The 144,179-nt window shown below is 32.2% G+C and overlaps 8 protein-coding genes and 2 long non-coding RNA genes across 10 annotated transcripts in view; 9 read left to right on the plus strand and 1 right to left on the minus strand.

Annotated features, from left to right (window-relative positions):
- Window positions 1-3,769: 3,769 nt before the first annotated feature.
- LOC134681397 (serine/threonine-protein kinase Chk2-like) lies at window positions 3,770-48,654 on the plus strand. The gene is made up of 16 exons (XM_063541006.1): window positions 3,770-3,958; window positions 4,898-5,022; window positions 8,056-8,134; window positions 9,016-9,081; window positions 9,761-9,851; window positions 11,961-12,069; window positions 13,384-13,437; window positions 36,853-36,917; window positions 38,881-38,980; window positions 42,052-42,090; window positions 43,134-43,181; window positions 43,715-43,878; window positions 45,691-45,806; window positions 46,188-46,273; window positions 47,052-47,126; window positions 48,330-48,654. The coding sequence occupies exons 1-16, from the start codon at window positions 3,838-3,840 to the stop codon at window positions 48,429-48,431; spliced, it is 1,440 nt and encodes a 479-aa protein (XP_063397076.1). The 5' UTR covers window positions 3,770-3,837; the 3' UTR covers window positions 48,432-48,654.
- LOC134682116 (uncharacterized) lies at window positions 14,313-30,699 on the plus strand. The gene is made up of 3 exons (XM_063541701.1): window positions 14,313-14,510; window positions 29,596-30,083; window positions 30,422-30,699. The coding sequence occupies exons 1-3, from the start codon at window positions 14,458-14,460 to the stop codon at window positions 30,559-30,561; spliced, it is 681 nt and encodes a 226-aa protein (XP_063397771.1). The 5' UTR covers window positions 14,313-14,457; the 3' UTR covers window positions 30,562-30,699.
- On the plus strand, window positions 31,114-34,351 carry LOC134682117 (uncharacterized). The gene is made up of 8 exons (XM_063541703.1): window positions 31,114-31,227; window positions 31,434-31,530; window positions 31,932-32,002; window positions 32,317-32,365; window positions 32,671-32,718; window positions 33,048-33,139; window positions 33,448-33,490; window positions 33,980-34,351. Exons 1-8 carry the CDS (start codon window positions 31,129-31,131, stop codon window positions 34,294-34,296), a joined length of 816 nt encoding a protein of 271 aa, XP_063397773.1. The 5' UTR covers window positions 31,114-31,128; the 3' UTR covers window positions 34,297-34,351.
- Window positions 48,655-54,148: 5,494 nt separating the features above from the next.
- Window positions 54,149-79,925, minus strand: LOC134681398 (atrial natriuretic peptide receptor 2-like). Its single transcript, XM_063541007.1, has 21 exons — window positions 79,610-79,925; window positions 78,193-78,372; window positions 75,174-75,335; window positions 74,115-74,371; window positions 72,740-72,824; window positions 71,615-71,824; window positions 70,190-70,277; window positions 69,390-69,537; window positions 68,365-68,445; window positions 67,613-67,690; window positions 66,870-66,974; window positions 65,912-65,983; window positions 64,838-65,003; window positions 64,042-64,194; window positions 63,638-63,815; window positions 62,952-63,092; window positions 62,012-62,135; window positions 60,835-60,903; window positions 59,535-59,903; window positions 58,879-58,955; window positions 54,149-54,764 (listed from the first exon to the last, which is right to left on the minus strand). The coding sequence occupies exons 1-21, from the start codon at window positions 79,881-79,883 to the stop codon at window positions 54,344-54,346; spliced, it is 3,438 nt and encodes a 1,145-aa protein (XP_063397077.1). The 5' UTR covers window positions 79,884-79,925; the 3' UTR covers window positions 54,149-54,343.
- Window positions 79,926-87,188: 7,263 nt separating this feature from the next.
- LOC134681399 (neuferricin-like) lies at window positions 87,189-92,040 on the plus strand. The gene is made up of 4 exons (XM_063541008.1): window positions 87,189-87,702; window positions 89,633-89,773; window positions 91,034-91,220; window positions 91,813-92,040. Exons 1-4 carry the CDS (start codon window positions 87,387-87,389, stop codon window positions 92,024-92,026), a joined length of 858 nt encoding a protein of 285 aa, XP_063397078.1. The 5' UTR covers window positions 87,189-87,386; the 3' UTR covers window positions 92,027-92,040.
- Window positions 92,041-105,233: 13,193 nt separating this feature from the next.
- LOC134682118 (uncharacterized) lies at window positions 105,234-106,589 on the plus strand. Its single transcript, XR_010100791.1, has 3 exons — window positions 105,234-105,294; window positions 105,840-105,879; window positions 106,459-106,589. It is a non-coding gene; the product is annotated as an uncharacterized LOC134682118 (long non-coding RNA).
- A 2,221-nt stretch (window positions 106,590-108,810) lies between these two features.
- LOC134682119 (uncharacterized) lies at window positions 108,811-111,243 on the plus strand. The gene is made up of 3 exons (XR_010100792.1): window positions 108,811-108,867; window positions 110,329-110,476; window positions 111,088-111,243. It is a non-coding gene; the product is annotated as an uncharacterized LOC134682119 (long non-coding RNA).
- Window positions 111,244-114,324: 3,081 nt separating this feature from the next.
- On the plus strand, window positions 114,325-127,985 carry LOC134727974 (scavenger receptor cysteine-rich domain superfamily protein-like). The gene is made up of 11 exons (XM_063592372.1): window positions 114,325-114,433; window positions 115,691-115,844; window positions 116,160-116,344; window positions 117,474-117,633; window positions 118,526-118,686; window positions 119,606-119,753; window positions 120,194-120,348; window positions 120,834-120,981; window positions 121,660-121,823; window positions 123,248-123,395; window positions 127,817-127,985. Exons 1-11 carry the CDS (start codon window positions 114,325-114,327, stop codon window positions 127,983-127,985), a joined length of 1,701 nt encoding a protein of 566 aa, XP_063448442.1.
- A 3,203-nt stretch (window positions 127,986-131,188) lies between these two features.
- Window positions 131,189-137,308, plus strand: LOC134727975 (neurotrypsin-like). The gene is made up of 8 exons (XM_063592373.1): window positions 131,189-131,192; window positions 131,530-131,677; window positions 132,412-132,575; window positions 133,134-133,284; window positions 133,753-133,916; window positions 134,938-135,085; window positions 135,972-136,135; window positions 137,202-137,308. Exons 1-8 carry the CDS (start codon window positions 131,189-131,191, stop codon window positions 137,306-137,308), a joined length of 1,050 nt encoding a protein of 349 aa, XP_063448443.1.
- A 2,802-nt stretch (window positions 137,309-140,110) lies between these two features.
- The window catches only part of LOC134727977 (deleted in malignant brain tumors 1 protein-like), an 18,683-nt gene continuing 14,614 nt past the window's right edge, over window positions 140,111-144,179 (plus strand). Inside the window, exons 1-5 of the mRNA XM_063592374.1 lie at window positions 140,111-140,127; window positions 140,475-140,626; window positions 141,273-141,423; window positions 141,730-141,899; window positions 142,261-142,417. Of these exons, the coding sequence (XP_063448444.1) occupies window positions 140,111-140,127; window positions 140,475-140,626; window positions 141,273-141,423; window positions 141,730-141,899; window positions 142,261-142,417 (647 nt within the window). The remainder of the gene's footprint in view (window positions 140,128-140,474; window positions 140,627-141,272; window positions 141,424-141,729; window positions 141,900-142,260; window positions 142,418-144,179) is intronic.

Genomic DNA, 144,179 nt, shown 5'->3' on the forward strand with positions numbered 1-144,179 from the left:
TCGTTAACGGTAATGGTTGCAATAAGTTGACACCGCTGGTGGTCATTTAAACGGACGATCGAGCGTCAATTTGTAGAGTTTTCCTGTTTTGCCTTTTAGATATAACTCGTTTATTTCTTTCTTTAATATTTGTCTGATCAATAACGAAATATATGTTACATGAAAATATATGTTTAGTACCAAAAAACTGTTGTCACGTGACAATATTGTCGTCTGTTAGCGCTGCGTCATTGTAAATTTAAAAGTACAAAGTTGATATGTTTTGGCATCCTGATAGAAAAAAATATTGAAGTTTTATTTCAATGAATTGAAGGAATCCACTACAAAAAAAAAAAAATATTTAGAAAAACGACCTTAATAAAAAAAAACATGATTAAATCGTGTGCTCCTACAGGGAACGCAGACAATTATCCATATCTGACATATGTCGCGTTGCTTATGCTTATGAAAATTGTATGTCTAATTCGGGAATGACAAATTCGACAAAAAGAGGACGGGATTGTGTTAACGACTATGTGAAACAGATAATAGTCAACCAATTTGCGATGGCGCCCTTAGGAGTTTCGCAGTGGTGATTTCTTCAACTTTCTTCAACTTTCTATCTGGGCAGCTGACATAATCTCCTTGGTAGTAAAGTTTTGCATCAACCGGCCCCATTGTTATGTTCGAGATACGAGTCAAGACATGGAGCAGGCTTAAGTTTTCTTTATGTTTTCATAAGTAGCTCTTGTATAAAGTCTGTCTCTTTTGAAAGAAGAAACAAGTAAGAACACAGTTCATACCGATATGTTAACCGATTGCTTTGTTAAAGTATATAGGGTGTCGTCCTCCATCTTGGATTTTGAAATACCAGAAATATCGGTCTAGATCTTTAATAGAATGTGCAAAAGTAGGTAATTTATGGTTCATTTGAATATAGAAAATTACATTTTTTATCATAGTTATGTTTGTATTTCACAAAAAAAAACAAAAAAAACTTTAGTTTGATTCATTTTTTTCCAAAATTACCACAAAAGGGGAAGCAACTCATGTGTAAGGGCAGATAATTCAGATAAAGGTATTTTTACAATAGAATGTGTTAGCAGTTTACCTGTTTTATTATGAATCAAGAAAACGGATGCAGTGACCCCATGTTTTCTTTTTTCTTATCTGAAAGCATATACTATTAAAGATGTCTTCTCATGTTTTATCTCAAAACTATATGGTGTTGTTTTCGTTTTATGGCAAAAAATTGGGTTTCCCATGCATACTCTTTACAAAATCTGTCAATTTTGAGCAACATGTAGCGTGAAAATAAGCCCCGTGACCGATTCTTTTTTTTCTTTTTTTTAAAGCATGAAATAAACTACATTTTGGCAAATTATTAAAAAAATCTATAGACTTTTAGACACTCCATCTACCTTAAAAGTACGCCATAAAAACGTAAAAACATGTTATCAATCAAATTCAAGCGACTAGCAACTTGACAATGTCAGTGTCAGAGAACTAATTTATTAAAGGGTTTTCTCTTCCCGTTGGTAATTCTATCGTGTTTTTCGTTTAATTGATTCAACAATGGTCTTCATCTTTCTGTTGACATCACGTATGCCTTATTGTTTGGACAAGTGTGTTAGGAAACCTGATTTTTGACGTGTGAACAACCAAACGGCTATCATAATATCATTAGCCTAGATCAACGTCATCGTTACTAATTCAAAAATTTTAATTCTGATATACAGTCGTGTTATTCAGCTGCGCATGCATATTCACATTATACTGGTTTTATTAGAAGTGTTGAGTTCCTTGTATTATACATGTTATATTAAACATGTTTAAGGCGATTTTGCAGGGTTATGAAGAAGAATGACTAATATCGACACCTCCTTACATTTTTCGGTCACCATGGCGAATTGCTAGACCGATCTGTGTAAAGTGAAATCACTAATAAACTGAACTCCGAGGAAAATGGAAAACGGTAGGTCCCTAATCAAATGGCAAAATCAAAAGGTTTAACACATCAAACGTTCAATATCGTTCAATGTGATAGCTGTTACATAGTGCTACGTAGATTTTTGTCTATTGAACGTGAAGATAGCCTATAGTTTCTACGCATATATTGATAACAGCTACAAAGCGATATTGAACACGATCCTGCATAGGGAAACTCTCAAAGATTAAACCAAACACACGCAGATCGGCAATAAAGGTTAGATACAATTTTCTAATAATAATAAACTCATTATAGATATGAATAAGTCTTAGTTAATGGAAATATTAGATGATTTTTCAGTATTTGTAATTCATCAAATGGAATGGTATATGTTAAGCTTGCATTTGTAATATAAGACACTGAACCTGTCGACGCAGCTGATCTCGTACATACAATATCCTCAGTTGTGTGTGTTCCTTGTGAAGGTAAATCAAAAATAGGGAAGATCATGAAATTTTTAACGTGTTATTTTAATTTGTGTGGTTTCTTACATCACGGTAACTTACTATTGCTGATAACGGATGCACAAGAACATACCCTACAAAAGCGTCATATTAAAATCATGAGACAACTATCCACCAAAGATTAAACGGAGTGGATGTAGGCAAGTATAGGTAATTGTATGGCATCAGTCAGTAACAAACTAAATAACCCATACCGTACCACTTACAGGAAACCTGTAGGTACCATCACTAGAATGGAACCACCAAGGACATCGGAGACCGGGGAGACCATTTCATAGCTGGAGAAGACCAAGGCTCAAGGAGCTGGAGGAAATTGGATATACCTGGAGCGAAGCAAAAAGGATAGCCCAAAATAGAGTAAGATAGAAACCTACTGTAACAGCCCTATGTTCCACAAGGAACGAAGAGGTTTAAGTCAAGTTTGTCAAGTATGGTCGGTTTAAAAGGGGCCGACATTAAAATACCACCAGAAACGGCTTAAGCTAAAATGTGATATGATCGTCTTCTTTTTTTACTACTATTGACAAACATTACAAACATAAGCTCTAATGAGCTTTTCACCGAATTTAATAACATAAAAAAACATGTACAAGGTAGCATGCAATGAATAATAAAAAGAAGAACAAAAAATAAAGCTAAGCAAATAGCATATACATGTATTTTGCAAAATACCAAAACATATATATGAAGCACTATTTTTTTATTTTAATTTGCAGTTTAAAAAGGATTTTTTTAAATAATTTATGATTTTCAAATCTTTTAAATTTTAAAATGTAAAAAACAAAATTTCAGTTGCAATGCAAGCTGTTAATGCATCACAAAAAGCATAAATATTGTAACACAAATCATCTACAGGCAGAGCAAAAACATTCTGTTCCACTCCTGGACTGAACAAGACTCTTAAAATGTGAGAAGCTATTAACAGTCCTGAAATGGCCTGGTAAGCTATTCCATAAAGAAGCAGCAGCAATACTAAAAGATTTTTGTTTCCGTATAAGGTAGTTCTTACCTGTGGTATGTCCAAAATATTACTGTATCTAAAATAATTTTAAGTGTGTTTAATTTGGAGTAAATTTTGTAGACATACAGGAGCCAAATTATTTAAAATTTTATAAGTCTCAAGTTCCATTGTCCTGATGCGACTTATTTGGGTTGGAACCTTTACGTTCTGAAGAAGAGTTTCAGAGTAGTCGTCAAATCTTACTGAAGCCAAAGGGTGCCGCAAAAATTAAAATTACTCAAAATAAAAGTATTTAAAAAAATATTAACAATCCGGAAATTCAATTGACTCGATATACAACTCTTATATTATATATTTCATTTTAAATCACTCTAATGATTTAGATGATGCGCATGTGTGTTGCCGGCCCGCTTGTGCAACTGTAAACAGAAAATTTTAAGACGATGGATAATATGCAAACAGTCCCTTCGGATTTCATTGATGGAGTTGACAGCGAAGAAAATGAAGACAATGAAGAAGTGTGGGGGAGAATGTTTCCACTTGGATCAAGTTTTATTGCAGTCGGTAAAAAACATGCATAAAAAATCGTACATGTTTTTTGGGATTTGTTTCTAACTCTGCCTCTGGTTTGTGGTTCATCATAACAAATGAGTAACAATAATTGTATTTTCATCTCTCAAACTGATTCTAATTAAGCTGAAATGGTTGGTTGTTTAATAAATAGTAACTGCCAACATACTTTTGTAATGGTTGATTTTAAAAACAAATCCATAGAATTTATCAGCAGTGGCGGCTCCAAAACATTTCATAAGGGGTCCGCTGACTGACCGAAGAAAGGGGGGGGGGGGGGGGGGGGGGGGCTGCTCCAGTCATGATTTAGTGATATCAAATACATGTATAATCAACCAATTTTTTTCCACGGAAAGGGAGGGGGCCTGCTTCAATAATTCCTTATATAATCAACCAATTTTTTCCATGAAAGAGGGGGGCTGATTTGGGTACATCTGTCAAAAGAATGCATATATATGTCACTTGCACCAATATTTGTAAAATTTTTGATTTTGAACTTTAACTGGACTTGCTGCCAGAAATAGTTGTTTCCTTGGCGTATTTTGATAACAAACATGATCAGTACATTTATGCCTTCAGGTTTATCCTGTTTGTCAAGGTTTTATTCCTCATAACTCTGTGTTTCAGACCTCAAAGGTAAGCCCACCCCTCCAAAAACCGCCATGTTAGATTGCTACTGACTACATGCACAAATACCTTTAAATTATGTATCTATATTTGTACCAAATTAAACAAATCAAACATTTACTTGTTATACTGACCACTGGACTAGAAAAAAGTGTTTTGTTTAGCCTGTTTTAATTCATTATATTGGTTTAGTAAGTAATAATCTCTTGGTCATGCTTGTCAGACTTGTTTGTTCCACATTTTCCAATTTTATTAGTTCAAATAGAAAGAAAATGTATAACATGTATAAAGTTCTTTTTTCTTTAGATTTAACAAAAGAGGAATACTGCTTTGGACGTGGAGAAAACTGTGATATTCCTTTTAACACGGCAAATGCTAAGAAACACCAGTGTTTCCAGGCCTACAGTAAAGTACATTTCAAACTGATTCGGGTAAGATATACCTTCAGCCGAACATTTCAAACTGATTCGGGTAAGATAAAACCTTCAGCCGAACATTTCAAACTGATTCGGGTAAGATATACCTTCAGCCAAACATTTCAAACTGATTCCGGTAAGATATACCTTACCTTCAGCCGAACACTTCAAACTGATTTGGGTAAGATATACCTTCAGCCGAACATTTCAAACTGATTCGGGTAAGATAAAACCTTCAGCCGAACATTTCAAACTGATTCGGGTAAGATATACCTTCAGCCAAACATTTCAAACTGATTCCGGTAAGATATACCTTACCTTCAGCCGAACACTTCAAACTGATTTGGGTAAGATATACCTTCAGCCAAACATTTCAAACTGATTCGGGTAAGATATACCTTACCTTCAGCCGAACATTTCAAACTGATTCCGGTAAGATATACCTTCAGCCGAACATTTCAAACTGATTCGGCTAAGATATACCTTACCTTCAGCCGAACATTTTAAAATGATTCGGGTAAGATATACCTTACCTTCAGCCGATCATTTCAAACTGATTCGGGTAAGATATACCTTAAGCCGAACATTTCAAACTGATTCGGGCAAGATATACCTTCAGCCGAACATTTCAAACTGATTCGGGTACGATATACCTTCAGCCAAAAATTTCAAACTGATTCGGGTGAGATATACCTTACCTTCAGCCGAACACTTCAAACTGATTTGGGTAAGATATACCTTCAGCCAAACATTTCAAACTGATTCGGGTAAGATATACCTTACCTTCAGCCGAACATTTCAAACTGATTCCGGTAAGATATACCTTCAGCCGAACATTTCAAACTGATTCGGGTAAGATATACCTTACCTTCAGCCGAACATTTTAAAATGATTCGGGTAAGATATACCTTACCTTCAGCCGATCATTTCAAACTGATTCGGGTAAGATATACCTTAAGCCGAACATTTCAAACTGATTCGGGCAAGATATACCTTCAGCAGAACATTTCAAACTGATTCCGGTACGATATACCTTCAGCCAAACATTTCAAACTGATTCGGGTGAGATATACGTTCAGCCGAACATTTTAAAATGAGTTGTGTAGAAATCACTAATATTGCAAGTCTAATTAAAGTAAATATGAAAAAGAAAATGGGGTATGATTGTCAATGAGACAATTCGTTACAAGATACCAAATGACGCTAAGATTGTAGACTGACAGGTCAATGTATGGCTTTCAACAATGACCAAAGTCTGTACTGCATTTTAAAATTGATTCAGGTAAAAAGCACCATTATAATACTCCAGTATTTTCTGGACTATAGTACAGTACATTTTAAACTGTTCAGCCAGATGAATACATGTGAAAATTCGTTAATGAGTTTCAGGATGTCTGTGATATATTCACCATGTTACTAGGGTGGAATGTGATGTTTTCCTAAAAATTTAAATAACAAAAATACATTTATACCTCACTCAGAGGAAAATTCTAATAGGAAAGTCCATTAGTAAATGGCAAAATCAAAAGCTCAAACACTTCCAACAAATTGATAACAACTGTCATATTCCTGACTTAGTTCAGGCATTTTCTTATGTAGAAAATGGTGGATTGAACCTGCTTTATTACTAGATAAACCTTTCACTTATATGCCAGTCTCATACATGTATAATGCCATTAATACTGGCATTATACATATTATATTGATGATGTGTGGGCAAAACCAACAGACATAAAAATGTCAAAAACAGGGGTTCAGCAGTCAACATTGTGGTATATCTTAACAACTACAAAAAAAACAAAAAAGAATATTGACAAATGTATGTATACCATTGAATGAGTGAAAAAGGCAAGGATTTAGTAAATGAATATAGAAAATGAAGAATCATATTTTCTTAAGGAATGACTTTAATATTTTTTCTGTCTATAAAGAAATAACTTTAAAAATTTGTTGCACACTGAATAACGTGTGTAGCGGGTTATTTAACAGTGTGCACCACAAAGTTTTTTAGCTCACCTGGCCCAAAGGGCCAAGTGAGCTTTTCCCATCACTTTGCGTCCGCTGTCGTCGTTAACTTTTACAAAAATCTTCACCTCTGAAACTACTGGGCCAAATTTAACCAAACTTGGCCACAATCATCATTGGGTATCTAGTTTAAAAAATGTGTGGCATGACCAGTTCAACCAACCAAGATGGCCGTCACGGCTAAAAATAGAACATAGGGGGTAAAATTCAGTTTTTTGCTTATAACTCAGAAACCAAAGCATTTAAAGCAAATCTGACATGAAGTAAAATTGTTTATCAGGTCAAAATCTATCGGCCCTAAAATTTTCAGATGAATCAGACATCCCGTTGTTGGGTTGCTGCCCCTGAATTGGTAATTTTAAGGAAAGTTTGCTGTTTTTGGTTATTGTCTTGAATATTATTATAGATAGAGATAAACTGTAAAAAAAACAATAAATGTCGGCAAAATAAGATCTACAAAAAATTCAACATGACTGAAATTGTCAGTTGACCCCTTTAGGAGTTATTGCCCTTTAAAGTCAATTTTTAACCATTTTTTTGTAAATCCTAGTTATCTTTTACAAAAATCTTCTCCTCTGAAACTACTGGGACAAGTTAATTATAGATAGAGATAATTGTAAGCAGCAAGAATGTTCAGTAAAGTAAGATGTACAAACACATCACCATCACCAAAACACAATTTTGTCATGAATCCATCTACGTCCTTTTTTTGATATTCACATAGACCAAGGTGAGCAACACAAGCTCTTTAGAGCCTCTAGTTTATGTTATTTCGAATAGACAGCAAAATTATTACAGCCATTTTAAACCGTAGAAAACCATGAAAAACCGTTGATGACGTCACTGTCGCATGACTAAATTATGTCTATGGGCTCATAACAAAATAATGTCAGCCAATCAGAAGATGTGTTACATCCAAAATTAAATTATTATGGTTTGTGATACAAATCACCCTTATTTTTTACATTATGTTATACATTGTTATAGGTGTTGATTTATATATATATCATGTTTATATTGTAGAAAAAAACCAGTACTGGTGTTCATGTATTCTTGGAAGATTCCAGCAGTAATGGTACTTTTGTGAATGGGGAAAAAGTTGGTAAGTCATTTAACACACTCAATGACCTCAGAAATTGTTAGACCAAGACAAATATATTCTGTGTTTCTGGGTGTTAACCTACAAGTGGAAAGATTTGTTTTGTTATATTTCATTTATAATAAAAAAAATCATGGCCAAGTTCAACAATATTATTGCTAAAAAAATAAATTTTAAAGCAAATATTTGAAATAACTTGCCATTTCCCTTCAAAATTTAAATTTATTTTGATAATTTATGATGAATTTCATTTAGTTCTTAAGGTCAAAGGTTGATCTCTAACTAAAAAAAATTATCAGCAAACCAGAAAAAAGTATATGCATCTTATCAATTGAACCCCAAATTTGAAAATTTAAGGGACTGTTAAAACTGATCAATTTTACAAGTAAATTTTGGGAGAAAAATAAACAGGAAATTATTCAAGTGTAACCAGAGAGCAAGTATCTACTTTACAAATTCATATCGTTACCACCGGGATTTGTACCCCGGTTGTCTGGGTGACAGTCAGTGCGTTAACTCACAGAGCCAAAGAATCAATTCACTAGCTCAGTTGATTAAGACTAGCTATATATGTTCTACCTGTACTAAGGGAAAGCAACCCCGCTACACAAGGATTAAGAAAAATTTAGAATCTTACAAATTTAAAAAAAAAATATGACTTTAAAAAACAGGTAAATATAACATTTTCAAGTAAACATCAGCATGTTTGTTATACCCCAGAATGTATGTATTATGCCATTGTTTATACTTTAAGATGTGTAACATGTAACGTATCATATTTCAGAGTGGTGCATAACTTGACCTTGTTTACAGCAGCATACATATATATATTGATAAGAATTGAGAAATTTCACAAACATTTAATGTTATTTATTTAATTTCAGGTAAAGGGAACAAGCAGGTTTTATCCAATAATGATGAAATAGCTCTGGCATTGAAAAATAATAAAGGTATATACATGTATCAAGGGTTTTCCCTGGGTTAATTTCTTTTTCATCACCTCTTAAATTACAGATATTGAATATAATAAACAAGTAATATGTTGAAAAATGAAAATCTAAGAAAATGTGATTCAACACACAAGTTTCAAATACTATTTTTTGTCACATCCACTTTGTATTGAACATGTTGAATACATATAGAATAATAGGTAGTTTCGTTTTTGATACTGACTATATCATGTGGAATATCTAGACTAGCTACCTATTATTCTGTTTATCGGTAATTATGACATCACACAATATTTTGCCTATTAATTTTAGTTATACAGCCAGTACGTTGATACTCGAAAATAAAAGGCAGTAAGATCAAAAGGAAAACAGTATTCCTGTTAATTTTGATAGAAATATTATATTATTTACAAAGTTCTGTTCTATGGGCTTTAGAATGCAACATGTATACAGGCTATTTAGTTTTTGTTATATTTCAAAATGTATTCCATTTGTACATCTTTTGATTATAACAGTGATTTTAACAGTAACATTAGTAAATGGTATGAATTATTATGTATTCTGCTGTTGTACATTTAACAGTTTTAAAAGTTTTCTATTTGTTCTGTTTTAGCATTCATGTATCTTGATCTGAGTCTAAAAATTGTTTTTTTAAAGTTTTCTATTTGTTCTGTTTTAGCATTCATGTATCTTGATCTGAGTATCGATGAAGAAGCTGGACTTCCTGATCAAATTAAAGAAAAATATACATTAACAAAAACATTAGGCAGGTATGTATTAAAAGGTTAATGGATCAATTCAGGTAGATCAGTCTAATATAGAAAGAAAATTATAAACCAAGACGACCCATTCACAAGATTAAGCACAAAGACCATACAAATGTTATGACCGCCTTAAATCAATATCACAGATTGAGCAAATTATAAACCAAAAAGACCCAGTCACAAGACTAAGCACAAAGCTTACGGCGTAAATATTCTCAAAGACCATATAAGTTTTATGACTGCCTTCAGTCAATATCACAGATTGAGCAAATTGCTAGGTAGATCAAGATGTGGCACTGGAAGGGGAGCATTTTATAGATATAAGAAGATATGGCATGATTGCCAATTAGACAACTCTTCAATCAAGTCATAATTTGTAAAAGTAAACCATTATAGGTCAAAGTACTGTCTTTAACACAGAGCCTTGGCTCACACTGATTACTGAATAGCAAGCTATAAAGGGCCCCCAAATGACTAGAATAAAACCATGTAAACAGGATAACCAGCAGTCTGTATTAATCTATAAAAAAAAAAACAAGAAACAATAAACTCTTATCATGCATATCAACAATGATGTTTATACAGTGAAACCTGTCCAAATCGAACACCCACGGGACTTTGCGTTTTGTTCGGTTTTCACAGGTGTTCGGATTGTAGAGGTAAACGGAAGTCGACACCAAAATAATGTTGGCATTTACAATTACTGACAAGGGAAAAAAAGGTGTACTTACAGACGACAGTTTATTTATGTGTTGATTTAGATGTAAATGTAAAAACAAAAGAAGATAAAGATAGACGTATTGCTACATTTTTGTTTACAAATCAAACGCCACTCCGTCAATCACGCTCGTCGTTGGAAGATGTCCAACGTGGGGCGATTTTGCTTTTTATAATTATTTTCTCATCCGTTAATTCACTGACCAATTCAGATTCAGAGTCACTTTCAAATGACGATTCCGTAGTTAAATCGGGAACGTCTTTGTACACATGAGTTCTCGGACTAAACTGGTCACCCGCTGATTCATACTTTGGCACACTATAACAGTGTAACAAAAGCAGGGATCCAGTTTATTCTCGGTATTTATCATTTCTAAATAGCCAACGGAAGTTTTCGGGAGCATTCCAATCAAATATATACGGCCTCTAAAGGGAATTCAGCAATCGAAATCCATTGACGTTGTTGTGTTGCACGACTTCTTAATCCAGTGAAAGGCTTTTAAACTATTATTTAATTAAACAGTTTAGCTACAGAATGGCAGTTACAAGTTTTTGGCCTTAATTATTTGAGTAAAGTGCATTTAATTAATCTGAGGGACAGTTCGTGTCATTATCGGCGATGGGGGTACCTGACCAGTTCAAAGTTTCTTTACCATAAAATCACTTAATACATGAAAACAGACATGCTAATTAGTTTGTAATAACAACTCACAAGTTCATTAAACCTCAAATACCCTCGGGAATACTCTGACATCCTGTGTTTGTTTAATTAAATCATGCAAATAATTAATAATATTGTTTTGTGTTGATTGGTATTGATCGATTTTGACAGGTAATTTTTAGATACAAATTCAATAACGAGCCTTCAAAAAGCGTTCGGAGTTCGGTGTTGACAGGATTCAGTTTATTCAGGTTACATTTACGTTAATTGATAGGGATATTTTGTGGGACTTTGAAAATTGTTCGGTTTAAACTGAAATTCGGTTTTATCAGGGTTCGGTTTACCCAGGTTTCACTGTATATAGAATCTTCAAGATTCTCCAGTTGTCTATATTTGTACTATCAGATAATATAAAAAGACATCTGGAGGTCAACATACAATAGTTGACAAACAGTAACGTTGAACAGGTGTTTATACAGCTATAAATTGTTTGAAATTATTAAAAATAAATAAACAGAAAGTATCAAACATCTGCTCAATCTCGAATTCTGTTAATAATAAAAATAGAAATAGAATTAAATAATGAACTGTATAGTGTAAATTCAGTACAATTAAATAGTTTTTAAAATTACAATTCGTTGTAGAAGTATACAGAATATTGAATTCATGCATCTGTTAATAAAGAAATCAATTTAAAGCAGTTTCTGTGATTTATTCTTGAATTATTTTTTTTACAGGGGTGCATGTGGAGAGGTCAAGTTAGCATTTAAAAAAGGAACATGTGAAAAGTTTGCAGTAAAAATTATATCAAAGAAAAAGTTTTCCATTGGTGGCAAACATCAAGTTGTAAGTTTCATTTCAGACTGTACAAGAGTAAACAAAGTCTTTAAAAAACTCCTCATCATTTAGTGAATCAGAACTAAATAATCCTGGTTCACTTGAATTAATAATAACTTTACTGTGGCATGGGGACACCTAAAATGGTTTACCATCCTACTTAGGCGCTCAGTAATTCTTGTATCACAGGTTTCGAAACAAGACTAGGCATTATCAGAGATGTCACAATGTCAGAGGAGAAGTTAGGCCAAAAAAAAATATATGTTTGTTTCCTGTTTCCCAACCGACCCTGACTTAAACCCCCCGACCCTAGATCTTTTTATTCAATTCCTGGAAAAATCATTTCCAATCCAGATCCTTGTCTTACTATGTCCAAACAATCAAAATGGCTGCTCCCAGCACAAATGTGCTACAACTAAGGTTTAAAAAATGTCAGCACTGAGAGGATTATTCAATTCAAGCTTCTTCAAAGGGATTAAATCATTTTGGGGTACAAGACCCTAACCAAACATGACAATTAACCGACTGCAAATCTGACAGGGTGTGCAAAAATAAAAAAATAAAAAATCCCGACCTACTGACCCTGATTTATTTGCCTTGGCAGCAGGAAACAGACATATATTTTTTTTGGTCTTATCAAGCTTGCTTTCTTCAAGTGTAAAACTGTATGACGGAGGAGACAAAGACCAGATATAGAAAGAAAAGCATATAATAAAAGTTCACTTTGTGGCTCATATTTAGGATATCGAAATGTGGAAAACCTGATAATCTGTACATCTTGTAACAGCCTTCAATATTATCATGATTACAATTAGTATACCAACACTTTAAGGTGGTACCTAACACTACAGGGAGATCACTCTAAATATCAGCTGAACGTTTTAATTATGTTGTATTGTTAAGGAAATATTAAGCTTCTCAATGATCAACATAAGGGTTAGTCAAAATGCTATATAACCAGTGTAATTTTTCTGATAAAGTGGTTGGTTCAATTTTTTTGAAATTTTTATATTTTTGTCAAATGGTCAAAGTTAATGTTTTGTCAAAATTTTATGAAAATTAAACGAGCCAAATTAATTTTGACAAGGTGTTGGTACCACCTTAAATAAATCATTTGGCTTATTGGCAATTTAACTCAAATAAATTATTTCATAGCAAAATGTGGATTCTTGCTGAAAAAAAAGGAATTCTATGGACATGTAATTTTTCTGTATTAATCAGTCCAAATTTTAATATTTTAAAATCCCATGAAATAAGAAACTTTTGGTACAGCTATGTGAGAATTATGAAACAATGTTAATAGGAATATATATTATATTGTAGAATCTAAGTAATCAAGTTATGACAGAGGTAAAAATACTGAAAGCATTACGACATGTAAGTACTAACAATAATAAAAACATTTAAAACTGGTCAGCAATCAACAATCAATGTATGCTAGAAAATAAAAAATTGTAGAATTTTATATAGAAGATGTTGGGCAAACATCAATGCTACATGGATCCAAAGACACAATCTATCTATACTATTAAACGAGAAGACCTCATTTTGTGTGTCGCTTCTCTTCCTTCCACAATAAATCAATCATCATGCCTTTGTGTCCTATAGGTACCATGTATTGTCGCATTTGTCATCCATTCTTATGATTATTCAGTTTGTGTTATTTTGGAAGAAAAACGAAAAAAACTGCGTCCGGATATTTTTCCGTCATTGGACGAAATTTTAAGTCAGGCTGGACATCTGGTTTGCTATCTACTATCATTTTCAAGTTTACTATCCACGGTGGTCACTGAGTTTATTAAATAGAGAGGGTCTATATAATATGTCAATGACCGCCGTGGATCGATTAGTAAATTGAGAGTTGATAGTAAAAAGCAAAACACTTTATTTATACTAATATATGTTTATAACATACCTAATAATACAGATAAACGCTAACAGAAAAACAATCGTCATGTCCCAAAGTACCTATAACTTTCGATACCTTTTCTGAAATTTTTCAGTCATAAAATCTTTTACAAAAATTCATCGGGTCAATAAGTATATTAAATAGAGAGGGTCTATATAGTCCAGGCAATTACTGAAAACAGTAATATTACTATTTTATATAATATTACAAGTAAAAGTAATATTACAAAAAATAGTAATATATTTCTTATATTACTAAAAACTGTAATTTTGTTATATTACTGAAATGTGTAATATAGTCTCTATATTACTTAAAACAGTAATATTACTAGAAAATGCCTATATTACATAGAACTGTAACATAAGGCTTAAAGTCACTAATGCTGCCTTTAACTCGAGGCTGGAGACAGCATGACGTAGTTTTAGTATCATATTACATGGTAAATAAAAGATGGATCAAAATCAGTTTCATCACTTCTGCAAAATCAGATGGAGACGCCAGAGCAACCAAATATGGAGTTGGAAAACACTTCCAGTACTGAGTAAGTTGAAACATTTTATTATATTGTGAAGGATATAGAATTTTTAAGTAAATAAAAGTATTTTATTCTGATAGTGTAATGACTTGTGATAATTTTAGACATGGTGCAATAGCACCGTGATGTTTATCTTGTTAGCGGTAAGCAGTTTAAAGAGGGCACATAATGTATATCCACGTGTTTAACATGGGGAACAACTCATGTATGTCTTGTAATATTTCGCGGTAAAATGGTTTTTACTGCACAAGTAGTTGGTACATATTGAAAAACGTTGTTTGATTGTTATGAAAATAAAATAATTAAAAAGAAATTGTTTTTCTCGGAAGGCGGCTGAGAATTTCAGAACATCAAAGGAATCACCGTTTTAACTTGTACTAATTTGCGGTAAAAATGATTGTTACTGCAATTGAAGTTTGTACACAATGACGAACATATATAATTGTCATGAAAATGAAAGACTAAAATGTAATTGTTTTTAAAAAGATAATTGTTTTCACGCGAAAGCTGAAAATGCAGAAACATCAAAGTGATCACGACCGTATTTAAATTATACCAATTTTGTGTATAAACTACACATGTATTGAAAATATTTATTATAATGTAAATAAAAGATTACAACATGAATAGTGTTCATCGAGATCGGAGAAATTAAGAAACATCAAAGGAGTTTCCGTATTTTAACATAAGCTTGTCAAATCAACGAGTTTTATGAGGTGATTATTGTTTATTATAAACTACCAGTATTTCACGTTTGTAAAAATAGGAAAATCGGAAAGATTGATTACGCAATCATAGTAATGATGTTATAAAAATTCAAAAACAGAATTGTTAAAGGGCTTCATGGGTGAAAAACATTTTTCTTTTTTTTAATCTGTATCCGATTTTCGGAGTTTGGATAAGCATAGCTGTATGGGTTTATACATCCATGGAGGGGGATAGGACCTTTATCGTTACTCCGGGATGGGTTGTTTTTAAGCTCGGTATTCCGGGAGATGGGAATTTTTTTTTTCGAATTTCGGGATTCGGGAGATTTTTTTTTTGAAATTCGGGACCTCAGGATTTCGTGTGTTTAAGTCCGGGATTTCTGGATCAGGACCCCTCCTACCTCCCCTCATCTATGGGGTTATTAGCCGACCTTTTTCTTTTCTTTGCCCACTGGTTGATATTATTTTTAACCGAAGAAAATTTTAAAACAAATTGTAGAGGGAGCGAAAATCATGTTTTTAATTGACAATATCTAAACGGAAGTTTGAAGTTTCCGGAATCGGAAAATCATAGCAACTTATATGTTTTGGACAAAGATGTTTTGGAATTATTGAAACGTATATACATGCATCACTAAAATATACGTCCTTGCTGGGATGAAGAGAAAATCAAACACATAGTGGTTGAATATTTAAAAGTTTTTTTTTTCATTTTAACTTTATTCACGTAAGAGGACGTCCATGTGGTATTCTTGGGAGGAGGATTTTGAAAATTCACATGTCATTGCAGTGACTAAAACAAATAACGAGTCTTTGGAAGATAATTAAAATGAAAGTGCGTGTGGTAAAGCTGCGGAAATAAACAATTCAATATTAAATAAATATAGGACTTCGATAATTATTGAAAATAGTCCCCTATATCCAAATTTATGTAACATGTGTATAATTTAAAATAATTTATAGAATCAAATTCAAAATTTAGAAAACACAAGTCACGAATTTTATTGAAATTAAAAACCTCGTGTGCTCCAAAATTTATATAACATTATTAACAATGGCTTGCCCCGCGTACGCGATCACCTTCGATACCCTTAAAAAAACTGATACAACTGATAAATTATTTTTACGAAGTCAAGAAGAATTATTACAGAAAAAGTTATGTTCAAGTTTGTTATAATAATCAGAATATGTTGATGCAAGGTCAATTGATATCGATTTTTTTTCATTGGTTAAGACTGAGAGCTGAATTCGATATTAATTTTTTCATTGGTCTAGACAGACATCTATTTATAAAAACAACCAATGAAAACACGCTGATCACGCTAACTAAAAATAGCCTATATTGTTTATTTACAACTCGAGATTTACAATTTTTGAACATTTATATTAACGAACTGGAACTTTTATACTATTATAATAGTTACGATATATTAATTTAACCTTCCACGTTTTTAAGGGGAACACCTTAGGAACCGGTAATTCGTCTATTTTCTTTTTTATTTTCACATTAATTTTTTACTAGACCTACTTGAAGCTGGGTTTAATCAGAGACATATAATATTATATGTCTCCGTCAGTTAAGTAGTAAAACAATAATATTGTTTACTGCATTTACAATTTTAACAAATCCAGGAACTCTTACATGATTCGGCCCCCATGATTCTACATTCTAACTTTTACCTTTTCATGTACCGACGGCTAATCAATCACGTATATCTTAATTAGCTGTCAATCACAACAAGGAATCAATAATTCGATACGGGAAAACGAAATCTCAACAGATCGATCATTTTCTTGAATGAATGTAACAAGATTGATACTAGTAAAATAAGCTCGAATATTTCTGCGCTGCACAGATCTAATTGTTCTTGTAGTGTATTTTTTTCTTCCAATCATTTTTTTGTACATGAAATGATGCCTTCGTTTCTATTGAAGTGATTGATGATGGATATAAAAGGGGCACAATAAATGAATGACATAGTTATACTGCTAAAGAATCTGATTGTCTAGAGAGGAAATTAATCACAGTTTGATTTTAATTTACTTCTTAACTGACCGTTGATTAAACCAAGCTTCAAGCTGCGTGATTACATAATAACTTATCGATGGACGTGTAAATACTGACATGTTTATTGGAATAGTAAATATATTTTGATTGGTTTTTGATACAAGTCAATATCACAGATTAAGATCGATTATTAGGTCACTGGTGAACTCTTCTGATCATAAACACACTCTAAGACATAAGCCCGGATTTACATATATATTTCTACAAATTTATATCAGCATGTTATCAGTGATCAGTTAGATATAAATTATGTGGACACACTTTCTTAGTGGTTCACTAATTATAACCAGATGTTGACCACAAAATGTTAAGCTGTAAATTCATATTTCTCTATGTCTTTCCTCCAGGCTCCATTGTATTTCTGAACAATAACTATGATTTTTTTTTTAATTTATCTGAAGAAATTTTCTTTTACAGATGGTTTTCCAATTTGAATGGTTTTTACACTAGTAAATTTGGGGCCCTTTATAGCTTGTTTCACATGTCAATGTGACTGAGTGTTTTGGAAATAAAGCATATTGTATTGTATTGTATTGTATTGTATTGTTCGGTGTGAGCCAAGGCTCCATGTTGAAGGCCGTACATTGACCTATAATGGTTTACTTTTTTAAATTGTTATTTGGATGGAGAGTTGTCTCATTGGCACTTGTACCACATCTTCCTATATCTATATTTAGTTTTTTGTGATATTATGGACAACTTCCCCTGCAATTATATGAAATCAAATTGTGTTCCTTGTATTTCTTAAACTAATAAAAAAAAATGTACCATTAAAAACGAATAACATTAACGGTACATTTATTTTTTTATAAACTTTTTATTACTGTTTCTATTTACTTAATAACTTTAATAAAATATTACAATTTATTGAATTATTTCAAAGTGATGTGAATTCAGGGAAAACAAAAAAAAAACATAAAAGATTAGCCTAACCATTACAAATGGTGTGGTTTATGCCATAGATATTGGCTAAAAAGACAATTTGTTTAACCCTCCCCCTTTTATTTAAATCTGGTATTTTTCTTAGTTTTCTATCAATTTCAATAAACTACAAGAAACTACAACATCAGAATTATGTCATCCTTTTTTTTTTAAGTGTGTGATATTTGCTACTACCCAAAACAATTAACATATTATATACTATGAATTACAATAAAAACTGAATCCATTTTAAATATGAACATAAACTATGATATAATTACTGTAATAGTTTTCTTTTTTTTATTTAAACTTCTGATTTTCATCTTACACATGATCAAACTTTATTGCTATATTTCTATATCAATATTCACTAGAATTCATTTATACACATTTATAACTGTACTTCAAAATAAATGCTGAAAATAATATATTAAGTAATGTGATATGTATGTGACCAGTTATTTAGGGGATTAAGATAAACAAACCCAGCATGGTACTGGTCTGGGGGTAATTGGCATCAGCATTATAAGAGTAGCTGGAAATTCCGGCTTATGTCTTAGAGTGAATATAAAATCTGTGTTTTAAACCAGAGACATATGTGCATACATGTGTCTCTATTTTATAAACGAATATGAATAAATGTTAAGTGCAAAGAATGTTAGTATCATTATATATATGTATATACAATTTAGATATGGGATATGTCTTTATAATACAATTCTCCCTTTGCCATTTTTTTGTGATTTTCATTTCGAAATTTTATCAACCAAACGTGTTAACAATATTTGTATTAAACTGAACATTGTTGTTTTTCTGAACCCCTTATTTTCAAAGATTTTCGTTGCATACAGTAAGTTATAAGGTTTATTTTCTCTGTTTAAATTACTATGTACATGTATGAGGCTATGATTGGGTCACCTTTCATAAGGATATTTATGGGATTTTCAAAAAAGAGAATAATGGGACCAAATACTGTAATTACCATACTAAAGAAATGAAGAAATATAAAGAATAGATTGATTTATTAATTGTTGGTTGCTTAACGTCCAGTGGCAAATACTTCATGCATGTAGGACAAATATGAAAGACACAAATTGACAAACGAAAAAAAGAAATAGAGTGATATGGTAAAAAAATAAAAGATATATAACTATAGGAATGATAACCTGACACACTATTAATTACCGCCCAGAATCGCATATGTATATATCTATTATATATAAACGAGTATACATGTCTAATTAAATGTTTATTTTTGTCTCACTGTGCCAGCTTCCCACCCTAAACCTAAATCTCCTCATTTGTTTCTCAGGTCGGAGACGTATATATATGTTCTGTTTGGACAGTCAAGTTTTTTATTAAACTGTGTTATAAAATCTTTTCTGATTTAGTTTTAATTGTTACATGGTTTTGATCTCATAATCTTGAGGTCTGGCATGAAGTGTTTTCCTTGGCAATTCTTTAGATATCACATCGAATGACAAATTTCATAAATAGGTTGTGTCCATTAGCAATCCTGTTTCACTTAAATGAAAAAAAAAAAATTGAAATTCTAAGATTTAAACCTTCTGAAGGAAACACCAGAATTATTTATTTACAGAAAGAGTTACTTTCGATATTTTTATAATAAATTTTAATAAATAACCAGAACTCAAACCTGTGTAATAGATGTACTGCTTGTTGTTAAGACCATTAAATCTTTATTATGTTATATAAATACAAAGATAACTTGTATGAGTGTTATTGAGTACATTGTTGTCTATAACAAATGTATATTACAGATATGTGTAATATAAAGTCCCCTTCTCTCAGTAATATTACAGATATGTGTAATATAAAGTCCCCTTCTCTCAGTAATATTACAGATATAGGTAATATAAAGTCCCCTTCTCTCAGTAATATTACAGATATGTGTAATATAAAGACTGTCCCCTTCTCTCAATAATATTACAGATATGTGTAATATAAAGTCCCCTTCTCTCAGTAATATTACAGATATGTGTAATATAATTAAGTCCCCGCATCTCAATAGTATTACAGAAATCTGTAATATTAAATCATTGTAGATCAGTCATATTAATACAGCAATGGGTAATACAGTAGCAGTTCCAAAAAAATGTTACAAGGGGACAAGTCCAGTCATGCTTCAACTATTTCTTATATATATTCAACCAAATTTTTGACCAAAAATGAGGGGTCTGAGGCTCCCTGAATCTGCATATGATGCTTATGAAAACAAAACTTGAGTTTATATTTACACTTTGTATAAAAGAAATTGTTGATTACAGACATTTCAAATAGACAGCAAAGAGTATTTTCATTTGTATCAAAAGGACGTACACATTGAAACAATATACTATAATGGCAAGATGAAGGGTTATAACCCTTTTTACTAGGTTTGACTATTTGGGATATTCACTGACTCAATTGTTTTATTATACCAACAAGCAAATTACAATAAAAAGTAATATATTGTATCATATAAAAAAAGAAGATGTAGCATGATTGCCAATGAGACAACTATCCACAACAGACCAAAATGACACTATAGGTCGCCATACGTACAGCCTTCAACAATGAGCAAAGCCCATACTGCATAGACAGCTATAAAAAGCTCCGATAAGACAATGTAAAACAATTCAAACGAGAAAACTAACGGCCTTATTTATGTAAAAAAAATGAACAAAAAAACAATATGCAACACATAAACAAATGACAATCACTGAATTACAGGCTCCAGGAGTGACTTGGGACAGGTTGTCAAAACAATTACGTTAGAAAACTGTTTTGTGTCTATGAACATTTGGCATATATATACACAACAAAGCAACTATTTCTGTAATAAATGAATGGCCCTGAAAAGGTCCATTTTAAAGAGATATCATCACACTAAATGAGTTTTCGAGTCTTGTTTGATCTTTTACTTTGGCATTTGATGTACTTTTAACCTAGCCGTTTTCATATTAGCCAATCAAATAATCATTTTATAATGAAAGGTATTATAATACTAAATAAATCTTAGAATCATAAGCAATGAGTTGCCTAATGCACATACTCACTGTCCGGTTGTACTAGTTATAATTACATTAAAAAAAATATTCTTATATATATATATATATATATAAAAAAAAACATGAGCAAATCCAGCTTGTCAGGTATATATATATATATAATATATATATAAGTACGTCTGAGTCAGTGACAACCCTACAACAGATGTATCCATCGGATCACCATCAATGATGGTGATACATGGCTCACAGTGTACATAATGTATATACAACTCGTCTAAACATGACACTATAATAAATTATTTGTATTCTGATATATGGACTTTCAATTTAAACAGAAATAAAGAAAAAAAACACTATCTGGCCTGCATTGAAAATATTTCTGAATAGTTTAATATTTATTGAAATCTTTAATAACAGTAACTGAAAATCATCTAAAGTCGAGGGACAAGGACACTTATATCATATAATCTTTGTATTCAGTGGTTAGGATGGGCCACTGAAATAGTTCTCTATATCTGCTTTATTAGAAATGTTATGTTGAGAAATTTATACTTTACAGTACATATATACAGATGGAAGAATGCCATCACATTTGAGGGAATCCCAATTTTCACAACTCATTAGCTTCACAGTTTGAAGTCATTGTATATACTACTCTTCCCAATAAACTGACCACAGATGTTACACATAGATTATCTGATAAGAAAGTCAAATTCTGGCATTTTCTGTCTTTACTTGAAACATAAATACATCTTCTACCTGCATGACTTGTAACAATATCTATATATTGTATATACAGAGTCTGATGGTTTGATGGTTTCCAGATAATAACTTTAGTATAGAAAATAGAAATCAATAAAATTTTAATGCAAGGTTTATAACCTCTTTAAGCAAGGAGGTTATAATATAACCTCCTTGCTCTTAAGGAAAGTTGGGATTAATTTTGGGGTTTTTGGTCCTAACAGTTTAGGAACAATGGGCCCAAAAGGGGTCAAAATAAGCATTTTTCTAGTTTCGAGACAATAACTTGTGCCTAAGTGTATGGATCTTTCTGAAATTGTACCACAAGGTTCTATTCATAAAAGAAAGGTTGGGATTGATTTTGGGGTTATGACCAAAACTGTTTGGGAATTAGGGACCAAACAGAGGCCGCAAGACCAATACTTTTCCAATACTTTGTATAAATTGCTTATTTCTTGACCAATTTCAATGAGGTTTTATTCTTGAATTCTTGGGGTTCTTAAATATGCTGAATCTAACCATGTATTAAGTTTTTGGAATTTGGTTCCTTTTTTTAAATTTGTCCACATGAGGTCAAAAGGGTCCAAAATTAAACTTTGATAATTTCATCAAAAATTGAAATATTGAAGTTCATTGATATGCCAGACCCAACCGTGTATTTAGATTTTTGATTTTGGGTCCCATTTTCAAATTGGTCAACATAATGGTCCAAAGGGTCGGTCCAAAATAAATTTACTTTGATTTTAACAAAATTTCAATTCTTGGGATTCATTGGTATGCTGAATCTAATCATGTATTTGGATTTTTGATTATGGGCCTAGTTTTCCAGTTGGTCCGAGTTGGATTCCAAAATATAGACCAGATCTGGATTTTAACAGTCTTAAAATACACACACTTTGGCTGATCAATGCATTTGAATGGGTACATATAGTTGGACGCCCTCCCCTTTGTCCTGGGTTGGGAACCCCCTTTTTAAAATGGCTGGATGCCCCTGAATTACATTGACATGTTTTATTAAAACATAAAATTTAAATTATAAATTATCATAGCATTTCTAAATTATATGCAGAAATCAGCTTATTTTTATCAATATTCAAAGAAGAAAAGAAATTTATATTTTCTAATTAAGTTATGGATTAAAACATTGCAAAAATGTTATGAAAATAGAAACCGCCTTGTCTATAAAAGAGATTATAGATTACATAATGTATTTAGTGGATGTGAGAACCACTATACCTACTGATTTATTACTTGTATAAACAATCAATTATGGATAGCAGGAAAAATCCTGGCTGTAAATTTAGATTAAATATGTCTAAAGGTCAGGGTTTTTTTTAATTTGCATCATTTTATCATCAGAGGATGTCAGGATGTGGTTAAAACCAAAGTTGTAAATTAATCCTCACATTAGATATTTGACTGAGCTATCAACAGTTGATGCCATGAATCTCATAGTTTGACAATAAATGCACTGATTAACTTTAACAACTTTTTGAAAAAGGAATTTCCAATGTGTCAGCAACTTTTAAGTGGGAATGACAAATTAATTTCTATCTTTTTGACTGCAAAAAAGAAGAACACATTTGTACATGATGCATTTCTATGTCAAGTCAAAATTGTCCACACTTGTTTCAGAAACAGTTAAGGAGGTTCACTACTGACAATTTCAAAATAACAAGCTTTTCATAACATAAATATACATTTATTGGAGATTAATAACTAATGGAACCAAAAGAACCTAAAAAAAATATATTTAGGTCAATGTGTTTGTTTTCCAGATATGAGCTAGGGAAATTTTGGTGGGAAAATGTTTTCTCTTGATTTTTTTATAGCTCTATCATAGACAAAGTAAAGTTCTCAAAAACTAATACAATACAATACAATACAGTATTTTTATTTTCCAAATTAAAGGGCATATTACAGAGTGATTAAAGAAACATAAAATAATAGAAAATAACAACTTTTCTAGATGGCTTTATGATTACACATGTTAAAGATTTTTAAAGAGAAAAATGGGGGTCGATGGGCAAAATTTTGTACGGCAGTCATATGAATAAAACCAGAGGATTTTGAAAATCTGACAAGAATTCCAGAACATTCTTAAGATCGGAATCCAATTTCCTAACCAAAATGCCTGAACTTAGAACCAATATAACATAAAATATTAATTCTAAGCACACTGTGAGTGTATTGAATGTTTTAAGAAAACAATTATCACAAGTACAGGACAGAGAAAGATAATATTATACTTCATTCTTTCTTTTCAAACAAAACAACATTTATGTTTCCAGTGAAGCAGTGCTTGCCAGACACCTGAAGATTCTTGAAACATCCTGCAGAATATGTGGTAGTAAAAAATTGCACAAATCATCAAGAAAAAAAGACGAGTTTGTTACTGAGTTTAAAGAAATGTTTAATATTGATATCATCTTAGATGTACCAGAAATTCACCCAAATGCCTTGTGCAGAACTCACGAACAGTTATTATTGAAATACAGAGAACAAAAAAAACACCAAAATATGCACACTTTTAAGACCAGCATCCAAGTAGTAGATTTCAACCCACATACTGACTGTTGTAAAATATGCAATGTTACCCGAGGAAGAAAAAGGAAAAGGACAGGAGTAAACAACCCTCGTATTATACCTGTAGTATCCTTGAATCAGCCTCAATGCGAAATAGAAACCACAGATTTAGATGAACAATATAATGCTTCACCAAGTGATGTCAATGACTATTCTGATTATCTAGTTGAAGAAACATCCGAACCTTCACCTGCTGAAAGGAATTTTGAATTTGAAACCAATTTGTATGAAAAAAAGGAGCAAGAGAGTAATGTCAAAGATAAATGTATTGTTGATGATTTATTGACCAATATTGAAAATTTAACAGAAACAAGTAGAAAGTACTTCCTTAGTGAGCTCATTTGTAAACTGTCAAATGAGGAAGTATCTGAACTTGCATTTATTATTGGGAGACAGCAGCAGCAAATTTTTACAGATGATATAGAAAACATTTCACAGCAATATACAAGCCATTCATTCTTGACAGAGTTAAAAGCTGAAAAATGGCTGTCAGAACGAAACAGTGCTTTGATTCAGTTCATTTCTGGAATCACAAAATTTTCAATATCAGATGCAGCTGAAAATATGAAAATAGCTGTTTGTCGAATAGTTGAGCAAATTTATGCACTACGTTACCAGAAACTTGTTGCACCAATATCATTTCTTCTCTCACTTAATATATATTCTAAAACAAGTAGCAGAGCTGTTGTTGACTTAGTCAGTAAAACAAGCCCAAGCGGAACTTACAATACACTGCAGAAGTGGATTTCAAAATCTGGAACATCTGCTCCACCATGTCCACCAGGTACAGTTATGGCTGCCTTTGATAATGAGCAAGTTGTTGCATATAAACGGGGTATAGCTCCTAATCAAAAGTCTAAGTGCTCAATTATTACCACTGTGCTGTATGCATCTATGTCATCAAAGAATACTATTCCCATGTTCATTCAAGAAATAGATATATTAAAGCCTAATAACTGGTTCACTCTGAATTTTTTTGAAGAACGTCTTAAAAGCATCAGGGCAAAACAGCATGAAGATGGAAATCAATTGGAGGAACATATTATGAGGGACAAAGAGACATTTGTACAAGGTATCACTGAAATAAGGGAACAGACATGCGATGAATATGAACAGCTAGAAAAGCTGCATTTTGAACAACTGCACCATTTCATTCAGAATGCCATTGATGCTGTTAGATATGAGCATAAAATGAATGAGGAAGAGGATTCTTACCTTGATGAAATTGACAAAAGAACACATGAAGCAGAGAGAAGGAAAGATATTTTAGTTTGTACGTTATGCAATGCAGAGAATGGCAAGAACAAGATAGTATGTGATAATTGTAAGAGGAGAGAAGGACTTAAAGAAGCAAGAATCAAGAAGAAAGATACCGACACATCTGGAACCAACAAAAAATCAATGTCAAAAACTGAAGAAATAAAGATCAGCAAAACAGATGATAACCAAGATTCTAAATATATACGATACCAACATGTTCCATCCAATCATAAGGGGCCAACATCTACAACTTTAGGCATGCCAGCATTTGTCAACCCTAACAGCAATGAAACTGTGTCTTTAGTTCTAAGGCATATTGGAATCAATATGGGAATTAAGAGATATGGGGGTAAAGAACGTAGTTGGGCCTTTGTCTGTTGTGATGGTAGACCACACAGTCTTTACCAAAAAATTCTAGAAGAATCTGTCATGTGTAACCATTGTAACCAGACTTTTTCAACAAGGAACACCTATAAAGAGCACCACAGATTAAAACATCAACCTTTACGTCCTTTTTGTTCTAGGGAATTCGACTGTCTATACATGCGTATTGGAGGTGGTCACTTTGAAATGAATGCTATGAAAGCATTCTTTGAACTAAACTGGACACCCTTTTTAGAAAAATTATGTGAGCTTATGGGGTTTAAAACAGAAAATGCAAAACATTTTGCAAAAACTTGCAAAGATCATCATGTAGCTTGGCAACTTCTTCTCACTTTCCACACTTCCTCTCTGAAGGAGATGGTGATACCATTCATCAGAAGCTTGAAAGAAACTAACTTAGAAGCCACTGTTGAAAATTATTTCCGCTTTTATAAAGAATTTTTGGCACACAACTCTAACCATGCATTCCTCCATTTGCAAATATGCAGATTTTCCCAAGCTATTATTAATTTCAGAATGGGTATGAGACGTAACAATGCTGAACTTGTAAAAAGCGCAAAATATCATCTGAAAGAATTATTCTATGGACGCTTTCATCCCCACTATCAAAACATTGAACTTTTTGACTGTATTCAGTACAAATTCATGCCTGATGAAGTAAAGAAAGTTTGGGATGATACCATTTCTTTCACAGTGAGTGGAGATCCATCAAAAGGGCAGGACCTTGATTTTGTTTTGGAGGAAAAGAACAAAACAATAAAACAATATCTACCCAGTGGAACTGTGCCATCAGACGAAACCTGGAAATCAATTTGCTGTAACATCACTTTCTTTGAGTCTTTGCAAGATAAATTAACAGACCTCCTCGGTTTATCAAAACAGTCAGAATATGGAACAAAAATAATTGATATTAACAATGCCATCACCTCCTACCGCCCAGTTTTAAGGCAACATCTATCTACAATGAATGACGAACACACTTCTGTTTGTGGAAAGAAACTCCATTCAGAACTAAACACCTTTCTGGAACAGTCAACACAGAGAAGGCAAGAAAAGATAAATTCTTGTATTCTTGGTATCCCAACAGATAAACCAACAGGTGGACCGGTCTTCATCACACCAGACGAGGAAAAAAAATATGAGAAAAAAATGACAAAGGCTGAATTAAGAGACTCAATTAAAACAATGATCGGAAAGCTTTTTCGTAATGTTGAACTTCAGACTCATTATTCTGCAGTTTTAGACAGCCTGAATGATACTACACAGACAAATAAGGATACCTATCTCAATCTTTACTTTGAATTACAGGATGTAACTGACAATATTCAAACTGAACTTGATAGCTTTGAAAATGAATGATATAAATTTTGAATCAGATAATACACATTACTATTAATTTGCATATTTATTAAGATTAAGGTCTTTTGCTGGGCATATTGTTTTTTTTTCTTCAGATTTTCTGAATCTTCTGGTTTTTAATCATTCGAGATTAAAACATAAATTATGTTTCCACTATTAGCATCCAGTTTTCTATTGCGTGCAGAATAATTAGTCATTTGTTTTAATCTTTAAAAGAAATGTTGTTATTTCTTTTAATAAAATTTCTTTATTGATAAAATTTAAAAATTCCAAGAGGGAACGCTTTTCCGACCATATTGTAATGGGTTATAGTCCTTAGAAATAAGCTCATAGTTCTGTAGTTTTGTTTCATTCTATATAATCCTTTAATACCGGTAATCTACTTTCAATAATAATTTATTAGCTATATAAGTATAATTTAGGCTTGTTTTTTTTGTATTTCAGAGTGGCTTCATATATCCTTAATTAAAAATTCATATTTTGACATATTTGAGAGCATCTAAACTTTATCATTGAAATTTTCTAGTTAATCTACTTATTTTTTAGTAAATAATATTTGTTAAAGAACATATGCCTCTAAAACAGTTTATACCTAATTATAAATAAAAGTATTGATTTATGAATTTTATATTTTTGTCTTCTTTGTTTTATGTTTTTATTTTTACTTAATATTACCAAACAGAAAAAAAATTCATTCTCTCAGATGTAATTCTATTAATTTTTTTACAAACATTTGAAATTTAGTAAGAATAATCAGGCATCCAAAACTAGCAAATCTAATTGGGACAAACACATAGATGAATCAACAAAAGAGCCAAGCACATGTTTAAAGAATTGTAATGATACTTAATGTAAACAAACTTCTAAAAGCTAATTAGTAGCAAATGTCAAAATAATAGGATCAAAAGCATCCATACCCTTAAATAAGCTACTTTCAAGATTAACTTCTTATCTTAAACTACTACTACACACTCATTGACATAAAATTACTGATAAATTTGTCAGCCTCTAATTAAGTCGTCACATATTACATGAATAATATTTCAGAATTTCAATTAGATTGTTGCAAATATATATGATTAATTCAAATTCCATCTGAATAAAACACATTAATTTCAGATACAGTTTTGTCATCTTTTAACACCCCCTTTTTTATTCTTTTATATGAACTGATCATGTTTCATTGTATGATGTGGTATCTAGCAGCATGGGGTTAATTTAAATGACATGTTAATTTGTAGTTATGCAGTTTACTGATAAAAAATCCTGATAAGGTGCCAGGATTGACTAGATTATTTGTTAGAAGTGCTTTGTTGATAAATAAAGATCATCTGTTTCAACCCTGGTTTAACCATAAAACATGGAAAAAATTTGAAATGCGTGATATATTAATGCTATCTAAATGCAATTTGGGACCTTGGTATTTATAAGAATTGAAATTTCTTGCCCTCATCATATATTATGAAGCTTTAACTTTTTTTTAAATCTTGGGTTGGAGACAAACTGGAAGTTATCAGTTTTTAAATAATTTACAAACAGATAATTTATTTCCATTTTAGTTATTTTTATGTTAACCATCATCTAGCAAGTGACACAGTCTACATTGTTTGTTGTTTTGTCCATTCATTTTATTAGCTTGTTTATTTTTATATTGACCTCAAAATATTATGTCATGTCAGATATGAACAACTTTAATGAACTTAGTTACCTTAAAAAAAATCATGCATATTTTTTCCAAAACTTGAGACATTCTATTTCAAGGCCTCATGATAAAGTTAATTAGCTATTTACAATGTTAATAGTTTAGTCCATTAGGAATGATGTATTAACATCTGCTAGGTTTACAACACTGAAAAGCTGTTTGAGGACCAAAATCCCCAAATTGTTTTCTCCATACACATGATACAGCTAAGGTAATCAGTGCCCTAGGTAAACAAATTCTTACTATTTTGTAACTGATTAATTTGTTGTTTTTTTGTTTTTTTGTTGTTTTTTTTTTGGGGGGGGGGTATTATTTGTTAAAATCTTACATCTTTTTTATTTTTCAATAGGGAAACCAATGAAACCTGCAACACCACATCAACACCTAAGCTGTTGCCAGGAAAAAATAAACAGTACAGGACTCCAGATGAAGCATTTAATGCTGTTAGGTCTAATGAGAGGAGGATTAAATCCATGGCTATCAAGCAGATAGTTAAAAACATAAAAAAATTAGCTGATCTGCAAACAATAGATCTCTCCCTTATATTTTGTGTAAGGGATGAGGTGCAGAAGAGGCAACTCATAAAATATTGTGGCCATGGAGAATTTCTCCAAAGACTTAAAAATGTTGAGCCTGTGCTGAAACAGGAGGAATTCGTCAAATCAACAAGTTATGAGGAATTCCTTCCAAAAGTACAGGCTCAAGCTGTAAAGTATGCGACACCATCCAAATTGTCATGTGGGCCTGGTGTGTCAAAAAACTTGGCACACCAACAGAAACAACAACTGGAAGAAACTGAAGTCATTCCAGTTGAACACGAAAAGTCAATTACATTAGGTAAATCCATTTATATGATTTAAAAAAAAATCAAAACTTTAATTTCATTTTGATTTAGTTAATGATTTTGGAAATTTCAGAAATGATTGCATCAAAACTATAAGATAATAAAAAGGACAACAAGCTAAGGAACTGAGGTCAAAATGTGATTTTTATCTCATAGACAGTGTGTGATTGTACCACATGATTTATTGATCAACATAATGCCCCTTATCAGATTTAATTGAAATCATGTGAACTACCTATTCTAGCAAAATATTTCACTTTAATTGAAAAATTTGTTAATAGATGTTTTCATCCTAACTGACTGTATACTATGAAATCATTTTATTTCACAGAAATAAATTCTCCTAAACAAAAGCAAAAGAAAAAGAAAAGCCAACCTGCAAAAAGAAAACTGATAAATGGTAACTGTAATTACTACTTTTCACCTAAAAGTTGTCGTATATTTTTGAATATAATAATAAAAAAAAGTTAAGGTGTATACATATTTATATAAAAACAGAAAAGAGAATGAAGTATAAATTCCAACAAGACAACTTTCCACCTAATGACTAGGACAGTAATTTAAAAAGCTATCAGATAATGTATAGAAACAAGAATTAAAACATGTACTTTAAAAAAAACTGCTAAAGAACACCACTGAGACTCCACTGCATAGGTCAGATAGAGATGACCAAGAATAAAATTGAGAAAGGAAATAGGGAATGTGTTAAAGCTAAAACAACCCGACCATAGTGAAGACAAAAGCCGAAGTCCACCAGTCGAAACATGCATGTATAATAGTTCAGAAAAATGATCATTACCTTAGCATTGCTTAGATATAAATTGAAATTTTAAAAAATCTACAAGACAAACAAAGGCCATATTCTAAAGTTCCTGAGTTAGGGCAGGCACAAACATTTGAATGAATAATGAACAATGAGTTAAACAAAAACTATAAAAGAAGAGACAAAACTTAAACTAAAAAAAAGTAGGCAAAACTTAAGCTTAAAAAAAGTATGCAACAGAACATTTACCTAGGATGGAAAAGTATCTAATTTGCATGGTTTTTTTTTTAGAATCCAAAGAGAGGGATGACAGTGAGGAGGAGGATGAAATTGGGGAACCAATTAGACTAATTAATAAGACCAATGAACCTGAGGTTTGTTTTAATTTTTCAATAATTTCACAAACAGCTTCTTTTTCCAAGTTGTGTTGATTTCGCTCAACGAAATTAGTCATCAGCATTATTAAATCAGCATGTGTGTTCTCGAAATAAATATTATTATTATTATCGTAGTATCCATCTAAGTTCTGTGTTTGAAATAAAAATGCTTTGATAGTTAACATTATATTTTTGTTTGATAGCTTATAGAACACATAGAGCCTTCCATGTCTAAGCAGAAAAGAAAGAAAGGCAAAACGCATCAGAAAATACAGGCTGCAAAACCCAAATTGATCTATGGTAACTTTATTAGCAAATAAATTCATTTCTATCATAAAATTTCAAGCAAACTTTATTAAGTACAAATGTAGTACATTTGTAATGCAGTATTTTCTACAATTCTTTTTTTCATATTTTAATGTTTTTTTTTAAATTAATACATTTTTTATGGTTTAACTTTAATGTTTTGATTGATAAAGTATGATTAATTGTTTACCAAACAGGAACCTAAAAATGGAAGGAAAATGTTTTGTATACTAAATTTTCTTTTGAAATTCAGCACTTTGCAAACAAATAGTAAACTTTGAACGTCATCTTTATTTATATGTTTCTAATCTCAAAGTGCATATTACAGAAATTGACCAAACTTCTTTCAAGAATAATACATTTCTCTTTAATCTGTACTATTTTTATTTTTTTAGATTCAAAAGAAACAAATGAAACAGAGAAGGATGTCACTGAGGAAGTGAATACTGATGTTATTGAACCTGTGGTGAGTTTACAAATTTTACTTTTAAGAGAAAGTGTGATACTTTGATATGATTAATGATTTATTTTATTTTCATAATAATTAATTGTTAGTTTATATGTAGATTTTTAGTAACAATTATTTATCAATTTATAAAATAACAAATTAAGACGAGCAAGTGATAGAAGCAAATTATTTGAAGAAGACCCCATATACTTTATTGTTATGACAGAAAGTAAAATTGTAAGTTTTTCCCTATTATATGCCAGTGTTAAAAAAAATGAGGAAACGTAACTATGTGTTTTATTTTTTTATTTTTTTTATGTTTTCTTTTTTAGCTGTCTGAACCTATAGAGCAGATAGCCATTAACAATCAAGACCAGCAAGGTATTTTTCTGTTTTACTTAATGAAAACTCAAATCTTCAGGATGGTAAAATCATTTGGAGTGTATTAACTTGATAGGCATGATAGGATAAGACCCAAAATATGTATTTGACAGACAGTTTGAAAACAAGTATTTATAAACAAAAATTCTAAACATATGTATAACTGATAAAATGCACTGTGCTTCCCTTCCACAGTTTCAAGGATATCATTGATTGTATGGCAGATATATCATCATGATCATGTATATAGAAATTCCTCAGATTTCATAATAGATAAGAATTTATTTTAAGGTTTCTTTTCATAGGTGCTACAGAAAGAGATGACCAAGATATGCCAATCATTAAAGCCCCAGGTATTAAACTTAGAAACTTTGATAATATCTTAGTATTTTTATTACCTGGTACATGATTACTTTTACAATTTACAACACTTGAATAATCATCATAATCAGTTAACCATACTTAAACAGAATGTGATTCTTGCATATATCATTCAATCTTATTCATGCACTGAAACATGCCAAATGACAAGAAAAAATAAATAAAAAAATTGAGTTATATTTGATAGACCTGTATGAAAAATCACTTATTTTTTTTTAAAATCAACAGATACTGAAGCAATTTAGCTGCAAAATGTAACGTCTTTAGAAATTACAAATGTGCTTTAATTCATTTTTAATAGCAAAAAGGAAACGAAGAAATAATAAAAAAATAGATCAAAGAACTCTTTCCAATGACCATATAGACCAGGATGTATCACAAGACGTCCAAAATGTAAGTATTTATATAAACTTAATCATTAACAGATAACACAGAGAACAGTAGCTTACATATTTCCAAATGTAGACTTTCTCTACATGTAAAGTGTGTTTACATTATTGTTAACCAAATGTTTATATAAATGAAGTCATAATGCTTGTATGTCCATATGCCATCCCGAGGGCCTTAATTTTTTTTATAAAATACCTATTCCCTATTCTTATATTTTGTAATTATATTAAAATAAAATAGTTTTTCTAGCATTAATATGTTATTTCTCTGTCCGATCAAATCAAATAATTAGATTTATTTATTCTTTGTAGGATTCAAATTCCCAATCAGATCACGATGTAACTGCAGAGAAAGGTAAGCACACATGTGTATTTAATGAATAACTATCAAAATATGTCATTTGATTGATTATTAAGACTAAACAGTTAAATCTAATTTCTTCAAATTTTGTTCTTTAAATAATAAATTCATTTTTTTTTTGTTAAACCGGTAAAAGATAAACTGCCATTCCCTAAAAAAAAATGCTGACATTTTGGAAATTCCTTTTTAATTGTAACTTTATTTCCTGTTTACAATTTTGTTTTGTTAGATGCATATGTCAACATAATGGGTTTATTAGCATCAACAGCTGGTGAACACCACTTGCTAAAATAAAAATATGTGGTTTAAAAAACCCACTGAAACCCACTTCCTTATTATATTTTATCTGCTTTAAGATGCTTATGATTGATTAATGCTTATCTTGATATAAATGCTCAATCATTATATAAACTAAAAGAAATTAAATTGAAAATGAATAAAGATGAAATATATATGAACTTGTTATAAAATTTATTCTTCCAGATACAGAAAAAACATGGGAGATAAACTCTTATTATGCAGTTGCATTTGAGGATCGATGGTATCCTGGAGTGGTGACTGCCATCCAAGGAGACAATAAGGACTGGGCATCCATAAAATATATGCACCCTAGTGGTGAAAATTTTAAATGGCCCGGCAAAGAAGACTCTGCATTAGCACATATAAATGCCATGCTCTGCAGGGTCAATGTTAATATCTTGGCAAATGGTCGTTTATGGACAGTGTCCAATATTGGCAAAATTGATAATTTATACAAAAGTCAATCAGAACTACAAATTGTTGAAATTGATTATCAATAGACTATGTTGTTACTGTTTATAACATGCATCAAATTCTATTAAAAGATCATTTCAAAGTGAATTGTACTTTATATATCAAAGAAAAAAAATATTTGTTAAAGTATTAAATCAGGGTGTTTTTGCTAGATTGAAAGAATTACCCAAGAAGACAAAAAATTTGGCTGTTCCTCACCTGGAACACCTAAAATTCAATCAAAGCTTTTGGCTATTCATTATATCAAATTAAATCAAAAATAAAAACACATGTTATCTTTTCCATATTTTCCTTTGTATAAATTATCAATTTTGCCAATATTTGCCATAGTCAACAACAAAACAGCCTTATAAAATAGGATGTATAATGCCATAAAGAGATGGAAGATGAATTTCATTTTTTCATAACATGTACAGAACTTATTTATATATATACCTATTCTTCTTGTGAAGAATGTAATATATTTATTAATTAATTATATTGTTAACAGCATAAGTGAAATGTATAATGTAATAATTGTAAACTGTGTGCAAATGGTGACTAACATTATAATGTAATATTTCAAGATATTTAAAATGATAATTTTGGGAGGTATGTTGTAAAATCTCTATTATTTTCAGTGCTACATTATTGTATTGTTTTCCATCTATCATTTCAGGGGCAGATGCAGGAATTTTCCAAAGGGGGGTGCTATCCCAGGGCAAAGGGGGGGTGCAAAACATATGTCCCGATACAAATGCATTGATCGGCCAAAATAAAGGGGGTGGAACCCCCGGAACCCCCTCTCTGGATCCGCCACTGCATTTTTTTATTTAAAAACTATATTGTTTGGGTTTAAAAACTAATAAAAATTCTTATTCTTATTCTCTAAGGGTTCAAAAGTCATGGGGTTAAATTTTGTATACAACACTTTTACATTGAACAAAGAAATGACCAACCTTAAAACTTGTATTGGAATGGAAATAGAATTTTACAATAAGCACCATTTTTATTATCTTAGTAATAGCTTCAATCTATTACAGAAATGGTCCTTTAGATCAAACTTACAGCACTACTGTAATGCGATTCCAGTTCATTTTTTTCTATAGACAACTATTATATAAATTTTAAATGTACATTTAATTTAGGAGATGCAAGTATAATAATTGTTTTACCTTTAATTCCTAAACAATGTGAAGATTAAACTATATCTATCATTTGTTAGCTTTCAATGTTGAGTAAAAAATGAACATAATAAATTCAATTTGTTAATTTTGATTTATTTGTTGTTGCTGTTTTACTGTTCAAAAAATATATATACTACACTATATTGAGAAACAAAAACAAACAAACCTAGAAACAAATTTGTTTTTCTGTAATGAAAAATTAATTTGTACCAACTAATGGGAGATAACCCCTACTTCCTTAAAATTAATGTTATATTACAGATTTGTGTAATATTACAGATTTGTGTAATATTACATTTTAATGTAATATTACAGTTTTCAGTAATTGCCTGGACTGATATAGTATATCAATGACCGCCGTGGACTGATTAGTTAACTGAGAATTGAAAGTAAAAAGGAAACACACTTTATTTATAGTAATGTATGTTCATATTGAAATAAATAGAAATTGAAAAATTGGAAATTTTGGGAAAAAAGGAGAGGGGTTGAAAAACAATTGTCCTGTCCCCAAGTACATATAACTTTTATTTCCTTTCCTGAAATTCTCCAGTCATTAATTTTTTACAAAAATTCATCCGACAACACTTTAATACTTTCAACCATGCTCTAGATACCCGTGATTTTGTATTATACCGTTTTATATTGTAATTATAGTATATTATATGTGTATGTTCATAGTATACTGTATACAGAAAAACAGAAAGAATAAAAATTGGTATTTGGAAAAAGGGGAGGGCAAAAGAAAATTGTGACCAGTCCCCAAGTCCCTTTGACTTTTGATACCTCTCCTGGAATTCTCCCGTTATAATTGTATTTACAGTTTACATACGATCTATTTCCCCGCAATTTCTCGGGTGTGTTCTAGTATATAAAAAAGAAGATGTGGTATGATTGCCAATGAGACAACTATCCACAAAAGACCAAAATGACACAGACATTAACAACCATAGGTCACTGTACGGCCTTCAACAATGAGTAAAGCCCATACCGCATAGTCAGCTATAAAAGTTTTTTTTTCACTAAGAATCTTAAACCTTGTGAAAATCACGCTTATCTGTAGAAATTGATGTCATGTTGTTATTATCTTCTCAAATTAGATTGTCACATCAGCACTAAATGGCTATATTTGATTTCATTGTTTTTTCAAAAGTCTGCATATATACATGACTATAGTAAATTTGTTATTCGTTGTACATTTAATTTCTTAGATCAACTGTAACAACAAAATCCATAAAAATTGGTATCCCATGAAAAGAACGAATTCGAAGTAAACAAATATTTCAAAACCTTTTGTAAAACCTGTGTAGAGAAAAAACTAATTATTTATTTGCCATTTTTCAGCCCTGTATAATTGGTATAGAAGATGTTATAAACCTTTTAGAGTCAGCTTATAAATATATTTTTTTTGATTTTCAGCCATGTATAATTGGTATAGAAGACGTTATTGACCTACCAGATGTTTTATATATAGTTTTAGAATTGTACGTATGTTTTAGATTTCCGAATATCTTTATGTATATGTATTATTTATAATCACTCCAATCTTGTATAGATATTTATAGATTCTCGTTAGTCATATCAGCGAGATAGATTTTCTTGCCTAAGTCTGTGCGTTGAAATTGAGATTACCAATGATAATTTTTTTATCGCTATTTTACTTATCGCGATGTTGTTAATTTCATTGACAATGGCATGTGTGCCTTTAGTTTCTATCTTTAATCTCATATCACTCTACTGTACTTAAAATGGAATTTAGCAGTCAGTAAGATCAAAGGATTGTTTTTAAATAGCAATATAAAGAGAATATCGTATGGCTTTTCGAAGATCACATCCATATCAATATTAAACACCAATATAGTCTTCAGTGTAGGGTTGATAGGATGCTTGATATTGATAAGTCCACACATACTGTAAACTTACTTAGTTCGCGGATACTTAATTTCACGTTTTACAATTTCTAGTCCTCTTCACATTTTCTTAATTTCGCAATTTTCTTAATATCTACTTGATGTAGTTTGATAATAAGTAAAGATCCAAGTTAAACATATTCACAACAATTTATAATCATATTATTTTTCTATTCGCAAATGTCTTGAAAATAAGTTGGTTTACAGTATACATTCTATGGTAGACCTCAAATAGGTGGTTTAGGACAATTGTAGCCATATTAGTGCAATAAACATTTAACTTTTTCAACACTATAATACATTGACCCTTTAAACAAATTATTCTTTCTTAGTTTAAATGCAGTATGAATGTTTTATACAAATGAATACTTGATGTAATCACATCATTTTATTAGTATAAAAAGAAGTAAACAAAAATAATTAATTAGGGCCGCGCCAAAGGCGGGTCGCCCTATAGTGATCAGTCTGTCCGTCCGTAACACTTTCGTGTCCACTCCATATCTAAAGAACCATTATGATTTCATACTTAATACTTAACATGATTATTAACCAACACCAGAGGGTGTGTCATGTTGTATGTACAACTTCCTAGGTCAAAGGTCAAGGTCAAAAACTTTGGTTTCAGTTGACAACCCCGTGTCTTGTGGTGAAGATCGTGTCCGCTCCATATCTAGATAACCATAATGATTTCAAAGTTTATACTTGACATCCATTTTAACAACCATCAGAGGGCGTGTCATGATGTATGTACAACTTCCTAGGTCAAAGGTCAAGGTCAAAAACTTTGGTTTCGAGTTGACAACCCCGTGTCCTGTGGTGAAGATCGTGTCCGCTCCATATCTAAATAACCGTTATGATTTCAAAGTTTATACTTGACATCCATTTTAACCACCACCAGAGGGCGTGTCATGATGTATGTACAACTTCCTAGGTCAAAGGTCAACGTCAAAAAAACTTTGGTTTCAGTTGACAACCCTGTGTCCTGTAGTGAAGATTGTGTCTGCTCTATATCTTGAGAACCGTTATGATTTCAAATATTATACTTGACATCCATTTAAACCAACAACAGAGGGTGTGTCATGATGTATGTACCACTTCCTAGGTCAAAGGTCTGTCTGTCTGTTGGTCTGTCCATCGCTAACAAATTTGATCCACACTATATTTTGAGAGGACAGCTGTTATTATTTCATACTTTATACCTGACAAACATTCAACTTAACATATATATTAACCAACACCAGAGAATGTGTCATAATGTATGCATCCTAGGTCTAAGGTCAGTCTGTCGGTCTGTCCATCTGTTCTTTGTTCTTAACAAACTTCAAATAATGCTTCATATCAGATTATCCATACAACTTATTTACCCCACGTTATTGACAGCGGGGCCCACAGAGATGGCTCCCATCTCAATGATATCTAGTTAAAAATATGACTATTACTAGTATATGGATTTTCTGAATGTCTTTATATTTAGTAAACTGAATATTAATTAGAGGTAATTTTATATTATATATTTTTTTCTGTTTTTCTTTTACAGAGTAGAAGGCGGTGAATTATTTGATAAAGTTGTTAGTATAGGGCAGTATGATGAACCGACGGCTAAATTATTATTTTATCAGATTATTCATGCTGTAAAGGTGAGTTGTTTGCATAATGTCTAGTTCACACGTATATTTAATTCAAATTGAATTCGAATAGAAAGTGAATCAAATTGACTAATTGCGTTCACACACTCTTTCTTTTTAATTGAATTGATTTGAATCAGCTTATTCCAATCAACCAATTTGAAATAGAAATCAGTTTTTGTTGCTACAAATTAAAAGTTAATGTCATTCGGACAGTAAAGCAAATTTAATGTCCATTGCAATTTAAATTAGAATTTACATTTGAACATAATTTTTTCTTATGCAAATAATTTAAGTAATTCAAATTAGTTAATGCAAATCGAATTCAAATTATGTGTGAACGCAGCATAAGACACACTAGACAGCAGATCAATCTAAGCAATTTAAGGATATTGCCTTCATTAAGGCTAAAAATTCTGTGATTTGAAAGGAACGTTATGGTTGTAATGGAGCACAAGCTTCTCCTAAAAAGACATTTTTTTCCAGATAACAATTACAAATTATCCATCCAATGCTGTTTTCTACATGTGTTCATCAAAAAGTCTGGATTTTGTTCCACTTGGCTATTTAACTGCTATAATTTCATTGTTGTTTAAATATTTGGTAATTTAAATAAAATATCATAGTTTAAGCTACATCCTTATCCAAAAAAAGATATTTGACTTCTTTGACACTTATCAACCTCTTCATATAAGTTATCTTGTAGAAAATATGTTTAGGGGTAAGACTAGTGTACTGTGGCTCATATTTCAATAGGGGCCTTGGTGGCTGACTGGTCTTAATAGTTCTGTAATAACTAGCCAGTTGGAACTCCAATCTTAATTAGACATGATTGTCAGTTTTACTATCAAATGTCTTGGAGCCAAACAAATAACTTTATCAAATATTTTCTGTAAATTAAATTCATTTTTTTTTAAATTTTTACAGTCAATTTGTTTTTATTTTTTCTTAAAATTAGTTTAAAAACAAACAAACAAGTATTAGTGGCACAGAATTAAAATATTTTTATACGACCGCAAATTTTGAAAAAAATTTCGTCGTATATTGCTATCACGTTGGCGTCGTCGTCTGCATCGTCGTCGTCGTCCGAATACTTTTAGTTTTCGCACTCTAACTTTAGTAAAAGTGAATAGAAATCTATGAAATTTTAACACAAGGTTTATGACCATAAAAGGAAGGTTGGTATTGATTTTGGGAGTTTTGGTCCCAACATTTTAGGAATTAGGGGCCAAAAAGGGCCCAAATAAGCATTTTCTTGGTTTTGGCACTATAACTTTAGTTTAAGTTAATAGAAATCTATGAAATTTTGACACAAGGTTTATGACCACAAAAGAAAGGTTGGGATTGATTTTGGGAGTTTTGGTTTCAACAGTTTCGGAATTAGGGGCCAAAAAAGGGCCCAAATAAGCATTATTCTTGGTTTTTGCACAATTACTTTAGTTTAAGTAAATAGAAATCAATGAAATTTAAACACAATGTTTATGACCACAAAAGGAAGATTGGTATTGATTTTGGGAGTTAAGGTCCCAACAGTTTAGGAATTAGAGGCCAAAAAGGGACCCAAATAAGCATTTTTCTTGGTTTTTGCACCATAACGTTAGTATAAGTAAATAGAAATCTATGAAATTTAAACACAAGGTTTATGACCATAAAAGGAAGGTTGGTATTGATTTTGGGAGTTTTGGTCCCAACAGTTTAGGAATTAGGGGCCCAAAGGGTCCAAAATTAAACTTTGTTTGATTTCATCAAAATTGAATAATTGGGGTTCTTTGATATGCCGAATCTAACTGTGTATGTAGATTCTTAACTTTTGGTCATGTTTTCAAATTGGTCTACATTAAGGTCCAAAGGGTCCAAAATTAAACTTAGTTTGATTTTGACAAAAAATGAATCGGTTGGGTTCTTTGATATGTTGAATCTAAAAATGTACTTAGATTCTTGATTATTGGCCCACTTTTCAAGTTGGTCCAAATCTGGGTCCAAAATTAAACTTTATTTGATTTCATCAAAAATTGAATAAATGGGGTTCTTTGATATGCTAAATCTAACTGTGTATGTAGATTCTTCATTTTTGGTCCCGTTTTCAAATTGGCCTACATAAAGGTCCAAAGGGTCCAAAATTAACCTAAGTTTGATTTTAACAAAAATTAAATTCTTGGGCCTCTTTGATATGCTGAATCTAAACATGTACTTAGATTTTTTATTATGGGCCCAGTTTTCAAGTTGGTCCAAATCAGGATCTAAAATTATTATATTAAGTATTGTGCAATAGCAAGTCTTTTCAATTGCACAGTATGGTGCAATGGCAAGAAATATCTAATTTCACAATATTGTGAAATAGCAAATTTTTTTTTAATTAGAGTTATCTTTCTTTGTCCAGAATAATAAGCAAGAAATATCTTGATGCAAGATTTTTTTTTAATTGGAGTTATCTTCCTTTGTCCAGAATCAACTTAAATCTTTGTTATATACAATATACAATGTATATTCACCTTTTACTACCAACTGATAAATTTAAATAATCTTTACCATTCAGTGATAACAAGCAGTTTTTTTACATCTTAATATTTTATGATGTATTTAAATGAGTAGTTATTGTTGCAAACTCCATTAGAATATTTTAATTGAGATTAGTTTTGGAATAAGGGAAAGGGGGATGTGATTAAAAAATTGGGTTCAATTTTTCTCATTTGAAATTTCATAAATAAAAAGAAAATTTCTTCAAACATTTTTTTGAGAGGATTAATATTCAACAGCATAGTGAATTGCTCTAAGAGAAAACAGAAATTTTAAGTTCATTAGAACACATTCATTCTGTGTCAGAAACCTATGCTGTGTCAACTATTTAATCACAATCCAAATTTAGAGCTGAATCCAGCTTGAATGTTGTGTCCATACTTGCCCCAACTGTTCAGGGTTCAACCTCTGCGGTCGTATAAAGCTACGCCCTGAGGAGCATCTGGTTTATGAATATGGTAATAATTTAATGTTCAAACTATTTCTAGTATACTTTTTGCCAAATTATTTCTAGTGTACCTTTTGCCAAACTATTTCTAGTATACTGTTTGCAATATTTTTTTCAGTATTTACATGATCAAGGAATTACCCATAGAGATTTAAAGGTAATTATAGATTGAAACCAGAAGGGAATATATAGATAAAGCTTAAGACAAGAGATCTTGACGTTAACTTTTCTTTATTTTCTAACTTCACCAAGTCATTTTACCAACATAATAAGAACAGAAACAGGGAATGTGTCAAAAGAGAACAATACATCCAGAGAGCCAAAAAAAACTTAAGACCACCCATGGGTCTTCTACACAGCACATCTATAGAGGCGTGCTTTATCTGTCCCCAAAACAAAAATATGTACTAGTCGGACATCACACAAAACTCAGAAACTCATAAATGAACCCAATTAAAAAAAGCATACAAAATTAACAAAGCCCAGAGGTTTCTGACTTCCAACAGGTTCAAAAATGTTGTTTTTCACTTTTCTTGATAAATACAAAAATTTGGTCATACTGTAAACCAACTTATTTTTGCGGATACTTTATTTCACGTTTATCTCCAGCTAGTCTACTTCACGGCGATTTAATTTCGCGATTTTTTTAATTCACTTGATATAGTTTAATAAGGAAAGATCCAAATTAAACATTTTCGCGACAATTTGATTTCGCATTATTTTTCTACTCGTGAAAGTCGCGAAAATTAATCGCTCGCTAAATTAAGTTGGTTTACAGTATGTCAATGGGACAGAACACTGACTCTTAAAAAGCAAAGGATATCTACTTATCAACATACAATTAGGAGATAACTGTTAAATATTAAGATCTGAAGTTATCAATTGGTGAGTTACTTGTTTCAAATTAAGCTTATAGTCTTAAATGATTAGTTTGTTGTTGATTTATATAGATGTGCTTTCCTGTTGTCAAATAGATCCGACATTTCATGTAATCTTTTACTGTTATTAATACACACAAGTTTGCATGTCAAAATTTAAAAAAAGGATAAAATGTTGCTAAATTGAAATTTATTTTTAATGATGGAATCTCAAAATCATTCAAAGTCTGAAAATATCCAGTAGTGTATGTTTTTTAAAAGCTGTTCTCTCTGCTAGTGATATTATATTAAATGTTATAGATATATTTTACTTTTGTTGCAGCCAGAGAACATATTACTTGCCACAGATGCCAATGAAACATTGATCAAGGTAAGTATCCAGAAATTAAGACTGCAGAATATACCAAAGATATGATTAAAATTCATAAATTGAAGAGACCACACTCTTCATAACACGTTCACTGTATTGAAAACTAAAGACTGAAATATAAGTACTCCAAAATCTAAGGGTGATCTTGCATGCACTTGAAGGGTATTTGTAAGCCAACAAATTTTCATGAGTAAAAACAAAATATGACTATAAGTCATTCATATGTTAGAATAGTATCTTTCCTGATTTTGATATATAAAGCAAATTTTAAAATCATGAAATTAAATTGCCATCAGAGTGCAAGTTTAAATATTGTATTATAATACTCACCCAGTCACATTATTTGCAATAATAAAATTCTAGAAATAATTTATGAATTTACAGTATTCCATTAATATATTGATTCCAGCAGTAAATACTCAAGGTACAAGTTGAATTTTTAAAAATCTATTTGTAGCAAAGCAAAAATATGGTAGTGAATCTTACATAGATTTATCTTGTCAGTAGAAAATTTATATTGGAATATATTACAGGTTACAGATTTTGGTTTATCAAAGTTTGTTGATGCAGGGTCCATCATGAAGACATTTTGTGGAACACCAACATATCTAGCTCCAGAAATTCTTATCACAGCTGGAAGTGGGCAGTACACGAAGGCTATAGACTGTTGGAGCTTAGGAGTTATATTATTTATATGGTAAGGCTATAGACTGTTGGAGTTTAGGAGTTATATTATTTATATGGTAAGGCTATAGACTGTTGGAGTTTAGGAGTTATATTATTTATATGGTAAGGCTATAGACTGTTGGAGTTTAGGAGTTATATTATTTATATGGTAAGACTATAGACTGCTGGAGCTTAGGAGTTATATTATTTATATGGTAAGGCTATAGACTGTTGGAGCTTAGGAGTTATGTTATTTATATGGTAAGGCTATAGACTGTTGGAGCTTAGGAGTTATATTATTTATATGGTAAGGCTATAGACTGTTGGAGCTTAGGAGTTATATTATTTATATGGTAAGGCTATAGACTGTTGGAGCTTAGGAGTTATATTATTTATATGGTAAGGCTATAGACTGTTGGAGCTTAGGAGTTATATTATTTATATGGTAAGGCTATAGACTGTTGGAGCTTAGGAGTTATGTTATTTATATGGTAAGGCTATAGACTGTTGGAGCTTAGGAGTTATATTATTTATATGGTAAGGCTATAGACTGTTGGAGCTTAGGAGTTATATTATTTATATGGTAAGGCTACTTCATAGTTTAACACTATTTCTACATTTCCTATTATGATTGAAGCAGGCATTTATTTGTTCTGGTCTCCACACATGTCTGTATTTGTTTGTTTAAAGTTTTTGAAGTTGGTGTGTCATTGAAATGTACCGAAATTAACATTTCTTTAAAGATGTGTTTAGCAAGATTTAGAATTTGAGCTCACAAATTTGAAAAAGTTCATTACTTGAATATAAAACTAAAAAAAAAGAATATGCAAACTCTGTAAATGAGGAAATAGAAGATGAGATGCATTTTTTCTTAACCCTTTCAACGCTACACAAAAAAATGGAAAAATGGTTGCTGCTGCTGCATTTTTTGTGTGTTCATTCATTAGAACAGTATATTCCTTTTCAGACTGCTGTATCTTTTTTATTATAAGAGATACAAAGAAAGTTATTGCATGAAAAATGCTCAGTTGAGTATGGACTGTAATGCTAGGCAGTTATTTCAGTAAAAAATTTATCAGGTTACCTGCATTTTCAGGTAATTAACAGGTAAAAGGTGTAATTTATTACATTTTTGTTGAATTTTGAATAAAAACTACTTTTAGTCTTTATCTATTTTGTTGTTTTATCTGCCATATAATAAAGAAGCCATCAATTGCTCGATTCCGTAGCGCATTGCACCATACACAACAGATTATGTATTCGTGGCACAAATCAGTGGCTCTGTTCTCAAAATTTTCAGTCAACCTCCGTTTTCCCCCCTTTTTCTACGTCTTGTAATGATCGATCAAATCATATTTCCCACACGAGTTGAATGTAATAAACACATTGAGGTAACAAGAAACATTTTAACTAATCCTCGTTATAAGTTTTGTTCCATATTTACAGCTTCCTTTCTGATTTCCCCCATTTGCATTTGTCAAAATATTTGTTTTTATTTTCCTTCAATTTTCCTTCTACTGCATGATTTTACAATAAAAGTTGCCTGGGATTTCAAGCGCAAATGAGACCTTGTATATCCTCGATTCATACAAGGAAAAATTAGAGAGGACCCGAATGAAAACCGATTGGTTTAAGAGTCCTTATGAAAAATCGTTGTCATCACAGCATATGCCGCGAATAGCAGTGGCGGGCGGCGTATGTCATCGCGGCATTTGCCGTGTATAGCTTTGAAAGGGTTAACATGTAAAACTTTGCTTAATGTAAGAAATCCTTTTCTAAATAAATATTTTGTAAAAATTGAAATATTTCAAAACTTGATAACAAATCTCTCTTTATTTGACAGTATATCAGGGTACCCTCCATTTTCTGATGAAAGAAAGGATATGGATTTACCAAAACAGATTCTCGGTGGACATTTTACATTCCCTAAACAGTACTGGAGCAATATATCAGAAGATGGTAACTTAAATCTAATTTTGTAACGCTGCTAACATAAGATACATATTCAAAATTTAATTAAAGAAAAATATTCAACAGTTGCCCATGATAATAGAAAATTAATATTAATGGAAGTTTATGAAACTTGAACACAAAATTGTTATATGATAACTTGCAACTGTCTTTTAAAGTTATGGTTTTTATGAAACTTGGACACAAGATTTTTTAAGTTAATGGGCTCTTTATGATAAGCCTTCTGAGGTTGTGCTTTTTCTAAGATCAATAACTTATCTTAAATTAATTGAGTAAATAGAAATTTGAAGCTTTTTAATGATTAAAAGACAGTAAGTATCCAATTTATTTAGTGTAGAAATCTTTTGTAATGATTTTGTTTCCTTTCAGCAATTGATCTTATTAAGAAACTAATGACTGTAGATGTGAAGAAAAGAATTGTCTTAAGTGATGCAATAAATCACCCATGGTTCAAGGTAAGTAGAGACTACAGAAAACTGAAAAAAATGTGTAAAATTATTAAGCCTTGCAATTGATTCTGGTAAGATGAACAATATTTCACGACTGGTAAATTTCAGTAATTAGTCATCATGACTCTAAAAACAAATCTGAACAAAGGTCAGAACTACATAACATCACCAAAAGTTCATTTTCTGGATTAAATTTTACGGTTAAAATTTATATTTATCTCTTAACAACCATCAGACAAGTGTATTTCTGCTGTGTAGCATGGATGAATCCCAACATTTTGATCACAGATAATTTTAAATAATCAGTGAATGACTCAATTTAATAAAATAACTGACAGAGAGCAATTTTGTTGTTGAACTTTCATTTTAAATGAAGATATTTATGAGATTTTATCATATTGTTTTAACTGATGATTCAAATTTTTTAAAGCCTATACTTAAAAGGTGGAGATAAATCAAAGCTTTGAATTGTAAGGGGAGATAATTCTAAGCTTTGAATTGTAAGGGGAGATACTTCAGATTATTTTCTTCCTTGACCTCTATGCAGTGTTTATATTCTATTACAACCTCAAATATAAATGGGTATATCAAAATTTAAATGAGTTAAGAATAGCAAAAAATAGTTTCATATGTGATTCCTTTTAATTTTCATTCATTTTGATATGTACGTATCCAATTTTAAAATTTCTACTTTTCATAAATCTAAATTTTGCACAATTACTTTTGATATTTGCATGTAAAAAAAATTAGATATTTTATAAACTGATAAGATTTTATTTAACAGGATGAAGACATGTTGAGTAAAGCCAGAGATTTAATGTATCCTGATTCTGATGGAATGATTCCTCCTATAGGCACTGTATGTATAATGGTAATTCCAGAAAAAAATGTATGGGAGGGGAGTGTTGGGGGGGGGGGGGGGGGGTTTGGAAGGCACATTGTATTAATAATACATGGGTGATGGGTATCAGAGCAACTGTTCACACTATAATGCCCTATATTTCTCAATTACAATTGTCTGGGTGGCGGGTGCTGACAAAAACTGCCTTCCAACCCCCCATACATTTTTTTCTGGAACATCCCTAATGCAATTTTTATGATAGTAGAGGGCATTATGTTTTCTTGTCTGTGTGTCCATTTGTCCGTGCATTTGACCGTTGTTGGTTTGTCCCGCTTTAGGTTAAAGTTTTTGGTCAAGGTAGTTTTCGATGAAGTTGAAGTACAATCAACTTTAAACTTAGTACACATGTTTCCTATGATAGGATCTGGGGCAATTGTGTACTATGGACACATTGTTTACTGTATTTTCAGATCAATTCAATAAGTATTACTTCTTGACTTGCCATTGCACCATTTTATTAAATTTATGAAACTAGTAAACCCAATTTTATTTTTTTCTTGATAACAATGACTGTTATTATAAGGGAACAAAATTGGCCTATTATTTTTCTAAACTTAAGTATAAGTTGAGGTATAGTATAACAAATTTAAGAGACTAGACATCTCAAGAAACATAAGTTATGTATCAAAGGGACATCTCAAGAAACATAAGTTATGTATCAAAGGGACATCTCAAGAAACATAAGTTATGTATCAAAGGGACATCTCAAGAAACATAAGTTATGTATCAAAGGGACATCTCAAGAAACATAAGTTATGTATCAAAGGGACATCTCCAGAAACATAAGTTATGTATCAAAGGGACATCTCAAGAAACATAAGTTATGTATCAAAGGGACATCTCAAGAAACATAAGTTATGTATCAAAGGGACAATAACAATTAATAAACCAAAGACAAACCAACAAAACCACAGCAAAAAAATAAAAATGGATTGAAGTGTAAAATGACAGTCTTCAAACATGATATAGAAAACTAAATCTAAGCGACACAAGCCCTACCAGAAACTTACAAGAGATCTCCTGTGCATCCAAGGAGTAGGCAGATCACATTTCATACGTTACAATCATCATAGTACTCGCCATAATTACAAATTTTGCGAAAAAGCTTTTGTAACTTTGACTTCAATTATTGAAATTCAACGCTTTGTGATTTTTTTTCAGCCTGGTCAGAAAAAGCGTGGTCTAGAGGAAGCAGAGGAACCTTGCCCAAAAAGAACAATATCCACAGAAACAATCACACCCCCAGAAACACCCACTCCATGAACAACCAATGAAATCTTCAAATAGTGCTGACTGACATCATTAACTATGAAGCCAAGATACAGTTGTGTAAATTAAGTCCACTCATTTGAGATCAGTTTGATATTATGGTGGAACAAAATACTGAACAAAAGTCCACTCAGTAGACTGTACTTATAAATATTATGTTTCTTTAAAGATTCTTCAGGGGAGACAACTTTCCATGAATTAAACTTGAATGATTTAATTGAAAACTCTTAAGGTGGTATGGGTGTCTTTCGCCATCTTGGATTGTAAAAAACAGAGAATCTAAGGTACATATTTTCTATCAAATTAGCAAAATTTGATGCAAGAATGCAGATATTTCATGTGTTTTTACATTTAAAAGATCCAATTTATAAGAATATAACTTATAAATATAAATATATGTACAAGTGTAGATTATTTTTGGTTGTTTTTAAATATTTTGAAATTGTCATTTTAAGGGGAGGTAACTCTAAACCAGTGCATTTTCTGTTGGATTGTTCATGGAATTTTCCTACTTTGTATTTTAGCCGGAAAAAACGCACGGTGACCCTATCTTTTCTTTTGATATTATCAAAGCATTGTTTGAAAGCTATATTTTCCTAATTTATTTTACAATTCTATCATTTCGTTTAGTTTCTATTCACAAAATGGTGTTTTTTCCTGTATAATCCATACAAAATGTGTCATTTTGTGACGACCCGTAGCTTGAAAAAATGCACGGTGACCTATCATTTTTATAATATTTTTTAACATGTATCAATAGATACTACATTTTGGCAAAGTATGAACAAATTCTATCATTTTTATTTTAGACTCCCATACCACCTTAATAGCATTTCATATTTAGTATACTGTAAACCAACTTATTTTCGCGAATACTTTATTCCGCGTTTCACCCTTTCGAGTCTATTTCGCGGATATTTAATTTCACGATTTTCTAATTTCTGGATATAGTTTAATAAGGAAAGATCTAAGTTTTACATATTCGTGTTATTTTTCTAATCGCGAAAGTCGCGAAAATAAATCGTTTGCGAAAATAAGTTGGTTTACAGTATTTTAATTTGTTTGTTTTGAGATCTTTTCTTTTTTTTTTTTATCTTATTCTGTTCTTTGTGATCTGAGAATTTTTCAGTTACTGGCTCAAATAGCTCAATCTAAATGGAAAAGTATAATGAACTTCTGCCCTTTTAATGGCCCATCTTTGACTTTTCTTCAGCACATTTTGGGGAGGGTGAAATTGTATTAAATTTCTCAGGATGTACATGTACTTATATTTTACTTGCACTATAACAATAGTTGATTTTATCTTTTCATTTGTGAAGATTGGATGTTTATTCACTACACAGCTAACTTTTAATAGTTGTTGTATTTTTGGTACAAGAATTTTTTTTTTACTGCTATCTTTACAGAATTTCATTTTTTTGTTCTGTATCCTTATTATTTGGTATAAATCTATATTACATGTACTTGTTAATGATTTCAAAGTTTAGATATAAAATAGTAAAATTATTGTTTGAATGTTAATGAGTTAACATTTTAAAAGGGATTTTTTTACTACAGCGTTAACCTGTATATTGCCATGTTTTGTTTGTTTGTCAAAGGCAGCTTATTTTGTTTAAAGTAGAGTTGTCTAGTTATAATAGTAAATCCATGTAGTAGATATAGATTACTTTTTATAAAAGTTTGTGATAATAGTTGGTCCAACAACACAATTATTGCCCTTTGATTTTCTTTGTGAACAAATTTAGTCCCTCTTGTGGACATTGTATTACTTGCAAATATTTTTCATACTCCTTCCTAATTAACTTTTGAAGTTATCTATAATTATGTTATAGTTAGTCTCAAAAGTAATACAACACACTGTAAAAATATTATTGTGAAAGCGCAGATGTTTTTTTATATGCATTTAGTGTTTTATAAAAATGCAATATCAGAAAAAATACACTGGTTACATAACAGTTTGACAAACACTAATTTTGATCCATGAGAAGCTTAATATTTCCATAACAACCATTTGCTAATTTTACAGATATCTCCAAATTAATTTTAGTGAAGGTGTTTGGTACCACCTTAATAAACAAGTTTAATATTTATTGAACTGTGAATGGCATTAATTTTAAACACTGCCTTAGTACACTGAACTGTGTGCTTATGTGAAATTTGTGTGATTCTAAAGATTGGTGTAAAAAAAAATGTCAATTAAAGAGTTTATTTTCTTTTCTTAAAATAGTCAAATAGTCTTGGGGAAAGTATTCTCTAAAATTTTTAATTTATTGAGAAATATGCTATTCTAATAAGACCAATATGGCAGATTTTGTTGATGAAATAAACCTGAAAAAAGTGTTCTGTATGAAAAATCTATAACACACAATGGGAGATAACTATGGTCAAATATAATAATTGTTATAATAAGATAAAATGTTTATAATTTTCAAAAAATGTTTTTTCCTTAAACCTTTAAAGCTATATAGTGTTCAAATTTTATGTGTTAACTTGTTTTTAAAGATTTTTATAGATTGAAGTGTGACCTCAGAATTTTGTATTGATATATTCAGATTTATGGCATTTATGTACAGATTTTGTAAATATTTTTATGCTGCACTCATTATGACAAGGGGAGGTTTTACCGACCTTGACTATTTACGAGGGTCTTGCACGGTAGAAAATACAAAAGGTTTGCGAGATGATAATGAATCTAATTTTATGAATGTGTTATGAAAAAACTTCATTACTGTTCATTTTTTAATGCTAAATGTTTGATTTTGTTCCTGGAAAAGTGAGAGATTTTTTTTTATCTTCATAGAGCATTAAATGGTATCAACCAATTAAATGTACCTAAATCTTTAACTAAGAAACTAAGAATATCTGAATAGTCCCTAGATAAAAAGTTATTTAGATTACACCAATAAAGATATGGTGAGTGTGGAATGGAAATTTCTGTAATAAAACTGAGACAAGTCGGTACAAGTTCAAACTTTAGAGTAGTAAAAAAATAAATGCTGGGAAAATACATCATATTAGAAAATTAATAGACATTCTCCACAAGTTTAAAAAAATATTCTTATGAAGATTTATTTGAGGTAAAGTGTAGTTAAATTTGAATATTTAAATTTCAATAAAGTTGAATGTCTTAAAATAATGATAGATACAAAAATCGTTAATTTTTATTATATTTTTATATAACACTGGATTTTCTTGTTTTTTTATATACATCAAACTTGAAATTCTTTTTGCAAACTATTTGTATATATATTTTTAGTCTTTAAATGAAAGTAATTTTTGAAAGAAAGAATTTATGAAATATGCAAAATGTGATTATGTGAAAGACCTCCACAGAGACTTGTTCAATCACTGCCTTCTTTTTTATTAGTCAAAGAGGAGATTCTTTTACTTAACCTGCATGTTTAACTTAGTACAATAATTTTTTTTTTTTTGCAACAATATTTGTATATCAAATTCTATGGGATATACAACTTATATTTTTCATAATTTTGTATACATTAGGTAATGTGCAAAGATATATAGAAGTTTGGTATTATTCACTTTATTGTTTAAGTGGTTGTGTAATAAATTGTTCTATGAAATATTAGTACAAAGTAAAGAATGAAAGTAAAACCTAGTTTTGTTTTGTACGGGATACACCTTATTGCTAATCCTCGCTGACCTGGCCGCTTGAACTTTTGACGCATACAACAATAACTTTTCCATAGTGGCGTCAGATGTTTTGTTTTGTGACGTCAAAATTTTACAGGAACCTGTGTGATACCCAGTAAAAAAAAAATATTGGTAAGGTGTATTGTCAAACTGTTCCAAATTTGCAGTATTAAGCAGAAAAGAAAGACAACATAAACCTGTTTTTTTGTGGGGTTTGTGTTGCTCAGTCTTTAGTTTTCTGTTATGTTTTGTGTACTACTGTTTATCTGTTGGTCTTTTTTTCTTTTGTTACCATTACCATAAGTTTATTTACAACTTGCAAGTTTGAATTTCCCTCTGATATATTTTACCACTCTTTTATTCTTACTCAAATGTTGCATTTGTAGGTGAGCTTGACACTTCTCAGTCAATTTCTGACTGCCATTCCTTTTATCTATATACTGTACGAATTGTTCTGCCTCATCAAAACATGCAAATTTTATTCAAGGATTATAAGGAATTTAGATATTATCTTCTGAGATCACCCCCATATTTTGATCCCACATACATGTTTAACCCACTCACATTCTGTTTGTATGTGCCAGACCCAAGTCATGAGCCTGTAATACAGTGGTTGCTGTTTGTTGCTGTGTTCCATATTTGTTATTCATTTTATTATACCCCTGCTTTGAAAAAAGGGGGGTATACTGTTTTACCTCTGTTTGTTCTTCCATCCATCCATCAGTCCGCCCCATGAATATTTGTCATCACATGTTTCTCAGATGTGTTTTCAGATTCATCACTTGACAACTTCCTGTTTACCAAACACTTGCATGATTTTAAACATGATACCCATTGAAGTTGAAAATTTTCGTCACATTTTTTTCAGGAACTACAATACAAGGATTTCTATAATTTGGTTTCAGGCTTGATATAAGTCAGCTATACCTTGTGATGGGTTTACATATTCATCACTCAACAACTTCCTGTTGACCAAACACTTGTATGATTTTAAACATGATACCCAAGTTGAAAATTTTCGTCACATTTTTCTCAGGAACTTCAATACAAAGATTTCTGAAATTTGGTTTAAGGGTTAATATAAGTCAGCTATACTGTGTGATGCGCTTTTTTATTCATCACTCGACAAATTCCTGTTTACTGAACACTTGCATATTTTTACACTGTTAATATCATATATCCACTTACAGCGGGGGTATCATCACAGTTTCACTTGTTTTACATTCTTTAGGCCATTAGTTTTCTCGTTGGAATTGGTTTACATTTGTGATTGCCTTTTATAGCTGGGCATGCCACAAAACCAGGTTCAACCCACTTTTTTTTTTCTTAAAATGCTGTGTACCAAGTCAAAAAAATGGCCATTGTTATATTATATTTCGTTTCTGTGTGTGTTACATTTTAATGTTGTGTTTCTGTTGTGTCGTATAGTTATATTATATTTGATACAATTCCCTCAGTTTTAGTTTGTAACCTGGATTTGTTTTTTTCTCTATCAATTTATGAATTTCCAACAGTGGTATACTTCTGTTGTCTTTATTTATGTGGTATTGGCTTTGCTCATTGTTGAAGGCAGTACAGTGACCTATAGCTGCTGTTAATTTCTGTGTCATTTGGTCTCGTGTGAAGTGTTGTCTCATTGGCAATCATACCTCATTTTCTTTTTCTATTTGTGTTGCTCAGTCTTAAGTGTTTTGTCCGTGTATTTTTGACTTGTAAGTTTGAATGTCTCTCTGATATCTTTCACCTCTCTCCTAACACAAATTGATTTGGAATGTTTGGGATTTTGAATAAATAAACATAGCTGTCACCCTATACACAGGAAAAAGTGCCACAAGTGTTTTACACATGTTATACATACATTAAACATGCGTTGTGAAACGTCTTTTTCCTATCATGCACGTATAACGCATGTTTTGAACATGTTTTACACATGAAAAATATATGTAATGTTAAACACATGTTTCAAAACCATGCGTTAAACATGTGTATAATATGAGTTTTAAATGATGCGTATAACATGTGTTTAACAAACATAAAGGATAATAATCACAATACAACTGTTCTATAAGAATATCTAATATAAAGTTTTCTTCGATTTGTAGCAAAAACATGTTCATATAAAAATTATATAAAATTTAAATTGACATTGACAGATAATTTTTATAACAATTATTTCCCAATTATAATAATTCAATTTCTGCCATTATAATTTTATGGACGGATTTAAAAAAAATTTATACACAATTTAATGACTATCATGTTATTTCTATTTTTGGTATAACAAATGCATATTTTCTTGTTCTGTCTTTAGGTGAATCACCATCACTACCATTTTTAGCACCATTTTCTATTTTCTCTGATTTTGATGACTTTTCATTGTCTTTCTTAACTCGTTTTAATGGTTTCCACAGAACTGGACTTAACCGGTCAGGACTAGTTGGATCCTCCATACTATCACATGACAAATTAAGGTCTCTCACAGTCAACTCTGACATTGACCTTGATTCTCCTGGAATACTTTCAGTAGAAAGGGCCCTGATAAAGCGTACAGCTAGAGATGTTTTACGGAAAGCACTGCCATACATGCTATCACTCTGGTCCCCTGCTGAGATATGTGATTCTGTAGGGGAAGCAGGGCGACCTTCAGCTAGGGCTTTCTTGTACTTGGCTTGCAATCTGAAATTTAAAGTCACAATGTACTGTTCTGTAGTATAACAAAATGCTACACAACCTAAATATATATATATATATACAACTCATCTAAACATCAACCCAACAATGTTAGATCTGTAAATTTGCTTTCGTAAATTTTTCGTTCTTCCCTCGCTGGGAATCGAACCCATGCTACTGAGATGTTGTGACACCAAATCGCCTGCACAGTAGCACACAAATATAAAGCTTTCGATGGCATCCTGTTATATTTCCTCGTCAGTTTTAATCTAGCGACGTACTACAGTACATGATATATAAGGCATGGAGATGTTATTGTTACAGATCAGCTAAATTCTCTATAGTAAAGGATCCTACAAATTAATGTAAGATATAGTCACAGAAAATAATTATATTCATAAGTACGTCTGAATCAGTGATAACTCTACAACAGATTTGTTCATCGGATCACCAGCAATAATGGTGATACATGGCTGTGTACATTATGTATATACAATTTGTCTAAACATCAACCCAACAATGTTAGATCTGTAAATTTGCTTTCGCATTTTTTTTTTCTTCCCTCAACAGGATTTGAACCCATGCTACTGAGATATCGTGACACCAAATCGCCTGCACTGTAGCCGTCTCGCTAGACCACACGACCACCTGGGCTTCACAAATATAAAGCTTTCGATGGCATCCTGTTACCTTTCCTCGTCAGTTTTAATCTAGTGTCGTACTACAGTACATGATATATAAGGCATGGAGATATTATATATATTGTTATTTATACATATATATTCTTATATTATTTTAAGTGTTTAAACTATAATTTCAAAACTTCACATTGTTTTTACTAACAATCAAATTCAACATTGAAACTCGCAATGAAAACAGTTCTTATTTCCTCCTTTTTTTAAGAAGTTAATTTTTAACAATTCTATTCCAAATAAACAGATTAGACCTGTATGAAAACCAACTTAAACACAAAGGAATTTGCACTTTTTTTTAGATACTTGCAAGACTTGGTGATTCTTTAAATATATTTTCCAATGACTATCTGTAGTATGTTAGTCACACAATTTAGTTTGTTGTGAAATTTTCAATAACAGTCTATAGCTATTGAGGAGTCGTCCTTTCTGTATTGTGAATTTTTTTTACATTATTTTTTTTCAATTCTTTAATTCTTTTTTGTCCATTATTCTCTATTTGCTATATTTCACAACTCTTTATTTGTAAATTTTATAGTGAATATTCTTTTGTTTTTGTTCCGAGTTATTCTGTATTTGGTAGACCCTCTCCAGACCCCCTTCTATGGTACATACCTCTTTATGGTCTTTGGTACAGGTTTGTTATACCCTGTTTTCTATGGTACATACCTTCTTATGGTCTTTGGTACAGGTTTGTTATACCTCCAGACCCCCTTCTATGGTACATACCTTCTTATGGTCTTTGGTACAGGTTTGTTATACCTCCAGACCCCTTTCTATGGCACATACCTTCTTATGGTCTTTGGTACAGTTTTGTTATACCTCCAGACCCCTTTCTATGGTACATACCTTCTAATGGTCTTTGGTACAGGTTTGTTATACCTCTAGACCCCCTTCTATGGTACATACCTTCTTATTGTCCTTGGTACAGGTTTGTTATACCTCCAGACCCCCTTCTATGGTACATACCTTCTTATGGTCTTTGGTTCAGGTTTGTTATACCTCCAGACCCCCTTCTATGGTACATACCTTCTAATGGTCTTTGGTACAGTATGGTCTTTGGTACAGGTTTGTTATACCTCCAGACCCCCTTCTATGGTACATACCTCCTTATGGTCTTTGGTACAGGTTTATTATACCCTGTCCAGACCCCCTTCTATGGTACATACCTCCTTATGGTCTTTGGTACAGGTTTATTATACCCTGTCCAGACCCCCTTCTATGGTACATACCTTCTTATGGTCTTTGGTACAGGTTTGTTATACCTCCAGACCCCTTTCTATGGCACATACCTTCTAATGGTCTTTGGTACAGTATGGTCTTTGGTACAGGTTTGTTATACCTCCAGACCCCCTTCTATGGTACATACCTCCTTATGGTCTTTGGTACAGGTTTATTATACCCTGTCCAGACCCCTTCTATGGTACATACCTCCTTATGGTCTTCGGTACAGGTTTGTTATACCTCTCCAGACTCCCTTCTATGGTACATACCTCCTTATGGTCTTTGGTACAGGTTTGTTATACCTCTAGACCCCCTTCTATGGTACATACCTTCTTATTGTCCTTGGTACAGGTTTGTTATACCTCCAGACCCCCTTCTATGGTACATACCTTCTTATGGTCTTTGGTACCGGTTTGTTATACCTCCAGACCACTTTCTATGGCACATACCTTCTAATGGTCTTTGGTACAGTATGGTCTTTGGTACAGGTTTGTTATACCTCCAGACCCCCTTCTATGGTACATACCTCCTTATGGTCTTTGGTACAAGTTTATTATACCCTGTCCAGACCCCCTTCTATGGTACATACCTCCTTATGGTCTTTGGTACAGGTTTATTATACCCTGTCCAGACCCCCTTCTATGGTACATACCTTCTTATGGTCTTTGGTACAGGTTTGTTATACCTCCAGACCCCTTTCTATGGCACATACCTTCTAATGGTCTTTGGTACAGTATGGTCTTTTGTACAGGTTTGTTATACCTCCAGACCCCCTTCTATGGTACATACCTCCTTATGGTCTTTGGTACAGGTTTATTATACCCTGTCCAGACCCCTTCTATGGTACATACCTCCTTATGGTCTTCGGTACAGGTTTGTTATACCCTCTCCAGACCCCCTTCTATGGTACATACCTCCTTATGGTCTTTGGTACAGGTTTATTATACCCTGTCCAGACCCCCTTCTATGGTACATACCTTCTTATGGTCTTTGGTACAGGTTTGTTATACCTCCAGACCCCTTTCTATGGCATATACCTTCTTATGGTCTTTGGTACAGTTTTGTTATACCTCCAGACCCCTTTCTATGGTACATACCTTCTAATGGTCTTTGGTACAGGTTTGTTAAACCTCTAGACCCCCTTCTATGGTACATACCTTCTTATTGTCCTTGGTACAGGTTTGTTATACCTCCAGACCCCCTTCTATGGTACATACCTTCTTATGGTCTTTGGTTCAGGTTTGTTATACCTCCAGACCCCCTTCTATGGTACATACCTTCTTATGGTCTTTGGTACAGGTTTGTTATACCTCCAGACCCCTTTCTATGGCACATACCTTCTAATGGTCTTTGGTACAGTATGGTCTTTGGTACAGGTTTGTTATACCTCCAGACCCCCTTCTATGGTACATACCTCCTTATGGTCTTTGGTACAGGTTTATTATACCCTGTCCAGACCCCCTTCTATGGTACATACCTCCTTATGGTCTTCGGTACAGGTTTGTTATACCCTCTCCAGACCCCCTTCTATGGTACATACCTCCTTATGGTCTTTGGTACAGGTTTATTATACCCTGTCCAGACCCCCTTCTATGGTACATACCTCTTTATGGTCTTTGGTACAGGTTTGTTATACCCTGTTTTCTATGGTACATACCTTCTTATGGTCTTTGGTACAGGTTTGTTATACCTCCAGACCCCCTTCTATGGTACATACCTCCTTATTGTCCTTGGTACAGGTTTGTTATACCTCCAGACCCCCTTCTATGGTACATACCTCTTTATGGTCTTTGGTACAGGTTTGTTATACCCTGTTTTCTATGGTACATACCTTCTTATGGTCTTTGGTACAGGTTTGTTATACCTCCAGACCCCCTTCTATGGTACATACCTCCTTATGGTCTTTGGTACAGGTTTATTATACCCTGTTCAGACCCCCTTCTATGGTACATACCTCCTTATGGTCTTCGGTACAGGTTTGTTATACCCTCTCCAGACCCCCTTCTATGGTACATACCTCCTTATGGTCTTTGGTACAGGTTTATTATACCCTGTTCAGACCCCCTTCTATGGTACATACCTCCTTATGGTCTTTGGTACAGGTTTATTATACCCTGCCAGACCCCCTTCTATGGTACATACCTTCTTATGGTCTTTGGTACAGGTTTATTATACCCTGCCAGACCCCCTTCTATGGTACATACCTCCTTATGGTCTTCGGTACAGGTTTGTTATACCCAGTCTTCCCTATCAACCAATAAGTTTTCTGTAAACCTTTACCCTGGAGAACGAAAAAATATACAAGTTAAGGTGGTACCCAACACTTTCACCAAAATTAAGTTGGCACATTTAATTTTCATAAAGTTTTATCAAAGTATTTACTTTGACCCTTTAACAAAAATTTAAAAAAATCTAAAACTTTAAGTGCTGTCTTCTCAGTGAGAGCCAATTGTTTCTCTCTGGAAGCTATGTGGTTCCTCATCTAATAAAAACTTATTACCATGCTATGGCAAAAAGTTAGAAGTGGAGTTTCAAACCACTAATTTAATCAAACTATCACAGCTTTTACATCATTTGTGCCAATTTTTCTGTTTGAGTGTAATTTTGTAATTTATTTTCATATGAAACCTAATACGCTCAATAACTGGCCTTGTGGTATAGTAGCTAGTAGCCATGGACAGCCATGTATTCATATGTTTACTGTTCTTCTATAAATGTGTATGGCTTATGTAGACATGCATGTAGGTTATTCAAAACATTAAACAGAGATGCTCATTCAAATCAAATTCATAGAAGTCAATGCAACTCTTATCATATTTTGTTTTCTTAATATCTACTGAGGTTTAAGCTGAAAACCAACCTTAACATCAATGATCCCTCTCTCCATCATCATGAAACCCCATTTCAGTTCCTCTAACGCTGTGTTCATGGCAGCACTTGTATGAATATGTAAGGCTTTCCCCGTCGATTCCATTCTTGAAGCCATGTTTACAGTGTCCCCAAACAGGCAGTAACGAGGCATAGTAAGGCCCACAACTCCAGCAGCACACGGTCCCATGTGGAGACCTATACGTAATTGTAATTTATCATTTGGAATGTGGCGAATACTAAAGTTTGTGATTCCACTGAGGAGATCTAATGCCATGTTGGCTATTTCTCCTGAATGCCTTTTCCCATTTCTTCGAGGCAGGCCACTGGCTACCATGTAAGCATCTCCAATAGTCTCAACCTGTTGTTAAATAATTCAATGTACTGTGTGACTTACAGCTTGCATGTATTGACAATTATCAATTATTGAATATTGTTACACAATATATTGACCTCAAGAAGTTTGTGTTTTGTTGTATTGTATTGTTAGGATACTGTCTCATTGATATTTAACTTCACAGCATCTAACTACACTTTCAGTCATACAAAACTGAATGAAACAAAGTAACAACTTGTTGTTACAATGTATTGGTTTTGGTAGGCGGCTTACTTATGCAGTAATTGCACCTCAAATTCATGTAACTTAATATTATGTTTATATACTTTCAGTCCTTAATTTGTTGTTACAACTTACTAATTTAGTTATTGCTTTGTAAACTCAAATTGATTTTATAAGTGAATTAAGTGAAATAAATGAACACAAGTTTCTCTACTCTTTGTGAGGCTTGAACAAATACTTTCGAATAAATGTCAATTTTTTTTTTATGGCGACCAAATTTATGAAGAGTCTGTTTTGTTTCATCAATATAAAGGTATTTGACAAGTAATGAAAGGATATTATCATTTCGTCTAGTCTGACTAAAGATTTTTTGCAAATTTGCTTTTGGTCTACAACTTTATCTGAAAGGATTAACATTTTGATTTTAAATGTTAACAAGTAGACTTTTGCCCTTATTTCTCTCAGAAAAACACAACTAATTATAAAAATAAGTGCATCTTGTTATTTGTAAAATTAAAAAAGTTAAAAGCATGTTTTGAGACGGTAAAAGACTTTAGAAAAATCAGAAAATTAAAATTTAGGAAAATGCATTTTTTTTCTATATCCCACGAAAAAATTATCCAAGATAATTATAAATTCACAGTACCCTCAAAATTGCAAATTTTTATAAAACCACAATTTTTGAATTCAATGAAAATAAAAGAATTCACAATAGGAAGGGTGTATACAATACCTTGTAGACATCATGCTTGGCTATAATCTCATCAAAGGTTGTATACAGGTCATTCAAAAGGTCAACTACCTACAAAAGATATAGATGTATTACAATTGGTAATGTTAGAGTTCTAACATGCTACTAAACATCAACTTGGATAATGGTGAAACCAACACCTGAAGTGGTTATCGTGTGGTTGGGTAATAGCCAGTGGATACCACGGTATTCACAGTTGTCTTTCACTATAAAAGCAAATAAACGACATTAAAGACAACAACACCCATCAATTACCGCATGGTCGACATGTTTCGCCAACAAGCGTGGCGTCTTCAGGACAATATTATACAATTTATGAGCTACTTCCATCATTTCTACAATATTACCACTAGAAACTTCTATGAGGACCACTAAACAGACGTGCAAGAATAGCAGATAACCACATCGTTAATAACTTTATTGACTAACTTTCTCTTTTAACTATACTATTCTTATTTAACTTTCACTTTCTATTTATATCTATAACGTCGTCATAACAACCTCTATTGTTCGGCGAACCACACAATCACAAAATTTGTACTTCACTGTTTGATTTCATGTATAATATTGTCCTGAAGACGCCACGCTTGTTGGCGAAACATGTCGACCACAATAAATTAATACCCATGCGGTAATTGATGGGTGTTGTTGTCTTTAATGTCCTTTATTTATGTTACTAAACAGTTTTAAAATTTACTGCATATAACAGTGGCATAGAAAAGAAGAAAAAGAAGTAATGTAACTGTATAACCAGCAGTTATTAATACTATAAAGAGTTTGAAAAGGTTTTTTTGAGAAATGTAATAAAAAAAAAATACTTGAAACATCCCTTTTCACTGACAGAAAAGAACAACAAATTGAAAGTGAGGAAAACTTGGTAATTTTTTTTTATCAAGATTTAGCATTGTTTCATTTTATGTACAGCAAAATATTGAACCTTATCTACCCCTACTCCCCTAAGTATACATCAAAATTCATAAGTTTATTTCTACTTATGAATAACCCATTGGTATCTTCTGCTTCTTTCATCATCTCTTTGTTTTTGCATAGTTTCAATTGTAAAACATATATATCATATTGACATGTGTTGTGTGGAAAAATAGTTAAATCTTATATCCTCCTTGAAAACAATTTTGCAAATTGTCTCCGTTTTACATACCTCTAATGGTTCACTGGTACTTGAGATGGTGGTGAACCCCACTATATCAGAGAAGAATATAGACACTTCTTCATATGTTTCTGGTAAAACTGACTCCCCTCTCTTAAGCTGCTCAGCAACAGACCTATAAGAAATTGACATTAAAGGATAAATTGGATGCAATTTTTAAAATACCATTATCCACAATATGATAATGATCAGTCTATAATTTAATTTTGGATGTAACACGTCTTCTGATTGGCTGACGTTATTTTGTTATGAGCCCATAGACATAATTTAGTCATGTGACCGTGATGTCATCAACGTTTTTTCATGGTTTCCTACGGTTTCAAAATGGAATTTAGAATTAAATTATAAGAAATAACTGTAATATTTTTTCTGTCTATTCGAAATAACATAAAAAATGTGGTGCACACTTGTTAAATAACCCGCTACGCACGTTATTCAGTGTGCACCAAATTTTTAATGTTATTTCTTCACAGACAGAAAAAATATTACAGTCATTCCTTAAATACAACCAACTTCCTCTTTTCCAAGATTGCAACACGTACCAAACGACACCCAGTGACAATACGGTATGTGATAATATCACTTTGTTTCTAGCAATGAGTAATATCGGAGGTGCCTATAGTAAGGCACATAAGTTCATCCCTGGTTTTTGAAGTGATTTGTGTTGTTCATTATTTATGTTATGTAGACAACTGATTTTCTTTCGTTCTGAGTATTGATTTTGATTGATGGACTTCTCTCTTTTTAACATCATATATGAAGTCATAAGTGAATGTCTTCTGAATGTAAAAAAAAGTAATGGCATTGAAAATTGATCTCTTGTATAACAAGTTCTAACAAGATCTTTTTCTTCTCATAATTAATAAACAAACAACTGGTTTAGAATTGTAAATTGTGTAAATTGGTAATTTCTATATTTAGTTCAACTTACGGCGGTAACATTTGATACAATAATACATCCGTTTTCTGTTTCTCTCTGGCCAATTCTTCTGTTCTCTCTGACACGAGAGCCTCTAAGTTATTACTATAGGCTTCTAACATGTGAATCATATTGTCCATTATATTCGTTTTCCTAGGAGAGATATAAATATGAACAATTCTTTAAGTTCAACTTTCCAATTGTATTTGCAAACAAAAATTCTGAATCTCAATTTAAAGTATCATTATATTCCTTTTTTTTATTCTTTCCGAGTAAAAGTACTGTGGGTTGTTTATTATTCATTGGATACCAATTTTTGTGGATTTCATGGGTACTAGTGAACCTCAAATTCAAACTTTCAACCAATTACAAATTTTTCATATGCTTTGTGCTCAAAGTTAAAAACAATCTGTGTACCTGAAAATACCATTTTGTCTATCAAAAACACTGTTTTTAATGATGAATGTTTCTACAACTGAACTTTTGTACAATAAGAATATTGCAAGAAATAAAACTCAAAACTGTGTTTTATTTTATAAAACTGATGTCTTACTTGCTAGGGACGTTGGTGGCTTAGTGGTCTAAGTAGTTACTATTGTAATCACTTGCCAATCAACACTAAGGTTGTGAGTTTTAACCCCACTTGTGCAGGTGCACTCGAGTGTTTAAACTATAAAATTAGAATAAAATCAACTTACTTTCCACCATTGAGATCTATAAGTTTCTTTCTGATATTACTGAAGTCTGGTCTAAAGTCAGGATTCTCATTCCAACAGTTTGTCATCAGATTGTAGGCCTTGTCTGGGATGTTACTATTATCTGGTATCAGTGGACGATACGGAGGATCCTCACCTTTCCTCACACGATTTATAATCTCTATAAGATATACATATACATTTATAGAATCATGGTCGATATATCTGAAAGCCATTTGTAGTTTTTTTTTTTGTAAGAGTGAGATGATATTTGACTTTAAAACAAAAACAATTCTAATTATAACTTATAATATTACCTTACAATTGTATGCTCAAAGTCTTCCCCCAGCTGTCATGGGAGATAATTGAATATTTGTTCAAACATGCAAGATTATTATCTCCCTTACCTTTAGATGAGCTGACATTATTGAAATAATATGGAGTACACCTCAGCAATATTTCCTGAATTATGATTCCAAAGCTGTAAACATCTCCTTTCTGTGTCCCTTTAGTATCTTGTTTATGTTGCCTTAAAAGTTCTGGTGCTGTCCATAACATTCCTGGGAAAGAAAACAAAAATATAATACAGTAATTATTAGCTTTTTATTTTCATTTTTCAATTTCCATTACTTGGGATCACTGCAACTGTGTGCAATGTTTAAACTTTATCCTTAAAATGTAATATAAGATGATAAAACAAATAAACATTTTTTATATAGATTAGACAGTTGGTTTTTTCGGTTTGAATGGTTTAACACTAGTAATTTTGGGGCCCTTTATAGCTTGTTGTTTGGTGTGAGCCAAGGCTCCTTTTTGAAGGCCGTACATTGACCTATAATGGTTTACTTTTATAAATTGTTATTTGGATGGAGAGTAAATGTCCCATTGGCACTCACAACATATCTTCCTATATCTATGATATTTATATTAGTGGACTTAAAATTTTTGAAGGCATTTTTTGTTGGTTTTTTTTTAAGAATAGACAAAATGCCAGATTTTTTTATTGATATTTCCGTAATTCTTGCATACAAAAAATGTTATCAGTATTTAAACTGTGATTTTTAACTTTTGCAATACTAATTAACATTTTCTAAATTTACTATCAATCAAATTTAATCAAGATTAGTTCTAAATAATCTTCTTTTTTCTTTATTTTCAAAAACATAAATGATACAAAACTATGACTATACTATTCAGACTTACTGTTATAGAATTCATGTTCCCCTATTTCTTCACTTGGTTCCTCAGGCTGAGAAGTTATTGCACCATAATCAGTTATTTTCAGCACCCATCTACTATCAATAACACAGTTACTGGACTTCAAATTGCCATGGGAACGTAAATGGCTTCTGTGCAAAAACTCCATTCCCTTTGGGTAAAACAATATTAAGAATTAACTAAACATTCAAAAACTAAGTTAAATATTTTGATAAACTTTAATCAAACTATCAAATTTAGTTATAGATTCAGGTAAATCAAAATGAAGATATGACTATTAAAAATCTTCCAAGAACAAATTACATCCCTCCATGCTTCTTTGGTTACATCTTCTGACATCAGACTTGGACTTCTCTTGAATTGAATTTTAAATGTAGGTATTGTTATGCATTTACTTTTCTACTTTGGCTAGATGTATAGGGGGAGGGTTGAGATCTAATAAACATGTTTAACCCCGCCGCATTTTTGTGCCTGTCCCAAGTCAGGAGCCTCTGGCCTTTGTTAGTCTTGTATTATTTTAATTTTAGTTTCTTGTGTACAATTTGGAAATTAGTATGGCGTTCATTATCACTGAACTAGTATATATTTGTTTAGGGGCCAGCTGAAGGACACCTCTGGGTGCGTGAATTTCTCGCTACATTGTAGACCTGTTTGTGACCTTCTGCTGTTGTTTTTTTCTATGGTAGGGTTGTTGTCTCTTTGATACATTCCCCTTTTCCATTCTCAATTTTTATTTTTGAAAGTTTTAAATCTGTACTCCTAAAATTGTAGTGCAACAAAAAGCTATAGTTTTCTCCACCAATAAAATTGTTAAATTTTCAACCATGTGGTTTTATGTGTGATTGACAAGTAAAAATGTAAGGTCTGGTCCAGAAATGTATGTATGGATAAGATTTTTCTTATCTTATATTGCAAGGAATAAAATTAAATTTCTTTTGATAAATGGTAAAGATATCTCATATTTTAAAAGAAGTGCCTTCCTTTCCTCATGCAATCAATTCTGAAAAACCAAAGATTTTTTAAAAAGGGGAGATAATCAAATTTCACAAAGACACAAACCTTGGCTAAATCTATTGCAAAAGACATTTTGAACATCCAATCCAATTTTATGTCATCATTTTCCAAAATATCCTGTAAAATAAAAACAAATCCTTATATACTTACATTTCTATAAATGTTGAATCTTTTCTATACTAAATAATGTCTCACAGTTTACTATTAACAGTAACTGGAATATCGTTTTTAAAAATAACACAATCTCTCACTAGACAGTTGTACATTGTTGTAAGCTGAATAAATACTATAGAGGTAAAATAAAAACTTACTTTCAATTTGATTTTAATTATAGAGGGGGGATAGGACCTTTATCAGGACTCCCGGATTGGGTGTTTTTAAGCCTGGGATTTTTGGGATTGACCCTATCTGGATATGGGAATCCTTTTTTTTGGAATTTCAGGACTTCAGGATTTCGTGTTTTTTAAGCACAGGATTTCGGGATTTCATGTTTTTAAGGTCAGGATTTTGGGATCAGTACTTCTCCCTCATTATAATAGCAAATAATATTGTCATGAATTTTAAGTCAATCCAAACTAAGTATTAACTTTATAAGATTTCAGGAGTTATATATATATATATATATATATACAACTGGTCTAAACATCAACCCAACAATGTTAGATCTGTAAATTTGCTTTCGCAAATTTTTGGTTCTTCCCTCGCCGGGATTCGAACCCATGCTACTGTGATATCGTGACACCAAATCGCCTGCACTGCAGCCGTCCCGCTAGACCACACGACCACCTGGGCTCTCAAAAAAAGAGCTTTCGGTGGGCATATGTTACCTTTCCACGTCAGTTTTAATCTAGCGGCGTACTACAGTACATGATATATAAGGCATGAAGATGTTATTGTTACAGATCAGCTAAATTATCTATAGTAAAGGATCCTACAAATTAATGTAAGATACAGTCACAGAAAATAATTATATAAAATATATATATTCCATAAAGAACACTACCTGTAGACTTCCTTTAGAACAGTATCTTGTAAGTATATAACTATTGTTTGGCTCTAAACTTGCTCCTACGAAAGGGTTCAAGTTGTCATGTTGTAATTCTCTTAACTGAAAAATGAAATTTCATTTCAGATAGCATTAAATTATTTTTAATGTTTGTTTTTATGTTAATGGATGAATCTATGAAGTAAAAAATATATTATAAACATTATAAAGCACAAATATATAAAAAGGTATTATAAAACATTTCCATTTTAAATTAAGTATAAAAAAATTCCATGTATAATTATTAAAAAGAAAGAAAATCCAACAGTTAAGACTCTGTATGTACAAAAGAAAAACAGGATATGGGTATCTATTTATGACACAAAATCAGTACACGTGCAACCAAAAAACACACGAAAAGCAAAGAAACAGCACATTTATTGCTGTTCTTCATCTCAAAATCACATTGAGCCTTCAACACGGAAAAAAACTCTCACACTTCAAGTTAAAGACTGCCCCTAGCACCATCTTATTTCGAGAATCACTGATGAGTCTTTTGTAGACGAAATGCGCGTCTGGCTTATATATGAAATTTAGTCCTGGTATCTATGATGAGTTTATTTCCACAATTAATTTGGATAGACTTTGTAAGATGTAGCACCCAATCAGGCTGGTAAAAACAGAACAATATTACTAGAAAGAAGTACATTGTTAAAACAAAATAGTTCCTAGTCCGCACAGGTGTAAATTTGTCAACTTACAGTTTTTAAATCTCTGAGAACTTCTCTAGTCAGTCGTATAGATCTTCTTTGTATACTTTTTACTGCAACAACTGTTCCCTATGTGGAAATAAGATACATGAACAGATTTTTGTTAATATCTATTTCCATGTTATTTACATATATACTTTTCACATTGCTAGAAATTATTTCATTTTTTTTTTTGAAAAAAAAATTTAAAAAATCACAATATAATCATCAAAATCTGTTAAACAGCTAACAAATAATAAAAATTTATTAAAAAAATTTCAGAGATTGCCATAGAAATATTATAGAGGTTTCAAAGGTTGGAAATTGTATTCATAAAGAACTTTTCAATCTTTACATAATTATTGTTAAGTCAGAAATTTTACCATGCAATTATACTACAGTACCTATCAATGTTGAGCAATGGACATAAAGTCTAAGATCTTGATTGCTGTTTCAGGAAATAGCAGAGGTGGATTAAGGGGGCATGGTCCCAGCCCAACTCTCTTAATAGAAATACAAATTAATATGTTTAGCTAAAGCATAGATCTTTCTACCAATTTCTTTTCTAATGTCTCCCTGTTGTTACCTCCTCCCCCCTTTATTTTAATTCTGAAGCTCTATCTCAATGGTGCCTACAGATACTGCTATCAAAATTTAATATGCAATTAATGTTTATACATTTGGGAAATCTATCCAACTGCAATTTTCACAATCATAAAAATTCTTAACCAAAGTCTGAATTTATGCAATTCAATTTGACTCACCTTGTAGTTACCTATAGGTGTATACAATAAATTTCTGTCTAAACTCACAGACGATCCAAAACCCAAGGTATTCCTTGTTTCCTATAAAACATAATGAAAGGTTTTCAATAATCCTATGTGCACAAAAACATTGTGAGTTCATGATGCTTCTTTTTAGTGTATAAATATAACTCCTAACTAAATACTTGTTCTTTGGTCTTTAATATACTTTTTTTTTAATTTTCTGTAATGAATATTTTAGTTAGCAATTCCAGAAATGTTTGTAAGAGGAAGCATAGCTGCCAACTGTTTTAGGAGGATTTCCCCATATAGTCTCCCTTATGGAAATTTTGAAAGAGCAATTTTGTCCACAATTTAAAACAAAACAATCAATTTTACCACGGGTATAGGATTGTAAAAGTATGAAGCGGCAAATGAACAATGTTAAAATGAATATAAAGTCCCCTTTAACCCTTTCCTCCATAGTGACGCCTTTTGACGCCACCCCTTACGCCATCATGACGCCTTTTGACGCCTGTGTAGTACCTCAGTTGGAACGCTTTGACTACAAAGTGTCTGCTTCAAACGTAATGAAATTTGTATCCAATATGAAAAGGATATTCATATGAATATCTAACTTGAATTTAAAAAAAGTTGTTTTTCACAATTTGTTTATTCTTTAAAGCATATTTTTAGCCTTTAATTGAAAAATCCTATGCAAATCAAGTATGCAAAAAAAAATGTCAATGGAGGAAAGGGTTAACATTTTTGGAGACTGCCAACGCCATTTTGCATATAAAAAAAACATTAGTATTTTGAAATGTTGGCAGGTATGAGGAAGATGTAGTTCAAATCTTAAAGTACTAAAAGTGTGGTTAAATTTAGGAGTGAGATTTTTCAACATTTTAAAAAAGTTTAAATATTCTGAGAATTGTGAGACAAGAAAAGTTATTTTAAAAAAAAGTCATCTCTGATTTCATTTAAATGAAGCAATTATTCCAAAAGTAACTATCATTTGTCAAGACGCTTTAAACTATTATAATTACCATTCTGACAAGTTTTTTCTTTGGATGAATTTGACCTTTGACCTGAGCAGGGACTACAGTTGCTGTTCCATTTTTCTTTCTAAGTTTGATTTCATTTTGATTTACTTTCCATAACATTCCCATCAGTTCCTTCTCAAAGCGAAATTTTCTACAAATATTAAAAAACTTCATCAACTCCTTTTTTCCTGAAAGTTCTGCAAGTTTTTTTTTTAAATTGTAGTTTTATTTTTATGTATCACTTTAATTTTGTAGATTAAGGAAAAATTGCATTGTGAAAAATATTTGATTTTGGGTTTTTATCACAAGCTTACAGTTACTTCGTTAAACCAGATTCTGAGACATGTTGTATTATATGTCTCTGATTAAATCTTTATGAAATTTATAATTTCACTTTTACCTAAGAAATCCACAAGTATACCAATTATCAGAATGATCATCCATGTAGTACTGGTACATGATCCACAAAAAGTGTCAATTTAACTAAATGCTATTATATCTGCTTACAGTTTACAGCTAATTTCCTAAAGCATGAAGAGCAAGACTTTAATTAGCTTGCTTGCTTTTTTTTTATATTGTACAATCAGTTGGATAACACACAATTAAATTCAAATATTATATATACAGGTTAAACTATGCCTATATACACTGTTTAAAGATGTCAATCTTATTTAAAAAGCTTGTATAAGCAATTATACAAACAAAGCAAGCAAGCCAACCCAAGTTTTGCTTTACATGCATTAGGAAATTAGCTGTAAAACATGGAATATCTCAATGATTATCATAATTATCAGTGACTATACCTATATAATATGATAACTGTGATACATATCGTAAGGACTAATATTACACCAACACAGGAACCAGCTATTACTGCTGACTTGTCATCTTCTGAAATAAACAATGATAAATAAGTCACTGGGTTAATGGGTTATTCTAAGTAGGGCAAAGATAATGTGACAATAATCAGAGGTGGATTTAGGGGGAGGTCCAAGGGGACACAACCCCCCCCCCTTTTTTTGGAAAATTTTTGGTTGGTTATATATAGAATCACTGGAGCACGACCGGAGCTGGATCCCCTCTTAGGCAGTCAGTTGGCCCCTACTCATGAAAATTTCTGGTTCCACCACTGATAATAATATGTTGCAAGCCAACTTACTTGAAATTTCCTTGCATGGAAATTGAACTGTAAATTTGATGAGAGTTATACCTGATGTTCAGTGGTTGTCTTTTGTTGATGTGGTTTATTATTATTGTTTCTTCTTTTTCTATATATAGATGAGACTATTGGTTTTCCTATTAGAATGGTTTTACACTTGTCAATTTTGGGGCTCTTTACAATCATATGCTTGCTCTTTGGTGTGAGCCATTTAGACTCCATGTTGAAGACCATACAATGGTTTACTTTTATAAATTGTGACTTGGATGGAGAGTTGTCTCATTGGCACTTAATATACAACATCTTCTTATACTTATTATAAGGCCTACAAAATTAAATGTGCTTACTTGAAAACAGGGGGAGAGTTATATATCTCATAGCTACATGTATGTATGTTTAACATGTGTGTTGAATTGTTTGAAAACTCTAATTAGCATGAGTAAACAGTATACATAACATTTGTATGAGAAAATGTGGTGGGGTGGCATGAATTATTGATATGTGCTGAATAGTCACTGTAGACTTAAGGTGGTACCCAACACTTTCACTAAAATAAATTTGGAAGGTTTAATTTTCATAAAATTTTGCAAAGTATTTACTTTGACACTTGAACAAATATACAAAAATTCAAAAATTTTGAACCAACCGTTTTGTCAGAAAAATTACACTGGTTATATAGTAGTTTGACAAACACCTATTTTAATCATTGAGAAGCTTATTATTCCCTTTACAACACTACATAATTAAAACGTTATGCTGATTTTACAGAGTTATCTCCCTGTAGTGTTAGGTACCACCTTAAGTCTTTTTCTGACAGCGCGTCAAATGGTGAATGAACTAACAAATAAAGGAGGAACAAAGGAATAAACCAATCAATGGACAAGCCAAATAATGAAAGTGTAAATCCTATCAAATGATAGTAAACTTTGAAAGCAAAACATGTGGTTGTTGTTTGTTCATGTATGTCATAATTGCTCTTCGGTAAATTATATTGTTATACATTAGACCATTTGTTTTCTAATTTGAGTTGGGGCATATTTTTGGTAACATTAATATATGCAATACATACTTCCCTTTGTGCAGTGATCTCCAGAAAATCCACAATGTGGTGTATCGGAGGGTCTATGTCCACCTTTCCAGACTACCGCAATATTCTCCCAATAATTTGTCAGGTTAGTTATATTGGCCACAATCTGATGACTACCGTGTTGAAAATGGGTCACATGATATTTTCTAATGGCTTTGTTATCGACAAACCTCTCTATAAAGCCGGAATAACCTAAAATAAAGATGAAAATACTACTCAGTATGGATGAGTAAAATATTTGACGATGAAGGTTGCTAATGGTCTATCTGCTTGTCTGTATTTAATCTAAAAGAGACAATCAGGAGCTCTTCTATCTGAGGAATAGATTACCTACAATAGTTGTACAGTGAAACCTTTTTACACTGAACCTCTTCAGGACTTAAGATTTTTTTCGGTTTTGGCCGATGTTCGGTTTTATCAGGTTCACAATGCATACAATTTGATATGACGGTGATTAAGATAGATATAGGAAGATGTGGTGTGAGTGCCAATGAGACAACTCTCCATCCAAATAACAATTTAAAAAGTAAACCATTATAGGTTAAAGTACGGCCTTCAACACAGAGCCTTGGCTCACACTGAACAACAAGCTATAAAGGGCCCCAAAATTACATGTTTCGTTTATACAGGATTTCAGTTTATGCAGGATTAGGTTAAGCCAGGTTTCACTGTTTGGCAAAACCAATTGAATTTTGGCTCTACATTTGCTCTATAATTTTGTATAAAACTTTTTTAGTTTGATTTAAGTGTCACTGGTGAGTCTTTGTAGAAGAAACATGTGATAGTCATATAACATTTTAAGCCTATTGCCCAATAATGCAGAAAATGATGCAAACAAATAAATAATAGACAAAAATGGCTTAAATGGCTTAAACAATACAGAATTGAATGACACCCCTGCCCTAAGCCAGACCCTATATCTCACATGTTTATGCCTTTCTGTTTCAATAAGATTGAAAGTTATATCTCAGTGGGGGATCCAGGGGTTGGAACTCCTCCCCCTTTTTTTAAAATGGCTGGATCCACCCCTGTACCTACTATGCTAGAAAGTTCAAACTCAAAATGCAGTACAACAAGAAGTATAATGTTCATACAAGTTATAGGTACCTGAATAGTTTTTACTAATGGTAACTGGATTGTGATGGTTAAACATATCAATGGCATCGTAAAGATACGCAGAAAAATCATCTATCTGTAAAATAGAAAAGACATCAAGTCATTTAAAGCTTTCAAGAGGAGACAGGTATTATATGAAATTGAAAGAAAGAAACCAACACCTAATTGAATTAGTAGGACCACATAACTGTTACTTAATATTTGTTTAGCATATTCAAACTATTTTGACAGCACAATTTTTTTTTAGGTTTTCTTAAGACTATATATATATATATATATATATATCATGTTAAAACATCTGTTCTTTAAATTATTAGGTGTATCTAAAAACTATATACATAGTTAACAGTAAATAAAAAAAAAATATTATAATTAGTTATCAAAAATACCAGGATTATAATATTATACGCCAGACGCGCGTTTCGTCTACATAAGACTCAGAAGAGCATTGAGGACCCAAAATTCCAAAAAGTTGTGCCAAATACGGCTAAGGTAATCTACTCCTGGGGTAAGAAAATCCTTAGTTTTTCGAAAAATTCAAAGTTTTGTATACAGAAAATTTATAAAAATGACCACAAAATTGATATTCATGTCAACACAGAAGTGCTGACTACTGGGCTGGTGATACCCTCGGGGACGAAACGTCCACCAGCAGTGGCATCGACCCAGTGGTGTAAATAGTTATCAAAAATACCAGGATTATAATTTTATACGCCAGACGCGTGTTTCGTCTACATAAGACTCATCAGTGACGCTCAGATCAAAATAGTTAAAAAAGCCAAACAAATACAAAGTTGAAGAGCATTGAGGACCCAAAATTCCAAAAAGTTGTGCCAAATACGGCTAAGGTAATCTACTCCTGGGGTAAGAAAATCCTTAGTTTTTTGAAAAATTCAAAGTTTTGTATACAGAAAATTTATAAAAATGACCACAAAATTGATATTCATGTCAACACAGAAGTGCTGACTACTGGGCTGGTATAAAACAGGTATAACAAATAATTTAGTGGATTTCTAATTTGAGGTAATTTATTTTCTGGGTTTTTTTCAGGGCGTTAATTTATTAATAAATAAGAATGTGTACTTGGTACATGGATGCCCTGATAGCACTTTCATTTTCTATGTTTAGTGGACTGTGACTTTAGGGTCAAAACTCTGATTAGGCTTAAAAATTCAAAAGATCATATCTTAGGGAACACATGTACTAAGTTTAAAGCTGATTGGACTTCAAAAACTAACCCGACCAAAAACTTTAACCTGAAGTGGGACAGACAAACAAACGGATGGACAGCTAGAGAAATGGAAGGACCAGAAAACATAATATCCCTCAGCTAAAACAATTAACATTGACAGGAACAATCTTTTACCTGGTTGCTAAGAGGTACAGATAGATTTGCTGGTTTCAGGAAATTTTTACAGTCATTCTCAAACTTAGAATATGTTGTTGAAACAGGGCCAACTTCTAACAAAGAGCTAAATATATCATCCTGGGTACTGGTATGGTTAAGTCCTGCTCCAAAGGTCAGATGGATGAATATGTACTGTCCACTACTGGTCAGTCCTTTACCAAAGGCCACCTTCATAAAATCATCTATGTACTTTTCAGGAAAGGATAGAATAAAAACTGAAAAATATAAGAAGAAACAGAATTAAATTTTACATAATATAAATTTGCAGTGGCTTAGTTTGTATGTATGTTCAGACGCTCAAATATCTACATCATTTTGACCAAAAAGAAAAAAAATAATAATAATTATATGATTGCATGTATTCATAGCAGATACACACAGAGGTATCTCCGCCAAAGGGTGAGGATTTGAGAATAGCTTCCAATCAATTCAGAAGCAGTATGCATAGTGTTTCCTTTAGGATGGTTTAGTTTATGTAAACAAGATGGATAAATTGCAGAAAAGTGCTTTCAACTTTTCGTAAAAGTCTATGACGTAGTGTGCAGTCGGCTGTGACAGACACAGAGGATGATGATATGCAGACCTGCAGACTTGCTTGGTGTAAAATTAAGCCAAGCAAAGCAATGACATAAAGTAACTTACTAGTAAACATCATATCCTGATATTATTTCCTGTGACATAAAAGACGACGTGATAAAAACTCTACTAGTATTTACTGTAATGGAACTTATAAATACCCCTTTCTTTAAATGTTAAAATATTTAATTTTATTTTCAATAAAATAACAGTGTTTCAATGTCCCTGCATTGCACATATTATGACTATCCAAGATACAAAGGTAATAACTAAAAAAGCACTTTTTTCTTTACATTTTTTTTAATATCTCAACATGCTCAAGAGATATAAAAGCTTCATCTAAGAATTCTAGTAAAAAATCAGAACGGTGATAAAAATCCGGAATTTTATCCATGCGAGTCAGAGACTATAAATTTATTATATGTATATCTCTGGTTATACCTCTGATGTGGCTCTTTAAGTCGTAGATGGCACTCTCCATTTCTCCTCTAGTGAAACTTGAAATAACTTTTTCACGTCTAATGTTAATATTGGACCTTGGAAAGGTTGAATTCATCACTCTGGAGAAAGTCTGTCTAATCTCATCGGAGCTACTTATGATTCCTACAAAAAGTAAAAATCTATTTTAAAAACTGTTGGGCTATATACAGAAAAATATAAAAAGAATAGTTGATGGATTAACCCTGCTGTTAAAAATATTAACAGCAAAGTAGTTATTATAGAAACCTACAAGCTTGAGTTCAACTGCGGAAAAGGGTACAACTTTCGCCGCTTATTACAAGATTTTTACAAATTAAACATTAAAAAAAATCCAGTAACAGCCATATATCTCAATGCTTTTTGTTTTGTTTTGTTTTTGTTTATAATTTTATGTTGCCGATGATGGGGCACCTTTGTCTTTGATTGTTTCTAACATTTTATTTTATTCATAACGTTTTTTAAGAATAAGCAACGAGCTCGCCACGTTGCATAGAACATAAAGACGGAACTTGACATTTGTCTATTTTTAAGACTTAAGCAACCTAAAATTCATTTGCTAATTTCTGTCACTGGCTTGCTATCACATTGGTGCCCCCTCTCACTTTTTCCTTTAGCTGCTATACATATATTAAAACTAACTAAGGAACTTTCAAAAGAAATGTCTTCTACCAAAGAAATACACACAGATTTAGTGCGTCAAGAAAGTTATATTATAATCTATCTCTCCGTACTTCATAAACTCTGTAACTAATTTATTCTTCTCTGGTTACCCTTACGTCTTACTATCAGCTGATTCACAAAGATACTTGAAAAAGACAAGAAATGTTTGATTTTCATTATCAATATCAAAACATTTGTGACATATTGTATATTTACATTTTATCACCTAATCAATTTCATACTGATCAGTTTCAAAGTCATAGCCAGGTCTGATTGACAGTGTTTCATTTTTAAATGACTGAAATTGATAAAATGTTCGGGATCAGCAGTGTACTTTTTTGGAAGACATCCAACTTTTAAAATTTTGAACCGAAGGTTAGAAATAAAATTTAGAATAGTCCTATTTTTATCAAACACAAATTTTAAATAGATTATAAAATTTTAACATACTGTAAATGTTAAAAAAAAATACAACACCGAAACACGATATTCACTTATAGTAACCACAGGTGTTTCGGAGGTCCATTTCGAGAGCTGATATCCCATATTTCAATATTTTATATATTTTATGATCCACGTTTAGTGAGTCTTATATATAATATCTGGAAGAATCTGTTTGCGCCGCAAAAAAATACGTCATTTATCACAACTCATTTGCCTCAATGTTATATATAACATTTTTACACCACTACTTTTAAAATATTGACAGTCATTAGCGCCAAAATTAAAGAATACAATTGCGCTTAATATTTAAAAAAAAAATGGGAGAAATCCTTTTGCGCCACAATTTTTTCTTCAAATCGGCGTTTGTTCCATCTGCTTTAAAATTACATAGTATCATTTGCGACAAAAATAAAACAAACGATTGCACCATTTAAAAGAAAATGGCTTCCCTCCTACTTTAGCCGGGCTTGGGAGCGGTACCGTACTTTACACGGAAAATGTTTTATTTTCTGAAACATGTCCATGCTACGCAATTTAATTTATGTAGTAGCTTGTTGCTTCGCTGACGCGCGATTAAAAACCAGAGGCGGATTTAAGGCATCTTCGCTAGCCAAGGGTTACGATCCACTTTCGCTCTCTTCATGTGAGAGAGCGAAAGTGGATCGTAAACCTTGGCTAGCGAAGATGGATTTAAGGGGGGGGGCGGTCCCTTTTTTGGGGGAAAATACGTCAGCTTTTCCCAGCTTATATAGAGAATCAATGAATCGTGACTGGCGTGGGCCCCCTCTTATGCAGCCAGTGGGCCCCACTTATGAAAATTTCTAGATCCGCCAGTGAAAACAATGAGTTTCAGTATGGATTTTAAATAACTGATGGCGTCAGATCGAAAGGTTGATCCCACGGGTTAAAGACTTATGTTCAAGTCAACTATATAAAGAAACATAATGATATTACAAAGAATAAAGATTATGTGACAATAAAATTGAGAGACCTTACAAAACCAACAATTAGCAATTTTAAAGAGTAACAATAAACTATATATATGATTGAATGACATGATTAGTGCCATTATAACTATACATCTCCTTGGCAAGGACAGATAAAAAAAAAAAGGAATATTGAAAAGATTGTCAATTAATGATAAAATCATTTACGGATTAAAGTAATAATTCAACTGAATTGCTTAGATTAAATATAAGCTCCTTAAATTTGTTGTTTTTACACGTTTTAGAAACAGAAAGTAAACTGAAATTTTAGAAAGTTTTAAAAACCAACGACTTCCGAATTTGAATTATAAACTTATTTGTCAGAAAATATCACGCACAAGTTATGGACAATATCCTTCTAAAACTTTATAAGTATCGTTAACATCGCCGTTCATTTTTGACTCCATTGGCGCTGCGCGCCCTACGTTAACATGGTTAATGTAATGACGATTTCTTTAAGAATCGAAGACAACAATTAGATAAGCCAATATTAAATATCATTATAAAACAATTGCGCTTTATCGGTAACAATGAATTTCTACTTCAGAACCAACGCCCGTTCAAATACATTTGACATTTCTGCAATTAAGGAAGTAAATGTATGATTCATAATCTGTTTAGAATAATTTAAGGATGTACCGTAAGGTGAACTTTTATGTTGCAAGCACTGCTGTCAGGGGCGGATCCAGTCATTTTAAAAAGGGGGTTCCTAACCCAGGACAAAGGGGGGTTCCAACTAGATGTCATCATTCAAATGCATTGATCGTCTAAAATAAAGGGGGGTTCCAAACCCCGGACCCCTTCCCCTTCTGGATCCGCGCCTGGCTGTCAATCCAAAAGTGTTTTCTTTGATTTTATAAGTTGTTTTACTTATTTGTTTATTAACTGACCTATATTGTTCCACCGATGGTACTTTAGAACAGTAACCAGTACTTTGGTTAGGTCCTGATAAGTACCAAACGTACTGATTAACGAGGTCTTGGATGCCGTATGAAGAGCTTCATCTGTTGGAGTCCATGTCAGAAATGGGATGGTCCACAGAGTAGCCATTTTTTCCACGAAAGTGATCGCTAAAATACAAAAAAAAAAATATATGACGAAAGTATATCAACTATGTAATATGATTTGAGTTTTAAAGTTGTAATATGAGAAACGATGATTAAGACATGAAAAATTCTTACAGTATCCAACATGTCGTCTTATTCCTGTGGCAATTCAATTTTTTTACATTTCTTTCGCACAAAAAAAACATTTTTTAGATAATCGATCCCTTCTTATTTTATTATAGTGAATTGTACTCGCCTTGATTAGGTTTGAAATATTTGTCACTGGAATAAAAAATAACCACCAATTAACCAATTGTCTTGTCAAAAGGGTTGGTCAATCATCAACTGAATTTAGGTACCATAACTGACAAAACAAAATGTATCATAGAGACAAGTGTTCCAACTAGTACTGTGCACTCTCTCAGTTAAATGGTGTAAAAGTTGTTTGGTCTTTCGACATCAAAATATGTACAAGATCATAGCGTTTATTTTGTCTCATCATCCGTCATGTGTGAATGATTTTAATTGGATTTATTTGTAAAAAATGAATTACATTACATGGTTCTGATCGGGGCCTTTTATAGCTGACTATGCGGTATGGGCTTTGCTCATTGTTGAAGGCCGTACGGTGAGCTATAGTTGTTAATGTTTGTGTCATTTTGGTCTTTTGTGGATATTTGTCTCATTGGCAATCATACCACATCTTCTTTTTTATATTCTCTGTGAAACCGATTCTTGCATTGTATAATTATAAACATGATAAAATGTAATATATCAAAGCCCAAATGATTATGTGGATTCATTATTATTCGTTGGATACCAATTTTCGTTGATTTCGTGGATCCAGGTGAACCACGAAATTAAATGTTCAACAAAAAACAAATGATATATAGACGTGTATGCAGATTTCTGCAAAATCACGAAATCAAATATACAGGAACATGTAAGTTTTCCTCAATCCACGAAAATTGGTATCCACGAAAATAAATGAATCCATAGTACTACAGTTGTTTACTTGAATAAGCCTGTCTCCTCCACCTTAGAATATTGCCCCTCCCCATTCCCACCACCCCCACAAACGATATTCCTGTAATATGCATGGACGGATCCAGTCATTTTTAAAAGGGGTTACCAAACCATGATAAGGGGAATTCCAACTATATCATATATGTCCCATCAAAATGCATTAATCGTAAAAAAAGGGGGTTCCAACCCTCGGACCCTGCCCCCCCCCCTGAATCCACCGCTAATATGTACTTACCGCCTTGACATACGGGTCCCACAATAATGTCCACATGACTTGTATTGAGGTTGATGAACTGATTCAACGCCTCAGCATCATTACATTGGCTGTCTCGCCATTCATAGCTCGCACTGGTTTGAGATACAGCTAGCAAGAAAGCTTTTCCTGATGTTTTAAAACTTGGAAGACTGATATTTGTCGAATTTTGTGGAAGAAGAAATCCTATTTTAAATCCACATGTAATAGATATGAGACACAAAACATAATATAAGTTTTTTAGCGATAAGTTCATTGCTAATATCCACTAAAATGTGCAATCAGTGACACAATGATTTTTTCGTAATTGTTTAAAAAAAAACAAAAAAAAACCTGAACACTCCACTTAATAAACCTGCGGTATTTTCGTCTAGCAAAACTTTTAACAAATATTTACAAGACAACCGAAACTTTTTTTTTCAATTGCAATATACTTGTTATAAATGCCTGCTTCGACAACTCCAATTGCATACAACGAGTTTTAAATGGTTAACATAAGATAATCCAATTTCTCCCTACTTCTCTATTAAATTCCATTGACACTATAAAGGATAAACTAAATCGCAAAAATTCCAGTTCAGTCAATTTAAAATGAATTTGTGTATTCCACGGGCAAAGTAGATAATCTTTTATATCTCTTTTTATTTACATTGATTCCGCGTCAAGTCATGTTGGCTTCTACATCATAACCTGGATTCCATGCTGAGCAGGATACCAGTTATGTCACTCTCTACGCAGCACATCATCTAACGTGTTAAATTTAATCTGTGATTACCCAAAATTGGCTACGTATAAGGATACTTAACGATAAACAATGCCCAATTGTTTACTCAAGTCAACAAAGGTATTGCATGTTTTCCTTTAATATTTGATAACATTTTTGTCTTGACAAAAGTCAGCCGTGGTTCTATTATCAGTTCTCGTCACTTCTCGTGTTTTAATAAATTTGAGGTATCTGTTGTCATATCACGTTGACCAGAACATTCCAATGACCACAACAACAAAATTATTAAATATTTATCACTTTAAAAAAATCTCCGTCATCTTACTATACAAAAACTAACAACGATCGCTCTGTATATCTATAGAAACATTTATTCGTTTTCGTTGGTTTAGATTTAGCTGAATTTCGATTCCATCGTAGTATTTAAGCAATGTGCGAAAATTCAAAATGCTTTTATCTTTTTAAGAATAAAAATGCTTTTACTTAGCATCGTAGATTAAAACACATCCTCGTTTTGCACTTATTCCAACAATTATCATTCATTTCAAACACATATACATGTATATATGTTATTCTACTAAATATGAAATAGTCAATCTTGTTATCCAATCTTTCACTTTCTTGAGCTCGTTAGAAGAAGTAGGACATTTAAATAAAATAAATGTGTGGTAATTAAATTATTATAATGTCAATGATACTGTTAACTTATCGAACTTCTGTGTAACATTTTTATTTATTATTGATTAAACTATTTAACTTTTAAATGAATTATCATGGTCAAAAAGGTTAGAATATATCTCGTTGTTTATATGGATCCGTACTTAAGGCTCTAGAAGTTAAAATGTGGAAATTAAAGTTTCCATTACAACGAGTAGCGATATTTCCTGTCCGGATACTCATTCTTAATATTCAACTGCTCCCATGTATTTTTTCCAAGACTCCGTGTTGAAGACCATACTTTGACCTACAATGGTTTACTTTTATAAATTGTGACTTGGACGTACAGTTGTCTCATTGGAACTTACACTACATCTAATATCTAATTATTATAGTCTCAATGAATCTTAAACTTGATAATACAAGGCCCAATAGTAAGCTTGCAAATTTAATCTAGTATATAATGCAGAAGTTTCGTGACTTCCCCTGTCTCTTCTTTGATAAAAACATAAACAAATGTAATTATACAAGTTTCCTATTATCATACAGTCAGACTATCAGAGTCCAATCGGTTCACTTTTGAAAACTATTTAGTTAAGGTTATGGTATAACTCGGCAACAATTGAAGCACTCACTTATTTAGAATATTTTCACTGGGGAACATAGAAATCAAATAATGTCTACCGCGTGCTTATACAGCGTGTATACCTAGGATCTTTTGATATTGTGTTTGTGCATGGGTACTGACATTGGTTTTGTTTTTGATAAAGTAAAACATGTGTATGTTTCTGTAGAGTTTCTAGATTTTATTGCCTTGCATCCTTTTAATAATTTGTACTTTCATTTTGGCACGCACTATGTATTCTCAGACTGTTTATTACAACAATACACTAAATCCGTTGGAAGTATAGTGACTGATACTTTAGTGTAGATGAACATGATTAATATACTAGTTTTAATTTGAGTTGAACGTCATTTCATCAGCTGCAAGTACTCTTAATATTGTACTAAATATGTCTTTAAGTTTTAACGTTACTTTATAGATATATGGAAGATGTACAAAATGTAGTATGAGTGCCAATGAGACAATTCTCAATTAAAGTCACAATTTATTAAAGTGAAACCATTATAGGTCAACGTACGGTCGTCAACACGGAACATAGGCTCACACGGAACATCAAGCTATAAAGGGCCCTATACTAACTAGTGTTAAACAATTCAAACAGGAAAACCAACGGTCTAATCTATATTAAAATCGACACACAATGAGCGAATAAATTTGATCTGTGATACAATGTAAATACAGAGTTAATGTTTTTTTTTTATGTTTCATGTCTATAGCGCCAAACCATCTGCAACTGATATTTAGTATTTACAGTTACTTCTTGTGTCGTGCTGGTACATGACTATTCCTTTTTTAGAGGGATGTCTGTGCGCTCACAATCACTTGTGAAACCGCTATAAACTGTATGTACATGTACCTCTCCCAATGTTGAATCTTGTAATTCAGTGGTTGCCATCGGTGTCTATTTGTTCTATTGCAATTGTATTGTTTTGTAAAACACGAGGATGTTGATTTCTCGTTTGAGTTGTTTCACATATTTTCATGTCGGTATAACTGATTAAACGCGTTGGATTTGGTCATTGTTGCAGGTCGTATGTTGGATTTGGTCATTGTTGAAGGTCGTATGTTGGCCCATATTTGTTTGAATTAATATCATTTGGACTGCAAAACTCCTATCTGCATGCGATTTCAACTGGATTGATAAAAGTGCAAAGAAACTATTTTGTCTAGAGAATATTTTTCATTGTTTACATTTTCTATATTTATATACAACATAGTCAACTGAAACTACACTGTTGACTTTCAGTGTTTCATAAGAAATAATTTCAGAATAATGCTATAACAGCTTCAACTATTCACCTTTACTAGCACTTTACATATGTAAGTTATATTTATATAATGTAGATTAAAGTATAACCCAAGTTTTTGTAATTAAATAATTCACACCAATTCTTTATTGAAGCACCATTGGCCTTTCATAATTGTTTTGTTTTATTTTATGTTTTTATATGTTTTGTTTTTGTTTTGCTTTACTTTTTTTTTATTTTATTTATTTTTTGGGGGCTAGGGGGTATATCAATCGTTGACTGCGGGTAGTTTTATGTGAGTCTTGAAAAAAGTAAATTCACAAAAATACTGAACTCCGAGGAAATTCAAAACGGAAAGTCCCCAGCTAATCAAACGGCAAAATCCATCAAATGAATGGCAACAAGTGTCATCATATTCCTGACTTGGATGGTTCTTAAGTTTTCTTTTTTCTGCATAGAACTATGATAAACCTAATAACACTCGATAGAAGATTAACTTGTACATATTTATAAAATATTGGAATATCTCCCTTTAGACCCTCTAACTGAAGAAAGTTATAAAGGACTTCTATACTGACAACAGAAGAATGCTATAATAGATTGTGTAACTGTTTTGATAAGGGGAACAATTCGTCAAGTGCTTGTATTTGGATTAAATTGAAATCTTTAGGATTGATACTAAGTCTGATAACGTTAAACTGATATCATTCAATAATTTAAATTCAATTAATTATATAAACTCTGATTTAAGACAATTTAAAACAATTTATTAAATGAAACGTGTTTGGGTGAAAAATTGAAAGAAAAGTAAGGTTTGTTAAGATTTTTTAAATTTTTGATAGCAAAAACAGAAGGGCTTTTGTGTGAAATAAAGGAAAAGGTATTAAGATAAAATCATTTTGTGCTGGCTCGTTTCATCTGAGTGTGATTTAGATCTGTTTAATACGCTTGTTTATTGAAAATTATAAATCATCAGAAAATCGCTGCCATAACATTGACATGGGATTACTAGTATTTAGATCTTAATAAGGGTTGTGTATTATTCAAAACGTTTCGTTATACCGCAGTCCCACTAGGCCACGATCTTACTACGATCTTTGAAAATAAAATAAAATTTGATGATCGTAGTACGGTCGTGTAGATCACAGTGAGGTCGTATCACCGTCGTGGTGAGGTCTTCAAGATCGTGATGAGCATGACCAACTTTGAGCATGTTCAAAACAATCATGGTGCGGTCGTGGCTAAATCAAGACGTAGTAGAAGCGTATTGAGAGCGCACTACGATTGTAGTAAGATCACAAAGGTCGCTGTACCATCGTAGCAAGAGCGTAGCGAAAGCGTGATTGTATTCGGAGAGACTGCGCTACGATCTCACAGCGACGTTATTACGACCTCATAACGACCATCACGTTCTCACCGCGACCCAAATATATATATACACTTCCATTACGACTATACCACGCTGTTTACGATCATAGTACGATTCTAGAACGTCCTTGTCGTCCTTACCACGCTCTTCTTACGACCTGACTACGTTCATACTACGACCATCATTCTCATTGTCATTTTCACATAAAATATAATAAATCTCACCAGGTTTTGTTTGTCTGTATGTTATTAAAACTTATTGTCCATTTTCTCTAACGGCTCAAGCATGCTTCGTGTTTAATATAGATTAGACCGTTTGTTTTCTCGTTTGAATAGTTTTACACTAGTAAATTTTGGAAAGCTTGCTGTTCGGTGTGAGCCAAGGCTCCGTGTTGAAGGCCGTACTTTGGCCTATAACGGCTTTCTTTTATAAATTGTTACTTGGGATGGAGAGTTATATCTCATTGGCACTCATACCACATCTTCCTACATCTATTGACAAATGCCGATGTGTCATCTCTGGTATCGTTCACTAAAATATTGTCATTTGAGCTTTATGTACCAGCAGTAGGTTGTAATTTAGGTTGGATTGGTCGGTCCGACATCTCTGCTTAATCAGGATTCGTTACTATCAGAGCTCCCTCAGCCTATACATCAACCCTACTGGCCACAACCCCCTCGTGTTCTAGTAGATTTTGCTGGCATGTTACATGTATTTCCGGGAAATCTACGTATTGATCAGAAATAGAAGGAATCGAACTGTATTGATATAGAACACGATGTTGACGTTATTGCTGAGAACGTAGTAAGATCGCGGTATGAACGTAATAAGGTTGGTCCCCTCCGTAAAACATTCAGTATGCCTTCGGAATATACAAATATTGTCAATAATTTTAATAACGGCCGGGAAACAGACTAAAAACGTTCTATAATCGCAGTAGAAGCGTGGTAAGATCGTGTTGCCATCGAATATCTCGTGGTATGGTCGTAGTATGAACGTGATGAGCGTAGAAAGATCTTTTAAAATAAGCGTAGCGAAGTCGCAGAATAAGCGCGGTGAGAACGTGGCATGATCGTAGCGGGATCGTTGTAGAAGCGTAATGAGGACGTAGTAGCATCGTAAAAGCAACGAAAATTTACATTTTTATGCCGTTTATACAGCGACCTCACTACGATCTTAATTTATTTTAGATTGTGGTGATCGTGGTGTGATCGTGGTCTAGTGGGACTGGGGCTTGACCACGATCGCACTGCACTCACCGCAATCTAAAATACATTTTGCAGTTTTTTTCACAGATCGTAGTGCTATCGTGGCCGAGTGGAACTGCGGTATTACATTTATTCTGTAACAATTTCATGACTAGATTTTACGACAATTGCAAATAAATTCATAGGTGATGGACAGACAAAACCATGAACAGAAAAAAGAAAAAAGGAAAAAGCAGACAATCATACATAGATTGATTGATTGATTGTTTATGTTTTAAAGACACTTTGGGACTAGTTAATACAGATGAAGAACCAATCGCACAGACCACTTGACGACCAAGCCACGTCCCCCACTAAACTGTATTTGGATATTGCAAATGAAACAATTAAACACAATTATGTGAATTATTTTAATTTTATACATTTTGATCGACATTTTTCATTTCTAAATGAAGTTATTTTGTTATTGCGGGTGGTCACTTCGCAATTCAGATATATTTATCTGGCCAGCACAGTATGCCACAATGTTAATTGTTATTGGCGCTATTCTTTTTTATTATAAATTTTACGTTTTATATGCAATAGTGTCAATAGTCAATCCGATCAGATGCCAAAGGACACCGACAATATTGAATATTTGAAAAACATCGTTATTTGTCAACCTGTTTGAGAAATTTTTTTATGTCATAAAAAATGAATATTATTCTTTTAGCCATACGAATCCTGATCACAATTTTATATACTTGTTCGCAGCCTCTTATTGTTGCGATTTTACAAGAACATTAAATTACGCATACAAAATTTGAATGTTAATCAATTATCGAGAGGGGCCCCTATAATGGAATATCACATAAAGTAAGTAATGGTGTAATAATTAGAACAACATCAATTGATTTTAGGCGGCAATTGTTCTCATGATCGTGCTTTTAATGTGTTATATATATGCACTTGGCTTCACATGCACTGGTTTTTTTTTAACAATAACTACAAGTAGGAGGTTTGGCTAGCAATAAAACCAGGTTCAACCAACCATTTTTTCTTAAAATACGGCAGTTGTTATCAAATAGTTCGTTTCTATGTATGTTTTATTGGAATTAGTTTTTGTTGCAATTCAGTGTTTTTGTTGTTCCGTTGTTTTCGTCTTATGTTCGGGTTTTAGTTTGATTTGATTTTTTTTTGTGTTTTGACGCCACTTTTAAGCACCGCTTTTGGTGTATTTCTTGGCGGCCAGTTTTTATTGGTGGAGGACACAGGAGTGCCCGGAGAAAACCACCGACTTTCGATAAGAAAACTGACAAACTTATAGTCCCCTATTGCCCTATAGTCAATTAAGATTGGAGTCAAGTGCAACAGCACGAGCGGGATTCGAACCCACAACCCCAGTGTTTATTGGCTAGTGATTACAGTAGTAACTCATTAAACCAATCGGACACCGAGGGCCCAGTTTTAGTTTGTAATTCGAAATTTGTTTTCTCTTACTATAAGTATTCGATATCACGTTTGGCCGGCCCTGACAGCGGCCCGCGGTATACTACTGTTGCCTTTTTTACTGGATTGCCCTCCCCTTTTCCATCTTTTTAAGCCATTTATATTTTTCATATCTCTCAAATGTATTTACATAAAAGGTGTACAAATTCAATTCTAGTGTAGTTTGAACATACAATTTCTCAAAAATTAGGAATACACGGAACATAGTTAATTCTCCGTGTTAGTTTTAACGTTTACTTTCTAACAACATGGCAGCGCCCACAAACTAGACTAAAAGTGGTGAGAAAAAATCGTCTTGAAACATCTGTCACACAGAAGTGATCTGGAGATCTTTAAATACTTTAGTCTAAGATTCCATTAGTGTGTGCATTCCGTCAACATCATACTGAATCCATACAGGTGAAAAAGAACAATTGTTCATGTTCTAATTATTGAACCAGGATGAGTCTAATAAGTCGTTTGTTTACATTAGTAGCAATCCTCGTAGCAGCGTTTGCAGTAATTTTTACAGTTGATATCTTCAAACCATATCGTCAGAAGATTATAGATGTTATTCCGGATTCCATTAGGAACAGTCTAATAAGTATTTCGGATGTCAAACGGATGAAATCGGAGAAAGTGTATACAAAAGAGGAACTGAGTAAATACAAAGGAGACAATGGATCACCTGTTTATCTCGCTGTCCTGGGACACGTATTTGATGTAACTAAAGGAAAGAAACATTATGGACCAGGTGGAGGCTATGAATTCTTTGCTGGTATGTGACATTTTAATGACTGACTTATTTCCAAAAGAGAAAAAAAATAATTAGATTTTGATTATAATCGCTTAAATTTGTCGCCTGCTGTTATTGTTCTTGTTGTATTTCAAGGTTTCAACCCAATATCATGTTAAGCAATAATAGCAATGTTAACTTTCTTATTACTTCAATCTTTTTCATGACTGATCATGAATTTCCAAAGTTAATTTATGATATAAGTGTATGTGTCATGGATTATGATTTTCTGACGTTTGTCCTGTATACAGTATAAAACTAGATGGTTTTCATACAGGTAAAATTTAGATATCATAAAGAATTATCGTTCTTTGTATATATGATGGTTCTGGTTCTACGTAAACATATATAATCCCATTGTATATATGTCCGGTAACTAGCCTAACAATTTTAAACGCAACTAAGAATACATACAAGATATATGCGAAACTACAAAAGTGATCCTGTATATAGCGGTGGAGGATGGAACTATCCGAATTATAGTGTATATATATTCCTACTTGTATGGTGGTGGGTTTTGTTTTACATGCCTTAACGGTGTGGTTGTCCTACAAAGGATGTGAAGATTTGGAAGAAGAAGAAGATGAACACATATATCGTGCATATTAATCCATTTAATTTGAATAACCACCCTATAAATCTAAAAAAAATTTATTGTAAGACAATACTTGGTTTTGGGGGGGGGGGGGGGGGGGGGGGCATGCAAACAATGCCAAGATCTCTTTAAATCATCACATCTGTGATGCAAAATACTATAGGTTCAATCAACATGTAAAAGATAGAATGGTATTCTGCTTCTTGGCAGACGACAGACCAAGAACACAATACATGTTCGTACACTGTATCATATACATGTATATACATGTAACATGATTACTATGCAAACATCGATTATTTCTTTTTCAAATACGAGCCAGCCGAGGTAACTGGAAAACTTCCAAAGTGGTCTAAGCTTCTATACCGGCTAGGTTCCCTATTGTAACAGTAATGAGGGTTTGGATGGGGTTAAATGATTAAAGAATAATGCCTTAAAAAAATGAAGATTAGAGAATAATGAGCCAAAAAATAGAAGATTAGAGAATAAAAGGGTAAATTTTTGGAAGATTAGAGAAAAAAGGGGTTAATTTTTTAAAGATTAGAGAAAAATGGGGTGAAAATTAAATGTTTACAGAATAACAGACCCCCCATCCATACCCTCAGTAATCATACGAAAAAAAGGGAGGGGCTTCAGAGCAAAATGAATGACCTGGCGTTTGTGCAGAGAGTAACATTTCAGGGTAGCACTAATAAGCGTTCAATTTGAATTAACGCAAATCTGCCAGAGAGTTAATTCAATAGAATATTAGTCTTTTCCAAATGCACCAAAAATAAGTGGTACATGTAGAGGTTGAAATATTATATCGTTTAATGTAATAAAGTCACGTGATTTAGAAATTACTAGTACGATTCTGTACATTTTTATGCTTTCTTCACAATGAAGTAAATTAGATCATCTTTCAAAACGAATGAAAACGACGAGACACATGGTTACAGAAAAAATGAATGAGACAACTCTCCATCCAAGTCACTATTTGTAAAAGTAAAACATTATAATCGATCAAAGTACGGTCTTCAGCTTGGTGCTTTGGCACACACCGAACAGAAAGCTATAAAGGGTCATACAAAAGCACAGAGTACATCCATATTTTAAAATCAGCACATGTATGTCTTGAAATAAAATCATTTTGTAGTTAATACAATCGAAAACACATGTACTGATACTACGGTATATTAAACTGGTCAATGGGCCTAATTATATTACATGGACGAAAATTAAAGTTATTTTCATCATTGTACACTGAAAGTTATAAAAGTCTAAACAAATAAATATATGAATATGTTCTAACGTTTTGTGTAAAATATATGTTTTTAGGTAGAGATGGCACCCGAGGATACGTGACAGGTGAATTCAACGACAAGGGTTTGATAGAGGATATAAGCGGCTTCACGTTAAGTCAGATACACAGCGTCAATCATTGGTTACAGTTTTACATGAAGGACTATACATTTAAAGGTACATAGAATTATATAATATAAATGAAGAATATATTTTTTAATAGCGATGCTTCAGATTCATGATATAAGATAATAGACAAGATTTTTTTCGCTGAATACTAGCCGCACGCTTTCTAAAACTCAACGTCCAAACAGGGACAGTCTATACTACATGTAACTATAGCCTGTCCCTGTTCTAAAGTTAGGGTCTAGATGGAATAAAAATGAAAATGCACAAATTAGATACATCGGTTTTTGTGGTGTGGTTTTTGTGTTTGGGGTAAATATGACTTGAACATAACAGACATTTACGCCCTGAAATCGGTGTTTATATTTCAAGCTAGACCTGCATAATATAATATTGCTCACCTGGAAGTCATTATTCCTATATTTTTCAATGGAATCTCCTCGTCATATCTTCGCCCCATCCATGCCAGTAGATCAGAATAAAAAAGTATGGGTTTCCAGTAAAGAACAATAAGAGTTTGTAGTTAGTAAATAGTTTGTCCAGTGCCTTTAGACGAGTTGACCACTGACATTCTTTAATGTGGGTTAAACCCTCTGGGTCTGCATCTTTTTGTCATATTTTTAACTGAGAGAGAAAAAAAACATGATTTTTTTTTCGTAGTGACAATGTTTTTTGAATTTAGTTTTTGTCAGAGTCATTTCCAAAAGTCTTTTAATTGATCTGTTGGACAATAGCGAAACTCTGTAGAATGTTTTGTTCATCTGACATCGAAGGTGTAGCGATACATATCTAATGATCTATTACTTCGGTCGTTATTCGTCGTAATCGTCCATGTTGTCGTCTGCAGCAGATGTCAACCAAACTAGCACTGCCACGGTTTCCTCTACGGGAAATTTTTCTCTCATCTTTTGAGGTTTCTGTGTCCCTTATGCGTAAAATATTATTAATCAAGGCTATAATTCAGTGGTCGTTTGGTTTTCGGTCATTTTTTGAACATAAATTAGGCCGTTAGTTTTCTCGTTTGAATGTTTTACATTGTCATTTCGGAGCCTATTATAGCTGCTTATGTGGGATGGACTTTGCTCATTGTTGAAGCCCGTACGGTAACCTATAGAAGTTAATTTCTGTGTCATTTTGTCTGTTTTGGAGAGTTGTCTCATTGGCCATCATACCACTTTACCCTGGGAACAGTATATCTATATATATTTGTTCCTGCTTTATCACATTATTTTTTTTATAATTTTGTAGTAAATTATCTCGGATATATCATTTATTTCAAGGCTATCTACGTGATATATCATTTATTTCAAGGCTATCTACGTGGAGATTATTTTGACGAGCATGGTAACCCTTCAGAAGCGAAACTAGAATTTGATAGGAAGCTCGTTTTTGCTAACAAAGCAGAGGATGAGAAAAAGGCAGACATTGTAATGTTCCCGCCATGTAATTCTCAGTTTAAAGCAGGTCAAGGGAAGACATTGTGGTGTTCTAATTTCAGGTTTGTATTTACAATAAACTATTCGAGAGTTTAAGCTTCATGCAAAAGAGAAAGGCAAAATATACTAAAGATGAATTAGAACGCATAAGTCGAAAACAAACTGAATATATATAGGTTTTGCTCGTTGTTGAAGCCGTAAGGTAACCGACAGTATTTAAGTTTGGGGACTAAAATTGTTTTTTATTAAATTTTTTCAAATTTTAATTTTTTGAAAGTTTCAAGTAGAAATCCTCATTTACTGTAGTATTGCGCAGTTGATCTTTGACCATATTTCTTTTGTGTTAGAAACCTATATTATGTCAAAAATTTGATCACAATTTAAAATCAGACAGTATCAAGCTTGAATGTTGTGTCCAAACGTGGCCGAACTGTTCATGGTTCTACCTCTGTGGACGTAGCAGGCTGCGCTCTGCGAAACATTTTATTACACTCATGGCATTGATTTTCAATTGAATTCAAAGTAAGAAAAGACAAAGGAATAATCTTTTGTGTGCTTTATTGAATGTGGCAAATTGCACATATTCCTGTATATACCGTTGTCTTAAATTCAATCATGTTCAGATATTTAATATCGATATTTAATGTTTTTCAGTGGAGGAATTCAAAGAGAATGGGTCGGTGTTCCAAGACAGTATTTTAGACCAGGCGAGACTTATGCGCGATGTGCATGTGTAAAAAATATAGGTCCTCCGTCTGATCAGCCTGATATTAAGAATCACAAAAATAATGGTGATTTAGACAATCCTGGCATGAAATTGTACGAAGGTTGTGATCCAAATGTTGATTCATGTTATTTTCCAGAATAATGATATTAACAAGATGTTTAGTTACTTCTTGTAGTCAAGCACGAAAATGTTCATCTGTTTTTCTTTGGCGGCATAGTTTATTTGAAGATAAATTGATTGATTACATGACAAAACAAGAACTATCTTTGAAAAAGATATCCGACGTATTTAAATTTGAGTATACTTATGTTTAAAACTATCATTTCGATAACCTCCAGAAGCACAAAGATACCATTTAGATAACGTTTTCTCTGTTTGTGTTCAGTATTCTCGGTCCTCGTATCATAATCTTTCCGTTTACATTCACCAAAACCCCGCGGAAATCTCACATGCGTAGGTGCGTTCTAAAAGTCAAGTACGTTCGTACAACAAAGTTTACATTAAAAATTATATAATTGTCCCGAATAAACAGCTATCACGGATGCAAAAAGCTATTAGAGAAACAATTATTTTAATAAAAATATAAATCTTTGTAAGATCTAGTTCAAATATTTATAGTGTTTCACTTGCTTTCCATCACGATATAATTAACGAGACGTTTTTTCAAACACAACCAAATCACCCAGCATGACAGCATTTTGTCCAATCACAGAAAGGATTTTCGAGCATGCGTATTCTGTTGCCATAGTTAAGCGTCCTTAAGTTCAAAGGGCACAAACCGAAACTATACCGACTACGTCGGAAAAACATAACTTGATTGACAAGGAAAATAAAAATGGTTTGTGTCCAATCAAAATGAAATAGAAACATCTCGGTAGACATGATATATCTCACGCTTTAATCGAAATAGTGATACATTTCATTCCTATCAATTTTCATTGCGATGCAGTCATGTGTATACTGAATTCACTTGTACTAGATAAGTGTTTATGAACTATGAACTTCGTGTTTTTGTTAAAATAGTTTTTGAGGGTCCCTTATTCCCCTTTTTTCTCCTAATAGGTTCCGGTTATAGTGTCAGTAATTTTTATGACTTCATTACCTCTTGTTACATAAATCGTTGGAAATGATGGATTACGTCAACGTCTACAAATCAAAGTTACTAATTTCTTCATCTTTATTATGATTATCATTTATAACTCGATATAGAACCAGATTCAAAAACAATATTCTCTAGACATTTCGTTTCGACTACAAAAGCCTCAGCAGTGACACTCAAATAAAAAGTTGAGAAGACAAAATAATTTTCCAAGTTGAAGTATGAACCCACATTTTTTGAAAATTTTGCCAAATACAGACAAGGTAGTCTATTCCTGGTGTAGAACAGTTAATATTATTGTGAGCCGAAATCTCATAAAAAATATACAATACAATACAATATTTTTATTGTCAACCAAGGACGCCCTAAAAGAGCAGTATACTTACAAACAATTTGCTACAATGATTATTACTAATTCTAAATGATATACAAATGACAAAATATAGAGAGCACTTCAAAATATTTTTGAATACATAAAAAATAAAAAGGCAGATTATCGAAAAGTGAGTACGACAATGATTACTTTATAACAAGTGATTTGTAAAATTCACATAGTAACAGTATCTGTACCAGATTGTGTTTGTTACTCGATTGTCACCTCAAACAAAAAAATGGAAGACACATTATTAAGACATTGGGTTTGACAGTCCATTATTAATTGAAAATAAAGGAAAGACTTCATTGTTTTTTTTTATTTTAAGATTCGCTTGATTTTACAATCTGTAATCGGTTGTAAAACAAAAATAGAGAGAAACTTAAGGTTTTAGGAAAGAAGGAAGACAAGATAAACACTTTTTGGTTTTGTTTACTAGAATATCAAAATGAGATTTGAAAGTGATTGATAAAAGTGCGAAACACTTGTCTGTAGTTAACACCGTTGATAACCCAAAGTACCGGAACTCTTACTCGAAAACTAATTTTATTGCTAACTAGTTTACCTAGAAAATCACAAAAATACCGCACGTAAAATTAAATTCAAAATAGAAAGTCCGTAATAAAATGGCAAAATCAAAAGCTCGAACAATCAAACAACTGTCACCTTCCTGACTTGGTACAGATTGTATTTTAAAGAATATGAAAAGAAATGACGATGGGCCATTGACATACTAAACCTCTTAGGTATTTAGAGAATTCTCTGGGGACATGTGTCTCTGTATTGGGCTATGGGAATTCATTAGGACGTCGCTACACGCCTTCATTTGTGCCATTTTACAGGTATGACAGGTAATATAATGGAAAAGTTAAGATATTCACGATTTATTTAGTTTTTTGTTTGTACATAACTCCCCCTGGATACATGTGTGGGTTCAAACTCATTTCTAATACAAAACTGAGAGTCACTAAGGTTATGATTATATATATAGTGTTCACATGACCAGTCCAGTGTGAGGTGTCAAGATGGACATAATCAAATCTGAGACAAACAGAGGAAAGAATTCTGTGATATTTGATGACCACATATATAGGTTATCAAATGTTTTAAAAAATAGAGATAAATCCTTCAGGTGTATCAAAAAAACCTGTAAAGCCAGGATTACGACTGATACGGACAGCAATTTTTTTTTTAGCATTACTTGCATGATTTTATCGAGGTTTTAGCATAACTTGTATGATTTTATGATAACTGATTTCTGAGGAATATGTTTAAAACTTTCTTCATTATTAAAAGACTTTTTGAAAAATTGAATGTTTTATACCTAATGTTTTGTATCTACATGTATTTACATTTTGTACCTGTAATATTGGCGCAAATGAAAGATTTAGTTTTTGGCGCAAATGAAATATGGTTTGTGGCGCAAATGAAAGATTTTTTTGGCGCAAATGAAATGATGATTGGCGCAAAAGCAAAGCACCGAAGAGTACATGTAATGAACAAACGAGTTTGATTTTTAATTTGTATTTTTTCTTTAGAAACGGAACTTCTCATTGGCTGGCAGCGATAACAATTACACAGACACATCTAAAAAAAAGTGACTCAAACAAAGTAACTACATTTCACAAATTAAGAAATGTACAAATTCATGTAACGAACGACGAAAATACGTTAACAAATAAAGAAGTTGTGTTTCCATATAAAGAAATTACATTTCACATAAACCTATCTGGGATAGTTGTCCCTTTTAGGGTATTTGTTAACAACCAATAGTGCAATAAACTGAATAATTATTTAAAAAAAATACATATTTGATGTCATAGTAATGTCGAAGAGCAATCTACCTTTGGTCGTTTTGTGAAAACTAAGTACTTTTAAAACTGGATTTTTTTCTGAATGTAAAATCTTCATTATTTTAAATAAAGGGAAATTAGTCTGCAATCCTTGTAGTCTATGAACAAACTAAATAAAATATAACAATAAAATTAATGTTGTCTAATTGATTTCATGCAAGTTACATGTAGTTTTAATGAATGGACTAAAATTATAAAAAAAAACACACTAAACCAATAAATATAAATGGTGCTAATCATGAACTTGAAAATAAATAAGAACAGAAAAGACCCAGTAATATTTTTTTTCTTCTATTTGAAAAAAATGTGCGTCGGACCAGTAGATTTTGTCAACTGGTGGTCCGGGGGGCCAGTAGAAATTTGTCGATAAAAATATCTGATTGCATCGAAATCCCCATTTGTTTACAAAACAATTTACCTGTGAAATTAATTACACGGTACTGAAATATAAAATGTGGAAAAAATTTGAAGTAGTATGCCGCCTGACAAAAAAAATAAATGAAAATCAAAAAGAAGCTAGAAATAAAGTATATGAAATTGACAAAAGGAAAGGCAAATACCAAAATTAATGGGAAAAAGATAGCGAATGGTTGAATTATATAGTACATCGAATATGTCTGTAACTCGATCGTCAAGTTTCAAATTGGATTCTGTACTTGCCCTCGATGTTTACATGTAATGGACATCATGCTTAGTCTACATGCATTCGAAAGTCAATGTAGCCTTGTGTAGGTTAAATGTACACACAACTTAGCATTCAGAACATTAATGTTACCATGAAAATTCAAGGAATAAAAGATTTTTGAATAAAACTGATATTTATAACACTTAATGGTCGTTCTTTACAGAAGTATTTGTGTTAACATGATATATTATTATAATTTGTTATAAACAATCTAAATGTAGGTTTGTTAACCTCTTATTAAAACTCGGAGCATCGTCATTGCCAAACACATTATCCATTCGAAAATTTCTACCCGAATCGACTGGACGTACACAGAAATATTTGCCACTGGTCGTCACTGAAACAACTATATACCCATAAATGCATTACTAAAAAAGTGTTAGGTAAATTGTATTGTGTGTATTGTATCTCAGATCCATTAAAATACACTTAGAAATATAAAAAAAACATTACTCCCTCCCTTTTATAAATTCTCCATAGAGAAGAAATACCCTTCGAACCAAACAGAAAAGACAGAAATGTAGCGATCCGTAACATCTCAATCCTTTTTCTTCGTCGGTAAGCACGCTGTTGCAGCCTACGTCTTCTAAAACGTAATCGAGTCATCTTTAGTATCTTCAAACTACTCCAAAGCATCAAAACTTCTTTCGGAAAGGAGCAACCACGAAAGTTCAAAATGAGGGGGGTTGTATATTTTTTTCTGAATCAGTTTTTTTTTTTAGATTTTCGATGCTAGCAATCAAGTTTTTTTTTCTCGCAATATTTAACACTATAATGAATGGAGAAACTATGGATTGAGAATATTTTTTGTCATCTATATTAGCAGAATTGGAATCAAATTGGAGGTCACAATATTTTTCAAGGAAAAATCCATCCCATCCCCCTTTTTTAAAGTCAAATGATCGTTCCCTAACTGTTAGAAAAGTTTTTCGAAAATTTTACATTCAGTTCTACGTAATGAACATTTAAATGACATTTAGTTTAAAGGTGTGAAAAAATCTTATGTACATGTATTTAAACAAGGTGTATAGATGTGAACACATTTAATGTGAAACCAGTGTACATTACATTTAACTTATTGTGAACATGTTTACTGTACATGTCGTTTGGTGTGACCACGGCCTTAGTGTTTGTCAAATGAATGTCATTTTTGCAGGATCAATAGATTTGGAGCCGGACCAGTAGAGTTTTCAGTCCACTGGTCCGACTAATTTAGTCCGTGCCATATATTGTTTGCTTACTCCTTCGATCTGAGCGAACTGCCAGCAATATATATTATTATAACGTACTAGCTGCGAGAAACACTCCTATAAAAATGAATTCCGTTTGATATTCTTTGATGTGCATCATTTGTATTTCGAGGCGTTAATATAGTCAGGTATGTATAACCCCTTTGTTTGCAACTTATTTCAGTCTACTAATTTGTTTGAAGGTTAATTTTACTATTGCTACCCATTGTGTTAACTAGTATGCAAACAATTAGGTATGCAGGTCTTATATTGTGGCGTCGGACATTTTATATCTAAAGTTGTTTTAAAATAAATACAACTTTTTTCACATAATCAAGCCAAGTTTTTTTTTACAGATATCATGTTTTGTATTGGTTCCAAGACATGTTCTACATATATTTTCTCAATTAACTGTATTTCTCTTTCTTTTATATCGTCCTACATGAGTTGTAAACTTAACTTCACAAAGTATGAGTAAGTAAACACTTACATAAATAGGATAATATTTTTGTCCATCTGATGAATTAAGCCTTTTTCAACTGATTTTTATAGTTCGTTTTATGTTGTACTGTTATACCACTGTCCCAGATTAGGGGGAGTGTTCGGATCCCGCTAACATAGTATTTATATATGTGTCTGTCCCAGTTCAGGAGCCTGTAATTCAGTGGTTGCCGTTTGTTTATGTGTTACATATTTGTTTTCTTTCATTTTTGTTTTCTCGTGTGAATTGTTTTAAATTGTCTTATCGGGGCCTTTTATAGCTGACTATGCGATATGGGATTTGCTCGTTGTTGAATGCCACACTGTAACCTATAGTTGCTAATGTCTGTGTCATTTTGGTGTCTTGTGGACAGTTGTCTCATTGACAATCATACCACAACTTCATTTTTACAATAGTTTCGTGATCTGAATGACAGATACACTAGTGTTATAATGACGATTATATATTCATTTGGTTTTCTAAAACAAAACAACACATCACTAAAATTTCGTTTATATCTACTGCACCTTTGATTAAAATAAGACCTGTTGTTTTGTATCAGGAAGGTAATTCATACTACTAGTATATGTGAATCGCATTTTAACGTGCTTCATAACATTTATGTTATACAATCTAATTTGGATCTTGAAAATCATAAAATGTTCATTCAGCTTTGCTGAATCAAGATGTCCTTAGTACATGTGAATGATTCGTATGTAAAGGAACAGACTATAACGTTATATAATATTACAAAAATATAATAAAATTGAGAAAGGAAATGGGGAATCAATTGTATTAGGTTTCGTTTGCTTGGCCACCTGATTTGTTTTGTATCTATCGATGAATTAGTATCTGTTTAAACCGTGAATGAAAAAAAAAAGAATAATAACATGTACAATGGGTTAAGGATTTAAAAAATAATCCAATAAAACAATTCTGTGTTTACACACACAAACATTCATTAAATGAAATACCCCCGAAGTTTGAACTTATATATTCAATTACAGTCAACCTACATTGGATGATACATAATGCAAAAACGAAATACTGAATTTCATTTGATTTCCTGTTCAAATATTTTTCACACTTTGAATGCATACTTGGGAGTTGTAACATAACTATTAGCTAACGATATTTTATTTAAAGTTTCAGTCCCAACTTTGAAATTGTTTAATTAATCAAGGATCTACAATAATGGAATGATAAAAAAATGTCTGATATGCTTTGTGGTTTGATACTGTCTTTAAACCAACTTATAAAACAAGGCGCGTTTTTGGCGTATTATATTTTAAACCTAATTCTTTTTGTGATCTATTAATCATGTGTTTCTTTGTATAATACGTTCTTCTATTTATTTGTACTGTAGTCCTGTAATATTATGTTGTCATTTCAATGTTATATTTAACATTGCCATTAAAGTGCGAGGTTTGGCATGCCACAAAACTAGGTTCAACCCACCATTTTTTCCTCTAAATAATGTCCTGTACCAAGTCAGGAATATGGCCATTGTTATATTATTGTTCGTTTCTGTATTTGTTACATTTTAACGTTGCGTCGTTTGTTTTCTCTTATTTTTGAGTGTAAATTCACATTGCGATAAGACGTGTCACGGTACTCGTCTATCCCAAATTTATGTATTTGGTTTTGATATTATATTTGTTATTCTCATGGGATTTTGTCTGATGCTTGGTCTGTTTCTGTGTGTGTTACATTTTAGTGTTGTGTCGTTGTTCTCCTCTTATATTGAATGAGTTTCCCATCAATTTATGAGTTTGAACAGCGGTATACTACTGTTGCCTTTATTATACAACTAATCATAGAAAATGCAGTAAAATCGTTATGATTTTGTCACTGTTTATTTACTCGTTAAAAAATCTGCATTTCAAACATTTTAAAATTCAATTCTGCAATCTATTACATTCTCTTTAGAACATGAGTTACATTGCTTCTTTAATTTTTGTAGCACGAGGTTCACTACTTGTCTAATGGAAGTTTAGAATTGTCGACCAATAGAAGACTTGAACATCGCCCAACTAGACTTTTGCTGCAAATTTTAGTTTTGAACTCGTAATATATCTTTTGGAACGGCAAAAATAGTTTGTTAACAAAATTTAACTAAAAACGATCCACTTTTATGAATCAAGAAAAATCCAACAAAATAAAAACAAGACAACTAATGGTACGTGCAAACAAAATATATAAAAAAAACCTTATTATTTTGAAACAGAAACAAATATTTAATACGTGGAGGTTTACTAGAAATTCTGTTTTTGTTGTTTTTCGATATGGACTACGCTATAACAGCCACGTCCCAAATGATTAAAGAAGCCTGTTTCCTGTTAGAGCTTCAATCCGTTATAGCTTGTACTTCGTCTCTTAATGTTGAAAACATAATGTCAACTAATAAACTTTTTAAACTAATAAAATAATAGTCAGAACATCAATAATTGATTGAAAAAACAAAACTACATACAAAATTAAATCATAGTATCTTAATAGATTGCATAGTTCACAATTGTTATATGTATTTAAAAATCATAGACACGAAACACAATTTTATTTCACTTTTATGATTGTGATGCATGAACCATCATTATCAACAGTCACAGTGTTTGCAGAACGTGCATCGACTTTGTCATTAACTTGTAATTCGAGTGCAAGAACAGCAGTTCCCATGTTAAAGTGTTGGTCGTTATCCGAAAAGTAAAAATAATGTACATTTTGACCATTTTTGAAAATATATATATTAGAAGGAGCTGATCTTGATGTAATCCCAACTGAAATCAAGTACAGTCCCTCCGACGGACACGTAAACTGACCGGATGTTTGAAATTCAGATATACTGGTGATTCCTTTATGCGTTTTCACCGTCGGAAACTTAATAATTTGTAATCTAGAATACGTTATGTCATTTGGAGCACATGCAAAAATAGCCACTGAAAAACAAAGAAGATTTTATTCATAAATATCCAGTTTTTTTCGTTTATTTTCTCTAAAATAACTTATGGTGACAAGTCATTATACAATAAAACATGTTGTGGTTAAAAAATCATAATCGGATCGCAGAAATAAATTTAAGTACATGTGCACTGATTTTTTAACAACAATTCTAAGACATGTTAAATTTACTAATAAGCTCATATTACATACCAGGCTTTTGTACGCCAAACCACAAAATAATTGTAGTGATGTTTGTTTGTATCATTCATTCATACATAAGTTAGATTAAATAGACAGTTAGCTATAAATATAAAACGTGAAATAATTCCATTATAGCAATGTATTTGTTTGTCTATTGACTTTATTATTTTGGGTTTTATTCAAAAGTCATATGAGTAAGTAGTCATATGCATGAAGGAGTTTTTATTTTGCTTTGTGAATGAAATTAACATTCTGGTTGATGTCTATTTTGAAAAGTGCCATTTCCTTAGAAATATTAATACATCTTGCACAAACTTAGTCTGTGAGGGGTCAATATTCTCTGTTTACCGGGCGGTTAGTCATTTTCAAAGAGGTCCTTATCCAGGATAACATGTGTCGTGGGGAAGGGAGAGGGCGTCATAGTGGTAGGGTAATTGCCATACTGTGGATTCATTTATTTTCGTGGGAATCAATTTTCGTGGATTTCTGAAAACTTGCATATTCGTGGATATTTGATTTCGAGGTTTTGACAATCTCTGTATATTAAGCCTATTATAAATATGTTTTTCGTTGAATATTTGATTTCGTGGTTAACTCATTCCAACGAAACCCACGAAAGTTGGTATCCAACGAATAATAATGAATCCACAGTATGTACCCAATTCAAATGCATTGATTGTCCTAAAAAAAAGCGGTGTTTTAATTTCTATAACCATCCCCCCTGGGTCGTCACCGGGTTTGCTTGTTGTAGGCGATTACAATTACGCCTTCACTCGTTTGTGGAGAACTTAACCTTTAAATGTGTGTTTTTACATTGTTTTATTCAACCAATATATTAGATTAAGTAATAAATGAATGTGACTATTTAAATATAATTACAGAACGGATAATTATAAATTGGTGATTTAGAACTTATATATAAACCTTTGGTGTGTATGAAAAAAGTAAATAACAAACATACCATACCCGAAGAAATTTCAATGGAAAATCCCTAATCAGTTGCAAAATCAAATGCTTAAACACATCAAACGAATGGATCCTACTGTTATGTATTGCATTTGTTAGAAAATGATGGATGGATTTAACTTGATTGTATAGCTAGCGAAGCCTCTCACTTGCATGATAACGTTCCGAATGATCAAAATCATTTTAAGTCACGCGCCATTATGTATAATTTGCTATAAGAGTGGTGAAAGATATCAGACGGATATTGAAACTCATAAAAGAAAGTAAACTGACAACATCATGACAAAAAAGTAGAAAGAAAAAGACAAACACACAAATGAAACTTCACAAGACACAACGTAAAAATTAAAGAATGAGCAACATGAACCCTCCCCAAAAATGGGCATAATCCAATTTGCTCCGAAAAACAAAAGCTAATTCTGCGTCTTCAGTGGCACCCGTTGCTCGTACAAATGTAAAGAAATTAACATTGTGTACCTTTTTGCCGTATCTGATCAAGGTATGTCTTGTACCCTATAGTCTGGTTGAATAATGCTAAAAAATCCTGACTTCTTGCCTTCTCATTGACGATCAACTGATTTGTTTCTGTGTTTAATCGTTCAACATTTGTTTGCATTCCACGAAAGTTTAATAGTTGATTCACGGATTTTAACTGTTTCATATCCTCTAACTCCTTTTCTAATTGGACAGTCTTATTCCTGATACCTAATAAATCATTCTCATGATGTCGTTTTAGGTTCTCAAAACTCAGTTGCAAATTGCTATAGTTGTTTTCAATTTCCCGATATTTTTTATTTATTTCAAAAGTCACGTTTTCGGAATCCTTCTTCTGTTCACATACAGTTAACCTTTGATTTAGGGAGGATAGCTCGGTTTGTAATTGCGAGGTTAATAATTTAAACTCTTGATTTATATCATTCTGTATTTGAATAACCTTTTGACGTATTTCATTATCTTCGTGTTGTAAAATCTTTTTCGCGTCTAAAAATGCGGAAACTGTCAGGAATTGACGATTTATTGAAACTGTATCTCCAATGTGTGAATTATTTGTTTTTAAAAGAAACGCTTCAAGAACAGACATTAGCAAAATACTAAGAAAAAATACTTTTAAATCCATTGTCTGAGAATCAGGCTAGCTGATAAACTGACGTGTAATGGAGATATTCATCTATTTTGTATCAAAATTGTTATCTTCAAAAATTGAAAAACCAATGAGGAGCCAAACCTAACATTTATCAAATTTTATCTCAAACAATAAACATATATGTAACAAATTTGTATTAATCTGACAGTTCTGGCTTATCTATTGACCATGTGGTAGACCATTCCTAAGATTTACCTTTATCATTTGATGAGAAATACACCCGTTGGCAGACTTTCTATCAAATTTAAGACTTTACTTATTCATTTATATTAAGATTAAACAATAAATCATGTATCAAACAAAGAGAAGATTAAAGCATACTTTCAAAGAAATATGTTACTTATAGCAACTTAGATATATGCTGTTCTTTGCAAATATTCTTATAATTAATGTTTATGACACCCATTCATTTAAGAAAATGAATCAAATTATCTTTGATCCGACAATTTGAGGTCTTTGAATAAACAGAAAGCTATTCAAAGCTCTTAAAAAGATATGAACTTGTATGGTTTACAAAATGATTTAATGAATAAAGCAAACTTATTTACAAAGAAAACAAATAAACCTTTTTTTTAAATTTTTTTGAATTCGATTAACACAAACTTTAATACGAAAACTCTCCCTATAGTTATCAAATTTTATTTGGAGGATATCGGCACTCGTTTGTATATTAAAAATCTGAGCGCGTACAGTATTACTCCAAAATAATCAAACGATGTGATTTCTTTGTCGTAATTCACCACACAGTCACATTGATACGTACCTTCAACCGACTACCAGCACCGTTTAAGCTGAACTCAATTTTATCTCACCTGGCACAAAGGACCGTCGTCTTTTGTCCTCCGCCGTCGTTCGTTGTCCGTCGTCGTCGTAGTCCGTCCCCTGTTAACTTTACATAAATCTTCTCCTTTGAAACTACTGAACCAAATTTAACCAAAATTGGCCATAATCATCACTAGGGAATCTAGTTTAAAAATGTATCTGATGACCCTTTCGCCAACCAAGATGACCGATTTTGGAGGTTAAATGCAGTTTTTGGTTACATCTCTGTAACCAAAGCATTCAGAATAAATCTGACACGAGGTAAAAATGTCAAACAGGTTGAGATCTATCTGCTTTTAAATTGTCAATTTTTCCGCAAAAGTTTCAATGGTTAATATCTCAGAAACAAGCACATTGACCTATACATGTATTTTGCTTTTTTAGTTCCTTTATTAATACCCTATCAAAATATAGAAGTGTTATGAAAGGCTTGTTATTCTGAAACTGAGTAGTGGACCTCCTTTATATCTTTTCCAACATCATCAGGATGACTAAAACCTAAAACGTTTTCAGTCAGGAGTGTGTAAATAAATTTTTCTTTTATCACCATAAAAGAATTATACAAACTTAGCTATGATCAGTTTACATCATTTATTTCAAAGTTTATATTCATAACAATTTTAGAAATTTTAAGTTAGGGTGTTGAGAATCATGTTAGTACCAAAGTACCTATATATGACCGTCAATCATTGTGTGTTATTGTGAACAGTAAAATCACAGAACTACTGAACTCCGTGGAAAAAAGGAAAGCCCCTGATCAAATGGCAAAATAAAACAGTCCAAGACATCACACGAATGGCAAACAACTGTCATATTCCTGCCTTGGAATAGGCATTTTCTTTTGTAGAAATTGAGCATTGAACCTGGTTTAATAGCTAGCTTAACCTCTCCCTTGTATGATAGTTGCATCAAATTCCATTATATTGACAACGATGCGTGAAAAAAACAAACAGATATGACAGGTAACAATGTCAAATATGTGGGTACTATAGTAAAAACAAAACCAAAGACAAACATGTAATAAATAGGCACAAAATGGTATATAGACAAAGCATAGTAGCGAAATATTAAAGGCAAGCATAAATAAATTTGCCATAGTACAAACACATATAAACGAACTAAAATAAAAAAAAATATGCGAGTTCAATAAAGGTCAGATCACTGAACAGGCGCAAAAATGCGCGCGGATAAACGTGTTTTTGAGATCTTAACCCTCCATCTATACCTCTAGTAAGTGTAGGTGAAGAAACACACAGCAATACGCACAGTAAAACTCATTTGTTCGGTAATCTTATAATCTATTTAGTTTGATGTTTGATAAATTAAGAGACAATTTACTTTTACAAAGGATTGTCATATTAACAAAACATCAATAAAATAAATTCGCTGTTCAGGCAAGTAGCGATTTTAGAAGGAAAAATTCTATACTTAGAATATATTCATATTTATAACACACGAATGATAAGATTTCTGACCAGATAAATTAAGAATATTATAGTAAGGAACTATCACCCAGACATCTTGTTCCAGGTCAGATAAGCGATTTGTTATATAATGACCTTCCACTTGACAATAAAATGAAATCACACAAAGTCATACACATTGCAATAGTTCAGGTATAGTTCGTCATTTTATAATATATATACATTCATCTATATGATATTAGCTGTATGTTCGTTTTATATTTGATAAGGCAATAATGCATCTCATAGAACTTTGCAATGCATTTGCCCTGTCAATAGACAAGTTTGATCCCTTCGATATCTGCCACATGACCACGGCTATAATTTGTAACACAAGTTTCGGATGCGATATTTAGAGCAGTAATTGCTTATTCTTTCAGGACATCTGGAATAATCCGTCTTCTTTGTGTTGGGGGATTCGTGTTTAATCTACATTTTTCTATGTTGCTGTGTGTATGCTGTTGTATTTCTTTTCGTAGTTTTGTCGTTATTTGCCTTGCCCTTTTCCGCTTATTTTCGGCTTACTATGAGTTTTAAAATAATACCATTGGTATCACTCGCCTCTTTTGAATATGTAGTTAAAATATATCATTTCTGCTAAATCTGAGGATATTTCAAATGACATGTAAGTAATACATCTATCAAAATTATGATTACTGCTGTTATGTTTTAACTTAACGAGATTCAATTATTTACAGTTTATACTTATACTTGTCATCCAAGAAACACACCAACACAGTAAGTTAGCGTTAAAATGATAATAAATAAGTTAATTTATTTTAGCGATGTAAAAGGTCATCAAGACAAACGACGCAAAACGACTATTAACATAGTGTGTTCTTAATATTTAGTTGTCGATAGCAATGTACTGTCCATTCCGACAATCCAATTAAAAACCGCCATGTGCACATGTTGCACCAATAATAAATTGTTTATACTTCTTTCAAACGTATTTTTTTAATACCCTGGCTATCTCAATGTAAACTGTATGCAATTGACAATGTGAGCAAGTTTTAGTATTTTAACTTTTTAAGAACGCAGCTTATAACAAACAAACAAATATCTTATAAATTATGCAGCAAAAATGATGAATGAATAATACGACAAAAAGAGTGCCAATTGGTAAATACTGAAATGTTGAATAAATAAAGGCAACATGAGTATACCGCTGTTCAAAATTCATAAATCGATAGAGAAAAAAAACATTGGCTTTCAATTGTTAGGCTTATTTATGATATCAAAAACATGTATATACTGGCATATGATTTTATAAAACTACACTACAGACACTATTAAATTCATTATCTGTATTTGAAGTTCCAATACATTTAGAAGGCGGGAAAAGTCGATACGAAGGCAGAATAGAATTATTTCATAACGGAGCATGGGGAACTGTATGTGGTAATCAGTTTGATGAAAAAGATGCACGTGTAATTTGTCGAATGCTTGGAAAGGAAAATCTGTAAGCTGTAGAAAAAAAGAAAAAAAAGATTATGATAGAATATATGTTCAATATGAGTTTAAATACTATTGTTCTTTGGATATTGTTTTTTTTCAAATGTATTTGATAACAAACATAGCGAAAAACTGTCGTCCGAAAGATTGGTACAACATGCGAATTAGTATTTATAGCTTATGACATAATTTTATTAAATCATTCATCTTTCGACTAAATGCTTGTTCAATGTATTCTGTAAGACAATAACAATAAAAATTAATTTCATACTTTAATTTTTAATAATTAGAATATAACTGCGCTGAGAAAATTGATACGAGACAAAATTGACTAAGATTCGGGCCCATTTGACTTTGAAACTCTGAAACATTTCATTTTTTATTATTATTGAAAAATTTATTACCCCTCCCCTAAAAAACCAAAACAAATACAACAGATGAAATATTTGAAAGCCAAGAGTACGACCCTCAAAAACAAATTTAAAATTAACATCGAAGTCGTTTGAAATAACTGAAATATTCGCGTATAATACATACAACATTAGGCAAGAAGAAACAACAAACAAACATAAAAAACCTCAACAACCTTACGAAGTTAATGTCTTCCATATACTACAGGCATCCAATTATATATAAATCAGCGTACTTCGGAAAGGGAAATGGAAGTATATTGTTGGACAACATTGATTGCTTCGGGCATGAATCTGACATATCCCTATGTACCAATGGAGGATGGGGTATGACCAAATGTCAGCACGGGGATGACGTTGGAATAAACTGTGGTAAATATATGTACACAAAACATGAAATTTACTTATATTTTTCATTTGTAAACTTCATATTAAGGTATAAAAGCATCGGAAATTGCATGTTTATGAACCATGACTTCGTCGGCATCGACAAATATAAAACCAGAAGTATATGACTAGCTAAGCATTAAAGCCATTGTTGTTACCTTTAGAACATGCATAAACAAAAACAAAATACGTTTAAAGCTTACTTTCTAATTAATTCTTCTTCATTAATATCATACGAAAATATTTAAGTGGTGTCGACAGCATAATTGGAAAACCCAACAAACATGACTGATGAAGTACCTGCTAGCTATAGAAGGCCTTGTAAAAATGGATACCACATTATAGTTATTTTTAAATCTTAGATATTATGGTACGGTTATCAAATGGTACAACTGTGTCAGAAGGACGAGTAGAAATAAACCATGATGGATATTGGGGAACTGTCTGTAGTGATAACTTTACCGTACAAAATGCAATGGTTATATGTAAAATGTTGGGATACAAAGATATGTATGTATTTAATATGACATTTATCACAAGTGTATTTGAATCGGGTCAAACTCTTCAGCTTCAATTACCAGCAGCGCTAACCCATATTTTATAAAATCTAAAACAGCCATATGTTAATCATATCGAATAAAATGATAAAGTCATAATGCACAATCAACAATCAACGATTCACAAAATATTTTACATATACTAGGTAATTCGGTAACATGAACCCTGCCTTAAAAAAAGAGCATCGGAAAGGTTAACAATTTCTATTTGTCTTATAAAGTGTAATAGCATCAGAAAATATTACTAGTATGGAAATTTGTATGAATTGGAGGTTCGACAGAAGGGTACACACTCTTGCAATCAAACCGGTACAATGCAATTGTAAAAATATTTACTACTGCGAGTACAGAACATTTAAAGAATCAAACGAATACTTTGATCTTATCTAAATGTTATGTGCAAAACATAAAGTATGATAATTGTGTTTACAATATGAATAAAACTAAGCACTGTTAATCCTAACATGTTTTTCCTCCTTCCAATAGACAAAAAGAAGTAGAGAAAAAAGTTTAAATATCCAAAATATGAAATCAAAAGCGTAAATTATCCACAAGTTTCATTTTTAAATTATTCACTTAACATCTAAAGGTTCGACCTTATCAACTTATTGTTCTTTACTTGCAATGAATATTTCGCTAGAATATTTTTCATAGTTTAGCATATTATTGTTCTTGAATTTATATGATAATAAAACCAAGGAAAACGATGTTTGAGTGATACATGAGTAAATAATATAATATCTGGAAAAAAAGAATTCCAGTATTTTATCCAGTGTCCAAGTTTGGACAGGGACTAGGGGATATCTGGATGAGCAATGTGTCATGTAGTGGAAGTGAGATTGATATCACTAGATGTCGCTTTAAGGAATGGGGACACACTGGATGTCAACACGATAAAGATGTAGGAATTTCATGTGGTAAGTTGTCCTATGGGTGAATTTTGAGAAAACCATTTGAGTGTGGAAGTAACTGTTGCATTTACCCCATTTTGTTATGCTCTTGTCGTAAACTAGGAGGTGTAAGATCGCCCGTTTCTACGCAGATGTATTTTAACATATGTAGTTTGATTGTACATGTCGGTGAACGAAGAGGGGTATAATATTCTATAATTTGGATACCCCGAACAACGCTTTCTGCATATTTTGATGCGGATTTCTACATTTGAAAATGCCTGTACCAAGTCAGGAATATGACAGTTCTTGTCCATTCGTTTTTGATGCGTTTTGTTTTTTGATTTTGCCATGTGATTATGGACTTTCCAAATTGATTTTCCTCTGAGTTCAGTATTTTTGTGATTTTACTTTTTTCTAAGGTAAAACTCGGGAAATTTAATTATTGGAATGCATACAATAACCTTATAGATATCACACCTTTAAGATGGATGGTGTTATGACAGAGATATTGACTGTGACAGCGATAATGACCTCAGTCATTATCACTATCCTAGTCAATACCATTGCCCTGTGGGCAGTTCATATAAAACGACAATGACCAGTTTTTCAAGAACTATTGTATAAATTTTCGGTAAACTTCAAACTGGGGCGAATTCATTTTTTTTCCTCTATAAGCTCATTTTATATTGACCCCTTTGAGATTAATCGTGTTTACCCACTGGAAAATTCTACCATGTCAAAAACGTTAATCTTCATAAGCATTTTATATATGTTTCATATATTTCGAATTGGTTGAAAACTTTGTTTGTATAGCGTCATAAGTCAATAAGTTATCCTTTTTGATCTGCTTTTTAATTTTCCCTTTTGTTTTTTGCCCTCTTAATTTGATTTATTTTTCGTATGTCTAGTAGGCAGGTAGAATTCAATACCTGATATACACCGATAGATTAAAACAGTAAATAAAGTTACACCTAACGAACTAATCCGATTTTAGCGAATCGTCTTGTTGTAGACAAACGAGAATAACGAACACACCGAAATTGTTACTTCATTTACAATATAAATAAAAGAAACGGGATTTTAGAGATTAAAACACCAATAACAATACCATACAAATAACATGTAAAATGTTATAAGTGTTTGTCAACATTTAATAGATATCTATATAATACGTCAGGTTCAAATATTGCTCTATAAAAAAAGATTTGGTATGATTGTCGATGATACAACTCTCAGCAAGAGACCAAACGATACAAATATAACCAGCTGTAATCTAGTGTAAGGCCTTCAGTAATGAGCAAAGCCCTTAGTTGTTTAGCTCTTAGAGTCTGAGTACTATTTAACAACTTAATAGAAACAAACATGATATAAGCCAGATAAATTACTTAAAATTATTTCTGTCAGAAAATGAACAATTAAGACGATTTGTAAAATTAAAATATTGATATTTGTATTGTCTCGTGACACATTTGTTTTTTCCAATAGCAACCCAAATAAGATTAACAAATGGCAAGTCTCCATCTGAGGGCAGAGTAGAGGTTTATCACAACGGTACATGGGGATCTATCTGTGATGACATGTTTGATATCAGTGATGCACAGGTTGTGTGTAGAACACTTGGATTATCGACATCGTACGTAAGATTATCCAATGGCCATTCTAAAAAAATCATATCACTGTCTTATTTATGCTCAGGAAAAGCTAGTATAACCTTTACTTTGCTTCTACTTCGTACGATGGAAAATCACATGGTTATTCTTAAAAACACATTACTGTCTTAATCGTACATAGTAAATAAGTTTATCAGTTTAACCTTCACTTTGCGTTCTACATCGTACTTTCCGCAAACATATGACCAGTATAAAAGAACACATTACTATCTAAATCGTACGTCGGGCAATCACATGACCATAATAAAAGTATACCATGATGGCTACGTCATACATAGGGCAACAACACAGTACGTCTATATCGTACGTCAGGATCATATGATAAAAAAGTACACAAAGGGGGCTACGTCGTACGTAAGGAAAAAACATGACAAGTAGAAAATAACAAATTGGTCTCCTCATCTTTCACAGAGCAACCAAATCAATAGTATACAACTACCTTTCTATAAACGAATAAATAAGCATTGTAATCTTTTAAACATGTTAGTTGTTACAAAACATACTCCTTAATTTGATGATGAATATATGATAAATTCAAATTAAAGCACCACTAGATTTGATTTTGTCTTAATAGTTATCCAACAGTGTACAAAAAGAGTCCGTTTGGATCAAGTAATATACCTATACTAATGGATGACCTTGAGTGTAGAGGTGATGAAACAGATATAGCTGCCTGTCATTTTAGAGGCTGGGGAATATCTAACTGTGATTACACAGAAGCTGTGGCTTTAACATGCCGTGAGTTACGATTTTAACAGATAAACAAAAACTGTTGTTAAACAATCCAAAATTTGTCAGTTTTCTAATACATTGCATATTGTTACAGGTTCATACCACTTATAATCGAGCTTCGAGCTTTTTCGTGTTCATTGAGTAGACACTTTTTTATTTTTGGATCAAGTGAGTTACCTTTGTAAAAGTTGTTTTTATTTGTATTTTGTATTATATATTTTGTATATAATAATATATAACTGTTTCAAACATTTTAAAGATCTGGACGTGCGACTATCGAAGTCGTCACAATCACAATCTGGCAGTGTTGAAGTAAACAACAACGGTGTATGGAGTCCTATTTGCAGCGACGGATTTGGGAAGGAGGAAGCTGGTGTCGTTTGCAGAATGCTTGGCTATCATACTGGGTAAGTTTAGTTTACATATATATGAAATGTGTCAACAGGCCAACTTCATTGCATGCAGTATTTAGTCACTTAAGGTTTCTCGAATCAACGTAACCGCAACAAATCGGGCATAAAGAGATTTTTACAGCCCATCAATATTTTTAAAAATTTTATAAACTGTCCAATATTGTAATTTAGTTTGTATAGAGTTTTGTTTTCTAATGATTGTTTGATGTAGTTTCTTACGATAATATATGCTATGAACATGACATTTTTAAAAGGTCTAGGAAAACAATTGTCAGTGTAGGTCCATCATCATTTACTTGTGTATTGCATATGATCAGATTACACAATTCAGAACATATTTTGGCCTTAAAAAACACGGTTATTTCCGTTGTAATACGAGAAATGATTTTCGTTTGAAAAATTGAACAGCCACTCAGCCACTGATAATGTGTTTGCATTTTAGAAAAAAAAATATTGATTCGTTATTTGTATGAAGAGGAATAATTAGAAAGTTTACAAAATTAAATGTTGATATATGTTGTGCATTATTTGAAGAATGGAAGAGACAATAAGTTGGTTAGGGACAAACTTTTAGTAAAATGAAAGCATGCAAATGTCTAAGAATGCAAACACTAATGAATTAAACGTATAGATATTATTTCATATATGAAACAGACAACAACATACACAATGCATATAACGCTTAATTGCAGGGTAAATAATTATCATAGCAAAAGCTATAATAAAAACAGCTCCTATCCAGCCATGTACAATATGAGATGTCTTGGTGTTGAAACTGATGTTCATGACTGCCAATATGACAGACAGTCGACTGGAAATTGTAGCGGTACTGTAAACGTTAATTGTGGTAAGAAATTGTTTATAAAAAACGGGATAGAATAGATCAGATACATTAATTGGTAAATGTTTAAAGTTATTTTTCTATTAATTTAAACTTTGTTTTGTAGGCATGGGTTTCAATGAAATATGATTTCCAAAAACAATTTACTGATAAACCAACCTCCATGCATTTATACTCTTTCATATATTTCGTATGAATTCGTTTAAAAGAAGTAGTCGTATTGTATTTGGTCGGAGCTGTCATGATATCAGACCCAACATGCAGACAGCTGAATGAAAAATACATTTGTTGCAAAATGCATTATTACAAAATGTTCATCAATATGCCTGTGTAAATATTTTTCTGATTGAACATTTGGTAGTTATTCTTATATAAGTAATAAATCATATGATTAATGTCAGACTTTATCTTACCAAATTGTCTGTGTTTTAACGTCGTAAAACCTTATTTACGCGAACTTCATTCTGATAAACGATAATGTAACGAAGGTATCATGATTTCGATAACTTTCATTACCACCAAGGTCCATCGTGTATACTAAATTTAGTCCTGGTATCTATGATGAGTTTAATTATATTCAATACGAACTACGCAATCTGGTGCTATTCGATTAAAATGTACTGACTAGTATCTTTTAACTATTCTTTACGGACAATGTAGCAATTAAATCATATTGCAATATCTGCAAAGAAATACTCAAGAAAGAGTGTCATACATTTATGAGTTAGATAAATAGATAAATATTCTTTTAGATTCAAAGGTATACCTATCTGGTGGGAGTTCATCGAAAGAAGGTACTATCAATATCCTACATAATGGACAATGGGGATCAATTTGTAGTACCAGTTTTGATACAAACGACGCCAGGGTAGTGTGTTCAATGCTTGGTTTCCATAACAGGTAATTATATATAAGAACGAATAACGATTTTTCAAACCGATTTTATAATTGTTCATTAGAAACATATGATTGGCTGTATAACTTGATGAAGGCGGTCCTTGTTTTATTAGAGATGTATATATACACAACACCTTAACTAAATGACTAACATTTCAAAAATGGTCATATTGATTGAGTGTTTCTATTTTTGGTCAAGAGACACACATGTCATTCATATTCAGGCCGAGAACGAATTTACCCTAAAATTAATACGTATATTGCGTGAAAGGGATTGTGCAAGATAAATGGCTAGAATTTTAGAATGCCACTTGAAAATGAGGGTATATTGGATAGGGAGAAAATTCAGGCCTCACGGTCATAAAACTTTCGAGAATGATTTTTATACTCAGACTCCAAAATCAACCTTTCAAATTGCTGGATTTCATGTTTCGAGCATGAATTTTGTGGTCCGAGCACTGAGCAAAGTTTTATGCCTTTAAGGACAGGTCGTCCAACAGTTCAAACAGTCGTTGGGTTCTGCCCGAATATGACAAAATAATTATACATTCTGCACCTACATACGGGCACCAACGTTGATATTGGTTTCGTCCGTTCGAAAAGAAATCTAAGTGAATACAAATATATATGCGGGTTACGTTTTGGATTGTTGTCGTTAAAGTATATGATAAACGAGTAACATTTTAGTACAAATTACGTATACATGAGGATTTTGTATAATTTCAAATGAGACAATTATCCACCAGAAACCAAATAATCAATTATAGGTTAATGTAATATTTTGACTTATCAGTCGTATATAACGAATGTGTATATATAATTAGTTGATATAGTTGTGAAACTTATTTAAAATGATGATATATATTCAAAAAGTCAACCAAAGGTATATTCAAACGGTCATTTTGGAGAAACAGCAGGACCAGTATTGATGGATCGTCTTGGATGTTCAGGAAGAGAAACGGACATCAGTACATGTTCATTCTCAGGATGGGGAAGGACGTCATGTCAACATAACCAAGATGTTGGAATATCATGTGGTAGATACGATTATTTCTTAGATGATAATAAATTGTTTCAAATAACTTGATTAAAAGTACTTTGAATATTGTCACGTATTCCAAACTCAAACGATTTCTTAATTGGTTTTGAAATTAACAAAACAGGTCAACGACAAGGCATTGTATATCATTAATGCATTGTTTTCATTTTTTTAGTGTTTTAATCATTGACTTGGCTTGATAATATAAGCAATTATTATTTTTGTTAAATTTAAAAAATAAATTGTGAGGCCTTTAAAGATGATGTTAATTTTTGTTGATGGAAATGTAACTATAATCTGGACATTCTAATGCAGAAAGGTCTCCATTGATATTACGTTGACATCGTAAACATTTACCTTGGGGACCTAGAATATCTATCACACGTATATATTTTTTTTGTTAATCTAGGATTTTTTCTTAGTGGGTACATATTGGCTACTCAGTGCAGTAAGAATAGAGTGACGTTACGTCGAAAACGAATGACCAAGCTATATGATAAGAAACATAAAAGGAAAAATAAACAAAAACATCAGCTTATAAAAAGTAAAAACACAAAAATATCGAACTCCGAGGAAAATTCAAAAAGGAAAATCCAAAATCAAAAGGCAAAATCAAAAGTCCAAACACATCAAACGAAACACATTATTAAATCGTCAGTTTTTTAAAAACTAATAGTTACGTTGTCAGTTTAACATCGACTTATGAGGTTGAATATCTCTTTTGGTTACCCCCCTCCCCCTATCTCTACGTCGTAACTCCAATCCCCTTCCTTTTCATGAATGTGACCTACCGAATTAGACTATTTACCAAATTATAATAACACGACGGATGCCACATGGGGAGCAGGATCTGCTTACCCTCCAAGAGCACCTGCGACCACCCCTAGTTTTTGGTGGGATTTGTGTTGCTTTATCTTTAGTTGTCTATGCTTTTTCATGTGTACTACTGCTTGTCTGTTTGTCTTTTTCATTTTTAGTCATGGCGTTGTCAGTTTATTTTCGATTTATGAGTTTGACGGTCCCTCTGGTATCTATTAAAGTACTCCAAATTAGAAAAAAAGGAAGATAATAAAATACGACAATCTATTGACGAAGTACTTCATTTTGAACAAGCACTGAAAATCTTTGTCTCCATCCTGCTCTTATTGTGAATGTTTTTAATATGTCTGTAGACTCACAAATCCTTTAACCACTATTTTTTCAAACATTCATAAATAGCAGATCCTATTATCAAATTTGTTAATTTACATTTAAGATGCAGGTAATTCTGAAGTACGTCTTGTTGGTGGTAGTAGAAATGAAGGTCGACTTGAAATTATGTACAGTGGAACATTTCGTCCTGTTTGCAAATATTACTTTTCAACATCACAAGCCAGAGTAATGTGTCGACTTTTAGGACTGGATGACACGTGAGTTGTTTCTTAATTTCTAGAAACTTTAAAAAACAAAACCCACACATATTGCTCGTAGCTATTACACGATATGTTACGAATTAAAAAAAGACGTTCAAAAAACTCATTTGCAAAACTACCATTCTACTGGAAAAGCCGACTGCATGTTGTTAACATTTTTTATGTAAAAAAAACTTTCTTTGAAATAGAACATATGCCTCTACATGATTTGAGGCAACTGTTCCTATCTTCAAAACTTCTTTCTTTTTGAATCATCTAAAAATATGTTGTACTATTACCAATGCTATATCGTTTATACTTTGTTTTGGCAAGGAATCCAATCATCACAAGTGGAACCAAATATGGAGCATTCAGTGGCAGCGGATACATGGTAGCCATGAGAAGTTGTCCCAGCAATGCCGTGTCTCCCTCACAATGTTCATTAAGATACGGTTCTCCCTCTTATTGTAGAGGTGCGCGATATGGTTACCCGAACTATGAAACTATTTTGAAGTGTGGTTAGTAAAATTATCAAAATATCAGAATTGAAATATTGAAAAGAGCCTTGTCATTTCTCCCTGTTTCGAAAGGTCAAACAGACGCGTTTATTTTTAGAAATGTATGTATTTCGTGTTCTGCTGCAATGTTATATTGATGTAGTACGTTTAACTCACATGTATTTATCTTAGTCTTTATTACAGGTTGGTCCATTATATGCAACATGTATACGTTTCAACGAGGACTTAGTGTATTAACTGCTGCTAAATAAAGGCAACAGTAGTATACCGCTGTTCAAAACTCATAAATCCATGGACAAAAAACAAAATCGGGGTAACAAACCAAAACCGAGCGAAACGCATTAAATATAAGAGGAGAACAACGACACAACACCGAAACGCAACACACACAGAAACAGACCAATCATCAGAAAAAACACCACGAGAATAACAAATGTTACATGAAAACCAAATACATAAATTTGGGATAGACAAGTACCGTGCCACGTCTTATCTCAATATCTCAAAAATAAGAGAAAACACAAACGACTCAACGTTAAAATGCAACACAAAGAGAAACGAACAATATTATAACAATGACCATCTTCCTGACTTGGTACAGGACACTTTTAAAGGGGAATAAAAGTGGTGGGTTGAACCTGGTTTTAAGGCATATATGTTCGAAACACTTAACATACCTGTACCGTATATTTATTTACTATTTTTTTATTTTTTTTAAATTCATATAGTTTTCGATTTACAATGAAATTAAAAGTTATATTAAAATACACTAAAAATAGCAAATATTATTTTTTTTTGCGAAAAAGGCGGGATAATATTTAAACACGTTAAAAGTCCGATTAATAACCAACAATTAACTTGAAATGCAATTTGACCCAAAAAACCATCCTCCTTAATCATGTTAATTTCGACAAGTGTTCTGTTTTTTAAGCATTCTAAAGCTCTTTAGTAACGTCTGCCCATTGTTTAAATAAATGTATACATGTAACATAGTTTCAAATATAGCCAACCACCCGTTGCTACTTTGGTTATGCAAAACACAATTAACGAGTTTTTCTTTTGAGAAAAAGAACAGTTACATTTGTTACTTATGTATTCTCTATGATAAACCATTTTTTCTCTTATATAGGCCAAGCACCAGCCTCAAATGTCAGACTGGTAAATGGCAGCACCCAATACGACGGAGCTGTAGAAGTATTCCAAAATAACCAATGGGGACCAATTTGTGACAGCAATCTTGACATCAATTTAGCAAAAGTAATTTGCCGATCATTAGGAAATACTGAAGAGTATGTAATTTGTTGATTTTATCTTATTATGAAAAAAACCCTGCAAGAATCAATGTTTATATAATAAGATAAGCGCTACAATATTTCTTTGCAAACAAATGTACAGGAACATGTACATTTACATAATTGATGGTTTTAATGGTGCTTAGCGATAACAATATAATGGTAAACATAGCTTTTATTTCTACGATATTACGAAATGTCACCAACTTGATTGTTAATCGAAATGTGAATGAAAACACTGGTTGCAGACACTATGTGTTGAGTAATTCAAATTTTAACAAAACAGCATTATGATAACATCAACAGTTACCTTCCTTGTAACACCACTACTTTACATAAAACCCCTTTTGAAAATGCATGTATATTATCATATATCTGCTGTTTCGTGAACAATTGATATATTTCTTTTAAGAACAAGGGTTTAGCAATAACTATGGTGAAACATATATTACTCAAATCAAAAAGTAAATAGTTATAACGACATAACTATAGTATTTCTCCACCGTATGAAATTTACGCACGTTTTTCAGTTATTTGCCTCTTTTGTTGCAAATTAAAAAAGTTATTAACGAGTTTCGAAAAAGTCTACTAAAGTCTTTTTTGTATTGTGCTTGAACATAAATCGGTAACTAGTAATTTCCTTTTAATCAAATCAATATCAATTTGATTGATACCACCTCATGTAGTTCCATACGGCCATCAAGGAGGGTTAGCTCTTAGACTTATGTTAATGAATTTTCAGGGGTCAGCATACCTTCTGTTTTTTTTGTCCTTAAAGTAGCTGCAAGTAAGATTGTTGACGTATTTATACCTTTAAGGTTGTCTAAAAGTGTCAATATCGGACTTTGCTAATCTATGAATTGCACGTTAATCTAAACGTATATTTCAGATATGCCGATATCTTCAAATTGCCTAAAAATCATAGTAACACTAGACATTATGTAATGTACAATGTTCGATGCGGTGGGACTGAAAAAGACGTTTGGAGTTGTCGACGCAGTTGGAATATTCGCACATGTTCAGAGCAATCTATTATAGGAGTTTCATGTGGTGAGTATTATATCAACAATTCATCATATGGAAATTACGTTTTTTGTATCGTAAAATTTGTTACATATTCGGACCTAGGACTCAGACTTTTTCTTAACTAAGTTTTATTGTGCATATTGATGTTTTTTTCTACATTGTCTACGGTAAAGGATGAGTGTTGAAATCTCACGAATAAGGTTTAACCCCGGCGCATTGTTTATGCTTGTCCCAAGTCACGAGCATCAGACCTTTGGTAGTCCTTCATGATTTTTAATATTTGTTCATTATATATTTCGGCGTTAAGTATGACGTTCATTATCACTAATCAAGTAAAAAAAATTGTTTCAAGTTTAGCTGAAGCACCCCGGCGGTAGCTGGATTGTTTCTATTTTATTTGTCAATATTATAACTACCACTTGGTCAATACCTCAACTGGTTGGCTATTAAAACTCGACGCTACCTTTAGCAAATTATTAACTTTAAGTATGCAAATATGGAAAATGTTTTTTTCATTGAAATTAACAAAATTGAAACAAACATGATACTGTAAAATACATGTAAATTCGTTTTTTATTTTTTTTTTTTAATTTTTTGTGCTAACGACATCTCATATTAAACAGTCATTATGTACACATTATGTATATGTCCAATGATTTCTTAGCAGCACTCAAGTTGTTCTGTTTAACTACTTATTTTTAAGTAAGTGCCTTTGTAATATCCAATCATATTCCGTTACCCAGGGTGCCTTGTGTTGTTTAATTATGTCGTTAGCTTTCTGTTGGCGATCTATATTTAACAAACTGTTGTTCAAAAAATATTCTTATTCACTTGACTTAATTTATTCCAAGATATGCATACATTGACATATAAAACATACTAGGTTAATCATAATAGCATTACTATAAATAATATGTATTGAATATAATGATATCTTTTACAGAAACCCGTATTCGTTTACTTGGCGGGACAAGTTTTGCTAACGGACAGTTAGAGGTTCGCTACAATGGACAGTGGGGTACAATGTGTTATGATACGTTTGACAAATCTGAGGCAAACGTAGTATGCAGAATGCTTGGATTTGAAGAAAAGTATGTTAGTTTCGTATTCAAATGAATTATTCCTAGTGATAAACAGTGATGTGTTTTTGTAAAAGACGAATATTGATAAACAAAAACACAGCTCAATTGTCTTTTATAGTCACGTTTGATGCACACAATACAACAGACCACGGTATAGACAAGCTAATATTTTATACCTTGCGTATTTAATGTATGATATAAATACAAAAAGAAAACTTAATAAGAAAATTTGATTATAACATTATTGGAAAACGTTTCATTTTACTAAAGAACATGACTACGTTAAAACTTGAGGGAATGACATGTAAAAAACAACTAACTACAAACAAACAGGCACTTGTTGTATCTGCGTCCTCTAATTTGAATTTTCTTTGTAATATTGTAAATGAAAAGGAAACAATTAAGCTCATCTTTGATTATGATTTCGAATAATCTTCATCAAATTTCAGAAATGCTGGCGTGGCGAAGTATGGATATAGTTCAACCCCTCTCATAAAGGATGACCTCCACTGTAGCGGAACCGAATCTGATATATCAATGTGTAGCTACAAGGGTTGGAATCCAAGTACTTGTACGAATAATCACACTGTTGGTGTGAAATGCAGTATGTATTACAAAAAATGACGTAAAACTAGAAGTGTATTAAACTTTACCAGAAATTTACAATTTAACCATTGTTTCGCGTCATAACAGAACTATTTTGATGTCATATATCAAACTTCATGTTGCTGCCCTATTACCATAAGTTCAATTGAATTCTTAAAAGCAGCACTCATAGTACAAATAATCATACAAATGTAAAATTGGAGATTGAAAAAGTCGTACAAGATACGAGTAAACATAGATATATATATAAGTAAACAATCATAGTTATTTTGCTATGAACTATACATGTTTAAATCATAAACTCGTAAAATTTTACTATTCGTGAATTGTTATTCTTATAGACTTTTATGGTTCACCAAAGCTGTCGTTATTTCATGTTGTTTTATAAAAAAGGAATGTGGATAATGTGAAATCTTCTTTCAGTTGAGACATTGTTTATTTACACACTGAAACTAAATTAATGCGATTCTTTGTCTAAATTAGATATACCAGTCCGTTTATATGGAGGTAGGAAACCAAGCGTAGGAGCAGTTGAGTTATTAATTAGTGGAGTTTGGAAACGTGTTTGTGATCATAGTTTTACCAAGAACGCTGCAGTCGTGATCTGTCATTCACTTGGATATCAAAATGCGTAATTTGTTTTTTGGTTAACATATTAATTTTCTTATAAAAAATTACAAGAATTTCTGATGTTTAAAATAATTAGTTATTTCCAAATATTTTTGAGCAATACATTTTTCATAATGAAAAATGTCAAGTGCGAGGTAGAAAATAAAATAAATATAACACTTTTCTCTTTACATAAACAATACCTGAAAATTGATTGATCGTATAATATAGTTTGATCATTTTGCATGTGGTTTTTCTGGAGGTCAGATTCCGTTAGATGTATGCTATAAGTCTATATCAAAAAGCCTTGAAATAGTGGTTTATAATCAATAATTCTGATTGGAAAACGTTACTTCTATCTGGTGTTTGATGTTGCCGTTTGCTAGTTTCTAGTAATCACCTCAATGAACACGAACAACTCATTACTTTTTGTTTTCAAATCAATGAGTTTAAAATTACTTCGTATTTCTGGTGAAGGAAACTCTGTTTCGCGATTTAAACGTAGAAACTTTATTTAGAAATATTTGTATTTACTTATAGTTGATTATTTATACAATTTGTCTTCAAACTTCAATTTGTATTCATAAGATTAATTAAATGCTAGAGACTGTGCCAATATTTGTATTAAGTATCGTACGGAATTAAAACCTGATTGTTTTTAGATGAATTACGCTAATATGTAAAAGTTTCATAATTGCAGCGCACCAGAAATAATTACCATGAGTTCAATCGATGTAGGACAGGATCATACTGCCGTAGATGATATTCAGTGTTCCGGTTCTGAACAGTATATAGCAGACTGTAGTATAAGTAATTCACAGAACACCACATGTTCACCAAATAACACAGTGGCTATATCATGCAGTACGTTTTAATTTCACTTTACATATAGATCGTCGTACATACACATTTATATTAATTCCATCGGGAAGTGGAAAGTTCAATCAAATGGTAACGTGTCTGTGTTTCCCCTGACTGTACAGCATAAACCCTTGAAAAAATTACTCGTGAAAAAGAGGGAAATCAACCTATAACAGTAAAACTTGCTGTACAAACGTCTTGTAATTGGATTTTTTTTTTAAATATCGTTCCTAAAAAGGAAACAATTATGCTCATCTGTGTTAATAATTTTGAATATGCTATATCGATTTGCAGAAATGCAGGCGTGGCCACGTCCACTTGTATGGTTATACCACTCTCCCAAGTTAGGGGAGGGTTGAGATTCCGCTGACTTGTTTAACCAAGCCACAGTATGTATGTATGTGCCTGTCCTAAGTAAGGAGCCTATAATTCAGTGGTTGTCGTTTGTTTATGTGTTACATATTCATTGTTCGTTCATTTTTTGTACATAATTAAGGCCGTTAGTTTTCTCGTTTGAATTGATTTACTTTGTCATTTCGGGGCATTTACAACCTAATTCTTGTGTGGACGAGGCGCGTTTTTGGCGTATTGAACATTTTGAATTTTAAACCTGATGAATTTTGTTATCTATTAATGATGTGTTTCTTTGTCTAATATGTTCTCCTATTTATTTGTATTGTAGTCCTGTTATATTATGTTGTCATTTCAATATTATATTTAACATTGCCATTAAAGTGCGAGGTTTGGCATGCTACAAAACCAGGTTCAACCTACCATTTGTCCCCATTAAAAATGTCCTGTACCAAGTCAGGAAGATGGTCATTGTTATATTATTGTTCGTTTCTGTTTGTGTTACATTTTAACGTTGCGTCGTTTGTTTTCTCTAATTTTTTAGTGTAAATTCACATTGCGATAACACGTGTCACGGTACTTGTCTATCCCAAATTCATGTACTTGGTTTTGATGGTTTATTTGTTATTCTCTTGGGATTTTGTATGATGCTTGGTCCGTTTCTGTGTGTGTTACATTTCAGTGTTGTGTCGTTGTTCACCTCTTATATTTAATGCGTTTCACTCGGTTTTAGTTCGTTACCCCGATTTTGTTTTTTGTCCATGGATTTATGAGTTTTGAACAGCGGTATACTACTGTTGCCTTTATTTATTCTGTAGTTTCGGCTTTGTTGCAGGCCGTACAGCGACCTATAGTTGATCTCGACTGTGTCATGTTGGTCTCTTGTGGCGAGTTGTCTAAATGGCATATTACACGAATACGAGACGTAAAAGTTATTTCTACATAATTATATTTATACAAGCAAACACTAATATAGACCTTCTCCGCTTCGACAAAAATCGTAAAGCCGAAGAATACGTTTGCCAATGAGATACACATATGTCAGCTACTTAATGCATTGGTTATACTTGTTATAGCAACGAATGTTAAACTTGTGGGAGGAAGATATCCAAATGAAGGAAGAATAGAAATACAACACAATGGTACATGGGGATCTGTGTGTAATCATGCATTTACTGTGCAGGATGCTAGAATTGTGTGTTCTATGTTAGGATATAATAATCCGTAAGTCACATTTGTAATACATATTTAGCAATAATCAATATCTGAGTATGTATATCTTTATTTAATTATAGGCGAATAAATTTACTCTTTTGGGGAAATTGCCGGTTAAATTTTTTTTTTTATTATTTACTAGGGTTTTTACCATTTGAACCTATTTTCTTCTTTCCTGACATGTGACATTACACGGAGTAGGAACTGTAAAACCGTAAAACAATGGGTTCGTTATGCTTATCTATTAGATTTATATTGTAAAATTTTCGGTTTTCTTGAAGAATTATACATACTGCTGTTTTTCTAGGGACTATATCATATGTATCTATATCACAAGTTTGAAGATTGAAGTTTTGTTGAAAATCGGGTTAATAAGGGCAGTTACTGAAGTTTCCTAGAGACAATTTTGTGCATGTACCTTTACAGAACTATTGCTGCCAAGCTCTGGTACAAGTATTGGTATAACGTCTAATGTTAGATGGTTGCATTGAAATTGATAGCGTGTTGTTTTTATACGACCGCAGAAATTGAAATTTGTTTGGTCGTATATTGGTATCACGTTGGCGTCGTCGTCGTCTGCGTCGTGCGAACACTTTTAGTTTTTGCACTCTAACTAAAGTTTTAGCCAATAGAAATCTTTAAAATTTAAACACGAGGTTTATGGCCACAAAAGGAAGGTTGGGATTGATTTTAGAAGTGTTGGTCCAAACAGTTAAGGAATTAGGGGCCAAAAAGGGTCCAAATAAGCATTTGCTTGGTTTTCGCACTATAATTCTAGTTTAAGGCAATAGAAAAGTATGAAATTTTGACACAAGGCTTATGACTACAAAAGGGAGGTTGGGATTGATTTTGGGAGTTTTGTTCCCAACAGTTTAGGAAAAAGGGAAAAACAAGGTCCCAACTAAGTCCTATTCTTGGTTTTCGCACAATAACTTAAGTGTAAGTCAATTGAAATCCATGAAATTGAAACACAAGGTTTATGAACACAAAAGGAAGCTTGGGATTGATTTGGGGAGTTGAAGTCCCAACAGTTTAGGAATTAGGGGCTAAAAAGGGGCCCATATAAGCATTTTTCTTGGTTTTCGCACCATAACTTTTGTATAAGCCAATAGAAATCTGTGAAATTTAAATACAAGGTTTATGACCATAAGAGGAAGGTTGGGATTGATTTCGGGAGTTCTGGTCCCAACGAATTAGGGATCAAAAGGGGCCAAAATTAAACTTTGTTTGATTTCATCAAAAATTGAACTATCTGATATACCGAATCTAACTGTGTATTTAGATTCTTAATTTTTGGTCCTATTTTCAAATTGGTTTACATTAAGGTCCAAAGGGTCCAACATTAAACTTAGTTTGATTTTAACTAAAATTGAATTCTTGGGGTTCTTTGAGATGCTGAATCCAAAAATGTACTTAGTTTTGTTTTATTAAGGGCCCAGTTTTCGAGTAGGTTTAAATCAGGGTCCAAAATTAAGCTTTGTTTGATTTCAACAAAAAATCAATATATGGGGTTCTTCAATATGCTGAATCTAACCATGCATTTATACATTTTTAATATTTAGGACCGGTTATCAAATTGTTTCACATTGAGGTCTAAAAGAGGGACGAAAGATACCAAAGGGACAGTCAAACTCATAAATCTAAAACAAACTGACAACGCCATGACTAAAAATGAAAAAGACAAACAGAAAAACAATAGTACACATGACACAACATAGAAAACTAAAGAATAAACAACACGAACCCCACCAAAAACTAGGGGTGATCTCAGGTGCTCCGGAAGGGTAAGCAGATCCTGCTCCACATGCGGCACCCGTCGTGTTGCTTATGTGATTACAAATCCGGTAAATAGTCCTATTTCGGTAGGTCAAATTCATGAAAGGGAAGGGGATTGTAGTTACGACGTAAGGAACATATCCGATATCATTTGTGAAACGGTTATTCCATAACGGTCAACCAACTCGTGATGGCGTACGTAAAATTTACGAAGGGATGATTTCAACTTCACCATTTGGAACTCTTGATTTAGTAGCTTCCTTGTGAGCAGTAACCCTCTATCAAGAAAATCATGATAGGAAATGCAAGCACGGGAATATCGTATCAATTGAGAGATATATACCCCGTATGCAGGTGCTGCTGGAATGTTGCTACTTAGAAATGGAAAGTTCACAATTGGAAAGCTGAAATCATCTCTTTTGTCGTAAAGTTTTGTATTCAACCGACCCTCATTGTCAATTTCTAGATGTAAGTCAAGATATGAAGCTGACTTAACTGTATCTGTAGCATCCTTTACCTCCAATTCGATGGGATAGATGCGTTCCACATAGTCACCAAATTTTGAATTGTTTAGTGAAAGAACGTCATCTATATAGCGGAAAGTAGAGTTAAAGGATATTGCTAACTTCTTATCTTTCTTCCTAAGAAGTTCCTGCATGAAGTCAGCCACATAATAATAAAGAAACAAGTCAGCAAGTAGAGGGACACAGTTAGTTCCCATTGGGATGCCGACAGTCTGTTGAAAAACACGTCCTCCGAACGTAACAAATATGTTGTCAATCAAGAAATCAAGCATCTTGATAATATCGGTTTCAGAGATTGAACTTTATTTGATTTCATCAAAAAATGAATTCTTGGGGATCTTGGATATAATGAATCTAACCATGTATAAGATTTTGGATATTGGAATACCACAAAAGGATGGTAAGAATTGTCGTTGGGAGTTATGGCTCTAACCGTTAAGGAATGAGGTGCAAAAAGGGGGGACGGGTTTCCAGGTTAATGGAAAATTACGAAAGTACAAAGCATTATTTAAAAGCAGTGTAAGGTTGGTAATTGAAACTCATTTTACTATCTCACTTAAACTGCTCTTATATAATGTATATTGGAAATTTGCCAAACACTTTATTATTAATAAATTCCATTGGAAATTTACAAAAAAATTTAGGTTGATGAATTTAATTGGAAATTTACCAATATTAAATGTTGCATTGAAGTTATCTTTCTTTGTCCAGAATAGTAGTTAAATTAACTTAATCTTGACTGTATGACATTTTATCTTTTATGATGTATTTAAATGAGTAGTAATTGTTGAAAACTCCATAAGAAATTTGAATTGAGATTATTTTTGGAATAAGGGAAAGGGGGAAGTGAAAAAAATTGGCGCGGTTCAATTTTTCTTATTTCAGATTTCAGACCTTTCTTCAAATATCAAAAGGATTAATATTCAACAGCATACTGGATTGCTCAAAAGCAAAAAAAAAAAAAAAAACAATAATTTTTTAGTTCATTAGACCACATACATTCTGTGTCAGAAACCTATGCTGTGTCAACTATTTAATCACAATCCATATTCAGAGCTGTATCCAGTTTTTGAATGTTGTGTCCATACTAGCCCCAACCGTTCAGGGCTCTATCTCTGTGGTCGTATAAATCTGCGCCTTGCGGAGCATCTGGTTATTTTTATGTTTTGCCAGTATAGATCAAATATTACTTTACAAATTTTCGTTTTAAGGACATAAACAAGAAAGAAAAAACTAATTCTGAAGTTTATTTTTTTTTATAATTCCATCTTATGTAATAATGCTGTATTTTCATTGGATGAGAAAAATGGTATTTTTCACCAATTTCTATATATTGAGATTTTCATTTCTCTGCCAGGGTGTTTGCCACACAGTGGTTTGCCATCAGGGAATTCCATGTACCGGGATAAATATTTGCTAGCAAATACCATGGCAGATGGGAAATTCCCTAGCAAATACCATGGTAGTTTGGGAATACCATGTATAAAAATAACTGCATGAATTATTTCTCTTCTAATATGACAAATTCATGGTCATTCTAAATACATGGTTCCAGATGACATATTTAGGATAAAAAGCATCATTATTGAATTTGGAGCGAATGACGTAAACATTCCGGGAATGACGTCATAATTTAAGCTCAACGGAAAAGAATTGACAACCGGTTACATACAACTGGAATCCACTTGTATTACGCTACATAAAAAAAAATTGACTGCGCAAATAGCACAGCTGCAGTGTATACAAAAATAATACATTCAAGTCGAAACTTCACATGATACCTGATTATAATAAACCTTCTGAGGTGGAAAATTCGGTGGAATTAAATAATTATATCATGCTTACAAGGGGTATTTGCCAAAAATACCTAACGGCTTTGGAAATTTGTACCTCTCAACCGGTATTTTTGGCAAATACCCCTTGTAAGCATGATATATTTGTACAAAAGTTATAATAAAATATTTGGATAAACTGTTTCTTCGCAAGCGATTTTAAAGATGTCAAGAGTCTAGGTTTTTCATATGAGTTGGATGTATATTGATTAAAAAGTTTCTGTCACTTTCCTACTGAATGTTTTGCCTTTTTCACATGATATTTTGATAGCTTAACATCGCGTTGTGTTTGTTTTAGATATCCAGAAGTATGTTCGTCGTGTTTTGGTATGGCTAATGATAATTCAACTCGATACAATGTGAACTGCTCAAACGATGAGTCTGATATTTCTCAATGTATAGATAAATGGGAAGATGTTTCTTGTCTGGGTGATGCAGGAGTAAGATGCAGTAAGTGCTACTATTAAATTGATACAAGCTAGTGTGTGGTAATGAAAATTAGAGAATTACAACTGTCTTGCAAGATGATGTTTTGTCGCAAGAAACATTTTAAAAATATTGACATCAAAATGTGGCATATTTTGAGGTGAATAAAACTTCTAATGTCAAATAAATGGAATTTTACAGAGTTACTTTTCCAAAGAAGATATCCGGTATCAAAGATTTTGGACTGGAGGGCTAATCAGTATATATTATTTATCTAGGTGCGCATCTCGAGCATTGATCTCATTTAAGCTTGATATATACGCTTGATAACGATGAATATCATTGTGATCACATTGTTCTTAGGCGTCTGTTAACCATTTTGATACAAAATTCTATTTTAAACCTTTTCAATTTATATTAAAATCATTGTACTGCATTTGCATATCCATGTTTTTATTTGATAGTCATCACATCCATAACTAGTGGCGAAAAAATACTGTTATTTTGTTTGTACAATCTACACGTGAATTCAAGCAGGAGTATATAATCTTTAATTAATATTGTTTATTACAACAGGAACCCAGGTTCGACTCCAGAATGGAGCTAATCCATCGGAAGGACGAGTAGAAGTATTTCATAACAATCAATGGGGATCAATCTGCAGTGAAAACTTTGATAAAGCTGACGCAAGTGTAATTTGTAATATGCTTGGTTTTAACCGATTGTAAGTGTTATAATATTCTTTATACATGATATATCAGTAGTTCTATAATCATGATAATAGTCAGACACATTATTTATACTGTTGAGGGTCCAGGGTTTCCCCTGGGTCAATTATTTTTTTCGCCACCTCTTTCGCCAAAACAATATATTTTTCGCCACTTTATTATTTTTTTCGCCAAGGAACACAATATATTTTTCTTTTAAAATTTTCCTTTTTTCAGCCCCCCCCCCCCTAAATAAGAAGTGGTTTTTACAACAGAACGAAGCATCTTATCACTTGAAATTGATCCCTCATGTAAGGTGTAGTCATTACATTGAAGGGTTACTCGCATGCCAACCTTTTGAATATATTTCGTCATAACGACAGTTTTCTTTTCTAGACCATCGTAAATAAGTAAAACTATATGCTTGAAACAAGTGTGTCACTGAAACGACTTTGGAGTACCCACTCAAATCAATTATCTATATGAAAGTTAAATGATAAAGTTTTAAATCAGAGACCTTTCTTGCTTTTGAACATTTTCCGTCATAACAACAATTTTCTTTTCTGGACTATCATTAAAAGAAGAAGAGGCAGCGTAAAAATTTTGCTTCAAACACGTGCGTCGCAAAGTGGTTAATAGTTCCCTTTTGTGACATGTGACAGAAGCCATTTAATCATATCATTTTGTCATATTATAACAATCAACACCTTTATTAATTAGTCCTTTGATGTCGATAGCTATGAGTTCAATCAGCTGATTATCGATTTTCTGTCAAAATCTTAACGAGTTCAAGGTGAATTCCGAGTATTGTCTGATTGGTAAAATCAGAGAAACCCGAAAAAAGTAAATAAACAAGATGGCTGAAAATAAATCGTTTTATTTATTTCTTTCGCCAAATTCTTTCGCCAATGACGAATTTTAATCGCCAAAATTATTATTTTTTCGCAAATTGCGAAAATGGCGACCGCCAGCGGAAACCCTGTGAGGGTCTGTTCATCTGGTTGTCGATCCCAATCGTACGCACCATTGAGTTAGAATAACTTCAACTAATAATGATGAGTTGTGTCAACGACATATGTTCGTATGCTCTATCGAATTCTTATCATATCTTAGTCTATGTGAATTTTTATGAAATCAGTCTCAAAATAAATTTTCATAACAGTCGCTCCTTAGTAACGTGTCTCAGATTATCTAAATCTAGATGTATGTATGATGGTTATACATATTTCTAATTCAATCATGTTGCAACGAGTTCACCACTTATGACATGACTAAATGGTATTCAAAGCGTAATTTTTATAACTATTCCATATCAGTCCAAGCAAAATGGAACCTACTATAACACGTGATGCAACATTGAACGAATCAATCATATAAGTTAAAACATAATTGGTATCTTATAACGTGCATACCATTTTTTTATATTCGTACTTTGTTCAAGTAAAACTTTTATGAACTGAAATGAAAGTGTGAAAATTATCCTAAAAGGCGACATAGAAGCGACATAGTAACGCAAAATAACATTGCAATTCTTGAATCAAACATTGCATATTCAGACAACGTAAACATTGATGATATATGCAAATTTAATATTCTGTCATCGATGATTATCAATATGGCATTATTATTCACGTTGAGAGATCCATAAAACGTCCAGCCATCTTGAAACTTGTTTAATGTCATAATGACTAATTAAACCCATAAATGGCATCCACAGAAGGTCGTTGTGGCTGCCACAGGCATTTTCATGTTTATTGTAGGCATATCATCATTAATTTGTTAGTTATGTAGACGCATGCGAATGTCTTCAACAGTTGAGTTAAATAGTCATAATGTATTTTAAATTGCCCAATTGACTTTCATTTATGCATTTTGAAACTGTGAATAATTGTATTCTTTGAACACCAATGCAAGTGTGATATGTCATTAAATTGCGATAAATGCAATTGAACACAAATGCAAGTATATGTAACATGCATAGATTTGATTTTATTTTTGGTGTTTAAACACCACTTTTAAGCTTCACTTTTGGGCTATTTCATGGCAGTCAGATTTTATTGTTGGAGGAAGCAGGTATGCCTGGAGAAAACCACAGACCTTTGATAGGAAAATTTACAATCCTAGATAAACAACGCGGCATAGGCAATAATGACATGTTACACTTTTTATATATTATTATTCAGATATCCAAAGATTTACAAAGATTCACGTTTTCTACCTGGTAATGGACCAATATGGATGAATAACGTTGAATGCTGGGGAACAGAGGAGGATTTAGCTGAATGTGAATTTGACAAATATGGTCGCAATAACTGTAATCATTCGCAGGATATTGGCATTTCATGTGGTAAAATACTCGTAGTTTAGAGTTGTATTTCTGGAGCTCTAACAGTAATAGTTTGATAGGTGTTCAATAGTGCATATTTTTGTTTAGACGTGTAACAAGTTTGCTTTTTATGTTTAAATAATGATAGTACATATTCCATCTTCCTTTCACAGAAAAAAAACCTTCATCAAGTACGCTCTACTTTAGTGGCATGGGTAGCTTATAACATTCTATGCTAATATAAAAAACGACATAAGACGTATAAATTCACAGCACGAATGAGCTATGCAAGGTCGTTTGACTCTTTGTTCTAGTCAACAGGAATTTTATGCAGATCTTTCCTTCATCTAACATGCAAGGCATGATCAAATCGTCTAATATAATGTTTACGATATCCAAGATATTTTGACATTTATTACATATCATTGTCATTATGGTTCTGTTTTTTTTTTTCATTCATGAAACCAATTTATCATAGAATCGTCAACATAAACTGGCATATGAATCACTCTTCATCGCGCTAATCTTTATCTAAACATTTTTTTAATTTAGGTATAGGTGTGAGATTGGTGAATGGATCTGCCTACAATGAAGGACGAGTAGAAATATTACATAATAATGAATGGGGATCACTTTGTGATGACACATTGACTACCGAGGATGGTCAAGTTATATGCAGAATGCTTGGACTAGACACTGAGTAAATAGAAATAATATTAATTATTGATATGCGATAGTACGATATAATCATATTGAGCATAATAGAGGACGAACGATATCAGAGGGAGAGTCAAACTCATAGATTGAAAATATACTGACAACGCCATGGCTAAAACTGAAAAAGACAAACACACAAATAGAAGTACAGAATACACTACAAAAAAAAAAGACTATGCAACACGAACCCTATAAAACTGGGGGTGATCGCAGGTGTTCCGGAAATGACATCAATGGAACCAATTTGTCTGCACCATAAACGCATTTCGACAATCAATGTATCTTCAGTGATGTGATGCTCGAAACCTTCTGAATGGAAAACATGTCCTCATTTCTGTTTAAATTTGTCACTTCAATTACTTTGTGTTCCTTTTAAACACGTACCCAATCGTCCATTCTTCAGAAAACAGTTTAAATGAATCGTATCAGCGAAAATTGTCAAAGAATAAGGTCAAAGATACCAGAGGGACATTTAAACTTCGAAAATAAACTGACAACACCATGGCTAAAAAGACAAAGAGACAAACAATAGTTAACAACACACAAAATTAGTAAAAAAAAAACCACGAACCTCACCAAAAGCTAGGGGTGATCTCATATTCTCCAGTTAGGTAAGAAGATTCCGCTGCACATGTTGCATCCGTCAAGTGACACTAATTATACATAGTTGTCATATTGACACTATTATTTTGTTAAATGATATTTTTTTACTTCTAGGAACGTGACTGTGTTGTCTTCCGCGTATTTCGGAAGTGGAACTTCAGAAGTAAAGATATCAGGACTAAATTGTACTGGCCTAGAAAATCACATTGCGGCCTGTAATTTTACTGGTTGGGGACATCTCACGTGTAAACAAAATCATGCTGTTGGAATTATTTGCGGTAAAGGTTTCAATTAGGAATTTAATGCTTCTTTCTATAATTAATTGGGACGTAAAAGCGGTGAACGACACACATGTGTATAGAGCGTGATAGCGCTTCGTTACAATAACGGACACAAAACCAACGCTTTTGTCCGTATTTATCAACATTCAGCATCATTTTGTTAATTTCATTTTTTACATTTGTAGAAAAAAAGTAGAACCAAAAAAATCTGAACTCCGAGGAAAATTCAAAAAGGAAAAGTCACTAATCAGATGGCAAAATCAGAAGTTAATCATGTTATTAGTGCATACTGAATTTGACATATATATATATATATATAAATTTACAAGACCCAATGTATACGTATAATTATAAGTTTTCTCAAATATTTGTAAAATAATAACAATTTTAGTAATTTATCAATTTTCTATATTCCATCAACCTTTTGTGCGTTTTGTACGCCTTTAATACGTGAAAATACACATATCAAATTTAAATCTTCTTATAACTGTATCTAGTCATTTACATATTTAAACATAGATACTTAAAATATTCTTTCTACTTTCCCTAATGCAGGCGGTACACAAATTCGACTAGTAAACAGTGTTCGACCATCAGAAGGTCGGTTAGAAGTTTTCCATAACAATGCGTGGGGAACTGTTTGTGATAAGAACTTTGACGCCACAGATGCTGCTACTGTGTGTCAGATACTAGGATATAATACAAGGTAAAAGAGAGGCGAGCTATACCAAGAAACATTCTAACTCATAAGCCGTATGTAAGTTCAAAGCAAAATAAAAAAAAACAATGACCCCAATGGAAATCGGCGGTGATCGAAGACCTTTGAATGTTTTCGTACATTAATTTTAAATGAACTCGTGCAGTGTTCTAAAAAATCTGTAAATGTTTTATTAAACCTAAAACTACATTAAAACCAGTCATAGATTTTATCGATAGAAAATGCTGTACAATAAGCACACAAACAAATCATCTTTCAAGTCATGCCTAAAACTCTAGACGAGTGTAATATTCACCTGACAACAACACCATATGATATGTCAAGTATTGTTTTATGTAAAGATTTGTTCCGAAAAAAGACATTAAATATTTTTTTTATTGAAGCGTAACATTTAATTTCATCTAAATACACATGGGCTTATTCGTTTTATTATTTAGTATAACCTTTACTTAACAGCAACCCTTATTTCATTGGTGGTGCATATTTCGGAGAAGGCACAAATAGAGTATGGTTAGATGAGCTTGCATGTAATGGTACAGAGGACGATATTGGAAAATGTGGATCCAGAGGATGGGGTGTATCACAGTGTGGACATTCTCGTGATGTCTCTGTTATTTGCGGTTAGTTCACATAATTTATTTCGATTGAAATAGAACAAATACGGTCAGAACACTTTATTAGACTTTCGCTGAATTGTATTTTATTTTGATTTTGTTGATTTCTCCGAGCTCTTTGTATTAATTTGTTTATTATGCACCTGAATACGGAAAATATTTGTCCTTTTTGAATAGCAATTTTTAAAACAATAAAGTCGTCAAAGGGTTGGTATTTTTTTCCCCAATACATATGGAGTTACGTGTTGTAACATCCATTATTATGTATATCTCTGAGTCTGCGCTAATTATTGTTATATCGAGACTTTTATCACGGTGTTGTTTACAAGGCGAAAGAAGCACGTCATATTACAATCTATAGTCAACTACATTCATAGTAAAATTAGTTTGCAATCACAGTGCGGACATTCGCATGATGTGTCTGTTATCTGTGATTAGTTCCCTTTATTTATATAACATTATATACTAGCATTAACTATATCCAGTTTGTGAACAATAGAATCATTTGAAATCTTTTTAGAATACTGCATCTTTTACAATGAATCATTTAATACTTTTATTTAAAGTTAAGTACACAATAGATATGTTTATTAACAATAAAATACCACAGATCACCACAAATGCAATGAGGTACCAGCAATGATGCTACATTGTGTGCATGGTTCTATAGCTTAGTAATTTTATTAACCAGATCAGCATAGAACTTTGAAATCAACCGCTCGTGCAATTTGATTTACATCGAACGGCAATATTCTTCATTGAAAGGGTTTCATCCTATGATAAAAAAATATTTTACATTGTCTAATATTGATCAATCGAGACTAAAATAATATCAAAAACATAATCATTTTATGTACACTATAGATTAAATTACTATTTTAAACATTTACTATATTCAAGCAGCGCTTTTATGTTATATTCATGCCAACAGTTTTAATAATTAGCTATATATGTAATATAATATCCCCGCATTTCGCGTTCAATGTTCTTGTTTTAAAGAAAAATGGACATAATACTTTTCTTTTAGATACCATGGTTAAACTAGTTGATGGAACAAAACCATCTAATGGACGTATCGAAATATTTCACAATGGTGAATGGGGTACAGTATGTGACACATCATTTAATGCAGCTCATGCTACTGTTATATGCCGGATGTTGGGTTATAACAACTCGTACGTAACAAATAAAGGCATAATACATCTAGTATATAGATTTTTTCTATATACACGACAGACTTTTCTTTTTAATAAATCAGCATTTATTGATTACAACTTTTGATGTCATGTGTATGATATATAACATAAACATGACAATTTAAAGGGAGAATATGTTAAAGATACAACAACTCGACCATAGACCAAAAATAGCAGAAGGTCACCATCAATTGGTTTTCAAAGCAGTGAGAATATCCCGCATCTTGAGTCTAGCCCAAGCTGGCTTCCTAATCATCAGTGTCCTAGTTAAAATGGACCTGATACCTAACTCCAGAACATGAAAATTAACTTAGATTAAAAAATGAAATACAAACAAAGTCCAGAGCCTCCTGCTGACTGGGGACATGCGGCGGTGTTAAACATGTTTTTTTAGATCTCAAACCCCCTATATCTCTAGGCAATGACGAAAAAAGAGACACACAACAATACGCACATTATCATACCTTCATAAACTATACAAGAAGAACATGCGTATATAAGTTTTAAGATAAAAAATGTATACCAAAGCAATGACAGTTATTATCCCTATATAACAAATTCTCTTAATACGGTAATGATGTTTGGTTTATATTTGTGTGTGATATTTAAGAAAAGGCAATGAAATTTCAAATGACAACACAACAATAGTTTTTTTATTTAAAAAATATACGAGGAAAAACACTTCAAGTATCTACTTTGGAAGTACCTCATAATAAAGTATATCCAAGCAAAAACAAATTTAAATCAAAAGGTTTCTACTCTACGTCATAAAACACAATAGGTTGAGTTGATAAATTATCCGATAAAATCTCTTCTTTTGTTTTAGTTACATTTACTTCACTTTTTTTCAATGTTGTATCTACAGGGATGCTTCTATACTAAAAACACCAGTGATATCACAAGGCAAAGGCAAAATATTTTTCGAAAATATAAACTGTCTTGGTCAGGAAATGGACATAGAAGACTGTACTTTTTCAAACTGGGAAAATTCACATTGCAACCACGCTAACGATATCGGAATCGACTGTGGTAAGATTTTGTTTCCCTCTTCATCTTAACGAAACGTATTATAAAATGGTTTGTAATTTGTAGGTTATAATGATCATTATCGGTATAAGGCATAGAAGTGTGAACGCCCAACAGGCCTTTTCTTTACAAAAGACTTATACGTTACACATGAATTAGATGTGCATATTAACATTGCCTCGATGTGTTTCCAAGAATAAGACATAGTATATCTTCATCATAATTTACATGGAAAAAAAAATGAATTTGAAAGTTCCTTAAAATTAAAAAAAAAAAGTTTGTATAATGCATATATATATATTGTGTGCTTGTATTATGTTTTTTTTTCAAATGTTGCCGACTTATCCTTTTAAAATCGATTTGTATAAAGCTACTAAGGTCAAGCTCTATGGTGGACGAGGCCCATTCGAAGGAACTGTGGAAGTATATCATTCGGGCAAATGGGGCGAAATATGTAGCAACGAATTTGATGATAAAGATGCCGCTGTCATCTGTAAAATGTTGGGATATAAACAGGGGTATGTACAGGTGTACAGAATAAGTGATATCTTCATTAAGAAAAATGAAGTATTGTTCAATGCTAACCTATTTAATATATACACATTTTAGTTATTCAATTCATTTTAACACCTGTATGTCAAATGCTTTAAAGTAGTCTAATTTATCTTCTGTTCAGTATCAATATGATTGAATTTTATGCGATTGTAATACATGTGAAAAGTAAAATCCCAAATACTGAACTCAGAGGAAAGTCAATTAGGAAAGTCCATAATACATGGCAAAATCAAATAACAAAACGCATCAAAAACGAATGGACAAGAACTGTCATATTCCTGACTTGGTACAGGCATTTTGAAATGGAGAAAATGGTGGATTAAACCTGGTGAGAGACAGCTATAAAACCATGTTTTATTAATCATGTTCTGCATACGGAAATGTTTGTACCAAGTCCGGAATATAACAAATATCTTACACATTGTATGATGTGTTTGAGCTTTTGATAAGGGACTTTCCCATTTGAATATTCCTACAATTTGGTATTTTCACTATTTTACTTTTTACTTTACAGTAATTGTTACCATGTCGAACAATACAAGTAGCATTCACAAGCTGTCATTTGTTGTGTTAATGTTAGAATCAATCCATGCAAACTCTTATAACAGTACTATATTTTGAAGGTCGAAATCACTTCTTGTCCGGTAGACAAACAAAACTTTTATTAAGTCTTATTTTATAAGGAACATTCGAGTAGCAAATTCAACATTTAGCAACAGTACTGGACTGGTTTGGTTAGATAAACTACAGTGCATGGGTAACGAGGAAGATGTTGCACTTTGTAAATCAGATGGGTTTGGAGTAAAAACTTGCAAACAGCAGAAAGCGGCTGTATTTTGTGGTCAGTTTATTATTTGTGTATATCTATATTTAGAAATTATACGCCCATATGAGAACTAGGTAACCAATAGCGATTCATAATTTTTAACTATAAGTATCCAAAGTTAAGCTTGTCAATTGTACTATTTAATAGACAACAAACAATTAAGAACTTTTTAAATACAATAAGTTTTAGTTATTTCTTAAATACGCTTTGATAGTTCACTATTTGCCATTCTGGGTACACACTGCACATTTCCACTTTGAACAACATGCAATATATTACATGTATATTAAACATATTTTTATCAGTGTTGCGTATTAATCTTTTGTATTTCAATTATATTATTAACACAAAGTGTGATTAATACATGTAAGATGCCTTATTTCCTTTTACCAAACTTTGAATTTTTCGAAAATCTAAGAATGTCCGTATCCAAGGAATAGATTACCTTGACCGTATTTGGCACAACTTTTTGGAATTGTGGGTCCTTAATGCTCTACAACTTTGTACTTGTTTGGCTATTTTGATCTGAGCGTCACTAATGAGTCTTATGTAGACAAAACGCGCGTCTGGCGTATTAAATTATAATCGTGGTGCCTTTGATAACTATTTTTACTCCTTATATACACATTATTTAACATAACCTTAATAATCTAGAAAATATTTAATAGGTCAAGATACCCAAGTGCGACTCCGAGGTGGTAAAGTTGGAAATGAAGGATTAGTTGAAATATACAATGGAAATAAATGGCATCCTGTCTGTGCTAACGACATTAGTATGGATACTGCAAGAGTCATCTGTCAAAGTTTGGGTTTTGCCATGAGGTATGTTGATTGTAGGTAGAATTTTAGAAATTAAATTAAATTTACTGCCCTACATTTTAATCTTTTTCGCAACTATTTGAACAATAAGTTTTCCATCAAATTTCCAATCATGTTAAAACTGTGTTTTCTCTTATAACATGGTTTTCCAAGTAATCACTGTCAATTTGCATTGAAGAGATTAGTACCGGTGCATAATTAGAGGCTACGTTATTTTTGTTCGAAACATTTAATGAAATTCTAATACGTATCACACGTACACAGTTTTTTTTTAACATGCGTATAAGTATACAGGACGGCAAACATGATTGGAAAAAATCGAGTCATAAAGTTCAATTATATTTTTTTCACCTTTTTGACAATGGACAACGATTAGGGAACATCCGTGTAGTTTTCACGACACACCACTACCACATTGTTGGCAGCTTTGTCGACTGGTACAAACACAAACCGCTTTGAAAAATTAAAGTCAGACTTTGTCATTACAACAAAAACAGCTATTTGCATATCAGCACTAGTTGGTACCATGATTAATTTGCAGTTTACAAATAAAGGCATCAATGCAACGACGTTTACTTGACATTACTAATAGCCGTCATAAATATTAATAATATAAAAATCTTCCCAGGAACTCTATATTAAAATATGACTTGAACAACATATACTGATGATATAAGGTATTTGAAAGTACAAATAGTGGACAGAAAACATCTAGTATTATTGCAAACGGAAACACGGAGTTGTCTTAGAGACAACCACCCGAGAAAAGTGCAGAAAAAAGCTTTAAGCAAACCATCAGTTTTATAACGCAGCAAAAAGTTACACAACCGCAGATGGGATCGTGCCAAAACTGATATGAATGCTCGTTCAGTGCAATAGACACCACATTTATTTCCGAGACATAAATCAATCAAAATAATTTAAACTGGAACAATTCTTCCGTATGATAATTGAAGTTCTGTAAAATAATGTCCCATTTCATCTCAGTGTTAGTACAGATCCAATACTACTGAAAAGCACGTCATTCCAGACAACGTTACTGACTACAAATCCCGTGAAAACTCGCTGTACAGGGTCTGAAATAGATATTGGACTTTGTACTGTGAATGAATTCGAATCTAAATGCGGCAACAGGACCTATCAGGGTATACGATGTCGTAAGTAAAATGTTCAATTACAATATTGTCGATAGAGAAACTCAACTCAAAACACATTGTACCCTCATTATCCTTTTGTTTACATTCCTCCTTAAAGAAATTGTCAAAATATTTGAAAGAATAAACATATATTAGTATTATAATATCCGAAAGGCCCTAAAGAAACACTTTTCAAAAATTTTACGATTCTTCCTGTAACCCCCGCCCCCTCGATTTGGATTCACATGTATTAGATAACATGTAAAAAAGTGTTTGTTGAAATGAATTAATGATATTAAGCAAGGAGAACGAATAACCGTGTATTCGGGAAAATAGAAGAAATGATGTCCAATGGAGTAGGGTTTAAAGAAATATCACAGGTATTTGAATATTTGGAAAATAAATCTCTTGAGTGTTTGTCTGCTTTAATTAGATTTTCCATAATTTTATCTATAGCAACAACTCCAATTAGACTTGTTAACGGTAAAATGGGATTCGAAGGACGCGTAGATGTACTTCATAACGGACAATGGGGATCAATTTGTGGCAAAGGTTTTCAGAAAAACGATGCTAATGTCATTTGTAAAATGCTTGGATTCACGGACAGGTATTGTCATTGTTTTTTGTCTGTTTTTTTTTCAAATGAAAAATTATGTGATGTAATATTGAGAGAAAAAAACCGATATGAAAACCATCAAGAGGATATAAACAAACTTTCAGGAAGTATCAAAGTATATCAAAAAAATTAATGGTTACAAAAAAGCGTTTATTTGACAAACAAAAGTTAACACATTTCACACGGGAAGCATAATTTAAAGCACGACAAACCTTTGTCTTCACAATTACACAAACAAGACTGTATGGTGTTTTGTTTTCTTAGATGGGTATATTTAGGTGCTAAATTCAATTGAAAATTTTTTACTGAATGAATAGAATAGTTTTAAAAATTGAATTATATATATTTCTGTTTCAATGTTTTTGCCTTACACATGTAATAAATTCATAGCAAAGACGTTTTCCTGGATGATAAGTTTGGAAAGTCTATAGGACCAGTGTGGTTAGAACAATTGTCATGTACAGGAACAGAACATGATATTGCAGGATGTCTTCCAAATTGGAAAGCCAACACATGTAACAATACAGTTGGTATATCATGTGGTAATTATTTCGGTTCTCAAATGATCTGTACTCTTAAAATTGATATTGGAAATTATTCAATGCTATTTACCATGTTTTTTTCGATGGATGCATTCAAAAAATATAATTGAAATGATATACAAAATATGTATGTTATCTAAATAACTGTACTTCAATCGTAATTTTCACATACCCAAATTTCCGAGCTGTTTATGTAAAAGAGTGATATTGAAACTTATAAATTAACTGACAATAATACATACAAAAACCCAGAATGGTACAATATTTGCAGTGTTTTCTACGGCTTTATATTTCTGATTTAACTGTATTCCTTTATTTTTGTCCAATCAATTTCATTTGTAAATCAGGGACATCAGTTGTTAACATGAACACTATATATTTTGTCTATAGATATATGAAGATGTGGTATGAATGCAAATGAGACAACTACTGTATATCATAATACGATTTGATTCGTCTGTCGTGAACGAACCTAAATCTGATACACACCCATTTTGTATGGCAAATCATGATCGTAAGACGAGCCATGCACACTGCTGACTTATAATTAAGCACGGAACAGATGTATAACGTTTTACCAAAAAAAATATTTAAGACTTCATATAACAATGATAATAGTATGATATGTAAGCCTTCTGTTTTCTAGTGTCTACACCAGTACGCCTTGTGAATGGTGGTGGTCCGTGGGAAGGACGTGTTGAAGTTCAACACAATGGACAGTGGGGTACCATTTGCGACAACAACTTTGGAGACAAAGAGGCAGCTGTGATTTGTAATATGATTGGATTTCAACCAGGGTATGCTTAAATATATTGTTTCATAAAATAAATGCATTAAGCATGTTAAAGTCTAAAGATTGCCAACAGCGACAGTTCACAATAGCAAACTTTTAATTGGAAAAAAATACATTTGTATTATGTCTTGTGATTTTTTTATTTTATTGCATTCAGGGTCAAACAGAGAAGAACATACACATGTTTATGATATTTTTTCACAAAGTACTTGGTTATTTAGAAACAGTGGGCTATCTAGCTCGTAGCCCTATGCAGTCTGGAAATGAACATTAATACATTTGACCTTTCACTTTTATCAATTTTTTTCAGGACGTTTACTCCAGAACCAAAAAATGCATCCTTTTTTGGAGCAAGTGATAAAAACATTCTTTTGGACAATCTATCCTGTTATGGTAACGAACTAGATATAAATATATGTAGAACACAGGCATGGAGTAAGCATAGCTGTACCAACTATGAAGAGGCTGGTGTTACATGCAGTGAGTATTGATTTATATGTAATGTAAACAGGTTATTCGTCAAATTCAAAGGATAATGAGAGACAACATTAAGAAATAAAGTGGCATTTATGTGTGCGCTTAAACCTGACTGTTTTGAAATACTAACCAATATAAAAAAACAACTATAATATTTTAAACGTTGATGGCTTAAGACCTATATGGTATCAATAACTGATTTGATACTTCTTCAAAACAAGTCGCTTTTTAAACATTTAAAAAATAATACACTATATTCGATCGAGATTACGTAAAGAACGTATAACTCAAGATAATAAAGGCGATTAATGAAATATGTTGGCAATGATTTGTTTTAATGTTTAATGATGAATATTTTTAAAAGGATCTCAAAATATTCGACTTACTGGTGGAGCTCATACAATGGAAGGCCGGTTAGAAATCCAGACAAATGGAACATGGTCGACTATATGTGATGATAAGTTTAATGATGCAGACGCTACTTATGTCTGTAAGCTGTTGTCACCGCATCCTATCAGTCTGTAAGCATTTGTTTATATTTTAAATTTGAAAATTTTTCAAATAAATAATTAGGAACACAATATTTATGGTAACGTCGACCATTTATAGTTATGGTAATTATGTTGTGATCCCTTTTTTTTTTTTTTTTTTTTTTAACAACATAAATAAATATTTATTTCAAATATTGGCTTGTTACAATATCATTCAAGAGTCCAAGCTCCTCCTGATGTTCCCTGTTACAATCCACTAATCACTCAGGGTAGTGATTAGTTGCAAAATACATATTACATTTTTTACATCATATATATATATATATTAGATAATATCGATTAATCACGTAATATGTTTTCTAATAGTTGCTAAAACATTACTTTTAACCTTCAAACATACTCTTCTATTGAACTCATTGCGAAAAATTGAGTAAACATTGACATTTTTTGTCTTTTGATCAGATATGTAGTAGGCTTTATAAATTGAAAAGCCCACAATTGTTAAAAAATAGTTTAAGTCAAAATATTCTTCTTCAGAAGTTTTATATCCAAATACTAAGTGTCTTAGTTTTACCTTAAAAGTTATTTTACTGTTATTTAAAACTTCATTTATTTTATTCCAAAAAAGTTTTAAATACGGACACAGTATAAAGAAGTGATCATAATCTTCTTCTTGTGTACAAAAATTACAAGAACTATTGTTTACAATTTTCCACCTGCATAAAAGTGTCTTTGTAGGTAGAATATGTTGTAGTAATTTCCATCTAAAAATTCTAAGTTTATTTTCTTTTAAATATTTGAATAAAAATTTATATAGATATTTTTGATATAACACATCATCTATATCAAATATACGCAGCCATTTTTTGGGTCCAATAGCTGGTTCAATTTTTTTATTTATCAGAGACTTATATACAAGTTTATTTGTTAATGCTTCTAATTTTATAGGTAAACCATCCAATATAAATTGGTTTCTTTTTATATTAACAATACTTTTTATAGAATTTTCCGATTTTAAAATTGCTGCCCAGTCTTTTGGTATAGATTTCTTAACTAAATTAATCTCAGCCATCCAGTTTGATTTATTTTTTAGTTTATTTAAAATTATATCTTGAGAAATACAACCTTTTTCATCTATGATATCATTTACATAAATAAGATCGCTTTTAATCCAATATTTTAAAAATATAGCTTTATTTTCAAATTTAATAAATTTATTGTTCCATAATATTTGTTTTCTTATATCTGTAAATGTTTCTGGTTTTTTTGTTAGACCTCCACCAGTTTATTTCCAACATTTAATAATATCTTTATAAAATTCTGGGATGTTTTCAATGCTTTCGTCTGTCTTATCCCCACTGCTTGTTTGAAACACTAACCAGTTTGACCCAAAATTATAAAAATAGTGTTGAGGTATAATTGTCCAACTTCCTTCACAATCATTTACTAATCTTTTTACCCACATAGCTTTTAGAGCGGTGAAATAACTTCTGATATCTATCATATTCAAACCCCCCTTTTCATATGGACTAATAATTGAATTTCTTTTTACTTTATCTGGTTTATTATCCCAAATAAATTTAAAACAACTTTTTTCTATTTCTTTTAAAAATTTCTCTGGAACTCTGCAAGCAGATCCCACAAAAGTAAAAATGGGCACAATTAATGTTTTAATTATCAAAATTTTTCCAAAAATAGTAAGATTTCTTTTTTGCCAAGAATAAAATAATTTATTCATCTTTTCAATCTTATTTTCCCAATTTAGTTTATCACATTCCTCCGTACAATGCCC

This window comes from Mytilus trossulus, chromosome 8, assembly GCF_036588685.1.
Source record: "Mytilus trossulus isolate FHL-02 chromosome 8, PNRI_Mtr1.1.1.hap1, whole genome shotgun sequence".
Taxonomy (NCBI): domain Eukaryota; kingdom Metazoa; phylum Mollusca; class Bivalvia; order Mytilida; family Mytilidae; genus Mytilus; species Mytilus trossulus.

Excerpts from the sequence above, each read along its gene's own strand:
- LOC134681397 (XM_063541006.1), top strand. The coding sequence starts at position 3,838 with ATGGATAATATGCAAACAGTCCCTTCGGATTTCATTGATGGAGTTGAC. Across the intron at positions 42,091-43,133 it reads TTACCCATAGAGATTTAAAG|CCAGAGAACATATTACTTGC; the intron begins GTAATTATAGAT and ends CTTTTGTTGCAG. Across the intron at positions 43,182-43,714 it reads CCAATGAAACATTGATCAAG|GTTACAGATTTTGGTTTATC; the intron begins GTAAGTATCCAG and ends AATATATTACAG.
- LOC134682116 (XM_063541701.1), top strand. The coding sequence starts at position 14,458 with ATGGAGACGCCAGAGCAACCAAATATGGAGTTGGAAAACACTTCCAGT. Across the intron at positions 14,511-29,595 it reads GAAAACACTTCCAGTACTGA|GGAAACCAATGAAACCTGCA; the intron begins GTAAGTTGAAAC and ends ATTTTTCAATAG. Across the intron at positions 30,084-30,421 it reads CGAAAAGTCAATTACATTAG|AAATAAATTCTCCTAAACAA; the intron begins GTAAATCCATTT and ends TTTATTTCACAG.
- LOC134682117 (XM_063541703.1), top strand. The coding sequence starts at position 31,129 with ATGGTTTTTTTTTTAGAATCCAAAGAGAGGGATGACAGTGAGGAGGAG. Across the intron at positions 31,228-31,433 it reads ATAAGACCAATGAACCTGAG|CTTATAGAACACATAGAGCC; the intron begins GTTTGTTTTAAT and ends TTTGTTTGATAG. Across the intron at positions 32,719-33,047 it reads GCCAATCATTAAAGCCCCAG|CAAAAAGGAAACGAAGAAAT; the intron begins GTATTAAACTTA and ends CATTTTTAATAG.
- LOC134681398 (XM_063541007.1), bottom strand. The coding sequence starts at position 79,883 with ATGAACTTATCGCTAAAAAACTTATATTATGTTTTGTGTCTCATATCT. Across the intron at positions 64,195-64,837 it reads GGAACATGAATTCTATAACA|GAATGTTATGGACAGCACCA; the intron begins GTAAGTCTGAAT and ends TTTCTTTCCCAG. Across the intron at positions 63,093-63,637 it reads ATAGATCTCAATGGTGGAAA|GAAAACGAATATAATGGACA; the intron begins GTAAGTTGATTT and ends TATCTCTCCTAG.
- LOC134681399 (XM_063541008.1), top strand. The coding sequence starts at position 87,387 with ATGAGTCTAATAAGTCGTTTGTTTACATTAGTAGCAATCCTCGTAGCA. Across the intron at positions 89,774-91,033 it reads GAAGGACTATACATTTAAAG|GCTATCTACGTGGAGATTAT; the intron begins GTACATAGAATT and ends ATTTATTTCAAG. Across the intron at positions 91,221-91,812 it reads TTGTGGTGTTCTAATTTCAG|TGGAGGAATTCAAAGAGAAT; the intron begins GTTTGTATTTAC and ends AATGTTTTTCAG.
- LOC134727974 (XM_063592372.1), top strand. The coding sequence starts at position 114,325 with ATGGATCGTCTTGGATGTTCAGGAAGAGAAACGGACATCAGTACATGT. Across the intron at positions 114,434-115,690 it reads AGATGTTGGAATATCATGTG|ATGCAGGTAATTCTGAAGTA; the intron begins GTAGATACGATT and ends TTTACATTTAAG. Across the intron at positions 120,349-120,833 it reads CACTGTTGGTGTGAAATGCA|ATATACCAGTCCGTTTATAT; the intron begins GTATGTATTACA and ends TGTCTAAATTAG.
- LOC134727975 (XM_063592373.1), top strand. Across the intron at positions 132,576-133,133 it reads TGCTGTTGGAATTATTTGCG|GCGGTACACAAATTCGACTA; the intron begins GTAAAGGTTTCA and ends TCCCTAATGCAG. Across the intron at positions 135,086-135,971 it reads ATGTTGGGTTATAACAACTC|GGATGCTTCTATACTAAAAA; the intron begins GTACGTAACAAA and ends TTGTATCTACAG.